General features: G+C 41.4%; 1 protein-coding gene and 1 long non-coding RNA gene across 2 annotated transcripts; both read left to right on the top strand.

Moving 5' to 3' along the window:
• Positions 1–536: 536 nt before the first annotated feature.
• stxbp6l (syntaxin binding protein 6 (amisyn), like) lies at positions 537–65,246 on the top strand. The gene is made up of 7 exons (XM_078275319.1): positions 537–690; positions 12,071–12,201; positions 12,893–13,025; positions 13,170–13,202; positions 44,923–44,928; positions 63,677–63,807; positions 63,937–65,246. Exons 1-7 carry the CDS (start codon positions 537–539, stop codon positions 63,958–63,960), a joined length of 612 nt encoding a protein of 203 aa, XP_078131445.1. The 3' UTR covers positions 63,961–65,246.
• An 8,045-nt stretch (positions 65,247–73,291) lies between these two features.
• Positions 73,292–95,728, top strand: LOC144533476 (uncharacterized). The gene is made up of 3 exons (XR_013503440.1): positions 73,292–73,378; positions 94,136–94,290; positions 94,419–95,728. It is a non-coding gene; the product is annotated as an uncharacterized LOC144533476 (long non-coding RNA).
• The last annotated feature ends 26,168 nt before the right edge of the window (positions 95,729–121,896 follow it).

The raw sequence follows: 121,896 nt of genomic DNA, 5'->3' as shown, positions 1-121,896 counted from the left end.
TACTGTATGAAAAATCAAATGATTAACAACTATACCAGACAAAATCTTTGGTAGAATAGGTTTTACATGCAAGACATTCAATGGAACATTTTATAAGGTGGTAATGCTACTTCTACTGAGGAGAAAGATTTGAATACTTCCACCATTTTGTTCCATTGTTGTTTCCAACGATTATTTATCTGTTGATTATTTTTCAGATTAATTGATTTGTTAAATCTTAAATCTTTGAAATAACAGAAAGTAGCAAAATTACCATCACGTTTTCCAGAGCCCAATGGGACTTCTTTAGATGTCTTGTTTTCTCTAAACAAAATGCAGACATTCAGCTTACTGTGATAGAAAAAACTGAAAAAAATCTGCAGCAAGAGATTAATTGGTGAGTGGGGAATAGCAAGTTGGACGCATGCACTCAATAATTACCACCATTAAATGTTTCAACCTGTGGCTCACTAAAGTCTTGCCTATCTACACAGTCTGGCCTGTGGCCCAACAAGCAGTCATTTTCATCTATCCCCTGTGCAGGTCTCGGGGCTACAATGAATATTCAGTCTGCTATCAACAAAGAGGTCTTCATCCCTTGTGATGAGCGGATGTTGGTTGCAGTGGAGGTACGGAGGAGGAAAAGGAAGAGGTTGTCCTTCCTGCCTACTGGAGCCAAAGGAGACTACACCACATTCATCTGTGTTTCAGGTTAAATCTGACTTTAAGACTTTATTTATTTAGTAAAATTAGCTAAGCATTCATAGTCTGTAAATTATGACTGTGATAAACAGACATGTAGCACTTAAATGAAAGGAGGTCCTCATATTATTAACAGAGGCTCTGAATTCCCAGTTATTCATTTAATCTTGTAAGGGACCGTTCGGTAGTTATGGAATGGACCACCCGAGGAAAATAAAACCTAATTATTAATTAATTAAACCTATTCTGGTACAACCTTAAAATACAATTATGAACCTGAAAATGAGCATAATATGGGCGCTTTAACACACGTGAATCTCTTCATTTGACTTCCGTATTCTTCCTTTTAAGAAACCCATCTATCAAATAAGCATAATTTCTCTTATTCTATTTGTCAATATTATTCTTTCAAACATACTGTTTAAGTAGACATTAACAGTAATACAAATGAACAAGCAAATATAAACAAACAAACATTCTACTCAGACCTTTCTCTTCTTCCTTAACATAACTGGTCTGTAATCATTTGTAAACATTACTAGTTAACACATTTCTTCTGACTAGTAAGTCAGCTTGATAGCAGGTTTCACAGCACGTCCAGTGCGTGTCCTCAAAACTCTGCTTTGCTGTGTATCTCCTGTTGTAGGTGTATTCGTAGGCCTGCTTAGCTTTGGCATCTGTCTGCCTGACTGTAGACAGATTGGGCCATGCCGGTCTCAGCTGATGGTGGAGCTTCCTCATGAGAAGTCTCCTTCTCATGAGGAGTCTGGCTGGGCTTTCTTTTGTCGGCTGCGTGGCTGTGTCCCTGTAGGTCAGGAGAGCTAGCTGGGGGGTCTTGTTGCCTAAGCTTTTAGCTGTCCTGACAGCTCCATCCGTAATCAGCTCTTCAAGTATCCTGAACCGTGTGAATATGCTCACCAGCTTACTTATAACTGCTTCACTCGTGGTCAGGGTGAGACTCAATACTTCAAGCCATCTTGAATAATAGTCAATAACGAGAGAGCTCCGGCAAAGGCGTTGTGATGAGTGGTTCCTGGCTTTGGCTTGACTTAATGTATTGTCTGACCTTCTGCAGGGTTTCATCCTCTGTCTCTGCCTTTATACGCTCCAGCACTGTTTTAGGCCTTTCCAGCTCTTCAATGGCATCCACGTATGCCTGGATGTCCTCACTCAGTTTTGTGTTGTCCACTTTTGACTCCTGACTGATAACCTGGCCCAGGAAGTGAAGGGAAGCCTGCCTGAACTTACACTTCTGGCGGTTGAGTTTTAGGCCAGATGTGCGGATAGTCTCCATCACCCTTTTCAAGCGGCGGTCATGCTCTTCCAAGTATGTCGTCCATGTAAACTACCGTGCCCTCGTGATCCTGCAGCAGTTCTTGCATCCTCCTTTGGAATATCTCTGGTGCAGATGTTATTCCGAATGGGAGCCGCTTAAAGCAGTAGCGACCATTTGGTGTTATGAAGGTAGTTAACTTTGAACTTTCTTCATCTAGGGCCATCTGCCACTGGCAGCATCCAGAGTTGTGTACACCTTACTTCCGGCCAGTTTGTGCAAGATGTGAATCAGAATCAGAATCAGAAAAGGTTTTATTGCCAAGTACGTTTTTTAACACATACAAGGAATTTGTTTTGGTGTTGTTGGTGCATGTCACACATTCTTCAGATGGAATATTAAACAATATAAGTATAGGTACAAACAATATATGTATAAGTATATTTACACAGTATGTATTAAGTTAAAAATAAAGAATAAGTAAAGATATAAATAAAAAATAAAGAGCAAAGAGCATTACAGCTCAATGATGGCTGTGTAGAAGTGCACCATCATTGTCTTTGGCAGGTTGAATTTCTTGAGCTGCCGCAGGAAGTACATCCTCGGTTGTGCTTTCTTCACGAGGGAGCTGATGTTCAGCTCCCACTTGAGGTCCTGGGAGATGGTAGTTCCCAGGAAGCGGAAAGACTCCACAGTGTCAATTGTGGAGCCACAGAGGGTGATGGGGGCAGGTGGGGCTGGGTTCTTCCTGAAGTCCACAACCATCTCCACTGTCTTTAGAGCGTTGAGCTCTAGATTGTTTTGCTTGCACCAGGACACCAGGTGGTCAGCCTCCCACCTGTAGGCGGACTCGTCGCCATCAGAGATGAGTCCGATGAGGGAGGTGTCGTCCGCAAACTTCAGAAGCTTGACAGACTGGTGACTAGAGGTGCAGCTGTTGGTGTACAGGGAGAAGAGCAGGGGGGAAAGAACACAGCCCTGGGGTGATCCGGTGCTGATGGTCTTTGAGTCGGAGACGTGTTTCCCCAGCTTCACATGCTGCTTCCTGTCAGACAGGAAGTCAGTGATAAACCTGCAGGTGGAGTCAGGCACGCCTAGCTGGGAGAGTTTCTCCTGGACCAGAGCCGGGATGATGGTGCTGAAGTCCACAAACAGGATCCTGGCGTAGGTTCCTGCGGAGTCCAGGTGTCGCAGGATGTAGTGGAGGGCCAGGTTGACTGCATCGTCTACAGACCTATTGGTTCTATAGGCAAAGTGCAGGGGGTCCAGGAGGGGGTCACTGATGGCTTTGAGGTGTGAAAGCACAAGGCGCTCAAAGGACTTCATAACCACAGAGGTCAGGGCGATGGGTCATTAAGTGAAGTCATTAAGTCCTGTGGTCCTTGGCTTCTTGGGGACAGGGATTATGGTTGAGGTCTTGAAGCAGGCTGGCACGTGGCATGTCTCCAGTGAGGTGTTGAAAATGTCTGTGAACACTGAAGACAGCTGATAGTGCTTCAAGCTGGATGGGGAGACGGCATCCAGTCCAGCAGCTTTCCTGGGGTTCTGTCTCCTAAAGAGTCTGTTGACGTCCCTCTCATGGATGGAGAGAGTCGTCACTGAGGTGGGTGGGGGGGTGGAGGGGGAGATCTTTGTGGAGGGCATTGGTGGGGAGACCCAGGACCCTGCTGAGGTGGGGGAGGTGGAGGTGAAGCACAGTGGCTGTAGCTGTAGGGGGGTGTCGTGGGGGATGGTGTCAGGACTGTCCTTTTGTCTTTCAAATCGACAGTAGAACTCGTTCAGGTCGTTGGCTAGGTGTCATTAAAGGAGTGGGGGGTTTTAGGCTTATGGGTGGTGATCTGCCTAAAAAGTCCAAAGTCCTTTCCAGACAGTCGCAGAGTCGTTCACTGAGAACTGGCGTTGGAGCTTCTCAGAGTACCGTCGTTTAGCCTCCTTCACTGCCTTGCTAAACTTGTACTTCGACTCTTTAAATCTGTCTTTGTCCCCACTCCTGAACGCCTTTTCCTTAGTCAGCCTTAACCTTCTGAGTTTGGCTGTGAACCAGGGTTTGTCATTGTTGTAACTCACCCTGGTGCTTAATGGAACACAGCAGTCCTCACAGAAGCTGATGTATGACGTCACAGCCTCTGTGTACTCATCCAGACTGTTGGTAGCAGTCCTGAACACATCCCAGTTAGTAGAATCCAAACACGACTGGAGATCCTCCACAGCCTCACTGGTCCACTTCCTTAATGTCCTCACTACAGGTTTGCAGAGCTTTAGTTTCTGCCTGTAGGCGGGGATCAGGTGAACCATGATGTGGTCAGAGAAACCCAGTGCAGCACGGGGGACGGCATGATAAGCATCCCTGACTGTGGTGTACAGTGATCCAGAATGTTCTCCTCTCTGGTCGGGCATTTAATATGCTGTCTATATTTAGGGAGTTCATGAGTGAGGTTCCCTTTATGAAAGTCTCCAAGGACAATAACTAGGGAGTCCGGGTTGGTCCGCTCCACACACAGTATCTGGTCGGCGAGCATGTGCTGTGCATCCTGCACATTGGCCTGCGGTGAGATGTAAACACCGAGCAGAATGAATGAGTGGAACTCACGGGGTGAATAAAAAGGCTTACAGTTTATGATGAAATATTCCAGGTCAGGAGAACAATGCTGCTGGATCACTGTCACGTCGTTGCACCAGCCGCTGTTGATGTAGAAACAGATTCCTCCACCTTTAGTTTTGCCGAGAGGTCCGTGTCTCTGTCCGCTCTGAAAAGCTGGAAGCCTGCCAGCTGCAGCGCAGAGTCCGGTATTAATCCACAGAGCCATGTCTCCGTGAAGCACAAAACAGCAGATGAAGAAAAGTCCCGGTTTCTCACAAACAGCAGTTGTAATTCCTCTAGTTTGTTGGGCAGTGAGCGCACGTTAGAGAGGAATATTCCCGGGAACGGTGTGCGTAATCCTTGTTGGCGGAGACGCACAAGCGCACCGGCCCGTTTCCCTCACCTCCAACGTTTCACTGCGTGAGCAAAGGTGAGCGCACCTTTGACCAGAATGTCCAAAATTTCCAGTGAAAGGAGAAGAAAAGTGGGAAATAAGTCCGATGGTGTTGTTCCCCTGAAGTTCACGAGCTCTTCACTGGTGAATGAGATACGGGTACCATCGCAAGAAACAAAGTTAAAACACAAAACAAAACAGAGCGCACCAACACACTGTGTCACCATTCTGCGGCGCCATCTTGTCAATCAAGATTGACAAGATGTGGTCGGCAAGATGAACTTTTCCCTTTTCACGTTCTCATTCAGTTTAGTAAGACCTACACAGATTCTTACTTTTCCAGTCGACTTAATCACAGGCACCATTGGCGCTACCCATTCTGTAATCTCCGTCACGTGCTCTATTATGCCATTTTCTTCCATTCGCTTCAGCTCCTCTTCTACTTTAGGTAGCAGCGGAATGGGTATGCGGCGAGGGGCTGCAACGCTGTATGGCTTAGCGTTTTCTTTTAGGACTATTTTTATGGGGTCTCCTTTAAGCAGTCCTAACTCCCCAAACACACTGACTTCTTCGATGTGTTGTATCAGACCCAGGCGAACATCGACAGATCTGCTCAGTAGGTTATCACATGTAGACTTTGCCACTATTACCCTAAAGTAACAGTCTGTTATTTTTCTGCCTTTCATTTTCATTTCGTCCTCCTGTTGCCTCATACTGTATGTTTTTCCACTTACTTTTATAAGACTGTGATTTCACTTCATCAATGTGCCCTGATGCGCCAGCCTCGCTGTTCTGTTGCTTTACTAGCTCAGAGTGCCTGGCCATGTCGACTGCCTTTTTCAGAGTGACACTTATCATTTGTAGCTTCAGTGAAAGATCTTTGTCTTTAATCCCTATGACAAGTCTATCTCTTATCTCCTCCTCCTTCTCATGAAAGTCACAGTGAGCTGCGAGTTCATACAGGCGCCTTATGTACTGTTCAACGGACTTACCCGCCGCTTGCGTCTGCGAGTGGAAATGTGCTCTCTCGAAAATCACGTTCCTTTTAGTTAACCTGTGACTTTAGACAGGAGGGGCAGTTTTGAGATGGAGTTTTTGTGCGATCTGCGTTTGATGGGGCCACATATCTTACAGAGAGGGAAGGGTGTCTGCGGTCTCAGATGGCTAGGGGATTTGTTTTATTTTTTATGTTTTCACCATACTTTGCTTAGATCTAACAGCTCACCCTTTGCTACAAATGTATCAGTGAATTCCGGTAGGGTACTCGAGTAGTGTATACGCTTACATTTTGAAGATGGCTGAACTTTCAGTTAACATCAGGGGGCTGGACCGATCAAACAAGCAAAATTCCTGGGCTATTTAAGAAGGAAGAACATAGACGTGGCGCTTATTCAAGAGTCACATTTACGTAAAAGAGATGTAAATCGTCTACAAAATAAATACTTCAAAGTTGTTGCTTCATCTAGTGACGACACCAAAACCAAGGGCTCCATTGTGTTGCTGTCACGGAAATGTGCACTCACCATGGACAAAAGTAGTAAAGACCTATCAGGCAGGATATCATATGTATGTACTACGATAAGGAGTAAGAAAATAGCGTTCGTCTTGGTATATGCACCGGCTACATATGATGAAAGCTTTTTCCCGCACTTAACCAATGAATTGCTTTCTCTCAATGACTATTCACTAATTATAGAGGGAGACATGAATGCGGTACTAGATCTAAATCAGGATAGATCAGGGGTCAACCACATGAAAGCCCAAAAACACATATCGGACATGTTTAGTCAGTTGTGGAATTCCACCATCTTACAGATATATGGAGGATGCACAATCCTACTAGCAAGGATTACACCTTCTTTTCCACATGTCACCTCACCTCCCGTATTGATTATTTTTTGTGCTCCAGTGAACTTAAGGCAATCTTCCACACAATAGCAATTGAACCAGCAATCCTGTCTGACCACATTCCACTGTGATATGTTAGGAGAAAGATCTAGAAGGTGGTAATTTAATAATTCCCTTCTCCAAAACACAGATTTTGATACAGAGTTTAGAGTCAAACTGGCGGAGTTTATATCAATCAATATAGTTTCGGACCCGGCCTACATTTGGCAAGCCACTAAAGGATTTATTATTGTGTTATTTATTAGAGATCTTCCTTTGCGGTCAATTTGAAGAAAAAGAGAGAGGCAAAAATTGCGGAGTTGGAAGAATGTTGTAAATCGTTAGAGCAGTCTCTAAAGATGTGTTTTTCTAAATCTACACATACTCTTTTATTCACGAATCGGGCAGAGCTAAATTATTTGCTAAGAAGGAGAGCTGAATTTATAATACACAGAGTGAGGCAAAATTAATATTTTAATGGTTGCAAACCAAGCAAATTGCTGGCTCGGAAATTAAAACAAAATGAGTCCAGAGCTGCTATCAACAGCATCCGCACGGACCGAGGTATCTCAACGAATCCTAAAGATATTAGTGGCACTTTCCAATCCTTTTATTCAAAGTTGTATGAATCCTGCAATCCGGATCCAACATAGTGCCAAAAGTTCCTGAAAGAGCTAAACCTGCCTCTTCTGGACCCAGAGGAGGCAGAAGAGGAACTTAAATCAGCGTTAAAAGCAGCTAAGAAAGGGAATTCAATCAGAATTTTTACTACAGACATACTAGGACCTATCATTTTACAAACTTTAATCTCGGCCATAGAGAGGGGCACCTTTCATCAACAAACCAACACTGCACTAATTCCCATCATTCACAAAAAGGGCAAAGATCCTATTGGAGTGCCCAAACTATAAGCTCATCAGCCTCATTGGGACTGATATTAAGCTCTATTCCAAAGTATTGGCACTATGCCTAGAACGCTTTATTGAGAAGCTAGTCCTCCCCGACCAATCAGGGTTTATACCAAAGCGTCACGCTGCAGACAATATACACAGATTATTCCATGTAATAGAAGAAGCCAAAAACCTTCCAACAATGGCAGCAGTTTTATCACTGGACGGGGAAAAGGCTTTTGACCGTCTAGAGTGGAACTACTTGTGGCAAGTAACGGAGAGGCTTGGTGTGGGAGCCAAATTCATTGGCATGGTAAGTACTTTATATGCAAATCCAATGGCCTGCATTCACAGCCATCGCACGAGGCTTGAGACAGGGATGACAGCTCTCTCCCATGCTATTTGCGATCTCTCTTGAACCGTTAGCCCAAGCCATAAGGCAACATAAAATATGTAAGGTCCAGATTAAATCCAATAACAACTCAATATCGCTATTTGCATATTGTCGATTTTGAAATCGACCGAAATTAAGTCACAATCTCACACCCTTTATTAAATATCAATTACAATTTGTCAATAAGTTGACAATGATTATATGACGTCATTGTACAAAATAAACGAATGTTGAGGCTTAGAATACTGTTGCATTGATAGACCATTTATAAAATATGATGAATATGGCGCTACCCATCAATGAAGTCAGTATAACGCACGAAACAATAGTAAGCAGGCAGCAGATGACGATGAATATACATGATAATTAAACAAATGCAGAATATAAATGCCTCATGCATGCTGCTTGACGTCAGCAATGAACTACTGCTACAGCTCCGAAGACAAACTTTTAACATTGCGTGTCGCTTCCCTAACAAGAAAATAATCTTACACCTGCCCAAGTATTAGAACAGTGATTCAATCCCAGAACATGTCACAAGTATGTGACAAAACGCATAGAAACCACTCCATCGCCTATCAACATGTAATATAAATTAATTAGGGCTGTCAGCGATAACGTGTTAATCGCGATGCGATTAAGGGCCGACGCGATGCGATACATTTTTTTTAATCGCATGCCGGCATTTATTAATTTATTTTACAGTTCACTCGGCTTTGCGTTGTGCCTAACAGGCTACTATTTTGACCCTTTGCAGCACCGTTACTTATCCTCAAGCTGCCACTTCCTCGTAACACATCCTGCTGCTGCAGGCTGCAGGCATGATGGAGAAAGACAGCAGCAATTAAATCCTGAATGGTGCTTTTTATTTTCCAAAACTCCCGGACGGTTTGTAGACAAGTCGAAAGCCATATGCACATTGTGTAAAGCCGAATTAAAATATCACTGAAGCACGTCAAGCTTGACCTACCACCTACAGAGATAAGTAGTACAGTTAACATGATGCTACCCGCTAGCATGCTACCCACTCAGGCAAAGCACTATTTAGGAGAGTGCTACTTGCCGACCTGTGAATGAAACCAAATCCCAAAAAATTACTACAGCTCTTGCGAAACGGGTGGCAACTAACTGCAGACCTGTTAGCATCGTAGAGGACTCAGGTCTTAAAGACATACTACGGTTGGCATGTTCTGACCTGTCTCGTTGCCGTTTTCACGGATACACAGCCTGTACGACACGGAGAAAGCAGCCCAACTGGAACAGCTGCAATGTGCTGCAAACACTGTCTCATTAACCGGTGATCACTGGACGTCAGTGAGTAATCAACATTATTTAGGAGTTACTAAACACTATATTGACTCTAGTAAGGATAGGGATTTTTAGTTTTTTAGTTAGGTACTTGGAGGAATTGTGCAATAATGACAGATTCACACATTTTTCTTTGGTTTACAGTAATGCCTAAATAATTACAAATCTTAAAGTAACTTTCTTTGCATTCATTTGATTCCCAATCAAGATGCACTGGTAAAAATTGCTTTTGATTGTTAATATGTACTTAAAAACTGTTCTGAAATGCAAAATAATAGAATTTTAATCGTGATAAAATATGCGATTAATCGCGATTAACTATAGAAATTCAGCGATTAATCGCGATTAAAAAAATGTATCGTTTGACAGCCCTAAAATTAATAAAACTTAGCATTAGTGAAGAGAGTCTGAGACTTATACCAGTAACTGCATAACAAAGTATTGCGCATGATAATAAGAGAGCTGCTTCCCAGCGAGTCCCCCGAAGCATAGACGGAGTGAACCGCTAGAGGGCTGCAGTAATAGGAACAGCAACACCACATTAAGGGTGGGCGGCAACATTAATTAACGAAAACTCAGCCCGATGAGACAACTTCACCGAAACGTGTTTCTGAAAACATTTAAAGCGAGAAATAGGCCATACAGTTGCTGAATCTGTCTTCATTTCAGATTTCATTACAGAGCCTGAATCGCTGCACGGCCTGCTCTGACGTGCAGCGATTCAGGCTCTGTTGATCGAGGCAAACAGTCCTCAGGAACTGCAGTCGTGTGGGAGTAACGGTACAGATCCATTTGTCCGACACGACTGAAGCGTGGTGTCGCGACGTCATACATCCATGGTTGATGCTCCACGCCCTTGACCGGCAGCTGATTGGACAAACGCGTGACGTGGTTGTGGCTGCTCGAGAATTTCAACCGAATGTCATGACGGCGCGTTGAGAATACGATCTAGTATTTTACGAAAATAGTTCACCGAAACATGTTTCTGAAAACATTTTAAGCAAGAAATAGGCCATACAGTTGCTAAATCTGTCTTAATTTCAGATCCACAAAGGTAAGTTTAAAAGATTTTCGTTTACTTCTACTTAGATAGTCGTGTCGCGTTCAATGGATTCATTTGCATAAAGATAGGCATCGGGCAGCTTTTCGACGAGCAGCATTTTTTCAAATGCAGCGCCGCCTTCCTGGAATGCTTTGCGTGCATGTTGAAGTCGCTTAACGTCACCCATAGGAATAGAGTGGAGCACGGCATGACAGAAGCGTCGCACGGTCAAATGGATCAGCGGTGTAACTTGCTGGTAGAAAACAGCGCTGCCAGGTTGCTACCGTTTGTACTCGCGTGTATCCGCCTGTGCAGCGGAGAAGGCTGCTTGACAGGAACGAATGCGAGAGAGAGTTTTTTCCTCCAAAGATAGACATCAGATGCTACTACCACCACGAGACACGGCCGAGAAAAGGTGAAGTGGACGCATGCCAGTTGCACGCTTTGCCTGAAATGACAGCTAACAGCAGCAGAGACAGAAACAGATTTAAAGCAGGGATGTAATGCCGTGTTTGCATCATGAATTTCGTGGCCAATTCTGGTTGGTTTACTGAAAGTGAACGCCTCTAAACAGCTGAATTAGGAAGAGAGAGTGGTGATTGAAGTTATTAGAAGTCTTCCTGAAAGAATTTACGCTTAGCTTCATTACTGGCACTAGGTTATGAGACTGGGACGGAACCTGCTTCAGAACTGGACAACTTCAGCATTTGATTCACAACCTGAGTGATCAGGTTCCCCACCATCAATATCACGCCACTCCGCTAAACTTACCATTTCCAAGCGCATATCATTCATCTCTGTCTCCTGGTGGTGCAACCGTTGGCCCTGGGCACAGAGAGTGGCCTTGACAGCATCCTAGTCAGCTGAGTCCATGATTGACTAGATCGTACTATATCAGAGCACAACCAGGTATGGACTTTAATGCATGGCTTAAGACGTAGGGAAAGTTCAAAACAGGGTTTATTTCAAAACCAGGTAACAGTGTCAAAATCACAATCCAAGAACGATGTCAAAAAAACAGGCAGAAATTAGAAAAGGCAGATGTACAAAATCGCTTGGCTTCCACTAAGGAGGAGAAAACACTGCCTTGTAAAATCACTATACATTATTTATCCTAACTTATCGAACTTATAAGCTAATTACAGATAATTTTGTCTTGTCTATACTGCTAAATACCGTACAGTACACAAATAAAAATCATTCAGGAATCATCAGTTTCCTTCCTAACTCACGTATAACCAGTGAAGGCTGGTATAAACAGTGCTAAACCTCCCTACCTTTTACAATAAAGATGTAAACATGTTTTTAGAACAGGTTGTTTTAAATTTAGGTGGAACCTAGAGCAGCAACAGCATCAAATAACCACAAGGAAAACACAGGATATATCTAAATGGAGTTATTTTTATATTGTCGTAATGGTACAGACAATAGACAACATTATGGTGAAGTCGTCTAAAAAGATGGGACGCTGCTTGGGAGGTCTATTAACTATTATATATAACAAGCACAGGGAGTTGGTTAAACTTAAGATTTCAGCTATTATGTAAAGTGATTGTTCCATTTTAAAAGGCTTTCAATAGGGATATATTATTTTGTATTTTGCATGATCTATTTACCTAGTGACGAACACAAGGCCACATCAGCTCCTCATTACAAAGGTGAAGCGGTTTGGTGGCTCCTCTTCCTTTACCAGAAGGTCCCAGTGGACAGTGGACCAGCTCCGACAGGTCAACGGCATCAACCCCAACAAGGTCAGAAGCATTTGGACATTTAGTTCTCACCAGTAGTGGTCTATAATCACATCTCTACCTAGAAAAGTGCACTCAGTAGAGTGCAGATCTACACCAGCTCTGTCAGTCTCAGTCTCGCTCAACCTAGAGATTGGCATGGTTTTATGTCGGTTAGCCTAATAGCTGGTTTGATTTGCATTGAGAGATGATTTTATGGAAAGTACCCCATGCCAATCTCTAGGTATGGTGAAGGGCATGTGATGATGTGGGGCTATTTTAATTCCCAAGGCCAAGGGAACTTTATCAGGATGCATAGTATCCTGGATCCATGAAATAACTGGCCTTTAAAAATAAAAATCTGCCTGCCTCTATGGGAATTTAACATAGGGGTGTACTCACTTTTGTTGCCAGCGGTTTAGACATTAATGGCTGTGTGTTGAGTTATTTTGAGGGGACAGCACATTTACACTGTTATACAATCTGTACACTTAATACTTTACATTGTAGCAAAGTGTAATTTCTTCAGTGTCGTCCCATTGAAAGATATAATGAAATATATACTAAGATGTGCGGGGTGTACTCACTTTTGTGAGATACTGTACATCCGAACGCATGATCTCCTTTTATGCCTACGCCTGATAGTAATAAGAAGTTATATATGTGTCCATTTGTTTGCCGACTTTGTTTTACTGCCTGTATCCTGCTCTTCTAGGACAGCCCAGAGTTCAACCTGGTGTTTGACAATGCTGTGGACCTATGGTTGGCCAGCTCATCAGCAGAGAAGTGTATCTTTGTTCAAATCCTGTACCACGCCTGCCAGATCTACTGGGAGGGAAAAGCAGGGAGTCTTGGCAAAGTGAGCCACCAGCGGAGAGCGAGTCAGTTTGCTCACCATGAGGTCGGAGCTGGTCCCAGTGACTGCTCACCAGGCTCTACTTCCAGAGCCCTGCAGGCCCGACAGAAGAGCTACATTCCTGCCAGACAGACAGAGTTCATCAACTGCCAATCCAAACTCACAGGAGGTAAGGTCACATCATCATTGAGGTTTATAATATTTTATAATTTAGTTTATACGTGAATGACGCCAGTTGTAATGTGTTTTCTTGTTCTTTTAGACGCCTGCACCATGAATCTGATCATCTACCGCTGCAAAGCCTTCTTGAATCGCATGCAGAATATTATGGTTGCAAAGCAAAGGCGATCACAAGTTCAAGGTAAGGCAGTGATTAAATGGGTGCTTAAAGGTGCATTGAATGATTCTGCGCAAAGATTGTTGATATTTGAACTCAACTGAAACTCAAAGAGAACTAGGTGACCATAATGAGATTTACTGAATGTGTATTGGAGTGTATTGGAGTAACATCACTTACTATACCTTTTTTATATTAATGAACGTCCGTTACATTCAAACCATTGCAAAATGGAAAGCTAATTAAGACTATCAGCTCCACACAACTCTCTCTGTATTTCTCAGTATGGCGAGAAATTATCTACGAGTGAAGATAATTACCTCTTCTGAAGAGTCCATCATGTTTTTTTTAATCTTCCGTGTCCTCCTTGGCTACTAGCAACTGCATGGGGGGGTGCGCGATCACGGAAGGCTTGCGTCATGTGTACGCGCTGACAGTTTTGTTGTCATTACTTAGAATTCCTCATGGGGGAGACAGAAACTACGCACTGTGGCTTTAAGTCATGCATTTATGTGTCATATAAGTTATTATATATGGTCAGTACTGCTAAGCCTAGAAAAAGTTGTGTAATTAATAAAAAAATATAATCTTCTGTGGCTAATCTTCTGTGGCTGTAAAGAAGCCGTTTGAAATCTGAGAAAATAACTCTAACACTATGTCATAGTGATAGAATCTGTATTAATTTAATAATAATGTATTAATATAATTTATACTTTCATTGATCCCTCAAGGGAAATTACAATTTTTGTATTTTTGTATTATCTCCAATGGTGCCTGGAGACTACTTATTATATCAGAAAACCTGTGTGATAAACTGGAGCTGTGGAGTATGTATGTGTATGAGACAGGAAGGGATAAAAAAAGATGCTGTTGGTTTGTTTTTGGAGCTTGTTCTATACCAGGGACTAAAAGTCAAAATATCTCAGCTCTGCTGTTTGGATTTTGACCATTCTGTCTCTGTCTCTCATAAATCCCCCAACTTGCATATAGTGATGTACTAAATTGCTTGAGTAATCCTTTAAGTTGATGATGTAAAGTTTAAAGTTGTAATGATTAAGCCCCTTTCACACCTGACCTGTTTGGTCCGGACTTTCAGACCTGATCTGAACCAAATCCCAGGTGTGAAACCTTCCCCGGACTGGATTAAACAGACAAAACGTGTTCCGAATGAAAGAGTTGGTGTCGGCCCAGATCAAATTGAACCATGGTTTAGTTTGTTTGTAGTGTGAAAATATTTTTTTGGGAGGCTTTTTTTGGAAAGCTATCCTCAAAACCGGGAAAAGGAAGGGGGAGAGGACTAGACCAAATGTTTAATTGATGTTTGGTCTGACAACTTTATAAAGAGTGGGTTCGAAAAAAACCTCAAAAATTCATATGCTTTTCAATTATTTTCCTAAAGGACGGGAGAGCAATGCCAGCTAAAGATTAAGAAACTAAGTCAAACTAAGTCTCTGTGTGAAATTGGCTAATTGCAAGTAAAAGGCGACGCAGCTGAAGTAGGTGATGACAGTAGGATGTAGGTATGTCATGTCTATACATGACATACCTACATCCTGTACATGTAACACATAATTGCAATGTAAAAACAGAACTAACCAGATCAAATGTATACAATCTCACAAAAAAAGACTATGGCTAACACAATAGGTCTTTACCAGAATGTATCCTCTTAACTATTTAGTTGTGCAAAGGATAAACATTGCTGATCTAAATATTTTAACTCTCATCAATATTATTAGAGAAATGTGATTCATGACCATTTTTATTCATTCCGTTCAGTTGTCTTTTAAAAAACAATAGTTTGCTGCATAAGGGCTGCACCTACAGTAGGTGGGCCAGTATTAGATTATACAATATGTTTACTGTTGGTTACTGTGTCAGCTTAGTCAAATTAGTCGTTTTCAGTACTTGCTGTCTTTTATGATCTGTGCGACAACTTAATTGTTTCATCTGGCAGAACCAGCAGGAATGTCTTCAGATGTTATTGGGGTTTTGTAAGTTAACGTGAAGCTGGAAACATTCATGGTTCTGTGCCAAAATACATTATAACGTTCAAGCTCAAGCTAATGTGAGGCTTCAGCTGAGTTTCGACTCACTGCTTCCACGGACGGCAAACCGTTTTTGCCGGATGATCACTTATTGGCACGACACTGGTCCACACTGCTGACGTGACTACATTTTTAATTATTTGCACAGCTGTATATTTTATTAAGCAGGAGAGGAAACCGTGTAATTACTACAGTTATAGTCTCACTTTGCCAGACCCTTGGCTAGTCGACACAGCATTCCAGGATGGGAGAAAAATGTGCTTTCGTTTATCGGCATTTCTACAGTACAAGGCCACAGTGCTGCAGCAAAATAGCCTCAGGAAGGAACTTGTGGAACTTTGAAGAAGCAGGCCTAGGCACAGCCACGCATGGTCAGAGATTACAATATTTCCTATCACACATCCTATAGGAGAGGGAGCCAGTGATTTGGACATTAAAAAAAGTCTATCCTAGAATATGTGTTGTGCACAGACGGAAAGAAAAATGTATAGTCTCTCCCAGCTGGGTTCAAAATTCTCCAAATATCAACCAAGCCTAATAAGCATAATTTAATTAAAAATGTAATTGCCTTTTAGGGATAAAGTTGTTTGAATTGAATTGAACATAATACTGTTATTATGTTCTTTTCAAAGCAACCGTGTAGTATTCCAGACCCAGATATAATGATATCATGGCAAAACTTGCAAGTTGTGTCTAAATAATAAGTATATGGGTGTCTGGATTAATTCAAATCTCTCCATCAAATCTCATGTATAAAGTATATACTTTATACATCTGCATATGCAAAAGAGTTAGATTTAATTTACTTTAGATTTGTAAGACAGTCACTCAGCTTTGAAACTGATATGAATGCCATGATTATTTTGCATTTTACATATTGTTTGACTATCTGGGCACAGGCTAACAAATGCACAAGGTAGCCACTTGAAACTCTATGTAAACGTACTCTCAAAGTTTTAGATCAGAAACCCAACAGTTTTCACAGCTGTCAAATTTTAAATAGACAGACTTTTGAGTTAGGGAAACCTGATTAAATATAGTAACCTTTGTCTAGTTTATAAGATATTACACAACACGGCTCCGACCACCACTAAAGACATTTGTTGTTCAGAGTAGGGGTGCACCGATCCGATATTAAGATCGGATATCGGCCCCGATATTGACAAAATATTATATATATATATATTTTTCCCCCTCCATTGCAGCACTGGGACCCCTGTTAACTGCGTACCCTTCTCACTCATGGTAGTAACTTTATAACACAACAATTAATAACCCACAACTAACTTTCTTTAAAAGGATATAGCACATAACAATTTGTGACTTAAACAGTTTCTAATACTAAAAATTTACAAATGTAGCTACACCGAACGGCATGTTGGGTAACATTATAGCTGCTAGCTAGCCAGGTAGCGTAACAGTCTGTTAAGCTGGGAGAGGCTCCGCTCACTACTGCACATTCAAGAACAGAGACGAAAGTTAGAGGATGAAGAAAGACCGGTGATACACCAGAACAACGTATGCTCAAGAGAGGAGCCGTCTGTTGTTGCAAGGTTTTTTGTTTCTAAAAAATCGGACATAATTTAGTCACTGTTGTTGCCCGTCATGTGTTCAAATGTTCCTTCAAAGTTTGGAGCCAAACTTTGAAGGAACATTTAACCAGACTGTGAGAAATGATGAATGCTGGCTTATCAGTTTAGTTTTATGTTTTGTGGACATTTAACCGGGCTGAAAAGAGCATGACAAATGCTGAGGACACTGTATGTAAGTTTCGGAGCCAAGCTTTAAAGGAACACTTAACCAGACTGAAAGTACATGACAAATACTGGCTGTTCAGTTTACAGTCTGTTTGTTAACATTTAGTCGGACTGAAAGAACATGAAATGATGTTTGTTACTTCAACTAGACTGGTGTGTTTGTCACATAGCTTATTTCAGAAATTGATTTTCACATAGCCTATTTCAGAACTTAATAGCTTGTTGAGTTCTAAGGTTTTTGTAACATTGTTCATGTTTAACATAAGAGTTCACTAGACCTGTTTCAATTAACCTGTGACTTAAGACAGGAGGTGCAGTTTTGAGCTGGAGTTTTGTGCGAGCTGCGTTTGATGTGGTGTCGTATCTTACAGATAGGGGAGGGGGTCTGCGGTCTCAGAGGGTTAGGGGATTTATTTTATTTTTTATGTTTTTACCACACCTTGCTCAGAGTTAACAGTTCACCCTTTGCTACAGATTTGTCAGCGAATTCCGGTAGGGTACTGAAGACATGTATGTGTGTAAATTTTGAAGATGGCTGAGCTTTCAATCCTTTCAGTTAACATCAGGGGGCTAAATGGGCCGATCAAACTCCTGGACTATTTAAGAAGGAAAAACATAGACGTGGCACTTATACAAGAGTCACATTTACGTAAAAGAGATGTAAATCATCTACAAAATAAATACTTCACGGTTGCTGCCTGATTTAGTGACGACACCAAAACCAAGGGCTCCATTGTGTTACTGTCGCAGATAAGGAGTAGGAAAATAGCCTTTGTTTCAGTATATGCACCGTCTACATATGATGAAAGTTTTTTTCCCGCGCCTAACCAATGAATCACCTAACCACTCTCAGTGAATATTCACTAATTATAGGGGGAGACATGAATGCGATACTAGATCTAAATCAGGATAGATCAGGGTCAACCACATGAATGCCCAAAAACACATATAGGACATGTTTAAATCAGTTGTGGAATCCCACCATCTTACAGATAAATGGAGGATGCACAATCCTACTAGCAAGGATTACACCTTCTTTTCCACACGTCACCTCACCCACTCCCACATTGATTATATTTTGTGCTCTAGTGAGCTAACGACAATGGTCCACATGCATACTGTCTGATCACAATGTGCTGATAACCACATTCCGTTGTGATATGTTAGGAGAAAGATCTAGGAGATGGCAATTTAATAATTCCCTTCTCCAGAACACAGCTTTTGATGCAGAATTTAAAACCAAACTGGCTGAATTGATATCAATTAATACTGACTCAGTTTCTGACCCTGCATATACATGGCAGGCAACTAAAGGATTTATTAGAGATTTCACATCCTCCTTCACGGTCAACTTGACGAGGAAAAGAGAGTTAAGGATTGTGGAGTTGGAAGAACGCTGTAAATCGTTAGAGCAGTCTCTTAAGACTTGTTTTTCTAAATCTATACATACTCTTCACAAGTCAAACAGAGCTGAATGATCTGCTAAGAAGGAGAGCTGCGTTCATAATGCACAGAGTGGCAATAATACTATTTTAATGGCTGTAAACCAAGCAAATTGCCTGCTCTGAAATTACAACAAAGCAAATCCAGAGCTACTATCAACAGCATCCGCACAGACCGAGGTATCTCAAGAAATCCTAAGGATATCAGCACCACTTTTCAATTCTTCTACTCAAAGTTGTATGAGTACATTGTACATTTTCCACTGTTCCAAGAACCCAAATCACCAGTATATTCACTTCAACATATGTCATAGGACATATTGGACTCCTCAGAAGAGATACGTCTCTAAAGTCATTCCCACTCCCTATTGCATGTTCTGTCAACCTGAACAAATTGGAACGTTCCTGTACATGGTCTGGGAGTGTGAACAGGCGCATGAGTTCTGTAATAAAACAACTCAATAATATCTGATGTGATAGGATGTCGTATTCCTACTGACCCAATTGTTTTGTTACTTAATGACGACTCTAAATTAATCTCCCTGCTTGGGAGACAGAAGGAAATTTGCTTTTTGTAAAACAGTGGTTGGTGTATTTTCTGGACATAGTTATGCTCAAGCTCTCTACAGCAAGGATTAACAAAGCCAAATCATCGACTATGGAAAAACACAGCAGCACAAATATCATACCTAAAGACCTCAGCGCCATAAGAAATAGAGGAGAGTGACTAGGCAAGGTGTGATTTCCGTTTGTTTATTTGTTTTTGCTTTTTTTCTCGAGACCGCAGAGGGTAGAGGGTGGGAGAGGGTTTTTGTTCTTCTTCAATTTGTGTTCATCTGTTCTGTATTTTCAATGATACAAAAATAAATTGATCTTAAAAAAAGAAAAGAAAAATGTATCTGGTTGATGGTGTAGTCCTTGCTAGCGAAACAAATAAATTAATAACCAATACAATAACTGTACCAGTCTTTCTGCTGGTAACGTTCTGTTGTGGGGGCTGCCACGGCAAAAAACATCAAAGAACAGTAGTTACTGGATGAGTTAGAGGAAATGAGATGGCACCTGGACGCAGGCGAGAGATCTTACCCATGACTAGATTATTATAGTTCATAAAAATGCAGTGCAGTGACGATACAGACATTTTATACATGAGACCTATGAAACACTGATGACCTGCTTATGCGCATTCAACCCGCTATGGGCCTGTTCATATGAGTCAGCCGGCACTCTGGGAGTTTAGAATCCAGTTTGCAGTGTACACTGCAAATACACTTAACTGATAAACTAGAAAATGTTACAGTAACAATCGTCTTCATGATCAAAGAAACTTTTAGTATCATAATAATATCATCCATGGCACACTTCCTCTCTCGTCTATGAGCTCGCTCTCTCTTTATCAGTCTGTTACTGTTGTTGAAAACAGTTGAAGGAGCATTCTCAGAGATAGGCCTGTTTTTATTTAGTAGTCTAGTTATTTAATATTATTTTTCATTTACATGTGTTGCAGCTATATATTTTCAAACAGGGAAGAAAACCCCTCTCCTTATTTTGATCACAGTCTGTTTTAATGGAAGTGCTTGTGACATCTCACTTTGGCTTTGACTTACAACTGAACATTACATACACTGAGCCCACTTTGCACCGAAAAATACCAAGATATGATTTTTGGTCCATATCACCTAGGCCTTAGCTGCCCCAACAACACTTCAGTCTCATCTTGAAAAGACCTGTGTTTTTGCCGGACTGTCTGACGACCGCCACATTTTGTGTGAATGCAGCTTTACTCAGCTCTGATGTGTTCTGTCAGATGCATGAAGAGAAAAAATGCTGCTGTAATGCATCTCCCATCCATTAAAAACTCTGCAAAGAAGATGTTTAGTGGTGTAAACAACAAACACTTTATTTCAGTAAACTGCTTCCTTTTCTCAGGGACATTTAGAATGTTTCCAGTGTATTCTAAGTTTCAAAATATTTAACTTTCTGGCAGGTTTCTTCATTTCCATCACCGTATATCGCCATGACTCCTCAGGTCCTATCATCCAGGGCTTGTGTCTCTCTGGGTCATTTTCCCTTCTGTCTTTTTGTCTATTGTCCTCACTGTGCTGCACCTCTTAGTTGCAGCAGAATGGACTCTCTGTGATGTGGCAGTCAGATAAGAGCGGACTTTGTTTATTTCGGGGAGGTTGATACAATAGCCGGTCTTTAGAAAGCCTGTGGCTCTGAGACTGACAGGGAGCACGGTGCACCATTGAACCCGCTGACAGGGGCAGTGTAATGGGTGAGAGACGTGCCAAGCTGCAGCAAGGCACCAAAAACAGCCTCTGAGATTTACGGGAGTAAAGGAGGCCAGGGCAATACACTACCAAGATGGTTTTCTTTCAGGGTTTGGCTCTTTGCACCCGGGGGCTGGGTCGGCTAATTTGACAACTGTATACAGCTAACCAAGCTACAGTTAGTGGTTACTTTAGCAACAAGTAATGTTATCCTAAAGCTATCTTTTTAAAACTCATTAAATCACCTCTGTACTGCATTCACTGTCGTCAAACTGGCCATATAACTTTTATGACATCTTAATGACAAAATGGTTCCATTTTTTTACAAAACAGTGGTTGGTGTATTTTCTGGACATAGTTATGCTCGAGCTCTCTACAGCAAGGATTAACAAAGCCAAATCATCGACTATCGACCTATGGAAAAATACAGCAGCACAAATATCAGACCTAATGACCTCAGTGCCACAAGAAATAGAGTAGAGTGAAATCACACCTTGCCTAGGCAAATATTTAAAATATAGTAGAATTTATTAACTAACTTAAAGTATCAATGGCCAATCAATAATCCTTTGATCAATTAAAACCAATATACCTTTTTTAAACTACAAAAAACAAAGCAAAAACAAACCAGCATGTGATGTGTGTGTGTGTGTGTGTGTGTGTGTGTGTGTGTGTGTGTGTGTGTGTGTGTGTGAGAGAGAGAGAGAGAGAGTGCAAGGAAGGGGGGGTGATGCAACCCGGGGGTTGCTCGGTCACGCCCAGATTAGCCGTTAGCTCATTGAAGCTAGGCTATGTGTTAGCTGCACAAAAGCTATTTAGCCTCAAGAGGGCGGTAGTGGGCTGCGTTGCAACGCCACGTGACTAAGCTAGTCAGTTAGCTTTCAAACTAACGTGTTGCTGACAAAGAGGGACACACTAGCTACTTCGCTATGTGCTAGCTGTGTAGCTATTCGACATACGTGCCTCGCTGTTGGCCAGCTGTTCACTTGGCCAGTATGTCCGTACATGTGTGTGAGTGTGTGTGTGTGTGAGTGTGTGAAAGAGGAAAGAAAGCCCCTTAGAGAAAGAAAGACACTTTGAAAAACCTGATTATCTCACTCAGTACAATAACAGGCTTTCCAACAGTATAAGATTTATTGCCAAAAAGCAATATCTTCCTAAGTTTTCTCTTAAATATATACTTAAGAAAGTCCCTAAGAAAGTCTACGTCGGATTCATGACATGTTCTTAAACAGCAGAATTGTTTGCATCTGTGTTCTTAGGATCGATGAATCCCATGTCTTCGTAATTGAAAGCGTGTGCCAGTTGTTCCCAATTAGCATAAGAAAACGCCCCACAAATTCCCATATAAGGACCTGACATTTCCTGTGCACCCCCTGGGAAGCGGAAGACTGCGTTCAAGAGATGATTGTCGCAGATGACTTGTACATTGCAGTGGTGGAGGAAGTACTGAATCTCAGTACTTAAGTAAAAGTACAAATAACCAGAGACATATTTACTTTAGTAAAAGTAGAAGATGTCCACTACCACAAATAAGGCCAGCTGGCTTTTAAAAGAAGTTCCTATCCTAACCAGCATAAAACGGAAATATGTTGTTAGAATCGGAATGCGGTTGGTTTTATTCATGGATGTATTTTAAGACGGTTTTATTTTCTTTAACCATGCAAGCAAATAAAGTGTGTGAAGCAGTGAAAATGGGGAGGAGATGTGAAGAGGTCCAGCCAAATAAATAAGATATGAACGCGTCTTACGCAACCTGGCGGAGGAGTAAACGACGCTGTGGAGAGGCAATTATGATTTAAAAACGGGAATAATAAAAACATTTTCATTTTTACTTTTACCGGAGGATGTATTACCAAGGGTCAGCGGCACTGCGCCCGGGCTCTGGAGCACCGGAGCCAGCTTGGAAGCCGATGAAGGATCGGCGGTGCCCACATCTATCTATGGCAACCAAACTTCACTGGTGAGACAAACGTGTGACGGTCAGGAAGACGTTTTGGCAGGGGGAAAAACTGATCAGAAAATGTAACGGAACGTAGAAATGTAGTGGAGTAGAAAGTATAGATAATTGCTGCAAAATGTAAGAAAGTAAAAACCACTCCATTTCGGCCCTATAAATAGTGCGATCAATCACCAAGTAACACTAGGTCAGTTTATCAGTTCAGTCAGTTTAATTGCTGATGTAAATTGCAGTGTTAGTGTTTTCTTTGCATACTATGATTTTCTTTTTCAACAAATGATCAGAAATACATTGCAGTGCAATACTATCATTTTAAACAACTGTAGAATTAAATAAAATGCTGTAACCAGTAATTATTTGGAGCAAATTGTCATCACTCAAATGTGCGTAAGAGTGCTCTTGAGTGTTCATAGATTTTGTTCTTAGCTAAGAACAAATCCAAGATAAGAAAACATTAGTGAATGTCAGAATCTTCGTAAAAAGTGCGTAAGTGGGGTTTAAGAACACATTTCTTCTTCTTCGGTTGGTGAATGAGGCCCATTGTTACCACAGAGAAATAATCTACCAAACACAAATTTCCTTACTTTTTGTGCAAAGTTTATATGGTGTTAATAGTTTGGGTGTGTGCATCTTGGCAAACTCTCTTTCATTCATCCAAGTCTATGAACCAAGCTGATTTTCTTTTTTCTGAAGATTCTTTAGATTAATTTACAATAATCTTGTATAATAAGGAGCTCTGGCCGCGTCTTTGAAGATTATTCAGGATAGCCTTTTCGAGGCTAGACAGAGAAATGTTATAAGGGAGTTGTTAAAGTGCTGTTAAAATATAACTCCTGATTTGTAGGTATTTGAAGAACTGTTTGATGAGATATAAATTCTTTGTAAATCATCAACGCTATAAAGTAGATCATTCTCATTATACATATTCATAACTTTGCTTATCCCTCTTCCCAGCTAGAATTGTTTTGTTCCAGAACGTTGTGAGAATGTTATCATGCACTGTTCTCGTAATGTTTTTAGCGGAAAGTTTTTCTTTTGGTTACCAGAATGTTTTTTTAAAGGTACGAAAATAGTCTATAAAAACATTCAAAAAATGTTTGGTGATATCCTTCTTAAAATGGTTATGCCCTAACATTTTTTAAAGCTCTGTCCCAATTCAGGGCCACAGCCTTCGAAGTCTACCTCAGGCGCAGCCTTCGAAAACCCACGAAGGCCAAACCGAGCAGTCTCCGAAATAAGACGGTCTAGTCTAGGGAGCATTTCCTGGTTACGTCAACGGATAGTTATGCCTTACAAGTCACGAATTGCCGCTCCTGCTGTCTAGCAACCTTGACACCTGCAGCTGTGTTTTGATTGATTGATTTAATCATTTTGTTTGTCATTTTTGTAAAGGTATTAATACCCATATTCATAACTTTATTAATATTGATAAAACATATTTATTATATTTTATATAATTTGTCAATAACTGAATCTGTACCATACCAATTCCCAACAAATGGTGCCCCGTGTGAGCGTTGAATACCAGCTTTATTGCAGTATTTATGCATAATAATCCATACTTTTTTATTTTAAATTTCTTTTAAATTTGTTTTTATTTTTTGAAAATTATTTTTTCTGCAACCTGCCAAAAACACTTCATATTGAAATCCCTGACTAACACCGTGACTTTTGACAGTAACAACTATTACTCACCTGAGGTGTGCAACCTCTGTGACATCCTGACAGGATTAGGTTGTTGTTAATTAGGGTAATTAGCAGTCAACACTTAAATCTAAGGAACCACAGGTTAAAAGCCTTTCACCTGCTCCTTGCATTAACTTTTTCACAGTTAGTTGTCCTTTGTCACCACAAAGGAATTTAGCCCTGGTAGTAATCTGTTTACTAAAGAGGTAAAATGTGTTGCTTTGATTACCAGAAGCTGGAAGCGAAAGCTTCCAATGAGCCAACCGACACACTCCTGCAGAATGTGGTCGCTTGTCTCATCCTAGACTCCGTAGAGGATAGAAATAACCTTGATGGTTATGAAGCTAGTACCTGCGATGAGATGCTCCAGGAACTATTAGCTTACATTGCACATCCGTCTTGGATGCTAAAAGCTTCCATTCAACGCGTGCTTGGTCAATTAGTGCTCATCTATCAGAGCAGAGCCCATCGGCAACACGCTGTCCTCCAAGCACAGCTTGCACAGCTGCAGCACAACTATGAAGCTGAGCAGCGCAAAATGTCATGGCTTAGACAGAGAGTCCAAGCCAGGCGCGATGAGATCTCTTGGCTAGAGGAGAGCCGTGAGGATCTGTCGGCACAGCTCCGGCGTGCTGAGCAAATATGTGAATTATGAACGGATATCCAAAAGACTAATGAAACTGTGAAGGAGATTAACAGTGAACTTGAGAATATAGCCAAATCTACTAAAAGGACTCAAGACCGAATGGACTCAGTTCAGGCGGCTGCACAGGAGGACAGGTGAGCGGTTATCGAGCTAAAGACACAGCTAGACCAGCTCACCACAAAGCTGACAGACCTGGAGGACAGGGGACGAAGAAATAATATAAGGCTGGTTGGCTTACCAGAAGCAGTGGTGGGTTTGGATGCAATCGGCTACCTCAAAGATAATCTCCCCAAGTGGTGGGGAGATTCACTGGTGGACCGAGACATTGACATTGAACGGGTGCATCGGGTGTATGATGGAGGAGAGGCTAACTCCAACAAGCCACACACCCTCATCTTCAGATTACTGCCTTGGCAAGACAGGTCGGCTATCCTTAACGGGGCACGGCAAGTTTATCCAGTGAAGTACGCAACCAACGGAGCCACTCGTTCTCCGACCGCTTCGGCTCCAACAGCTAGCACTATCCTGTTCTTCCCCAACTACAGCCCAGCGACAACAGCAAAGAGAAAGAGCTGCAGCGCTGCCATAAAGAAGGCTAAAGACATGCACCTGGAACCATTCCTCATCTATCCTGCGCGGATTAAACTGCAGTATAAAGGCAAAAATAAGATTTTCGACTCCCCTCAGGCTGCCGAAGATTTCATCAACTCTCTTCCACGGAAGTCCACCGCTACACCGCGACGGTGGAGCTATTGCCGGAGCCTCAAACCCGACCATAGAGAAGAACCACGGGGATCCTCCACACGCCAGAGAAGGCAATTTAGTGGACATGAAGGAATGATCTTGCATCACTCAACTTATACAAGTTATGTAGCAATGGACAGTCTCAGGATCCTTACTCAAGGTATTTTGGAAGGTTTAGAATCTAAGATTAGCTAGGCTACGTCTTCTGATAATCTGATAATTAGGTGTGATTTAACACTAGCATGCAAAATTAGCCTAGATGTACCAGCCCGAGAGGTGACGGATGTATTCACTTTATGTGTTATCACTGTGTGGGCTTATCTAGATAGATAGATAGATAGATAGGATAGATAGATAGATAGATAGATAGATAGATAGATAGATAGATAGATAGATAGATAGATAGATAGATAGATAGATAGATAGATAGATAGATAGATAGATAGATAGATAGGATAGATAGATAGATAGATAGATAGATAGATAGATAGATAGATAGATAGATAGATACTTACTTACTTTAGGGGAAATTCAAGGTCCCAGTAGCTTAAGACATCACACACAACATACACATACATCACAAACAGGATGATAAAAAAAAGCAAATCCAAATAAATTTAAAAATAAAATAAAAATCCAATAAAAAATCCACATGAATGTACTAAGGGATGCATAAGCATGGGTGATAGGGCAGGAAATGACCCTGTGATTCAGTATGAGATTGTGTGTCATGGTGGTAAAGTCTAGAGACCAGCATTAAATATGGACAATATCAGAGAATAATGTATACACAGTAATATAAAAAACTATAGCAGTGCAAGGATAAACTTAAAAAATAGAATTAAATATGGGCATTATAAACATTAAGCATTAAATATGGGCATTATAAGGGAATAAAGTAGACCGTAGGATAGACACAAATCAGAAGTCAATATTAGAGGTTTGAAGTAACAGTGTTACAGCCATTGTTCAAGTATTAAGTTAGACTTCAGTCCAGGCTGGCGGGAGGAGGGAGGGAGGGATGTGCATATATGGGCTAATATAGCCAGTAAACAGTGTAAGCAGTAAACAGTGGGCCAGTGGACAGTCAGTACATAACTGTTGTTATAGGAGGTAGTGGAAGTGGTGGAGAGGGAGGAGAGGCAGACAGACTATGCAGAGAAGTCTCTCTCTCCTCTTCTCTTTAGTGAAGCATTGTAGAGTTGTATGGCCCTGAGGACAAATGACTTTATCAGTCTGTCAGTAGTGCATGGCAGTGTGCGTAGTCTTGAGCTGATCATGCTCTTCTGCTTTGTGAAAGTGCAGTGGAGTGGATGACAGTCATTGTCCAAAATATTGAGCAGTTTGTTCAGGGTCCTTTTATCTGATATTGAAGTGATGCACTCTGGTTAAGCACCCACGACAGAGCCAGCTTTCCTTACCAGCCTGTCCAGTTGCCCAGCATCCCTCTTCTTAGTGCTTCCTCCCCAGCATACCACAGCATAGAAGAGGATGCTGGCAACAACAAACTGGTAAAACATCCAGAGGAGCTTGCTGCAGACATTAAAGGACCGCAGCCTCCTCAGGAAGTACAGCCGGCTCTGCCCTTTCTTGTAGAGTGCTTCAGTGTTGGCTGACCAGTCCAGTTTATTCCCAGATACTATCTGATGCGTTGGGGTGGATTGGTCATGTTTTTACAGACCAACGGATTTTTGTCCGTGCGGTCTGTGTTTGTTTTTGTATATAGTTTTTCCTACCCCCTCCCTGTTACAGACATATTCCTGCTCTTTGTTAGAATATCAGCATTGGGGCATCTGTACAGTAACTGGCAGGATGATTACACGCTTATGCTCTATCTCAGTGGTTCCCAACCTGGGGTCCGGGGACCCCTCAGGGGGGCGGCAAAGATCAGAGGGGGTGCGCAAGTCTTTATCTGGTTTGAGGTTGAAGTAAAAAAAAAATATTTGCACATGTTAAACAAATTATGATAATACACTAGAATATATAATGTATACAAAAGTCTGTATAAAAACTATATATTTTTGTTCTCGCTTAAAAATGTAGGCAGGCTCCTTAGTAGGCCAAACCTCAGGACCTCTTAACCTGTGACCCTTGCTGTCATCAGGTCAGCTGCTAGCTGTTATCATCCTCATTTTTCCTGCCACCACGGCATCACTATTTTATGAATGAAACATAGCGGAGAAACGTAAAAGTGCTGATTAACTCCTCCGTATCAAAAAAGAAAGTAAGGCTCTATCTCGAGAGTTACCTCAACTTCGGTTTCGGAGGGGGGGGCTCAGCTTTTCTTAGACATAAGTAAGGGGGGCGCCAAGGAAAAAAGGTTGGGAACCACTGCTCTCTTATACTAACATTTATACAACGTTTATATTTTATGACAGATCTTAGCTGTATAATATGTCGACGCAGTCATTGAATATATTATCACTAAATGTGAATGGCCTCCGCTATCAAACGCACTCGTGTTCTTGAGTATCTGTATCGTAAAAATGTGGACATTGCTCTGATCCAAGAAACACACCTGAAACAATGCAATGTGGCACGATTTCAAAATAAACATTACAGATTAATTGCATCATCATGCGCCCTAAATAAGACCAAGGGAGTATGCATCCTTCTTAACCAGGAAATGTCATGCAATGTAAAGGCTACTGGAAGTGATGAGAATGGAAGACTTGCTTTTGTCCTTATTAGCACACTTAATCATAAATTAGCTTTCACATCCATATACTGCCCAAATGAGCCTGACCGAGACTTTTTTTTCTTACATCGGAAACACATTACTAGAACAAAATGACTGCTCTTTAGTGGTGGGAGGTGATTTCAATCTCTCAATTTCCCAACCTTAATTGCAGGTCATACATCCATTACTATCTTACCAATTCTACTATCTGATCACTCACTCAACGTCGATCTGCCCAACATTAAGACAAAGGCCCCCAGGTGGCGCTTAAACACATCTTTACTAACTAACTCTGGATTTCTTAGTTCACTCAAAGTCCAATTAAAAGAGTTTTTGGATATTAACACAAAGGAATGCTCTAATCCACAAGTTTTATGGGAGGCCACAAAGTGTTTTATTCGTGGTTTCTGTATTTCATTCTCCTCAACTCTAGCTCTAACAAAAGCTTCCCAGAGCACAAATCTTGAAAACAAAATAGAATCATTAGAGAACTTACAAAAACATAGCTTCTCAGACAAAAGTACTACTTTGAAGCAGAGAGGCTTGGTCATCTGCTGGCTCTTATGCTTAAAGAATGTGAAACAACAGCTCACATCCCAGCAATAAATAAACTTGATGGCAAAATTACAACTAATTAATGATATTTTTTTACATTTTAGGAAAATCTATACAAATCAGAGACTGCTTACGATGATGCTGCCAGTAAACATTTTCTTGACAAATTAGAGCTTCCCTGCCTCAAACAAACAGACCAAGATGATCTGGAAGCTGCGTTAAATCTGGATGAATTACATAGAGCTGTGAAATGTCTCAATAAAGGAAAGTCGCCTGGCCTCCCACCAGAGCTTTATGTAGAACTTTGGTTTCAGGCATAATTTTATAGCAATGATCAAGGTGCTATACCACTCACCTTTAGCAAGTGTTCTAACAGGTGACATAATCTCTTCTCCTTTTACCCTATAGCATGGAACAAAACAGGGGTGTCCACTCTTTCCACTTTTATTTTGTCTTTCTCTGGAACCTCTAGCACAAGCCATTAGGCAATCTACAGCTTCCCCAATGAAAATTGGTCAGCATAATCATATTAAATCTCTGTATGCGAATGATATAATTTTGTTCTTAGATAACTTTGACACCTCTATTCATCCAGTCATTAAGGAATTTGTTTAGCAGCCCCCTACAAAATCTGCCCTTATGCCTCTAAATGATATACACACAAATGCTCCTATTCCCATCTATATTCAGACCAAAAGCTCTTTTACTTATCTGGGCATTACAATCTAAAAAAACATACATTAAATTAACAGAGACAACTTCAACACTATGCTAAGCAAAAAATCAAACATTCATAGATGGAGGAATCTAAAGACATCTCTTCAAGGTAGAATTAATACAGTTAAAATTAGCATGTTGCCCCATCCCAATTTCCTTTTCTTTATGTTACCACTCTGCCCCCCTCCAAATTACTTTAAAGACATTCACTCCATGATTTTTTTGGGATGGGAGATGGCCTAGGGTTCGTTTGAATACACTGCAATGACCCAAACGGCTGGGTGGTTTGGCAGTACCAAACTTTGAACTTTATTATTGGTCATTTCAGATCAGAGCACTCAGCACATGGGTTGACCCACAGTCTACCACTGCTTGGAGATTGATTGAATCTGCTAAGATATTACCACACAAGCTGCAAGACATCCTATTCTCTAGTGTAACAAACAAAACAATTAAAAATAATTTTGGGTCCATCATTGCAAACTCTATACAGGTATGGAAGAAAGCAGAACGTTGGATGGGCGGCCCTTCTAAATTCTGTCAGAACTTATGGCACAACCGGGGGTTATTATGCGGTAACAAACCGTTTAATCAACCATCTTGGTCATCTCATGGAGTGAATACATTAGGTGATATATATGACACTCATACAGGACTTAAGAACACGCTTTTCTCTTCCTGAGTCCTTTTATTTTGTTTACTTTCAGCTAAGATCAGCCTTAAAAACGTATGGAGTTCCCTGGAGTTCCCCTCTCCCCTCACATCCCCTGTTACAGTGGATTGCACCATTACTGGGCATATCTTCTGTCTCCTTAATATATTGTACGCTGATTCAGCACAGCGCCAAGGCTTTACCAATTGAATCCATATGGAACAGGGAGTTGGGGAGTTTGAATATAAAACTGGATTGGGAGAGAATATGGTGCAATCTATGTATGACTTCTAAGAACCTAGCTCACCAACAAATTCACTTCAAAACCATAGCTAGAGCCTACATCACACCCCATAAGAGATTCCAGATGAAATTACAGCTACTAACAACTGTCATATATGTAACACTGCTTCACCTGGAACATTTTTACACGTTTTGGGATTGTCCAGTTATCTCTAAGTTCTGGCTTCATGTAAACTCAGTTTTAGCGGACATACTTGACATTTCTTATGTTCCTAATCCGGGTTTTTGTCTCCTTAATGATAATTCTGATATCAATCTAAAGCAAATTCAGTTCAAAATGGTATTTGCAGGGTTTACCTCTGCAAAGAAAACAATTTTGAAAAACTGGTTTAAGTCCAGATATGTGTATGAAATCATTCTGGATTCATAGCCTCGTCAACATTGTCAACCTTGAACATACAACTGCGCAACTCAATAAGGTGCGACCAGCGACTGTACAAGCTTTGGACTCTTTCTCATCTAGGATAATCTCTTGGACCAGGGACAGCTAGGCAACCATGGTTGTGAACTCTACCTGCCGGACATGTTTTTGTTGCTTTATGTATTGTTTTACCAATGTGATGTTTTTTTCTTATTCTTTTCTTTTTTCTTTTTATTTTCTCAATTTAACATAGTCACATATGACTTTGGATATGTCTGTAACCCCCCCCCCCATTCCTCCTATTCCTTTCTGTGACACCTGTCACAACCACCTGAGACCAGGCCCACTCACTGACTGCCACCGTGGACACAGTCTCAGGTCAACTCCCTGAAGCCACTTGATCCTGCAGGCAGTCTGCCAGCCTCAGACGGACAGGTCACCATCATTCATTAGCCATGATTCTTCCAGAGCCTGATCCTGGCTCTGACTCTTCCTTGCCGCTGGTGAGCACATAGCCGTCGCAATCTGGCAGCTTTGACTCAACCAACACTCACAGGTTTTTCTTTTGCTCGCTGAACACAAGCGACGCTTGCACCTGTTACTGCAGAAAAGTGTGTTTTCGTCCCCATAAATTCCCGGAATCCCATCTGCCTCCGCCATTTTTCAAATAAAAGCAGTGAAGGCGGGGACCGGGGGAGGGGGAAGAAAGAGGATAGCAGATTAACTAGCAGGGCGCGCACAGTGCACAGACTGGTGTGGAGGTGAATTACAGTGAGACGTGTGAGACGGGAGACCAAAAATAAATAGGGGATCAATAGTAAAACGACACGTCGACTACAAAAATTGCCGTTGACTTGGATTATGGACCAGTTTATTCTTTTTGGTGTTTTTCATTTGAGCCTTTTAATGTAATACTGGGAAAGTTTAATAACAATAGGACAATTGAAGTCCAGATTATGAGGCAATTTCAGCAGAGCCAACAGCTTCATATTCCATGGTAATGTGAATATGGTGCTGAATTTGCCAGTATTTTTGGAAGACAAATGGCTGGGACTTTGTCATGCAATGACACAGCTGATATGCTTTATGTGAAGCAGTGTTGTGGTGTCAGCAGAAAGACTTCTTAGAAAACTGGTGGTGCCTCTGTCTCCATTCCACCGGACAATCTTGGATGAGCCTGACAGACATGCAATGATGACAATGTATCATCAGATGTACCCTTGTGTCACTCACATTGACTGTTTTGCCATGACATGCAAATGGGTAACATATCTGAATGTAACTTACTCAATCGGTGGATCTAGAGCAGAAAGGTCAGCATATGTATAGGAGATGGAGGAGAAGGAGCAGGTTCTCCAGGCTCGCATCGAAGCTTTGCAGGCCGACAACGACTTCACTAACGAGATAATTCAGTATCTCAGAAAATTAGAATATTACTTAAGACCAATACAAAAAAAGGATTTTTGGCCAACTGAAAAGTATGAACATGAAAAGTATGAGCATGTACAGCACTCAATACTTAGTTGGGGCTCCTTTTGCCTGAATTACTGATTACTGCAGCAATGCGGCGTGGCATGGAGTCGATCTGTCTGTGGCACTGCTCAGGTGTTATGAGAGCCCAGGTTGCTCTGGCCTTCAGCTCTTCTGCATTGTTGGGTCTGGCGTATCGCATCTTCCTCTTAATACCCCATAGATTTTCTATAGGGTTAAGGTCAGGCGAGTTTGCTGGCCAATTAAGAACAGGGATACCATGGTCCTTAAACCAGGTACTGGTAGCTTTGGCACTGTGTGCAGGTGCCAAGTCCTGTTGGAAAATGAAATCTGCATCTCCATAAAGTTGGTCAGCAGCAGGAAGCATGAAGTGCTCTAAAACTTCCTGGTAGACGGCTGTGTTGACCTTGGACCTCAGAAAACACAGTGGACCAACACCAGCAGATGACATGGCACCCCAAACCATCACTGACTGTGGAAACTTTACACTGGACTTCAAGCAACGTGGATTCTGTGCCTCTCCTCTCTTCCTCCAGACTCTGGGACCTTGATTTCCAAAGGAAATGCAAAATTTATTTTCATCCGAGAACATAACTTTCCAGTCTTTAGCCCAGGCGAGATGCTTCTGACGCTGTGTCTTGTTCAGGAGTGGCTTGACACAAGGAATGCGACAGCTGAAACCCATGTCTTGCATACATATGTGCGTGGTGGTTCTTGAAGCACTGACTCCAGCTGCAGTCCACTCTTTGTGAATCTCCCCCACATTTTTGAATGGGTTTTGTTTCACAATCCTCTCTAGGGTGCGGTTATCCCTATTGCTTGTACACTTTTTTCTACCACATCCTTTCCTTCCCTTCGCCTCTCTATTAATGTGCTTGGACACAGAGTTCTGTGAACAGCCAGCCTCTTTAGCAATGACCTTTTGTGTCTTGCCCTCCCAAGGTGTCAATGGTCATCTTTTGGACAGCTGTCAAGTCAGCAGTCTTCCCCGTGATTGTGTAGCCTACAGAACTAGACTGAGAGACCATTTAAAGGCCTTTGCAGGTGTTTTGAGTTAATTGGCACCAGGTGTCTTCAATATTGAACCTTTTCACAATATTCTAATTTTCTGAGATACTGAATTTGGGGTTTTCATTAGTTGTCAGTTCTAATCATCAAAAGTAAAAGAAATAAACACTTGAAATATATCAGTCTGTGTGGAATGAATGTATACATTATACAAGTTTCACTTTTTGAATGGAATTACTGAAATAAATCAACTTTTTCATGATATTCTAATTATATGACCAGCACCTGTATGTCTACAAATGTTCAGAGAGTGAGCTTGTATCTAGTGTCACCAGAGTGGCAGAGACAATGATCCAGCGAAGATAGTCGTCTTCTTCGGGATTTTACGGCAGCCGGCATCCAAAAAGTTGCATTGCTGCCATCTATGGAACTAGCACCGTAGTGCACTATATCCTGTTATACAGCCCAGTGACTATCAAAAAATTTGAACAAACAACGTTTTCAGAGATACTTCTTCCAAACCAATTTCTCGCAATTCTCTGAGTAGATCTTGTCTTTGTTGGTCATAATTTCTACAAGAAATCAAAACATGATGCACTGTCTCAGGTTCCTGACATGAACACAAGCCACTCTGGTGTTTTCCTAAAAGAAATAAAGTGCTATTCAGCAACGTGTGACCAATCCTCATTCTAGAAATAATAACCTCTTCCTTACGTCTACCCTCCCCTCTTTTACAAACATTAACTGAGTCGGTTACTTTCCTAGATATTGAGAATAGATGCCTCCCTTTGTTTTCTTGCTCCCAGAGCTGTTGCCATTTTAAAATTGTTCCCTGCCACACAATACTTTTACCCTCCGCCTTAGATAGATTAATGTTGACATCTATGATTTCCTTTTGAGCAGCTTTCTTGGCCAACTTAACCTTTTCATTTGTTGCAATACCTACATGAGCTGGGACCCAAATGAATGATATTTCTACCCCTCTCCTTTTCACATCTCTAATTGCCAGAAGAATATCATACACAAGGTCTTGTCGACTCTTTGATGACCCTTTCCCAATACTATTGCTAGCTGATACAGAGTCACTACATAAACACTTTCTGGTTCTGAATCTGCTCAGTCCATTGTACTGCCATCAGGATTGCATATAATTCCACTGTGAACACACTTAGGAAATTTGAGGTTCTCTTACACGCTTGGGCATTCCACCTCTGAACAACAAAAGCTGCTCCTGTAGCACCCGTTTCTTGATCCTTTGAACCATCAGTAAACATTAATATGTGTTCTTGATATCTTTCTATTATATGACACTGGAATTCACGCACCAAATCTGATTCAGGATTTTCTGACTTAATCCCAAGTATCTAAATCAGTCTTTGGGACCTCCAATTGCCATAAACGAACTGATGGCCAGAGTACTCCAGGACAAAAGTTCTTGTCATGAATAGACATTTCCTGTGCCACTGTCTCCCCTGTCCATCCAAAACTTGAAATTCTTGCCACCTCTCTCTCCCAGCTTCTCTGAATTGTTATTTTAGCTGGGTGATCACACCTTTGACCCATCAAGTTGACCCAATAGTTAGCCTGAAGTTGCTTTCTCCGCAACCAGAGTGGCATTTCTCCTGTTTCTACCTGCAAGGAACACACTGGAGAAGATTGCACAGCTCCTGTACATATTCTCAGTGCCTTAGCTTGGACTATATCTAATCCAGCTAAAACTGACTTGGCTGCAGATCCATAAACCAAACACCCTCATATTCAATTCTTGCTCTAATTAAATATACATAAATTTGCTTCAAAGAAGCTACATCTACTCCCCATTCCGTTCCAGCAAGACATCTCATTAAATTCAGTACCCTTTTACATTTGTCTACTATTTTTGAAACATGATCCCTCCATGTAAGTCTTGTATCAAAAAAAACACCCAGAAATTTAAAACTTTTAACCCTTTCCAAATTCCTACCATACAACTCTAGTTTTATACTTTCATCTATTTTCTTCCTCGTAAAAAACATAGCCTTAGTCTTCTCAATAGAGAATCTAAACCCCCATTTCCTTCCCCAATCCTCCACTAGGGTTAGAGCTTCCTGCACCTTCTTCAGAGTATACTTCACATTTTTCCCCCTTTTCCATAGGCTACCATCATCTGCAAATAACGACTTTCCAATTCCTGGCTGAACATTAGAAAAAACATCATTAATCATTATGTTGAACAGCAATGGCCTAATAAGAGGTGTCCCATTTTCTACCAAACACCTTCTAGATGTTTCTGTCCCTATTTTCACCTGAATACTTCTATTATTTAAAAAGTCCATTACCCAGTTAAACATATTTCCCCCAATTCCTAGCATATGCATCTTGATTAAAAGACCCTCTACCCATAACATATCATATGCTTTTTCCACATCTAAAAATACTGCCACAACAGTCTCTTTATCTGTGCTTTTCTTATTTCATCCTCAAGACATATGATTGAATCAATAGTACTCCTTCCCTTTCTAGAGGAGATAATTTCTCCAGTATGTTCTTTTCTTTTGCCTTATACTCCTCACTTCTGCCTGTGCTTGCTTATATTCAATCAAATGTTGAAAGTTATGGGTTCTTTTTAATCTTCTAAAAGCTCTGTTCCTTTCCCTAACTACCTCTTCACATTCAACACTCCACCATGGAAACGCCTCTTTAGTGACCCCGCTCCATCCCTCCACTATACAGTGTGTGTATGAGCGTTTGATAGCATAGTGGCAGTCCGCCACGGTAAAATTTCCAGCGCAACGGTATCAGAAATAGGGCAGACGCACAACAGGGTTTCCGCTATGTACACCACGCACCACCGCTCCTTCAGCTGTTTATGAAAAGTCATAAACTTGTAGCGCCGTCTGCTCTACTGAACTCAAGCGAACAGTCATCCGCTCTCTCTCCCCCTAGGGTGAGCAGAGCAACTGGAACAGTGACTGGACGTCATCACTCGCGAAGTTATGGCAACCAAATAAACAGGGCGAGTACTACTTCACTCAATAAGTGATAAACAGCGACGAAAGCTGCGACATGAAATCTGCACTCACGCCCGTGAAATATGACTTATTATAATAGTTTGTTGGAAAATAGCATTGTGGACACTGAAGTTCATGAATTTACTGTTTATCAGACCCCAGATGAGACAAGAAGTTAATGTTAGCCACGCTGCTGTGATGGCCCCTCTGCCTCTGACTCGCCGCTGCAGAAGTCTGTGTGTATTCCTCCGACACGCTGTAGTAACGTCACTGATTTAAAACCGTTTTCCAGGTTAGTGGGGGTGCATACCGCTCAAAACCAACATGAAAAATGTAGCTAGTAATGTTCACTCAGTGTTTTGTTGTTAAACTGTGTGTAAAATGAGCGGTGACGTTAAATCACCCTACGGTACCGTCTATTTTCTGGATGGTTTCAAGGTAACGGTCGGTAGCTTACATTAGCAGATAAGCCCTTACTCCGTCCAACACCCACCCCCCCTCCCCACCACCGCTGAAAAAAAAATTCTAGAGGAAACACTGGAAATGCAAAAAATTTTTGACTACTTAAACGGCGTGCGCCCGTGAGCACCCACGAAGGAAAACATAAATCGGCGCCTATGCTTTGCTCTCTGTCTCATCTGATAGCAATATAGTTAGATAACACAAAAAATCAAATCTAGGTTTTAACCATGTTTCCTGAATACACATTACATCAGGTTTTACACTCCTACTATCTATAAACTGTTTAAAATCTTGACCATTTGCCAACAGACTCCTTGCATTCCATTGGAAAATGATCATAATAAATAAGATCATCCTTTACCTACTTCCTGACTGGAGTGTACAGAAAGACAGTCTCTTATTTCTTCCATGCCCAAATGCTGAACTGCTGCCTTTGCAATTATTTGAATCCTTTCAGTTTTACATTTAACCTCAGCTGTTGCATTAATTACCACTGCAATAAAGATAACCAAGTCCCTCTTTTCTTCTTCTTTTTTCTTAACCCCCTTGGTTAAACGCTTTGCACTCTGAACTCACTCACACTTTTCTTTTAAATTTTTTAACCAGCTCCTTCATCTCAACTGCTAAAGGAATCCCATAAATCACTCCTGTACTTCCTTGTTCACCCACTTTCACCACCTTTATTTATTTATTTATTTGCTTGAAGTTTTGCTCTTTCAATCTGCTCTTCAGAGTTACATCTAATCAATAAATTGCCATCATTTAGAATTCTAGCATATTTAACTTCACCAACCTGATTCTTAATTATTTTCGTAAATTTTAATGGATCCAAACTCTTCACTCCTGGTTCTTATTTCATTTCGATATTTATTATTCCATTTCTCCTCACTCTCTTTAACGCCTCTAACCCGCTTTGCTTTATTTATCCTCCTTATCTGCCAGTTCCCATCTTCTGGATCCAACTCATCCATGTTACAACAACTATCTTCCCGATTGCCTGCCATGATAGAGAAATATGTGCAATTGTATCGTATACCAGACCTATACAGGCCGTCGGCCGATACTCCCGCAAAATACTCTCTCCACTTAGTCTATCCTACTTCTAACAATCCTTCTGAAATAGAGTTGTTATTTGTACAAAAACAAACACAACACCGCAAACTTTCTCACACAAAGACATTACATCAATACACTAGCTTCTGACTCCACTGATTCATTCACCTAACAACCCAGCAAAGATAGTGAGTGGAGCCGGGGTTAAAGTACTGAGCTTGATTGTAGATGGCCGGCAGGTGTGCGTGGCGGGAGAATGGTGATATGGAATGATGATCAGGTGTGCACAGTCAGCTGGCAGTAGCAGGCAGGAGGAGGGGAAAACACAGGAGACACAAAGGCAGGCCAACAGAGAAACACAAAAGAACTAGAGAACTGGAAACAAAAACCCCCAAACCACCACAGTGGAAACACTAACAGTTTTGAGGAACCCATCCTTGACCCTCTAGCAGAACTATGACCAGCCATTATGAAGAAGTTTATAGTTGTTAATGTTGTGTCAAAAGGTACTGCATTTAAAGATGCTATTGCGCAAGTTTGCCGGCTTCATCCCCATCCAGACAGACATATTTTTTGGAAAGCCAATAGAAGTTTGGAGCTTGCAGGGAACAGACATGTCATACCCAGCATAATTTCTGCCTGTTGAGCGCATTGCTGGGAGATGTGTGGTTAACACATCCACTGTGCATTTAAGCAAGACCAAAGAAAGGTCACTGTATTACTACAGTGACCTTTTCTTTGGTCTTGCTTAAGACCATTATGCCATTATGCACAGTGGTTGAGCTCTAGGAGACTGTGATGTTGTTTGCATGAAATGCACATTTTACCTTGACAAAGCCTGATTAAAACTAATTGTTGAAATAAATTATTTAAAATTTAAATTTGTTTTGTTACGTAACATTGGCCATTGCTAATGACATACAGAGTAATTAAATGTATACTTTCATTAAATAAATCAATTCAAACTATAATTTAAGAGTCTATAATTAGGCTATACTGAACCTGATCTATTTATACCAGAGATTTTCTTAAAATGAAGTTAATACCTTTTAGAAAAACGTCACCTGGGGTAAAACTCCCCCTGCTACCCTGATTTGCATTTGTATAGCTCAAAGTATTTTCATTTACATGTTCTCCTCTAGAATTAGGGGAGCCAACTGCCAAGCAAGGCCCACGTCAATTTCTGACAATTCACGGCAGTTTTCGGTGTTGCCTGCAAATTGCCGTGTGCAGTCGTAAACCTGAACTTCCACGACAATCTACAGTGCCGCTTACAGACGAAAAATCCCACTTTTCATGCAGTGTGTATGGTTGAAGGTGCACCCTTTTATGGCGCCACAGCCACAGACGTGCCCATATCACTTTGGCCAAAGAATCCTGCCCTCAGGCCAGACGTGCACCATGACTTGCGCCCACCTGACCCGCCTCCAGCTTTTGCACAGCAAAACCACTGCCTTCCTTCAGAGTCCCCGCAGACTCTTCTCAAGGTGGCTGGAGCAGGCGCCTTCTCTGTACTCCAGGGAAAGGGGGTCATAGGCTTATGGCCCCACCTCCAGGTAAACTGGATCGGCCCAGTTACCAGAACTGGTCAAGGTACCCAGTACCTCCTCATTGTCACCGGCACTCTCACCATGCGGATTGAATGCCTCTCAGCACCCAACTGCACAGTTGTGACAGCCCCGGTCCTGCTCCTGAACCACACGTTCAGCCAGACCGACTCAACATGCGACCCTCACTCCCAGGAAAAGGAGCAGCCTCGGCTTTACCCCAAGAGGATAAAAACGCAAACCAGTTGTGCCATAAGGGATAGCTGCATGCCTCACCTCACTCTGTTGGCATGCACTCCATCCTAAACTTTTCAAAGCAGTAATAAAAAAATCTTTTCAGGATATCATTTACTGTTAGTTCCATTCTGCTCCTCAAAAACCCAGTGCGTGCTTTAGACTGTCAGGTGTCACAGAAAACACAACCAGGTGCGAGCAGCAAGAGATTTAATGCGAAGCATCGGTAGAGAAGGAAGCTCTTCGGTCAACAAGCTCGAGCCTTGAAAGAATGCCAGCTGGCCTGGTTTCCAGGGACCTCGTTGTAGACCCATAAATCTGCTACTAACCGTATTGTAAAATCTTCACAGGTACACCTGACATATAGCAGTGCAATTCCAAATTTCTGTAGCTCATAAGAACGAGAGATAGGACTCATTTTTGACCCACGCATCAGAAGATAAAATGTATACAGACTAGAGTCTGTATTGAGTGTTTGTTTTGACAGTAAAAAAAACATGCACCAGTCCACATGTACATGCACACAGTCACATGTACATACACTGCCGAACTCCAGTTCTTTTCTGGAGTGAGCCTGTTAACCCCTAACTACTTTACTTTTCTTTCCTATCTTCCTTCATTTTTTTGTTTCACTACATTTTGGGTTCATGTCATATTCAAACAGCAGTAATTATTGTACAAGGGATAATTCATTGCTTACCTATTATTTGAAGGATTGTGTTTTGTTTAAACATATTGTGTTCACTGCCTATATTCAACATCTACACAATAAATTTCTCGTCTATTACATTCCTAGATGTGGAGTTTGAGGGAGGGTTGAGAAGTGCCGCGGCAACAGACCCATGGTCGTACTTGAATGAAGCATACCTTAGTCTCCATTGCCAGACCTATCGCCACAGCGCTGTGTCATCTGTTAGGCTACTTGGTTATAACTCAATATAACTGTTTAACCCCTAATAAACATTGTTGGGTACAGATTCAATTATTGGCAAATTATCAAAGATGTTTTATCAATATTAATAAAGTTATGAATATGTGCATTCGTAACTCAAGACAAACAATCAAAACAGAGCACCACCCTGGAAACAGGGACCAATAATTTATCTGTGAAACAGTTTCATAGGTGGTCCCTTTTAAAATACAGATCTGAATTAATTTGATTAATTTATCTAGTAGCTTTTAAAGGAACGAAAGGAAGGGTGAATTTGAGCACTGACTGTTCAACCAGTGATTATTACAAAAAATACACAAATAATCACAAGCAAACTGCCATTTAAAGTAGGTGGAATTTATTTAACTTCAAAATTATCAATGGCCAATCAATAATTCTTAAATCAGGTTAACCCATATACATTTTTACAAACTACAACCAAAACAAATCAAGCATATGGTGAGACGTCTCTGTGTCTCTGGGCCTGTGAGAGTGTGTGTGTTGAAAAGAGGGGGGTGACCATTGACATATATAATGGACCAACAGATCCCGTTGCTCTGGACGGAGACCAGTGAAGGATATTGGAAGCACTTTTTCCGGTGACGGCTGAGCGTTACTGCGCAGCCTCCAACTGAGAGAGACGACGTAAATGTGCCGTGAGCAACCTGTCTTCTGGTAGCTGTGCCAAGAGAAATCTCAATCATTCCGAATCTTACAGAGACGGAGAGCGTAGGTATATGTATGGAGATAACATAGGCACAGGCTAATTATTGTTAACTAAAATGCTAGTTAACATTAGTAATTACACTTAAACAGCTAATGTGAGACGAAACTGCCTGCGCGCTTCTCCTGTACTGTACGGTAATTTCTCTACTGTGCGACAGTAAGTCGCGTGGTTATGACACAACGCACACTAGCAACAATTTGTTTGTGTTGTCGTAGCAACCGGTAGCAAATGCGCGTTCATGAGCTCCTCTCTCGTGTCTCGTACAAGTGGCGAACTCATGAACTTGCCGTTTTTCATTGTCTAAAATATTCACTAACGTTCACTATTGTTTACATGCTTAGCTAAATAAACGATAAATGTATTTAGCTAGACAACCAAGGAGATTTAATAATTATGTTGTGCAACTAGCTAGCTAGCTAGCTAATAACTAGCGCTAGCAGTTAGCCTGCAGTTTCGTGAACAGCTTATCCATGGCTTCATCCCTCATCCACGTTACAAGCTTTACAGCATATAGCCTTCGGATGTATCATAAGAGAGAACCAAGGCGATGTAATCACTATGTCTGTAGTAACGTTATGTAGCTAGGCATATAACTAGCTATGTATAGCTCTTAATACAGCCATGCTAGCTACCCCTGATGTTAGCAACTAGCTAGTTAGCCGATAGCCCGCCAGTTTGGGAAACGCTAATGACATTACATCCACGTAACAGGCTTTACAGCATACATACATCCCTCGGATGTATCATAACTTCATAAGATAATACCATGGACGTATTAATAGAACACATGGTGAATTACAACCATTAGCTATATCCATTATTACAGCTAGCTACATGAGCTCGGGTGAAAAGTCATGTGAACGGGCGGGCGCAGTCCCGCGGCTCTGCTCGCGTCCACTATGTGCGTTCATCATGCCAAATTTAATAATTCTGGATTCGCTTCTAGTGCATGTTAAAAATGTTAAAAACGTGACGTTTTAAACAAGGACCCTTTCAGTGTTCAGACTGGTAAGTTGATATACCCAGAAACAAATTATCCGCTGAAATATAGACGTTTCTTTCGCCATGCAAAGTCTATGTGAAAAGTCTTTCTGGGCCATGGGGTGCAGTACCACCGTTATCCGCTAAGCCCATGGTGGTTTTTAGACTTGACGCTCTTCCTGGGGGCTTGGGTCCGAGGAGAAGCTTACCCCCTTGGGTGTGACGAGACCACAGGGTTGCTAGGCAACGCCTTCAAGAGGGCGGAGGACGCTGCCGGAGCTGTGAGTTAGCCATTAGCTCGTTCAAGCTAAGTGTTAGCCGATTAGATTGTCTGTGAGTGACTGTGGGAAGCTAGCAAGGCTAGCCGCTAAAGCTAACGTGTGGCTAGGAGCTAACTGTTAGCTAACTGTTAGCTAGTGTGAAGCACGTGTTGCAGACAAAAGAAGGGTACACAAATAAGCTACTTCGCTGTGGGCTAGCTGTGTAACTATTCCACGCACGTGTATGCCTGTGTGTGTATGTGACTGTCGTAGCTTGCAAGGCCAGCTGGTCACAGTAGCACGCTTGTGTTTGTGTGTGTAAATGTGTATGTGTTCGGTTAGCATATAAGAGGAGAGAAAGACCCTTATTAGAGAGAAAAGAAACAGATCACTCGGGAGTCTTGATTCTCGAGGTTCTGAAAATAAACACTTCTCTCTTTCAATACAGTAAACTAAACTCCGTGAAAGGGGAGTCAGCAGGGTAGCTGCAGTAGTTTTAATCAAGCTACAGTTTCAAACACATCATCAATGAGTATCGTGATCAAAATACATTCACAGTAAAACAGATTGGACTCGGCGGTTCAATCAGATTAATAAATCAAGGCGCACCAGTAGCGCTTATTAACCCAAATCACATTGTCATAACACGATTGCAGCATTAGCAGTTATTACATTAATAAAAACACGTACATTTCTCTGCCCAGAAAACATCAAGCCTCCTTACTGTATGCAGTCCGTTAAGTTTGTCCAGCGGCTTTTCTATGTAGAACAGAAACGGGTTAACCACTTGGCCAGGGGTTAACGAAACAACTCCACCCGGGCAGGGTGTGTGGAGCGGTTCAGAGTCGACTTGGGTGGGAAAAGCGGTCCGTGTTGTCCGATTTCCTTCTAGAGAAAAGCGTGGTTCTCTCTTCTGCAGATTTGAAACACTGGTCGCATGTTTCCATAGGGTCCAAGATGTTCGCCAGAAATAAATTCACTTTTCTTGGGAAATGGCGCTATTTCAAAGCAAACGTTCACTTGTGTGTCAACTTGTAGCGACCGAAGTCACAGGGCTAACGGTACAGATCCATTTGACTGACACGACTGAAGCGTGGTGTCGCGACGTCATACATCCATGGTTGATGCTCCACGCCCTTGACCGGCAACTGATTGGACGAACACGTGACGTGGCTGTGGCTTCTCGAGAATTTCAACAGTGTTATGGCGACTTGTTGAGAAGAGTTCACCGAAACGTGTTTCTGAAAACATTTTAAGCGAGAAATAGGCCATACAGTTGTTGAATCTGTCTTCATTTCAGATCGACAAAGGTTAGTTTGAAAGATTTTTCGTCTACTTCTACTGGATTGTCGCGTCGCGTTCAACGGATTAATTTGCATAAAGATGGGCATCGGCCAGCTTTTTTGCGCCTTCCTGCGCCACAACAGAAGTGTTGCACGGTCAAATGGATCTGTACCGTAAGACGGGGAGGAGCGAAGGTTCAGTGCATTTATTCTCTCGCAGCACCGGATTCTGCGTTCAAAGTCCGCTGACCAATGGGATTTTAGAATGTCCTTCAAGGTGTTGGAGTAAGCCACTTCCAGCCAGTTGAACCCTCCCCATGTGGAGGGTAACACCTAGGTGTGAACTTTAAAGGTGGTGACACACAGAGCCGATTATTGGTCGTCGGACCGTCTGGCGAGGTCTGTGACTCGAGTTTGTTCAGTGTGTCCCGTGCCGTCGTCTGTCGGAGGAGGAGCCGTCAGCCTTCATTTGGGTCGACCCGACATGTTGGAGACAGGGCAGTCGGGACTCACTCGGAAATGGCGAGCGGATGAGCCTCTCAAAATCTGACGAAAATCTTTTAAACTAACCTTTGTCGATCTGAAATGAAGACAGATTCAGCAACTGCATGGCCTATTTCTCGCTTAAAATGTTTTCAGAAACCCGTTTCGGTGAACTATTTTAGTACAATATGAGATCGTATTCTGAACAATCCGCCATGACAGTCTGGCTGTGAATTTCCGGAGAAAAAAAGAACCACGTGACGCGTTCGTCCAATCAGCTGCCGGTTTTCATTTTCTGGGAAACAATACAGAGCAGCTCCGCCTGCTGCTATGGAGACGTATTACGTTTCGCGCAGAGCATACATGCTCAAGTCGGTCTCTTTGGTATGTTCCGAGGCACTTTTTGGACCTGGGGGACCCGACTGATCAGTCCGACTGCCTTTTCTGCCGACGGTCGGCCGTCTGGTTGGTGTGTAACTACCTTTAGGCTGCAAAGTCTACATGCAGGCCCTTTCTTTGTCTCAGGCCCTTTGTTTCTGAGCACATGTTGGCCGAAAATACTCTGTTTGAAAAAGATAATGTTTAACCCACTTCTGGTTGATTCCAACAACATGTAGTGCAAACTCTGTTTACCAACTAAATGTGACCATGTACAAGTTAAAAAGGAAACCAGTGACTAGCTGAGAGTATTTAATAATCACCACACTCACTGATCTAGTTTCACCTTCACCCAGCCTTTTTTCACATTAAGCTGCTGAACAAACAAACATTAAACCCTTCCATTTATTGTTAAAATTTCAACCAAAGTGCAAAATATTAAACTGAGGGTACCATAATTCCATACTTTGCCATTGCACTGCTTTCGAGTTGCCACTGCTTACATATGTTGCTGACTAATTCACATAATTAGGGCCAGTGGAGAGGGCCCTATTGAAACTGAAGGAATTATTAGGGCGGGAGCGCCGACAGCGGTGAGAAACTGAAGGAATTATGATTATTTTTTTGCCGCGCAATGAATCGCCTTTTTGGGGACCTTATCCTGCTCAAAAACTCACCAAACTTTGCACACGCATCAGGCCTGGCTTTATATTTTAAGGGTTTCGAGAATAGGCGCACAAAAATGGCTCACTAGCACCCCCTACAAAATCTAAAAAATTGAGCCCCTGCAGTACGTTTAACGTAGACTAACGAAACATTGGAGACATATGTAGAATGTCAAGATGTACGAAAAACGTCATTGGAGCCATACCCTAAACCCAACAGGAAGTCCGCCATTTTGAATTGAAAGTTCGAAATTAGTGCGATTTTGGCCATTTCCACATCGTACTTTAACGAACTCCTCCTAGAGATTTCATCCGATCAACTTTAAATTTGGTCTGTCCCATCTTAATAATAAATTGAATCTTAAGACGTTAAAGATGAAAATTATTAAAAGAAAAACTTTTTGTCATGTGCGTTTCGCCATCGAAACAGGAAGTGGGTATGACTTGAGTGTACATTGTCTAATTGGCTCGGAACTTTTCCGGATTCGTAAGAGTCAAACCCTGAGGACATATAAAGGCCGATATTTACTCAAAGTCATAGTGCCCCCTAGAGAGCTCCGGGCGTCACATGACTTGACTGTTTACGCCGCCATTTTGGCAGGCAAGTAGTGGCAAAAATGAATGCCGCCTGCACGGATTTCAACCTGTCCGAGTTCACTGTGCACTTTAATTCAAAAGACATAGACAGCTATGAAGCAAAACTTGATCGATTAAACAGTAGTGATCCATATAATGCTCCCGGAGTTATTTTTACGACCTTTACAAGTGAAACGGAAAGCTTCCCCGACCTTCAATATCCAGATATTTACAACTATCTAATCAACTTTCATCGTCCTACTCTGGAGAGTCTTTGAAAGCATACAAAAGCCTGGAGGGATATAAATGCACGCAATCAGCTGGATTCGTGATGAATATTCAGCTTTGGAGTCTACCGGCTAAAAATTGCTTTGTCGTCACTGGAAGGGTAAGTTAAATTGTAACGTTAATGCAGTCAGTGTTATAACTTGTATAGCTAGCTAGCATTAGCTAGTCTGTAACTTTCGCCAGCGGTTAGCTACTAACGTTGGCTGACGTACATTAGCTATATCAGTGCACTTTTCATCACAAAAATGCCATTACATCTTTATTACAGGTAAGTCATTCCCAGAGACTGAATGATCCTCAGTTGAAGCCATGGGTGGTTGTCAGGAATGATGGGGTTGTGTTAGGAGCCCACTGTAATTGCACAGCTGGACTGGGTGAGTGCTGCTCCCATGTGTCAGCTGTGTTGTTCAGGTTATGGCAGCATAACCAGGAAAGCGAAGAACAGATAGCTGTAAAATCAAAGAAGTGCAAGTGGGCCACACCAAGTGAGGAATCTTTGAAAAGAGTAGAATATCAGCAAGGGAAGGACATCATTTTTTAACAACACACAACGAGGCAAAAAAGAGAGATCATCCAAAGGCCACTCTGCCATACCACCAGCTTTCCCACCTCTGACCCATACAGAGCAGGCCCAACTTTACAACAACCTCTCCAAAAGCTGTACACAAGAGGGACAGCCAGCAGTCCTCTCTGTTGTAACAGACTACGCAGCATCATATGTGCCAAAAGCTGTCCTGCTAGATCTATCAGAACCCCTCACAAATCTTTATGACAAGTAGACAAGGGAGGAAAAATCTAGCAGAGTTACAAGACTGAGCAGAAGCATTGTTTGAACACAAAACTGTGACAAAAGAACAGGTACATAATTTTATAAGAGTTACATTGTAATAATGAAGCTTAGAGATCATAGTCAAATATAAACAGAAACATGTACTGTATGTGTATGTTGTCAGACTAAAATGATACATTTGCACACTTAATAATGTAATTATGAAACCATTTCAATCATATTTTCAGAGTGATATCGTAGAGGAGACTCGAGCACAGTCTAAGTCCAAAACCTGGTTTGATCAGAGAAGTGGTAAAATAACAGCATCTACCTTCAGAGCAGCCACAAAGACAGATGTCAAAAAGCCCTCAGTGTCCCTGATAAGAAATATATGGTATCCAAAGTCTCATAACTTCACCACTGAGGCTACCAGAGTGTAGAAGATAAGTTTAGCAGTTGAGCTCATGTATCTCATGTATGAGTTCACTAATCCTTAAATTTAAACCATGAATTCCACTGTGCCTAATAACATTTATCATTTAATAGCATTTGGTCTCTGAGATTATTAATATTAATGCATACTAACTTGCATTAATCTGTAGAATTTACAGATTAGTTCTGTAAATTCTAATCTAAACTATCTTAACTGTTTGTATTTATTTTCCAGATGGGGAGGAAGCTTGAGGACATGGCAAGATACTATGAAACACAGCATCGCTTCTCACACTCAGATGTCCTGGTGGAAACTGCTGGATTCAGGATTTCACCCTCACATCCATTTATCGGAGCCTCACCTGATGGATATGTTTCCTGCAGCTGCTGTGGTTCAGGTGTAATAGAGATAAAGTGCCCATTTTGTGCCAAAGACCTCTCTGTAAATGAGGCAGTTAACTCTCTTGCAGACTTTTGCCTTGAAAAAGATGATCAAGCATTTTATTATCAAGTACAAATGCAGTTGTTTGTTACTGAAAAACCTTATTGTGATTGTATACTTTGGACTGAAAGGGAAAATACTTCACCTTTTTGTGGAACGTGTGACACCAGATGTGCCATTTTTTGAGAAAGAGTTGGCATGTGCTAGGGAATTTTTTTAAGAAATGTAAAATTCCAGAGCTAATTGCCAAGTATGTTTCTGCTCCAAAACCAGCAGCAATATTTCAAAATCATGGTCAATAGTGGTGCTACTGCCGTGAGCCAGAAGTAGGGAACATGTTGGTCTGTGTGTCAGGTTTTTGTTCAGTTCAAAAGTTTCGCCAAACTTGCCTTTGCATTAAAAAGAATTCCTAAACAGTGGATATGTCCTAGCTGCATTCATTTCCATTGGAAATGAAAGAAATTGAGCCTTGCGGGCAGATGGCAATTAAATATTTCATTGTATGGTGAGACTTGCATTGTATGGTAACACTGAGCACTAGCTAGTAAGTTACTTGGTTTCTCCATAAATGTTTCAAAACAATCAATAATGCAAAAGTCTTTTCAAAGTTACTGTTCCCTAAATGCATATGGAAGAGATTTTTTTAATGATTCACTTTCAGGCCATAGAATTAGACTTGGCACCAATCTGCAATACATTATGTCAATACAGTGTTTGAAAAGCTTTGAAACAGTGGTCGAATCAACGCCAAAATAATAAGCCAAAAATCAAAAGACAAATTCATTCTCATCTTAATTAAAGCCAGCGTGTATGGCTAAAATAGTATTAGGGTGGACTTTTCAGATTCAGTCCCTCCAGGATTACGCAGCCTTTTTTTGAGATTGTTGCGGCCTAAAATGCCTGATTTTGCGGGAGCTTTTGTAAAAGATTGCGATAAAAGTTGCGATGTCTTTTGTATGTTTGTTGCAATGAAGTTGCAGGAGACAGTGAAAGTTGCAAAAAAAGATGTGATTTTTTTTTGTATAGTTCTTTAAAAAATAAAAAGGAAACTTGTTTCGGGGAGAATAAAACTACTCTGGGCTGAGTTTTCCTGGTGGATTTAAGACAAAAATTATAATTTATTGAATGAATCAAATTTGAACATATGTGTCAGTGGCTTGTTGATCTTTACATTGTTAGTTAATTTCCTAACCTGGCCTGGGACACACATTCATACGGTTCGATAAAGTACTTATTGGACTTTAACTTATAATTGCACTTACAATAACAAGCGTAGCTGTCCTCAATTTAGGTCATCCTGTACGTCTCAAACAGGTTTTTCCTGCATCCATCGTATGTGATTGTGTGTGCGCGTCAGTAGCAGGGGTACTGAGCAGCCCCACCTGCTGCAGAGAGACGACAGGATGAAACAGCAGCCGCTGACTTTAGAGTGAATAAACGTTACAGCGTACATTGATGTTAAAATGTATACAGGTTGGCAGGGCGGTCTGAAATGTTTTGCTTTCACTGTATGTTTTGTTGGTAAATGTGAGATGTTCGAGTCTTGTCTTCATATCGGAAACAAGCTCTCACTCCCACTTGGTCAGAGTCACATTGTACTGACGTAAAGTCTGGCACGTGGGACTGCTAGGATTGGTTGAAGTCGTGGGAAACTCCAGTTATTGGTCAAATTTGCGGAAAAGTTGCGGTGATTGGTCAAAATTGTGAGTCACCAAAGTCACGGTGATTGGTTGAATTCGCGTAAAATGGCGCGATCGCAACATCGTGAAAATCCTGGAGGGACTGTAGATTTGAGATAGGGAGCTACAAAATGAAACATTGTCATTACTAGTGAATATGTTTGTAAACTAGTGAGGATATTAACCTTTTTATCATTGTTTTGTAGACTCATCTCATTCAGTGCCGTTCTATTCATTTTCTCTTTTAACAACATATTTTCAGTTCTCAGAGCTTGGCATTCCAACTCAAGAGATTGAATGCGTTTCTTACAATTTTCACTCTCGCATGGAGTTGCTGGATCATCATTTTCATCGGGAAAAAGGCAGAATATTTTCATTTTCAAGTTCTTTGTTGATGTTAAATTCCTTCACCTGGTCTGCAGCAGGACGCTTGTGGTTTTCTTGAGGACAGTCTGTTAGATCCATTACCGCTGCAGCTGATGGCTTTGGTGCTTTCTCTATTCTTTGAAGTTTGATCTAACCTCATTCTTCTTTTTCTCTTCTCCGGGGATGGAACATGATTGAATATTGAAGGAACATAGTCAGGTGACAGAGGGTTGTCACTCTTTTTACCTAAACCAAATACATAGAAATAACATGAACAAATTGTAAATGTCCCATAACACTTTAATGAGTATGTGGCTTCTTTTAGGTTAGCTAGCTAACGTTAGCCTTTGTAATCCACACAAAATCCTAACTAACGTAATAACTAACGGTTGTGGCTAGAAAGGGATACAGCTACGGCCGGAAAGTGCGCACAATTACCCTAAATCTCGCAAAAGCTAGGCTAATATAATAATATAATTTTAATATTTTGAACCAGGAAATTCGTGATAGTTCCTCTGGTGCATTTCAATCTAAACCACAATCTTTTTTCCTAAACTTCGTTTGGTGCCTTTCGTCGCCTTAGCTGTATCCCTACTAGCCTCAACCGTTAGAAACCGATTTAGCCTGTTTGCTAGCTAACGTTATATAAATAAGATATTTCTGTTACGTTACCTGATATGAAGTGGTCACAGCATAACCAAAATCCATTGTTTGCGGGCTCCCATCGCTCGGTTTGGTTCTGTCTGCTTCTAGCACGTTTTATGGTAGCTAACCATTTACTTCTTCTGTCGGGATCTTTAGGAATCCTATAAAATGCTCTGCCTTTATCTTTTTCCCGACGGTTCAGGCATCCTGGCGTCTAGTAACTAACTAGTAACTGACTCTGGCTCAGCTCCTACTCTGGCGCTCCACTCGGCTCTCCACTTGCCTGCCAAAATGGTGGTGTTTTGATATTGACTGGTGCATGCTGGGATTGCATGACGTCAACTCCCGGAGCTCTAGTGGCCACACGAAGTAGGTCTAAAAAGTCAAGGTGCTATACTTTAACGAACTCCTCCTAGAGATTTTTATCAGATCGACTTCAAATTCAGTCGGTGTCATCTAAAGACCTTAACAATGAAAAGTTATTAAAAGCAAAAGTTTACGTCCCAACGGTGTGGGCGTGGCATGGCGGCCATTTTGAGCATTTATTGATGAACGAAGAAGTTGTTGTAACTTTAGTGTACATTGTCCAATTTGGCCGAAATGTCTCACGATTGACAAGGGTCCCAGGCCTGAGGACATTTATAGGCCAAAATTGACTTTTGGTCATTGCGCCCCCCGCTGGCAACAGGAAATCAGTCTTATATGACAAACATCATCCGATTTACATGAAACTTATAATGTGTGGTCTACATGTGATACTGAGCCACCCCCTATACTTTAACCACGCCCACTTACTCAATCCACACCTCTTTCATAACATTTGAACCGTTTAAGGTAGAGTCTTGTGTGAGGTGTCATTGAACTCAGCAAAGAGTTCCTTCTTCATTGTTGATGGTTTGGCCCACCCCCTACTACTTAAACCACGCCCCCATTCATAACTGGTGACCCATTTAAGGTAGAGTCTTGTGTGAGGTATCATTGAACTCAGCAGTTTCTTTTTGATTGGTGATGGTTTGACCCGAAACCCCTATGCTTTGGCCACGCCCCCTTTTCACAGCTAATGAACTGTATGACGTAGAGTCTTGTGAGAGGTATCATTGAACTCATCAGGGAGTTCCCTTTTCATTGGTGACGATTTGCAGTATCTGAGTGCCGCGCAAATGCACGGTCGCAAGGAGCGGCGTCCGCCAGTAACCGCGCAGAGCTGTGAGGGCCCATCCAACACTGCTTGCAACTTTAATTAGGGCCTGAGCGCTGACAGCAGCGAAGGCCCTATTGAAACTGAAGGAATTATTCCTCCGGCAAATTAATCGCCTTTTTGAGGGGCTTAACATACTCAAAAACTCACGAAAATTGGAGGTTGCATCAATTCTGGTGAACATTTACGTATTTTAAGGGTTTTGGGAATAGGCGCACAAAAATGGCTAGCTAGCGCCCCCTACAAAATTAAAAAAAATTGAGCCCCTGCAGTACGTTTAACGTACACTCACGAAACTTGGTACACATATGTAGCATGTCAAGACGTACAAAAAAACATAATTGGAGCCATACCCTAAACCCAACAGGAAGTCTGCCATTTTGAATTGAAAGTTCCAAATTAGTGTGATTTCGGCCATTTCCACGTGTCGTACTTTAACGAACTCCTCCTAGAGATTTCATCCGATCAACTTCAAATTTGGTCAGTGCCATTGTAAGACATTAAAGATGAAAAGTTATCAAAAGAAAAACTTTTTCGTCATAGGGCATGGTCATGGCGGGGTGGCCATTTTGTGCGTTTCGCTATCGAAACAGGAAGTGGGTGTAACTTCAGTGTACATTGTCCAATTGGCTCGAAACTTTTCAGGATTCATAAGAGTCCAACCCTGACGACATCTACGTGCCGATATTGGCTCAAAGTCATAGCGCCCCCCTACTGGCAACAGGAAGTAGGCCTAAAAGTCAAGGTGCTAGACTTTAACGAACTCCTCCTAGAGATTTCATCCGATGGACTTCAAATTTGGTCTGTACCATCTCAACACCGTAAAGATGAAATGTTATTAAAAGAAAAACTTTTCATCAAACGGTGTGGCCATTTTGAGTGTTTAGCGATGAGCGAGAAAGTGGCTGTAACTACAGTGTACATTATCATATGTGCTTGAAATTTCCCACAATCAACAAGTCATGCCTGAGGACATACACTGACAACAGGAAATCAGCCTTTAGGATAACCCGTTTTGCAATGGTCATACCAAACATGAGGGCTTGTTGTAAAGCAGATGGAAGAGCCAAAGAACCGTTGGAACAGTCCAGTATCACTAAGAGAGAGTCAGGAACCAGTTGTCTATTATAAACAGCACTGTACAAACTGAAAATGTCAACCCACAACCTTGAGAGCTTAGAGCAGGACCAGAAAAAGATGCCCAAGAGTTCCATCAGCTAATTTGACAGCAGGAAAAATTTTGTTCAGTCTAGTCTTGGAATATGAACTACTTTAAACTGAATGAGCTGAAGTCGAGCATTAATAGAGCATGCTTTTTATCCTGTTTAACCCTTTCACCCATAGCTCATCAGATATTACTTCGCTGATGTCCTTGATCCACGCCTCTTTAATATGAAGAGAGGGGGTTGCCACAACGAAGAGGTTAACAAACCGAGAGATCAGATGTTTGGAGGTGGGAGGTCTGGTCATAACATCAAAGAAGTCATGTTGCATGGGGGGTCGCATCTAGGCAAGAAAAAGAATGCTTGACAAAATTCCTAATTTGTAGATAACGAAAAAAATTGATTAGAAGGGAGTTTGAACTTAGCCTGGAGCTGGGCAAAAGATGCAAAATGATTATCAATGTAGAGATCCCTGATAGTAGTAAAACCTTTATCTGACCAGTGCTTAAAGACAGTATCCATCAAACCAGGCTTGAAACAGGGGTTCTGACATATGGGGGCATGAATTGACTTTTCTGGGAGATTCAGAATTCCCTTAATTTGCTTTAAATTTTTAATCGAGTTGCAGAATAAGAAATTATTGTGTAGCGATTTAATCTTAAAATCAGGATTTGAGAATAGAATGGCTGACAAGGAGGCACCAGTAAGTGACACAGCACTATTAAGCTCAATCTCAGGCCATCTAGGGCCGGGTCCGCCCTCCTGTACACCCCTCAGCCGTGGGCTGATTGCAGAAAAACCCATGCTCTGGCGTTACAGGGCCAGTAGTAATGCAGAAAAACAGGCAGACCTAAACCACCCTCCACAGTGGGCTTCTGTAAGTGGGCCTTTGAAATACGGGGGGGGCTTGGAGGCCCAGACGAAGGGCATGATAATAGAGTCTAACGTCTTAAAAAAGGAAGTAGTGAGGAAGATAGGCACATTCTGAAATAAATAAGTAAATTTAGGGAGCATGACCATTTTAACAATGTTGACACGGCCAATCAATGAAAGGGGGAGAAGTTTCCATTTATCTATCATACACTTGAGCCTGTCAATCAGATCCATATAATTAAGTTTAAAGAGAAGTTTTGGATTTCTGGGGATGTTAATCCCCAGGTAAGAAAAAGTGGTCATGGGTGACTCTGAAGGGGCCCCATGCGCATCTCCAACACGTTAACTAATGCTTAAATTGCACCCTCATGAAAGTACTCAGTAAGCAAAATTCAGAACACACGCTTGGTGAAATATAACAGGTGGGAAGGTATAAATGGTGCAGCATATAAAACATCGAACTTAAGAAAATAAAAATAAAATACCATAGGAAAATGTGTGTATATATGAAAAAGTAAACGCTTAAATAAATACACATAACCGGGAGTATCAATCAATATTAATACAAACCGAAGGTAAAAAATAAAATTGTCCCGGTGCTAGATTTAAGCACCCGAGAAAGCAGTGTGTGAAACGCTATTTAAACACATAACGTTACATTATGCAGCATCAATGATCAGCTAAAAATAAAAGTTAGACCTAAACATTTATATAATATATAGGATTTAGGAGTCATTCGCTGGGGCTAAAGAGTTGGCAAACCGTTCAGCATCAGCTGGTGACACAAACATCTTCGATGTGTTGTTGTAGTCGACATGGAGCTTGGCTGGAAAACGCAGGGAACATTTAGCACCAGCTTCGGTTATCCGCTTCCTCACGCTTGTAAAGGCTTGCCGCTGTGCCGAGACCTCCGCCGTGTAGTCGGGGAAAATGGAGACTCTCACACCGTGGTAGTGCAGGGGTGCTTGTTGACGGCTGAGTCGTAGTATGTCGATCACGTCTCGGTCGTTGTGGACCTTGGCAATGATGATCCGCGGCCACTCATTAGGCTGAGGCTTCGGTCTCAGGCTACGGTGGGCCCGGTCTATTTTTTACGGGTCCGCTAAAGTTGTCTTGGCCGAGTAGCTCTGGGATCAGCTTTGAAACAAAATCAATAGGGCTGCCTTTCTCTTCCCCTTCTTTAATGCCCACAATCCTGACATTGAGTCTGCGGGAGCGGCCCTCCAAATCATTCACCTTAGCCCTGAGGAGACCGTTAGCCACCTGTAGCTCGTTGCACGTAGCTTCCAGAGCTGTTATGCGACTGTAGCTTAGCTGACATGACCTCATCAAAATCATCAAAGCGGCGCTCAGTTTCATGGTTTTTCTTCTGAAGCAATGATAGCGTTGCTTCAATTGCGTCGAGGCGGCCCTCCAAAGATTTCTTTAAGCCATCTACGAGAGAGGTGATTTTCAGAAGCTCAGCGCCGTGGTTAGCAATACCCGCTAATATAGCATCGCTGCTAGCAGTCGACGAACTCGTCTTGGATGTGTCCCTCTGACTATCGTCTTTCTAGGGCATGTTGACATAAACCCACTAACGACAGGCTACAACACAGTTTCAAGGGCAAGCCAGCGTAAAATAATGTTAAAGTGCAATGTTATGAAAATAAAGTTGAGGAGATGGCACGGAGCATTCCGAAAACACGTCTACTCCATCACTGCGCATGAGCGCCCCCCCTCCGTCCAATCTCTTTAATATTACCTTCTGTATAGGTGTTGGGGGCTCCTTCCACATTCTTGACCTTGTGGGACTCACCGATGAGGTTGGTGGTGGGAATGATGGTGCTGTAGACACACACAGTCCAGACGAGGGATTTAATACCTGAAATGGATATGTGTTGCAGATCTCTGTAATTCTATTATTCCTCAAAAAGAACATTATTTCTATGTTTATTCTATTCTATGCAATAGAATTCTAGAAAGAACTCCAATTGCCGATATTCAATTGTTACTAATCATAATAGTTTTAGATATACAAAATGGAAAACAGACATCCACAAAACATTTATGGATATCTGCAATTGCATTGTTTCTAGTCATATTTGTAGATATCTGAAATTACATTTGTATTTATCGAAATGCATTTTAGATATTAAAAATAACATTATGGATATCTTGAACAGTGTCGATCTGTGTGGTAGTTCAAATTTGGTCTACCGGCAGCAGTGAAACAAGGGACCACAGATATATTAAACTGTATAGCTAACTCTGGTACAGGGCTTGAACTGTGCATGGTCCCTGACAAATAAACTAATAAACTAAACTACAATGTAAGTTAATAGGGCAATTATCCAGCTTGTATTTACCTTCATAAAAGTGCGTGTTTTGCCACCGACAGGCTAAGATTAATATTCTAAGTGTCTGACAACATTATGGAAAGGATCCAAGGGCGGACTGGCCATCTGGCATACTTTCCCGGTGGGCTGACGTGGTTTTTGGGCCGACCGCTGACACTTTTTTTTAATTTTTTAATTTTTTTAATTTTTTTAATTTTTTATTTTTTTTGTCTGGCCCATGAACCGGCCCATAAAAGTGGTAGGCCTAGATCGGTGGCCCATTGTTTTCTGCCAGGCTAGAATAGTGATAGAGATCATGGCGAAGAAACGCAAAGGAGGTGCAGAGAAGCTGCGTGAGAAAAATAAACAGGCCCTTCAAGGCAGATGCTGCCAAATGTTTCAAATTGACAGACATGTTTTCGCCCAAGCCAGTCTCACGACAGTTCGTGAAATGATCACGTTATTTAATCTATTGATTCGTGTACATGGACATGTTTATTTCATTTTTTTTCGTGATGGTCAGCACGTTTTTTAAACTAATGGGAAGCATCTTTTGTGATCACAGCACGACTATGGTAGCGAGTAGTAGGAAATCTGTGTAGGGAGGTTGGTTGGGGTGGTGGATGGGTCAAACAACACAGGACTTTTACCCCGGAGACCGGGGATCGTGTCCCGCGTGTGGCGTTTCATTTCCCCGTTCTTCTTTTACTAAACCCAACCTCCGTATAGATGCTTCCCATTATGTGCTGACCACCACGAAAAAAAACAACATAAAATCAATAGATTAAAAATAACGTGACCATTTTACGAACTGCTGTGAGACCGTGTTGTTTCAGCAGTAGCAGGACCTTCATCAGCTCCCGTGGCTGATGAAAGTGGTGTCTGTGTCAGCGGCAGTGGTATGCACAGTGAGGAGGAGACTCAGGAGGAGAGGGACAGATGAGGGAGTGAGGGTAGAACCTGCGGTAAGCAGAACTCCCCTCAAAACTATTTGCCCCTTGATAAAACTGAGCCAAAACAAGTGGTGGACAAACTATTGATGATAACACTACAATAAAAGAAGTAGGCATGATATACTATATGATTGCATTAGTTTGGCTAAGTCTGCGGGTGTAGGCTAGGCTAGTTACTGTTGGGACCAGCAGTTTTGTTAAACCTGATTTTAACCAAAAGGCCTCAGAGCATCTGTCTCTGAAAGACAAAAGACCATGCGGTCTTTCAGACAAAGAGATTTTCGGCCTACATGGAAAATTCCAATCCATGTCTCCTCAGAAAAGAGGGTGAAGCCATTTTATGGCAACAACCAGCAAGTCACACGTAGGTGTTAATGCACAAAATGGCCACAGTCAGAGAACTCTGATCTCCCATTGGTTCCTGGGACCATAAAAACAACATGGAGCCAGGTCAGGGGACCTGATCTATAATTAGCCTGAGCACCCAAAAATCCCGGTCTTCTTTCTACAACAGCCGTTGCTGCAAGCGCTTGTGCAAAATACTTCCATTTCTGGACAAAGTGGATTTATTCCTCGGTGTTCTGAAGAACACTACTGGATCCTGTAAAACACGCACCTCATGTTTTCAAAACTGTAGAAGAGAAAACGTTTCTCTACTAGAAAATCGGATAACAGTGGACACCGCTTTTCTTTTCCTCTCATCAAGTCGACTAGCTTTCATCCTGTTGCTTTTGGGAGGGAAAGCTTTTCACTGTGGCCGCTGACGAGCGACACGGGCCGTTCTGTTTTAACGTTGAAAGCTATGGACAGACACGAACGGACTGAACACACAGTAAGAAGGCTTAAGATTTTCTGGGCAGAGGAATAGTGTGTTTTATTAATGTGTAAAGGCTAATGCTGGCACTTGTTTGCCATTAATGTGATTTGCGATTAATATGCTATTGCTTGATTTATTAATCTGATCGGACAGGCGAGTCCAATCTATTTTCTGTGAATACACTCTGATCACGGTGTAGTGTTGATATGTTGTGTTGAATATTACAGCTAGCTTGTTAGACTGTAATTGCTACCTGGTAACTCCCCTTTCACTGAGTTTTAGTTATTGTACTGAGTGAGATAATCAGGTTTTTCAAAGTGTGTTTCTTTCTCTAAGGGGCTTTCTTTCCTCTTTCACTAACCTCTCTCTCTCACACACACACACACACACACACGTACGGATATACACACGCCCAAGTGAATAGCTGGCCAAAAAGCTAGTCACGTGCATCGAATAGCTATACAGCTAGCACATAGCGAAGTAGTTTAGTGTGTGTCTACAACTGCGCTCCTCGTAGCGTCGTTTTGTCAGCAACACGTTGGGTGGAGAGCTAACTAGCTAACTGGCTAGCTTAGTCACGTGGAGCTGAAACGTAGCCCACCACCGCCCTCTTGAGGCTAAATAGCTTTTGTGCAGCTAACACATAGCTTAGCTTCAATTAGCTAACGGCTAATCTGGGCGTGACCGAGCAAACCCCTGGTTTCGTCACTTTTGGTCGTACTCATCGGTATTTTAAAGAGAACACCACCTAAATGAGACTGTTTCACAGTTTGATTATTGGTCCCTGACTTCCAGGGTGGTGCCCCGTTTTGGTTGTTTGTCATATTGGTGGAGTTATGAATACACATATTCATAACTTTATTAATATTGATAAAATCTTTGATAATTTGCCAATAATTGAATCTGTACCCTACGAATTCCCAACATTACCTAACCTACGAAAGCCATAACATCAGTGTTACAAAAGGTCGGAGCAGCTAGTTAACGAGAATCAGTTGACGTTTAAGCTAGTTCTTTTATGTCTTCCAGGCTAAGTAAAAGGTTTTTTTTAATATATGATGATGATCCGTTGTATATTGTGAAAACATTATTTTGATAATTACAGTAAGAATCCCGTATTTATGTGTAGCAGATCTGAATCTTGACTGATGATGTTCTCACCGCTTTATTATTAGGCTATATTAGCCTACCTTTTTTCATTTAACAAAGTACCCTACATCTTAATCCTAAGCAAAACACCACCTTAAGGTTCATCAAACCTTAAGCTTGTGCTTGTGCACTTGTGTCCTTAAAGTAGCCTAGATAGACGCTGCACATCATGTATTGGCAGACAACAACTCATGATAGGCCTCTTCAAATTAAAGCACAGGGCCTCTTCAGTCGTGAAATGATAAATCTATATATATATATACTGTATATTGCATCAGAAACAAGAATAGGCTATAACATAAATACCTTTTAGGGATAATTTAGAATCATCATCAACATACAGTGAATCAGCTTGCAGTAGCCTATTCTTGTTCAGTTCCTTATTTAATAGGTAGGTGCTCATTGACAGTATACAGAAATGAAATTGAGACATCTACACAGCTGTATTTGTTTATATTAATAAATGGCACTCTTTTGAAGTATTTAATGTGTCAACTCTCACTGATTCTTGCATTACATGGCGTTAGTAGTTTTAAGGAGTAGGAGTTGGTATACATATTCAGGGGAGCGCAAGGACGGGTGGTATTTGTTATTATGTGGTGGGCCGGTCTGGGCCAAAATGCCAGGGCTGATTCTTGGTCACAGTCCGTCCCTGAAAGGATCCCTTCAGAGATAGACCTTTAAAACCTCTGAGACCTTTCTGTTTAACTAGAAACAGCTCTGAAGTCGCTAGCGCTAAACCCAACAGAATTTAAAAAAGCAATACTTTTAGCGTGTATAGAGCCAACATATTTTCACATGTAAATCGGTAAACTATGTGTTTATTTCAATCAAAACAAGAGTTGTGATGGTGGGAAAAGTGGAAAGACAACCCAAAACGGCTTTTCATAGTTTTATTTTTGTTTCTGTCGACTTTGAATGACGTGTATTTTACGTTGCTAAAATTACTGTTTATTTACATGGAGTCTGGTGGGTTTAGCGAATGCAATTTCGCAAAAGGACCTTACTCTGTAAGAGAAAGGTCGACCTCCTTAAAAAATCCTTTCCATAATGTTGTCAGACACTTAGAATAATAATCTGAGCCCGTCAGTGGCAGAACGAACACTTTGTGAAGGTAAATATAAACTGGACAATTGCCCTATTAACTTACATTGTAGCTTGTTTCACCACTGCCTAAAAAACTGTAGCTACCCTTTAAAGATGAAAAGTTATTAAAAGCTTGAGTTTTCGTCAAACGTTGGCGCCATTTTGAGCATTTAGCAATGAAGGAGGAAGTTGTTTTAACTCAAGTGTATATATTGTCCAATTTGCCCGACATTTCTCATAATTGACAATGTTGAAAGGAAAAGATAAAGGAAAAACAAGAGATATGGTTCAAAGCAAAGTTACGGGTGTAAATGAGTTCATGAAAGAAATGAACAAGTGGTTGGCAAATGCAGACATTCCCAAATCTGCTGAAAATGTGACTAATGAGGATTGTGATGAGAGCAGAAATGGGGAGACTTGAGTCGCACTTAAGTCGCACAAACAGCTGACTTCAGACTTGACTCGGACTCGACCCAAAAAGACTTGCGATTCGACCCAAAAGACTTCAGACTTGACTCGGACTAACCATCGCAAAGTGTTGTACTAATGCTGGGAACAGGCAAATTGTATCTTATAGTTGCTGAGGCTAAGAAATCCATGGCGCACAGGGAGGCGGGACGCACGGATCCATCTCCCCAGGAACAAACGCTGTGTCAGGTGGGCAAACTCATGTGATGTGTAATTGATCCTGTGGATGATTTGTAGGCTATTAAGTGAACAAGGTGTACCCGGGTCCACCAAACACTGGGCCGTCTTGACTGTCTTAATTCTGCACATATTTCTGTTACTGTAGTCCTATTTACTATTTCATTATTTCATCCGTGCGTGGCACAGCGGATCCGTGCGCACTGTCACCTGCCGTGGAGACGCTGGCCTCACTAACCTCTCCTCCTCTGAGTCGGGTCTCCCTCGCGCTTGACTCAGTTTCACTGTAACGAGTGGAGGACAGAGGAGCCTCTTAAAGAAGAAGTTACAGGTCTGTGAGAGCCAGAAATCTTGCTTGTTTGTACCAAATACTTATTTTCCCGAGGAATTTGCAAATAAATTCGTTAAAAATCCTACAATGTGATTTTTCTGGATTTTTTTTTAAAATTACAGGCCTCTCTCATCTTTTTAAGTGGGAGAACTTGCACAATTGGTGGCTGACTAAATACTTTTTTGCCCCACTGTAATCACAGGTAAGTCGGAAAAGTCACGCCAGCTCAAGGTAGAATCTTCCACTGCATCACCATGCATTCAGGCTGAGGCAAAGAGAGTTGCACTTGAAGCTCACGCCGCATCTTTAAAGGAGAAGCTTTGGAGGAGCAAACAGAGGAGCTGAGGAGGAGAAAGGGAAAGCTGGAGCTCAATTATGGAAATGGCCGCTTCTGCTGCTAAAATAGCAGTATTATCAGTATTATCAGCTTTCAGTCACCAAGCTTGCTCAAACACACAATCAAATGAAATGGAAACTTATTTTGAAAAAAGGAACAAGGTTAAAGGACACTTCCACCACTCTCCAAACTCATGAAAAGGGAACAAGGTTAAAAGAAGCATTCACCACACTAAACCCACAATCGGACAAATATCAACCTACCCTTGTGGACATGCAACAACAACCATTAATGCAACAACATGCATATTGGAGTGCAACACAGAACAGCAGTCATGATATTCATCTTGAAACAGCAAAACATGAAAACCGTTAAGCAAACCTCTTTTCAGGTGCCTCAGTAGCTCACAGCCCATAATTAGAGGTTTACTCCTCGATACAGCGGCCGCGGGTTCGACTCCGACATGCGGCCCTTTGATGCATGTCATTCCCCCCCCCGAATATGATTCTAAAGCTTCCATACAAGCTATAGGAAAAATGGTCTGTTGCTACTATTTAACCACTTCCATCTGAACAATTCACAAAGTCAAATCAAGTTCAATGGCAAAGTAGTTCACCTGCAAAGAACACCAACATTTGTGTGTGTTGCACTCAAGGGAACTCACTGGAGCAGTGTCCACGATTGGAGAAGAAAACACATAGGGACAAGATAAACTTTTTAAAAGAAAAAGGAGTTAGCTTTGGCTGCCTCTGCATTGGGCGTAGGAGCAAGGATTGCGATAAGCGCCTGACTTGCAAATGTGTGCAGCCAATACCATCCCAGCGTCCTTCATATCAACCATCAGGTCACCACGACTGGTTTCTCTTTAAAGAGACCAGCTGCAAGCAATACAGATTAGGGGTGGAACGGTACATGTATTCGTATTGAACCGAAATGGTACGGGCGTCTCGGTTCGGTACATGAATTTACATGGGAATACACTGTATAAAAATAAATAAAACTCGCATGCAAATTAATTAATGTAATGTGGAACTACTACACGCGTTTCTTAGGGACACCTAATCTGTAGCCCCACCTTAGCTCTGAAGCTCCACCTACATGTCGAGTCGGTCCAGTGAGTCCACACGAAGCAAACTAGTCCCTTCCATATACAACCAAACACGGATGTACTGTAGCTGTATCCCTTCTTGCCTCGACCACAAATGGCTTCCAGGCCTATTTGCGTCACTGTTTGCTCTGCTGTTAGCTCCGCTTTTAGCTCCGCCGTTAGCTGTTAGCCCGTAATTCGCCAACAATTCGCCAACTGCTCTGTGTAACCGAAGCTGCTCATATGAGAGCAGCGCTTGTCTCCCATATCACACTACTAGCTGATTGTCTTATTTTGTTTACAAGTTCCAGATGGAGTCTGGAGATGTTGTGGGGTAGGCTACTTATTGTTTACTGTTTACATCTTATTTTATACACTTCAGGCTGTTGCAGCTAGCTCAGGGGAGAGACTGGATGACACTAGGTGGTACAGCCTGAGACATGCACAATAAAAAAAATTGCCATCTGCATTTTTGTTATGCTTTTCCCTCCATTGTACCGAACCGAACCGTGACTTCAGTGTACCGTTCCACCCCTAAAACAGATCATAAACAGCCCAAGGAAACAGTGGGTTACTCGCACTGTTTATTTTCGCCACGCTGTGGATATTCATGGACCCCAGAGGATGAATACTAATGTATTTTCAAACAGCCTGACCTTTTCTCTGGCACCAGTTTCAGAACAAAGTTTTCTTTGGGCATATGAGGACAATTTATAAAGGAGAGGGCTTTTGATTATTTCATAGATTTCCTACTTTCAATACTCTGACTTGAATAAATTTCTCTTTTTTCTTCTTGTGTGTCTATGAACAGGTCTGCCAGGGCAGCGTGCCACAGGGAGCACTATGGGTAATGTCCAAAGGGTGAATGTGGTTCTTAGGGAGCGTGGAGACAGACTGACTCGTGCTGAGGACAAGACTGTGGAGCTGATGCACAAAACCCAGCAGTTTGCAGACACCGCTCACAAGGTGACACAAACATATGTGTCACAAGTTTTTTAACAAGATAAATAACTGATTATATACGTGATAAAAAATTATTGAATATGTTTGTGATTTTTCAACATACATATTTGATGTTGTTTTATTTCCCTGCAGCTGGCCCTGAAGTTTTCAAAATAGTCAGTTGGAGGATGAATGGAATTCTTCAGGATGTCAAACATAAATCCTGTAACATGGACACTAACACTGTCTGATGCAGTATGCGCCCAGCAGATACAGCTAACTCCTCATGAATGTATGTAGCACAGTTGGTAGAGTGGGCGCCCATATGTAGAGGTTTACTCCTCGACGCAGCGGGCCCAGGTTCGACCTGCGGCCCTTTCCTGCATGTCATTCCCCCTCTCTCCCCTTTCATTTCTTGAGCTGTCCTGTCAATAAAGGCCTAAAATGCCCAAAAAATAATCTTAAAGAAAAATAACAGTGCAACACAGAGACCTAAATAAATAATCTGTCTTTGTATTTTTTTGCTCTTTCCCAGAGTCTCAGGATCATCTGCAATGTGTTTAGTTTAAATGTTTTGCCTGTTGTCAAATGAATCTCCTGTCCATTATAAGAAAAAAGAAAGCTGGTAGTAGATTTAAGCTGCAGTTATTTAACATTGTATTTATTTGTATACTTAGTTTTAAACACCCCTGCCATGTATTTTGAAGCCACTGCAACATTACATTGTTTGAACTTAATGTTTAATTTGATGTTATGCACCACTTGTTGCCATCATTCTGTATGTGTCACTACTTAGTGTGTGTGTGTGTTTGTTTCTGTGTGTGTGTGTTTCTGTGTTTTTTGTGTGTCTGTGCTGAATGTAGTGCAGTGTCATGTTCTCAAAATTGTGTTATCTATATTTATATCAATGTCTCCTGACCACCTGGCACTGCATTACTGTGTCTTCCGGTCTGTGTATGTCATGTTTTTTTAACTTAATGTGTGTATGTTAGAGGTCTTGTCTTGAGAGAGGTGAGTGAAGGTGGATCAGGTGGTTTGGGCAAGTTGGAGTATTTTTTTTCTTGTAGGTAGTTTCATAGTGAGCAATGCGAATGAAGCTGGTCTGTGTAAAAGTCAGGGTGACAGAAGGTTAAATGTTGACTTTAGTTGAAACCCTTTGCATTCTTTCAGTAATTTGGTGTAATACTGTCAAACAGTGGGTGGAGATTTGTTCGTATAAGGATAATCCAATTTGGTTTAGATTACATAATGTCTGTAAACAAATTAATAAAAACACACTTGATCTATTTTACAGTTACGTAACTTTACGTAATACGTGAATCAAGGGAATTCCTTTTAAGCAAGCTTTTCTTTTTTTATTTTGGCTACAGTCTAATGGGTGTGTGTGTGTGTGTGATGTAAATGTTTCTGATGTATTAACTAAGTCTCAATGTTTCCACCCCTGTCTTTGAACCGATTAAATAAGCCTGTTGAGCTCTGTGCTTTGTTTTGAAAAAATCATCCAGAATATAAACTGTTTAGCTTTGATGGCACTCCTACAGCAACAAAGACCCACTTCAGCGACATAGCATTTCACGTTTATCAAAGTGAATGATGAGAGCAACCGTTTTTGAAATTGGTCCATTATTAAGGAAGACTGCTGCAGTTGGCAACAAAATAAGCTGAAATGTATCATTAAAAGGCAAATGCGCACCTTTAATTTCCACACATTAAAAGTTATTGTTTTGCAACTGGCATGTTTAGACTGGAAAAAAGGGTCTGAAAACATTATGGAAGGACCCTACTTTTTGTTATAGTGATACTTATTGTTTAACATGAAACTGCCCCAAAATCACTCACTCACCAGACTCAATTCAATTTTATTAGCAGTAGCAAGGCAGAGCAGGGCATAGCTGTCAGGATTGTCGGCTAGGACTGGGACAAAAAAATCGGCCCTGGCATTTTAGGCCCAGGCGGCCCACACCCACCGTGATTGGTCAGACACTAAACAGCTTTGCAGTAATTTCTGAATTGAGCTAAAACAGGTTCTTGTGGGGGAAATACCTTGTCTTCATCACTAAATCAGTCATATCCTTACAAATGTTTCTAAACATGCTTCTATGATGGAAACATGCGTTTTGGCCTCCACATAGCACCCTGTAATGTAAAAACCTTTTCAAATCAGCTTTGCAGTCATAGCTGTTATAAAGTTGTTTCTATGTCAGAAGCATGAACATGCGTCTATGCAGGAGGAAATATGCATTTTGTCCTCCAAATATAGTGCCCTATAATATGAAAACCTTGTTTCTATCACTAAAACAGCTTTGCAGTAATTTCTTACCATGAGCTGTTATAAAGACAATTATATGTCAGAATCATGTGAATTGAGCTAAAACAGGTTCTTGTGGGGGGAAAATACCTTGTCTTCATCACTAAATAAGTCATGTCCTTACAAATGTTTCTAAACATGCTTCTATGCTGGAAACATGGGTTTTGGCCTCCACATAGCACCCTGTAATGTAAAAACCTTTTCAAATCAGCTTTGCAGTCATATAGCTGTTATAAAGTTGTTTCTATGTCAGAAGCATGTGATTTGAGCTAAAACAGCTTCTTGTGGTGGAAATACCTCGTTTTCATCGCAGAAACAGCATTGCAGTAATTTCTTACCAGATCCTCTTATGAAGATGTTTCTATAGCAGAATAATGAGTATGAGCGCAAACAGCTTACGCAGCGTAAAAACCTTGTTTCTATCATCATGTCCTTACAAATGTTTCTAAACATGCTTCTATGATGGAAACACTAAAAATACTGCCACAACAGTCTCTTTATCTGTGCTTTTCTTATTTCATCCTCAAGACATATGATTGAATCAATAGTACTCCTTCCCTTTCTAGAGGAGATAATTTCTCCAGTATGTTCTTTTTCCTTTGCCTTATACTCCTCACTTCTGCCTGTGCTTGCTTATATTCAATCAAATGTTGAAAGTTATGGGTTCTTTTTTAATCTTCTAAAAGCTCTGTTCCTTTCCCTAACTACCTCTTCACATTCAACACTCCACCATGGAAACGCCTCTTTAGTGACCCCGCTCCATCCCTCCACTATACAGTGTGTGTATGAGCGTTTGATAGCATAGTGGCAGTCCGCCACGGTAAAATTTCCAGCGCAACGGTATCAGAAATAGGGCAGACGCACAACAGGGTTTCCGCTATGTACACCACGCACCACCGCTCCTTCAGCTGTTTATGAAAAGTCATAAACTTGTAGCGCCCGTCTGCTCTACTGAACTCAAGCGAACAGTCATCCGCTCTCTCCCCCCTAGGGTGAGCAGAGCAACTGGGAACAGTGACTGGACGTCATCACTCGCGAGTTATGGCAACCAAATAAACAGGGCGAGTACTACTTCACTCAATAAGTGATAAACAGCGACGAAAGCTGCGACATGAAATCTGCACTCACGCCCGTGAAATATGACTTATTATAATAGTTTGTTGGAAAACAGCATTGTGGACACTGAAGTTCATGAATTTACTGTTTATCAGACCCCAGATGAGACAAGAAGTTAATGTTAGCCACGCTGCTGTGATGGCCCCTCTGCCTCTGACTCGCCGCTGCAGGAGTCTGTGTGTATTCCTCCGACACGCTGTAGTAACGTCACTGATTTAAAACCGTTTTCCAGGTTAGTGGGGGTGCATACCGCTCAAAACCAACATGAAAAATGTAGCTAGTAATGTTCACTCAGTGTTTTGTTGTTAAACTGTGTGTAAAATGAGCGGTGACGTTAAATCACCCTACGGTACCGTCTATTTTCTGGATGGTTTCAAGGTAACGGTCGGTAGCTTACATTAGCAGATAAGCCCTTACTCCGTCCAACACCCACCCCCCCTCCCCACCACCGCTGAAAAAAAAATTCTAGAGGAAACACTGGAAATGCAAAAAATTTTTGACTACTAACGGCGTGCGCCCGTGAGCACCCACGAAGGAAAACATAAATCGGCGCCTATGCTTTGCTCTCTGTCTCATCTGATAGCAATATAGTTAGATAACACAAAAATCAAATCTAGGTTTTAACCATGTTTCCTGAATACACATTACATCAGGTTTTACACTCCTACTATCTATAAACTGTTTAAAATCTTGACCATTTGCCAACAGACTCCTTGCATTCCATTGGAAAATGATCATAATAAATAAGATCATCCTTTACCTACTTCCTGACTGGAGTGTACAGAAAGACAGTCTCTTATTTCTTCCATGCCCAAATGCTGAACTGCTGCCTTTGCAATTATTTGAATCCTTTCAGTTTTACATTTAACCTCAGCTGTTGCATTAATTACCACTGCAATAAAGATAACCAAGTCCCTCTTTTCTTCTTCTTTTTTCTTAACCCCCTTGGTTAAACGCTTTGCACTCTGAACTCACTCACACTTTTCTTTTAAATTTTTAACCAGCTCCTTCATCTCAACTGCTAAAGGAATCCCATAAATCACTCCTGTACTTCCTTGTTCACCCACTTTCACCACCTTTATTTATTTATTTATTTATTTGCTTGAAGTTTTGCTCTTTCAATCTGCTCTTCAGAGTTACATCTAATCAATAAATTGCCATCATTTAGAATTCTAGCATATTTAACCTCACCAACCTGATTCTTAATTATTTTCGTAAATTTTAATGGATCCAAACTCTTCACTCCTGGTTCTTATTTCATTTCGATATTTATTATTCCATTTCTCCTCACTCTCTTTAACGCCTCTAACCCGCTTTGCTTTATTTATCCTCCTTATCTGCCAGTTCCCATCTTCTGGATCCAACTCATCCATGTTACAACAACTATCTTCCCGATTGCCTGCCATGATAGAGAATATGTTCAATTGTATCGTATACCAGACCTATACAGGCCGTCGGCCGATACTCCCGCAAAATACTCTCTCCACTTAGTCTATCCTACTTCTAACAATCCTTCTGAAATAGAGTTGTTATTTGTACAAAACAAAGCAAACACAACACCGCAAACTTTCTCACACAAAGACATTACATCAATACACTAGCTTCTGACTCCACTGATTCATTCACCTAACAACCCAGCAAAGATAGTGAGTGGAGCCGGGGTTAAAGTACTGAGCTTGATTGTAGATGGCCGGCAGGTGTGCGTGGCGGGAGAATGGTGATATGGAATGATGATCAGGTGTGCACAGTCAGCTGGCAGTAGCAGGCAGGAGGAGGGGAAAACACAGGAGACACAAAGGCAGGCCAACAGAGAAACACAAAAGAACTAGAGAACTGGAAACAAAAACCCCAAACCACCACAGTGGAAACACTAACAGTTTTGAGGAACCCATCCTTGACCCTCAAGCAGAACTATGACCAGCCATTATGAAGAAGTTTATAGTTGTTAATGTTGTGTCAAAAGGTACTGCATTTAAAGATGCTATTGCGCAAGTTTGCCGGCTTCATCCCCATCCAGACAGACATATTTTTTGGAAAGCCAATAGAAGTTTGGAGCTTGCAGGGAACAGACATGTCATACCCAGCATAATTTCTGCCTGTTGAGCGCATTGCTGGGAGATGTGTGGTTAACACATCCACTGTGCATTTAAGCAAGACCAAAGAAAGGTCACTGTATTACTACAGTGACCTTTTCTTTGGTCTTGCTTAAGACCATTATGCCATTATGCACAGTGGTTGAGCTCTAGGAGACTGTGATGTTGTTTGCATGAAATGCACATTTTACCTTGACAAAGCCTGATTAAAACTAATTGTTGAAATAAATTATTTAAAATTTAAATTTGTTTTGTTACGTAACATTGGCCATTGCTAATGACATACAGAGTAATTAAATGTATACTTTCATTAAATAAATCAATTCAAACTATAATTTAAGAGTCTATAATTAGGCTATACTGAACCTGATCTATTTATACCAGAGATTTTCTTAAAATGAAGTTAATACCTTTTAGAAAAACGTCACCTGGGGTAAAACTCCCCCTGCTACCCTGATTTGCATTTGTATAGCTCAAAGTATTTTCATTTACATGTTCTCCTCTAGAATTAGGGGAGCCAACTGCCAAGCAAGGCCCACGTCAATTTCTGACAATTCACGGCAGTTTTCGGTGTTGCCTGCAAATTGCCGTGTGCAGTCGTAAACCTGAACTTCCACGACAATCTACAGTGCCGCTTACAGACGAAAAATCCCACTTTTCATGCAGTGTGTATGGTTGAAGGTGCACCCTTTTATGGCGCCACAGCCACAGACGTGCCCATATCACTTTGGCCAAAGAATCCTGCCCTCAGGCCAGACGTGCACCATGACTTGCGCCCACCTGACCCGCCTCCAGCTTTTGCACAGCAAAACCACTGCCTTCCTTCAGAGTCCCCGCAGACTCTTCTCAAGGTGGCTGGAGCAGGCGCCTTCTCTGTACTCCAGGGAAAGGGGGTCATAGGCTTATGGCCCCACCTCCAGGTAAACTGGATCGGCCCAGTTACCAGAACTGGTCAAGGTACCCAGTACCTCCTCATTGTCACCGGCACTCTCACCATGCGGATTGAATGCCTCTCAGCACCCAACTGCACAGTTGTGACAGCCCCGGTCCTGCTCCTGAACCACACGTTCAGCCAGACCGACTCAACATGCGACCCTCACTCCCAGGAAAAGGAGCAGCCTCGGCTTTACCCCAAGAGGATAAAAAACGCAAACCAGTTGTGCCATAAGGGATAGCTGCATGCCTCACCTCACTCTGTTGGCATGCACTCCATCCTAAACTTTTCAAAGCAGTAATACAAAAAATCTTTTCAGGATATCATTTACTGTTAGTTCCATTCTGCTCCTCAAAAACTCAGTGCGTGCTTTAGACTGTCAGGTGTCACAGAAAACACAACCAGGTGCGAGCAGCAAGAGATTTAATGCGAAGCATCGGTAGAGAAGGAAGCTCTTCGGTCAACAAGCTCGAGCCTTGAAAGAATGCCAGCTGGCCTGGTTTCCAGGGACCTCGTTGTAGACCCATAAATCTGCTACTAACCGTATTGTAAAATCTTCACAGGTACACCTGACATATAGCAGTGCAATTCCAAATTTCTGTAGCTCATAAGAACGAGAGATAGGACTCATTTTTGACCCACGCATCAGAAGATAAAATGTATACAGACTAGAGTCTGTATTGAGTGTTTGTTTTGACAGTAAAAAAAACATGCACCAGTCCACATGTACATGCACACAGTCACATGTACATACACTGCCGAACTCCAGTTCTTTTCTGGAGTGAGCCTGTTAACCCCTAACTACTTTACTTTTCTTTCCTATCTTCCTTCATTTTTTTGTTTCACTACATTTTGGGTTCATGTCATATTCAAACAGCAGTAATTATTGTACAAGGGATAATTCATTGCTTACCTATTATTTGAAGGATTGTGTTTTGTTTAAACATATTGTGTTCACTGCCTATATTCAACATCTACACAATAAATTTCTCGTCTATTACATTCCTAGATGTGGAGTTTGAGGGAGGGTTGAGAAGTGCCGCGGCAACAGACCCATGGTCGTACTTGAATGAAGCATACCTTAGTCTCCATTGCCAGACCTATCGCCACAGCGCTGTGTCATCTGTTAGGCTACTTGGTTATAACTCAATATAACTGTTTAACCCCTAATAAACATTGTTGGGTACAGATTCAATTATTGGCAAATTATCAAAGATGTTTTATCAATATTAATAAAGTTATGAATATGTGCATTCGTAACTCAAGACAAACAATCAAAACAGAGCACCACCCTGGAAACAGGGACCAATAATTTATCTGTGAAACAGTTTCATAGGTGGTCCCTTTTAAAATACAGATCTGAATTAATTTGATTAATTTATCTAGTAGCTTTTAAAGGAACGAAAGGAAGGGTGAATTTGAGCACTGACTGTTCAACCAGTGATTATTACAAAAAATACACAAATAATCACAAGCAAACTGCCATTTAAAGTAGGTGGAATTTATTTAACTTCAAAATTATCAATGGCCAATCAATAATTCTTAAATCAGGTTAACCCATATACATTTTTACAAACTACAACCAAAACAAATTAAGCATATGGTGAGACGTCTCTGTGTCTCTGGGCCTGTGAGAGTGTGTGTGTGTTGAAAAGAGGGGGGGGGGGGGGACCATTGACATATATAATGGACCAACAGATCCCGTTGCTCTGGACGGAGACCAGTGAAGGATATTGGAAGCACTTTTCCGGTGACGGCTGAGCGTTACTGCGCAGCCTCCAACTGAGAGAGACGACGTAAATGTGCCGTGAGCAACCTGTCTTCTGGTAGCTGTGCCAAGAGAAATCTCAATCATTCCGAATCTTACAGAGACGGAGAGCGTATGTATATGTATGGAGATAACATAGGCACAGGCTAATTATTGTTAACTAAAATGCTAGTTAACATTAGTAATTACACGTAAACAGCTAATGTGAGACGAAACTGCCTGCGCGCTTCTCCTGTACTGTACGGTAATTTCTCTACTGTGCGACAGTAAGTCGCGTGGTTATGACACAACGCACACTAGCAACAATTTGTTTGTGTTGTCGTAGCAACCGGTAGCAACATGCGCGTTCATGAGCTCCTCTCTCGTGTCTCGTACAAGTGGCGAACTCATGAACTTGCCGTTTTTCATTGTCTAAAATATTCACTAACGTTCACTATTGTTTACATGCTTAGCTAAATAAACGATAAATGTATTTAGCTAGACAACCAAGGAGATTTAATAATTATGTTGTGCAACTAGCTAGCTAGCTAGCTAATAACTAGCGCTAGCAGTTAGCCTGCAGTTTCGTGAACAGCTTATCCATGGCTTCATCCCTCATCCACGTTACAAGCTTTACAGCATATAGCCTTCGGATGTATCATAAGAGAGAACCAAGGCGATGTAATCACTATGTCTGTAGTAACGTTATGTAGCTAGGCATATAACTAGCTATGTATAGCTCTTAATACAGCCATGCTAGCTACCCCTGATGTTAGCAACTAGCTAGTTAGCCGATAGCCCGCCAGTTTGGGAAACGCTAATGACATTACATCCACGTAACAGGCTTTACAGCATACATACATCCCTCGGATGTATCATAACTTCATAAGATAATACCATGGACGTATTAATAGAACACATGGTGAATTACAACCATTAGCTATATCCATTATTACAGCTAGCTACATGAGCTCGGGAGAAACAGTCATGTGAGCGGGCGGGCGCAGTCCCGCGGCTCTGCTCGCGTCCACTATGTGCGTTCATCATGCCAAATTTAATAATTCTGGATTCGCTTCTAGTGCATGTTAAAAATGTTAAAAACGTGACGTTTTAAACAAGGACCCTTTCAGTGTTCGGGCTGGTAAGTTGATATACCCAGAAACAAATTATCCGCTGAAATATAGACGTTTCTTTCGCCATGCAAAGTCTATGTGAAAAGTCTTTCTGGGCCATGGGGTGCAGTACCACCGTTATCCGCTAAGCCCATGGTGGCTTTTTAGACTTGACGCTCTTCCTGGGGGGCTTGGGTCCGAGGAGAAGCTTACCCCCTTGGGTGTGACGAGACCACAGGGTTGCTAGGCAACGCCTTCAAGAGGGCGGAGGACGCTGCCGGAGCTGTGAGTTAGCCATTAGCTCGTTCAAGCTAAGTGTTAGCCGATTAGATTGTCTGTGAGTGACTGTGGGAAGCTAGCAAGGCTAGCCGCTAAAGCTAACGTGTGGCTAGGAGCTAACTGTTAGCTAACTGTTAGCTAGTGTGAAGCACGTGTTGCAGACAAAAGAAGGGTACACAAATAAGCTACTTCGCTGTGGGCTAGCTGTGTAACTATTCCACGCACGTGTATGCCTGTGTGTGTATGTGACTGTCGTAGCTTGCAAGGCCAGCTGGTCACAGTAGCACGCTTGTGTTTGTGTGTGTAAATGTGTATGTGTTCGGTTAGCATATAAGAGGAGAGAAAGACCCTTATTAGAGAGAAAAGAAACAGATCACTCGGGAGTCTTGATTCTCGAGGTTCTGAAAATAAACACTTCTCTCTTTCAATACAGTAAACTAAACTCCGTGAAAGGGGGAGTCAGCAGGGTAGCTGCAGTAGTTTTAATCAAGCTACAGTTTCAAACACATCATCAATGAGTATCGTGATCAAAATACATTCACAGTAAAACAGATTGGACTCGGCGGTTCAATCAGATTAATAAATCAAGGCGCACCAGTAGCGCTTATTAACCCAAATCACATTGTCATAACACGATTGCAGCATTAGCAGTTATTACATTAATAAAAACACATACATTTCTCTGCCCAGAAAACCTCAAGCCTCCTTACTGTATGCAGTCCGTTAAGTTTGTCCAGCGGCTTTTTCTATGTAGAACAGAAACGGGTTAACCACTTGGCCAGGGGTTAACGAAACAACTCCACCCGGGCAGGGTGTGTGGAGCGGTTCAGAGTCGACTTGGGTGGGAAAAGCGGTCCGTGTTGTCCGATTTCCTTCTAGAGAAAAGCGTGGTTCTCTCTTCTGCAGATTTGAAACACTGGTCGCATGTTTCCATAGGGTCCAAGATGTTCGCCAGAAATAAATTCACTTTTCTTGGGAAATGGCGCTATTTCAAAGCAAACGTTCACTTGTGTGTCAACTTGTAGCGACCGAAGTCACAGGGCTAACGGTACAGATCCATTTGACTGACACGACTGAAGCGTGGTGTCGCGACGTCATACATCCATGGTTGATGCTCCACGCCCTTGACCGGCAACTGATTGGACGAACACGTGACGTGGCTGTGGCTTCTCGAGAATTTCAACAGTGTTATGGCGACTTGTTGAGAAGAGTTCACCGAAACGTGTTTCTGAAAACATTTTAAGCGAGAAATAGGCCATACAGTTGTTGAATCTGTCTTCATTTCAGATCGACAAAGGTTAGTTTGAAAGATTTTTCGTCTACTTCTACTGGATTGTCGCGTCGCGTTCAACGGATTAATTTGCATAAAGATGGGCATCGGCCAGCTTTTTTGCGCCTTCCTGCGCCACAACAGAAGTGTTGCACGGTCAAATGGATCTGTACCGTAAGACGGGGAGGAGCGAAGGTTCAGTGCATTTATTCTCTCGCAGCACCGGATTCTGCGTTCAAAGTCCGCTGACCAATGGGATTTTAGAATGTCCTTCAAGGTGTTGGAGTAAGCCACTTCCAGCCAGTTGAACCCTCCCCATGTGGAGGGTAACACCTAGGTGTGAACTTTAAAGGTGGTGACACACAGAGCCGATTATTGGTCGTCGGACCGTCTGGCGAGGTCTGTGACTCGAGTTTGTTCAGTGTGTCCCGTGCCGTCGTCTGTCGGAGGAGGAGCCGTCAGCCTTCATTTGGGTCGACCCGACATGTTGGAGACAGGGCAGTCGGGACTCACTCGGAAATGGCGAGCGGATGAGCCTCTCAAAATCTGACGAAAATCTTTTAAACTAACCTTTGTCGATCTGAAATGAAGACAGATTCAGCAACTGCATGGCCTATTTCTCGCTTAAAATGTTTTCAGAAACCCGTTTCGGTGAACTATTTTAGTACAATATGAGATCGTATTCTGAACAATCCGCCATGACAGTCTGGCTGTGAATTTCCGGAGAAAAAAAGAACCACGTGACGCGTTCGTCCAATCAGCTGCCGGTTTTCATTTTCTGGGAAACAATACAGAGCAGCTCCGCCTGCTGCTATGGAGACGTATTACGTTTCGCGCAGAGCATACATGCTCAAGTCGGTCTCTTTGGTATGTTCCGAGGCACTTTTTGGACCTGGGGGACCCGACTGATCAGTCCGACTGCCTTTTCTGCCGACGGTCGGCCGTCTGGTTGGTGTGTAACTACCTTTAGGCTGCAAAGTCTACATGCAGGCCCTTTCTTTGTCTCAGGCCCTTTGTTTCTGAGCACATGTTGGCCGAAAAATCCTCTGTTTGAAAAAGATAATGTTTAACCCACTTCTGGTTGATTCCAACAACATGTAGTGCAAACTCTGTTTACCAACTAAATGTGACCATGTACAAGTTAAAAAGGAAACCAGTGACTAGCTGAGAGTATTTAATAATCACCACACTCACTGATCTAGTTTCACCTTCACCCAGCCTTTTTTCACATTAAGCTGCTGAACAAACAAACATTAAACCCTTCCATTTATTGTTAAAATTTCAACCAAAGTGCAAAATATTAAACTGAGGGTGCATTCCATACTTTGCCATTGCACTGCTTTCGAGTTGCCACTGCTTACATATGTTGCTGACTAATTCACATAATTAGGGCCAGTGGAGAGGGCCCTATTGAAACTGAAGGAATTATAAGGGCGGGAGCGCCGACAGCGGTGAGAAACTGAAGGAATTATGATTCTTTTTTTGCCGCGCAATGAATCGCCTTTTGGGGACCTTATCCTGCTCAAAAACTCACCAAACTTTGCACACGCATCAGGCCTGGCTTTATATTTTAAGGGTTTCGAGAATAGGCGCACAAAAATGGCTCACTAGCACCCCCTACAAAATCTAAAAAATTGAGCCCCCTGCAGTACGTTTAACGTAGACTAACGAAACATTGGAGACATATGTAGAATGTCAAGATGTACGAAAAACGTCATTGGAGCCATACCCTAAACCCAACAGGAAGTCCGCCATTTTGAATTGAAAGTTCGAAATTAGTGCGATTTTGGCCATTTCCACATCGTACTTTAACGAACTCCTCCTAGAGATTTCATCCGATCAACTTTAAATTTGGTCTGTCCCATCTTAATAATAAATTGAATCTTAAGACGTTAAAGATGAAAAATTATTAAAAGAAAAACTTTTTGTCATGTGCGTTTCGCCATCGAAACAGGAAGTGGGTATGACTTGAGTGTACATTGTCTAATTGGCTCGGAACTTTTCCGGATTCGTAAGAGTCAAACCCTGAGGACATATAAAGGCCGATATTTACTCAAAGTCATAGTGCCCCCCTAGAGAGCTCCGGGCGTCACATGACTTGACTGTTTACGCCGCCATTTTGGCAGGCAAGTAGTGGCAAAAATGAACGCCGCCTGCACGGATTTCAACCTGTCCGAGTTCACTGTGCACTTTAATTCAAAAGACATAGACAGCTATGAAGCAAAACTTGATCGATTAAACAGTAGTGATCCATATAATGCTCCCGGAGTTATTTTTACGACCTTTACAAGTGAAACGGAAAGCTTCCCCCGACCTTCAATATCCAGATATTTACAACTATCTAATCAACTTTCATCGTCCTACTCTGGAGAGTCTTTGAAAGCCTACAAAAGCCTGGAGGGATATAAATGCACGCAATCAGCTGGATTCGTGATGAATATTCAGCTTTGGAGTCTACCGGCTAAAAATTGCTTTGTCGTCACTGGAAGGGTAAGTTAAATTGTAACGTTAATGCAGTCAGTGTTATAACTTGTATAGCTAGCTAGCATTAGCTAGTCTGTAACTTTCGCCAGCGGTTAGCTACTAACGTTGGCTGACGTACATTAGCTATATCAGTGCACTTTTCATCACAAAAATGCCATTACATCTTTATTACAGGTAAGTCATTCCCAGAGACTGAATGATCCTCAGTTGAAGCCATGGGTGGTTGTCAGGAATGATGGGGTTGTGTTAGGAGCCCACTGTAATTGCACAGCTGGACTGGGTGAGTGCTGCTCCCATGTGTCAGCTGTGTTGTTCAGGTTATGGCAGCATAACCAGGAAAGCGAAGAACAGATAGCTGTAAAATCAAAGAAGTGCAAGTGGGCCACACCAAGTGAGGAATCTTTGAAAAGAGTAGAATATCAGCAAGGGAAGGACATCATTTTTAACAACACACAACGAGGCAAAAAAGAGAGATCATCCAAAGGCCACTCTGCCATACCACCAGCTTTCCCACCTCTGACCCATACAGAGCAGGCCCAACTTTACAACAACCTCTCCAAAAGCTGTACACAAGAGGGACAGCCAGCAGTCCTCTCTGTTGTAACAGACTACGCAGCATCATATGTGCCAAAAGCTGTCCTGCTAGATCTATCAGAACCCCTCACAAATCTTTATGACAAGTAGACAAGGGAGGAAAATCTAGCAGAGTTACAAGACTGAGCAGAAGCATTGTTTGAACACAAAACTGTGACAAAAGAACAGGTACATAATTTTATAAGAGTTACATTGTAATAATGAAGCTTAGAGATCATAGTCAAATATAAACAGAAACATGTACTGTATGTGTATGTTGTCAGACTAAAATGATACATTTGCACACTTAATAATGTAATTATGAAACCATTTCAATCATATTTTCAGAGTGATATCGTAGAGCAGACTCGAGCACAGTCTAAGTCCAAAACCTGGTTTGATCAGAGAAGTGGTAAAATAACAGCATCTACCTTCAGAGCAGCCACAAAGACAGATGTCAAAAAGCCCTCAGTGTCCCTGATAAGAAATATATGGTATCCAAAGTCTCATAACTTCACCACTGAGGCTACCAGAGTGTAGAAGATAAGTTTAGCAGTTGAGCTCATGTATCTCATGTATGAGTTCACTAATCCTTAAATTTAAACCATGAATTCCACTGTGCCTAATAACATTTATCATTTAATAGCATTTGGTCTCTGAGATTATTAATATTAATGCATACTAACTTGCATTAATCTGTAGAATTTACAGATTAGTTCTGTAAATTCTAATCTAAACTATCTTAACTGTTTGTATTTATTTTCCAGATGGGGAGGAAGCTTGAGGACATGGCAAGATACTATGAAACACAGCATCGCTTCTCACACTCAGATGTCCTGGTGGAAACTGCTGGATTCAGGATTTCACCCTCACATCCATTTATCGGAGCCTCACCTGATGGATATGTTTCCTGCAGCTGCTGTGGTTCAGGTGTAATAGAGATAAAGTGCCCATTTTGTGCCAAAGACCTCTCTGTAAATGAGGCAGTTAACTCTCTTGCAGACTTTTGCCTTGAAAAAGATGATCAAGCATTTTATTATCAAGTACAAATGCAGTTGTTTGTTACTGAAAAACCTTATTGTGATTGTATACTTTGGACTGAAAGGGAAAATACTTCACCTTTTTGTGGAACGTGTGACACCAGATGTGCCATTTTTTGAGAAAGAGTTGGCATGTGCTAGGGAATTTTTTTAAGAAATGTAAAATTCCAGAGCTAATTGCCAAGTATGTTTCTGCTCCAAAACCAGCAGCAATATTTCAAAATCATGGTCAATAGTGGTGCTACTGCCGTGAGCCAGAAGTAGGGAACATGTTGGTCTGTGTGTCAGGTTTTTGTTCAGTTCAAAAGTTTCGCCAAACTTGCCTTTGCATTAAAAAGAATTCCTAAACAGTGGATATGTCCTAGCTGCATTCATTTCCATTGGAAATGAAAGAAATTGAGCCTTGCGGGCAGATGGCAATTAAATATTTCATTGTATGGTGAGACTTGCATTGTATGGTAACACTGAGCACTAGCTAGTAAGTTACTTGGTTTCTCCATAAATGTTTCAAAACAATCAATAATGCAAAAGTCTTTTCAAAGTTACTGTTCCTAAATGCATATGGAAGAGATTTTTTTAATGATTCACTTTCAGGCCATAGAATTAGACTTGGCACCAATCTGCAATACATTATGTCAATACAGTGTTTGAAAAGCTTTGAAACAGTGGTCGAATCAACGCCAAAATAATAAGCCAAAAATCAAAAGACAAATTCATTCTCATCTTAATTAAAGCCAGCGTGTATGGCTAAAATAGTATTAGGGTGGACTTTTCAGATTCAGTCCCTCCAGGATTACGCAGCCTTTTTTTTGAGATTGTTGCGGCCTAAAATGCCTGATTTTGCGGGAGCTTTTGTAAAAGATTGCGATAAAAGTTGCGATGTCTTTTGTATGTTTGTTGCAATGAAGTTGCAGGAGACAGTGAAAGTTGCAAAAAAAAGATGTGATTTTTTTTTGTATAGTTCTTTAAAAAATAAAAAGGAAACTTGTTTCGGGGAGAATAAAACTACTCTGGGCTGAGTTTTCCTGGTGGATTTAAGACAAAAATTATAATTTATTGAATGAATCAAATTTGAACATATGTGTCAGTGGCTTGTTGATCTTTACATTGTTAGTTAATTTCCTAACCTGGCCTGGGACACACATTCATACGGTTCGATAAAGTACTTATTGGACTTTAACTTATAATTGCACTTACAATAACAAGCGTAGCTGTCCTCAATTTAGGTCATCCTGTACGTCTCAAACAGGTTTTTCCTGCATCCATCGTATGTGATTGTGTGTGCGCGTCAGTAGCAGGGGTACTGAGCAGCCCCACCTGCTGCAGAGAGACGACAGGATGAAACAGCAGCCGCTGACTTTAGAGTGAATAAACGTTACAGCGTACATTGATGTTAAAATGTATACAGGTTGGCAGGGCGGTCTGAAATGTTTTGCTTTCACTGTATGTTTTGTTGGTAAATGTGAGATGTTCGAGTCTTGTCTTCATATCGGAAACAAGCTCTCACTCCCACTTGGTCAGAGTCACATTGTACTGACGTAAAGTCTGGCACGTGGGACTGCTAGGATTGGTTGAAGTCGTGGGAAACTCCAGTTATTGGTCAAATTTGCGGAAAAGTTGCGGTGATTGGTCAAAATTGTGAGTCACCAAAGTCACGGTGATTGGTTGAATTCGCGTAAAATGGCGCGATCGCAACATCGTGAAAATCCTGGAGGGACTGTAGATTTGAGATAGGGAGCTACAAAATGAAACATTGTCATTACTAGTGAATATGTTTGTAAACTAGTGAGGATATTAACCTTTTTATCATTGTTTTGTAGACTCATCTCATTCAGTGCCGTTCTATTCATTTTCTCTTTTAACAACATATTTTCAGTTCTCAGAGCTTGGCATTCCAACTCAAGAGATTGAATGCGTTTCTTACAATTTTCACTCTCGCATGGAGTTGCTGGATCATCATTTTCATCGGGAAAAAGGCAGAATATTTTCATTTTCAAGTTCTTTGTTGATGTTAAATTCCTTCACCTGGTCTGCAGCAGGACGCTTGTGGTTTTCTTGAGGACAGTCTGTTAGATCCATTACCGCTGCAGCTGATGGCTTTGGTGCTTTCTCTATTCTTTGAAGTTTGATCTAACCTCATTCTTCTTTTTCTCTTCTCCGGGGATGGAACATGATTGAATATTGAAGGAACATAGTCAGGTGACAGAGGGTTGTCACTCTTTTTACCTAAACCAAATACATAGAAATAACATGAACAAATTGTAAATGTCCCATAACACTTTAATGAGTATGTGGCTTCTTTTAGGTTAGCTAGCTAACGTTAGCCTTTGTAATCCACACAAAATCCTAACTAACGTAATAACTAACGGTTGTGGCTAGAAAGGGATACAGCTACGGCCGGAAAGTGCGCACAATTACCCTAAATCTCGCAAAAGCTAGGCTAATATAATAATATAATTTTAATATTTTGAACCAGGAAATTCGTGATAGTTCCTCTGGTGCATTTCAATCTAAACCACAATCTTTTTTCCTAAACTTCGTTTGGTGCCTTTCGTCGCCTTAGCTGTATCCCTACTAGCCTCAACCGTTAGAAACCGATTTAGCCTGTTTGCTAGCTAACGTTATATAAATAAGATATTTCTGTTACGTTACCTGATATGAAGTGGTCACAGCATAACCAAAATCCATTGTTTGCGGGCTCCCATCGCTCGGTTTGGTTCTGTCTGCTTCTAGCACGTTTTATGGTAGCTAACCATTTACTTCTTCTGTCGGGATCTTTAGGAATCCTATAAAATGCTCTGCCTTTATCTTTTTCCCGACGGTTCAGGCATCCTGGCGTCTAGTAACTAACTAGTAACTGACTCTGGCTCAGCTCCTACTCTGGCGCTCCACTCGGCTCTCCACTTGCCTGCCAAAATGGTGGTGTTTTGATATTGACTGGTGCTTGCTGGGATTGCATGACGTCAACTCCCGGAGCTCTAGTGGCCACACGAAGTAGGTCTAAAAGTCAAGGTGCTATACTTTAACGAACTCCTCCTAGAGATTTTATCAGATCGACTTCAAATTCAGTCGGTGTCATCTAAAGACCTTAACAATGAAAAGTTATTAAAAGCAAAAGTTTACGTCCAACGGTGTGGGCGTGGCATGGCGGCCATTTTGAGCATTTATTGATGAACGAAGAAGTTGTTGTAACTTTAGTGTACATTGTCCAATTTGGCCGAAATGTCTCACGATTGACAAGGGTCCCAGGGTCCCAGGCCTGAGGACATTTATAGGCCAAAATTGACTTTTGGTCATTGCGCCCCCCGCTGGCAACAGGAAATCAGTCTTATATGACAAACATCATCCGATTTACATGAAACTTATAATGTGTGGTCTACATGTGATACTGAGCCACCCCCTATACTTTAACCACGCCCACTTACTCAATCCACACCTCTTTCATAACATTTGAACCGTTTAAGGTAGTCTTGTGTGAGGTGTCATTGAACTCAGCAAAGAGTTCCTTCTTCATTGTTGATGGTTTGGCCCACCCCCTCTACTTAAACCACGCCCCCATTCATAACTGGTGACCCATTTAAGGTAGAGTCTTCTGTGAGGTATCATTGAACTCAGCAGTTTCTTTTTGATTGGTGATGGTTTGACCCAAACCCCTATGCTTTGGCCACGCCCCCTTTCACAGCTAATGAACTGTATGACGTAGAGTCTTGTGAGAGGTATCATTGAACTCATCAGGGAGTTCCCTTTTCATTGGTGACGATTTGCAGTATCTGAGTGCCGCGCAAATGCACGGTCGCAAGGAGCGGCGTCCGCCAGTAACCGCGCAGAGCTGTGAGGGCCCATCCAACACTGCTTGCAACTTTAATTAGGGCCTGAGTGCTGACAGCAGCGAAGGCCCTATTGAAACTGAAGGAATTATTCCTCCTGCAAATTAATCGCCTTTTTGAGGGGCTTAACATACTCAAAAACTCACGAAAATTGGAGGTTGCATCAATTCTGGTGAACATTTACGTATTTTAAGGGTTTTGGGAATAGGCGCACAAAAATGGCTAGCTAGCGCCCCCTACAAAATTAAAAAAATTGAGCCCCTGCAGTACGTTTAACGTACACTCACGAAACTTGGTACACATATGTAGCATGTCAAGACGTACAAAAAACATAATTGGAGCCATACCCTAAACCCAACAGGAAGTCTGCCATTTTGAATTGAAAGTTCCAAATTAGTGTGATTTCGGCCATTTCCACGTGTCGTACTTTAACGAACTCCTCCTAGAGATTTCATCCGATCAACTTCAAATTTGGTCAGTGCCATTGTAAGACATTAAAGATGAAAAGTTATCAAAAGAAAAACTTTTCGTCATAGGGCATGGTCATGGCGGGGTGGCCATTTTGTGCGTTTCGCTATCGAAACAGGAAGTGGGTGTAACTTCAGTGTACATTGTCCAATTGGCTCGAAACTTTTCAGGATTCATAAGAGTCCAACCCTGACGACATCTACGTGCCGATATTGGCTCAAAGTCATAGCGCCCCCCTACTGGCAACAGGAAGTAGGCCTAAAAGTCAAGGTGCTAGACTTTAACGAACTCCTCCTAGAGATTTCATCCGATGGACTTCAAATTTGGTCTGTACCATCTCAACACCGTAAAGATGAAATGTTATTAAAAGAAAAACTTTTCATCAAACGGTGTGGCCATTTTGAGTGTTTAGCGATGAGCGAGAAAGTGGCTGTAACTACAGTGTACATTATCATATGTGCTTGAAATTTCCCACAATCAACAAGTCATGCCTGAGGACATACACTGACAACAGGAAATCAGCCTTTAGGATAACCCGTTTTGCAATGGTCATACCAAACATGAGGGCTTGTTGTAAAGCAGATGGAAGAGCCAAAGAACCGTTGGAACAGTCCAGTATCACTAAGAGAGAGTCAGGAACCAGTTGTCTATTATAAACAGCACTGTACAAACTGAAAATGTCAACCCACAACCTTGAGAGCTTAGAGCAGGACCAGAAAAAGATGCCCAAGAGTTCCATCAGCTAATTTGACAGCAGGAAAAATTTTGTTCAGTCTAGTCTTGGAATATGAACTACTTTAAACTGAATGAGCTGAAGTCGAGCATTAATAGAGCATGCTTTTTATCCTGTTTAACCCTTTCACCCATAGCTCATCAGATATTACTTCGCTGATGTCCTTGATCCACGCCTCTTTAATATGAAGAGAGGGGGTTGCCACAACGAAGAGGTTAACAAACCGAGAGATCAGATGTTTGGAGGTGGGAGGTCTGGTCATAACATCAAAGAAGTCATGTTGCATGGGGGGTCGCATCTAGGCAAGAAAAAGAATGCTTGACAAAATTCCTAATTTGTAGATAACGAAAAAAATTGATTAGAAGGGAGTTTGAACTTAGCCTGGAGCTGGGCAAAAGATGCAAAATGATTATCAATGTAGAGATCCCTGATAGTAGTAAAACCTTTATCTGACCAGTGCTTAAAGACAGTATCCATCAAACCAGGCTTGAAACAGGGGTTCTGACATATGGGGGCATGAATTGACTTTTCTGGGAGATTCAGAATTCCCTTAATTTGCTTTAAATTTTTAATCGAGTTGCAGAATAAGAAATTATTGTGTAGCGATTTAATCTTAAAATCAGGATTTGAGAATAGAATGGCTGACAAGGAGGCACCAGTAAGTGACACAGCACTATTAAGCTCAATCTCAGGCCATCTAGGGCCGGGTCCGCCCTCCTGTACACCCCTCAGCCGTGGGCTGATTGCAGAAAAACCCATGCTCTGGCGTTACAGGGCCAGTAGTAATGCAGAAAAACAGGCAGACCTAAACCACCCTCCACAGTGGGCTTCTGTAAGTGGGCCTTTGAAATACGGGGGGGGCTTGGAGGCCCAGACGAAGGGCATGATAATAGAGTCTAACGTCTTAAAAAAGGAAGTAGTGAGGAAGATAGGCACATTCTGAAATAAATAAGTAAATTTAGGGAGCATGACCATTTTAACAATGTTGACACGGCCAATCAATGAAAGGGGGAGAAGTTTCCATTTATCTATCATACACTTGAGCCTGTCAATCAGATCCATATAATTAAGTTTAAAGAGAAGTTTTGGATTTCTGGGGATGTTAATCCCCAGGTAAGAAAAAGTGGTCATGGGTGACTCTGAAGGGGCCCCATGCGCATCTCCAACACGTTAACTAATGCTTAAATTGCACCCTCATGAAAGTACTCAGTAAGCAAAATTCAGAACACACGCTTGGTGAAATATAACAGGTGGGAAGGTATAAATGGTGCAGCATATAAAACATCGAACTTAAGAAAATAAAAATAAAATACCATAGGAAAATGTGTGTATATATGAAAAAGTAAACGCTTAAATAAATACACATAACCGGGAGTATCAATCAATATTAATACAAACCGAAGGTAAAAAATAAAATTGTCCCGGTGCTAGATTTAAGCACCCGAGAAAGCAGTGTGTGAAACGCTATTTAAACACATAACGTTACATTATGCAGCATCAATGATCAGCTAAAAATAAAAGTTAGACCTAAACATTTATATAATATATAGGATTTAGGAGTCATTCGCTGGGGCTAAAGAGTTGGCAAACCGTTCAGCATCAGCTGGTGACACAAACATCTTCGATGTGTTGTTGTAGTCGACATGGAGCTTGGCTGGAAAACGCAGGGAACATTTAGCACCAGCTTCGGTTATCCGCTTCCTCACGCTTGTAAAGGCTTGCCGCTGTGCCGAGACCTCCGCCGTGTAGTCGGGGAAAATGGAGACTCTCACACCGTGGTAGTGCAGGGGTGCTTGTTGACGGCTGAGTCGTAGTATGTCGATCACGTCTCGGTCGTTGTGGACCTTGGCAATGATGATCCGCGGCCACTCATTAGGCTGAGGCTTCGGTCTCAGGCTACGGTGGGCCCGGTCTATTTTTTACGGGTCCGCTAAAGTTGTCTTGGCCGAGTAGCTCTGGGATCAGCTTTGAAACAAAATCAATAGGGCTGCCTTTCTCTTCCCCTTCTTTAATGCCCACAATCCTGACATTGAGTCTGCGGGAGCGGCCCTCCAAATCATTCACCTTAGCCCTGAGGAGACCGTTAGCCACCTGTAGCTCGTTGCACGTAGCTTCCAGAGCTGTTATGCGACTGTAGCTTAGCTGACATGACCTCATCAAAATCATCAAAGCGGCGCTCAGTTTCATGGTTTTTCTTCTGAAGCAATGATAGCGTTGCTTCAATTGCGTCGAGGCGGCCCTCCAAAGATTTCTTTAAGCCATCTACGAGAGAGGTGATTTTCAGAAGCTCAGCGCCGTGGTTAGCAATACCCGCTAATATAGCATCGCTGCTAGCAGTCGACGAACTCGTCTTGGATGTGTCCCTCTGACTATCGTCTTTCTAGGGCATGTTGACATAAACCCACTAACGACAGGCTACAACACAGTTTCAAGGGCAAGCCAGCGTAAAATAATGTTAAAGTGCAATGTTATGAAAATAAAGTTGAGGAGATGGCACGGAGCATTCCGAAAACACGTCTACTCCATCACTGCGCATGAGCGCCCCCCCTCCGTCCAATCTCTTTAATATTACCTTCTGTATAGGTGTTGGGGGCTCCTTCCACATTCTTGACCTTGTGGGACTCACCGATGAGGTTGGTGGTGGGAATGATGGTGCTGTAGACACACACAGTCCAGACGAGGGATTTAATACCTGAAATGGATATGTGTTGCAGATCTCTGTAATTCTATTATTCCTCAAAAAGAACATTATTTCTATGTTTATTCTATTCTATGCAATAGAATTCTAGAAAGAACTCCAATTGCCGATATTCAATTGTTACTAATCATAATAGTTTTAGATATACAAAATGGAAAACAGACATCCACAAAACATTTATGGATATCTGCAATTGCATTGTTTCTAGTCATATTTGTAGATATCTGAAATTACATTTGTATTTATCGAAATGCATTTTAGATATTAAAAATAACATTATGGATATCTTGAACAGTGTCGATCTGTGTGGTAGTTCAAATTTGGTCTACCGGCAGCAGTGAAACAAGGGACCACAGATATATTAAACTGTATAGCTAACTCTGGTACAGGGCTTGAACTGTGCATGGTCCCTGACAAATAAACTAATAAACTAAACTACAATGTAAGTTAATAGGGCAATTATCCAGCTTGTATTTACCTTCATAAAAGTGCGTGTTTTGCCACCGACAGGCTAAGATTAATATTCTAAGTGTCTGACAACATTATGGAAAGGATCCAAGGGCGGACTGGCCATCTGGCATACTTTCCCGGTGGGCTGACGTGGTTTTTGGGCCGACCGCTGACACTTTTTTTTAATTTTTTAATTTTTTTAATTTTTTTAATTTTTTATTTTTTTTGTCTGGCCCATGAACCGGCCCATAAAAGTGGTAGGCCTAGATCGGTGGCCCATTGTTTTCTGCCAGGCTAGAATAGTGATAGAGATCATGGCGAAGAAACGCAAAGGAGGTGCAGAGAAGCTGCGTGAGAAAAATAAACAGGCCCTTCAAGGCAGATGCTGCCAAATGTTTCAAATTGACAGACATGTTTTCGCCCAAGCCAGTCTCACGACAGTTCGTGAAATGATCACGTTATTTAATCTATTGATTCGTGTACATGGACATGTTTATTTCATTTTTTTTCGTGATGGTCAGCACGTTTTTTAAACTAATGGGAAGCATCTTTTGTGATCACAGCACGACTATGGTAGCGAGTAGTAGGAAATCTGTGTAGGGAGGTTGGTTGGGGTGGTGGATGGGTCAAACAACACAGGACTTTTACCCCGGAGACCGGGGATCGTGTCCCGCGTGTGGCGTTTCATTTCCCCGTTCTTCTTTTACTAAACCCAACCTCCGTATAGATGCTTCCCATTATGTGCTGACCACCACGAAAAAAAACAACATAAAATCAATAGATTAAAAATAACGTGACCATTTTACGAACTGCTGTGAGACCGTGTTGTTTCAGCAGTAGCAGGACCTTCATCAGCTCCCGTGGCTGATGAAAGTGGTGTCTGTGTCAGCGGCAGTGGTATGCACAGTGAGGAGGAGACTCAGGAGGAGAGGGACAGATGAGGGAGTGAGGGTAGAACCTGCGGTAAGCAGAACTCCCCTCAAAACTATTTGCCCCTTGATAAAACTGAGCCAAAACAAGTGGTGGACAAACTATTGATGATAACACTACAATAAAAGAAGTAGGCATGATATACTATATGATTGCATTAGTTTGGCTAAGTCTGCGGGTGTAGGCTAGGCTAGTTACTGTTGGGACCAGCAGTTTTGTTAAACCTGATTTTAACCAAAAGGCCTCAGAGCATCTGTCTCTGAAAGACAAAAGACCATGCGGTCTTTCAGACAAAGAGATTTTCGGCCTACATGGAAAATTCCAATCCATGTCTCCTCAGAAAAGAGGGTGAAGCCATTTTATGGCAACAACCAGCAAGTCACACGTAGGTGTTAATGCACAAAATGGCCACAGTCAGAGAACTCTGATCTCCCATTGGTTCCTGGGACCATAAAAACAACATGGAGCCAGGTCAGGGGACCTGATCTATAATTAGCCTGAGCACCCAAAAATCCCGGTCTTCTTTCTACAACAGCCGTTGCTGCAAGCGCTTGTGCAAAATACTTCCATTTCTGGACAAAGTGGATTTATTCCTCGGTGTTCTGAAGAACACTACTGGATCCTGTAAAACACGCACCTCATGTTTTCAAAACTGTAGAAGAGAAAACGTTTCTCTACTAGAAAATCGGATAACAGTGGACACCGCTTTTCTTTTCCTCTCATCAAGTCGACTAGCTTTCATCCTGTTGCTTTTGGGAGGGAAAGCTTTTCACTGTGGCCGCTGACGAGCGACACGGGCCGTTCTGTTTTAACGTTGAAAGCTATGGACAGACACGAACGGACTGAACACACAGTAAGAAGGCTTAAGATTTTCTGGGCAGAGGAATAGTGTGTTTTATTAATGTGTAAAGGCTAATGCTGGCACTTGTTTGCCATTAATGTGATTTGCGATTAATATGCTATTGCTTGATTTATTAATCTGATCGGACAGGCGAGTCCAATCTATTTTCTGTGAATACACTCTGATCACGGTGTAGTGTTGATATGTTGTGTTGAATATTACAGCTAGCTTGTTAGACTGTAATTGCTACCTGGTAACTCCCCTTTCACTGAGTTTTAGTTATTGTACTGAGTGAGATAATCAGGTTTTTCAAAGTGTGTTTCTTTCTCTAAGGGGCTTTCTTTCCTCTTTCACTAACCTCTCTCTCTCACACACACACACACACACACACGTACGGATATACACACGCCCAAGTGAATAGCTGGCCAAAAAGCTAGTCACGTGCATCGAATAGCTATACAGCTAGCACATAGCGAAGTAGTTTAGTGTGTGTCTACAACTGCGCTCCTCGTAGCGTCGTTTTGTCAGCAACACGTTGGGTGGAGAGCTAACTAGCTAACTGGCTAGCTTAGTCACGTGGAGCTGAAACGTAGCCCACCACCGCCCTCTTGAGGCTAAATAGCTTTTGTGCAGCTAACACATAGCTTAGCTTCAATTAGCTAACGGCTAATCTGGGCGTGACCGAGCAAACCCCTGGTTTCGTCACTTTTGGTCGTACTCATCGGTATTTTAAAGAGAACACCACCTAAATGAGACTGTTTCACAGTTTGATTATTGGTCCCTGACTTCCAGGGTGGTGCCCCGTTTTGGTTGTTTGTCATATTGGTGGAGTTATGAATACACATATTCATAACTTTATTAATATTGATAAAATCTTTGATAATTTGCCAATAATTGAATCTGTACCCTACGAATTCCCAACATTACCTAACCTACGAAAGCCATAACATCAGTGTTACAAAAGGTCGGAGCAGCTAGTTAACGAGAATCAGTTGACGTTTAAGCTAGTTCTTTTATGTCTTCCAGGCTAAGTAAAAGGTTTTTTTTAATATATGATGATGATCCGTTGTATATTGTGAAAACATTATTTTGATAATTACAGTAAGAATCCCGTATTTATGTGTAGCAGATCTGAATCTTGACTGATGATGTTCTCACCGCTTTATTATTAGGCTATATTAGCCTACCTTTTTTCATTTAACAAAGTACCCTACATCTTAATCCTAAGCAAAACACCACCTTAAGGTTCATCAAACCTTAAGCTTGTGCTTGTGCACTTGTGTCCTTAAAGTAGCCTAGATAGACGCTGCACATCATGTATTGGCAGACAACAACTCATGATAGGCCTCTTCAAATTAAAGCACAGGGCCTCTTCAGTCGTGAAATGATAAATCTATATATATATATACTGTATATTGCATCAGAAACAAGAATAGGCTATAACATAAATACCTTTTAGGGATAATTTAGAATCATCATCAACATACAGTGAATCAGCTTGCAGTAGCCTATTCTTGTTCAGTTCCTTATTTAATAGGTAGGTGCTCATTGACAGTATACAGAAATGAAATTGAGACATCTACACAGCTGTATTTGTTTATATTAATAAATGGCACTCTTTTGAAGTATTTAATGTGTCAACTCTCACTGATTCTTGCATTACATGGCGTTAGTAGTTTTAAGGAGTAGGAGTTGGTATACATATTCAGGGGAGCGCAAGGACGGGTGGTATTTGTTATTATGTGGTGGGCCGGTCTGGGCCAAAATGCCAGGGCTGATTCTTGGTCACAGTCCGTCCCTGAAAGGATCCCTTCAGAGATAGACCTTTAAAACCTCTGAGACCTTTCTGTTTAACTAGAAACAGCTCTGAAGTCGCTAGCGCTAAACCCAACAGAATTTAAAAAAGCAATACTTTTAGCGTGTATAGAGCCAACATATTTTCACATGTAAATCGGTAAACTATGTGTTTATTTCAATCAAAACAAGAGTTGTGATGGTGGGAAAAGTGGAAAGACAACCCAAAACGGCTTTTCATAGTTTTATTTTTGTTTCTGTCGACTTTGAATGACGTGTATTTTACGTTGCTAAAATTACTGTTTATTTACATGGAGTCTGGTGGGTTTAGCGAATGCAATTTCGCAAAAGGACCTTACTCTGTAAGAGAAAGGTCGACCTCCTTAAAAAATCCTTTCCATAATGTTGTCAGACACTTAGAATAATAATCTGAGCCCGTCAGTGGCAGAACGAACACTTTGTGAAGGTAAATATAAACTGGACAATTGCCCTATTAACTTACATTGTAGCTTGTTTCACCACTGCCTACTCCAGGTTGAGAAAAAAAACTGTAGCTACCCTTTAAAGATGAAAAGTTATTAAAAGCTTGAGTTTTCATCAAACGTTGGCGCCATTTTGAGCATTTAGCAATGAAGGAGGAAGTTGTTGTAACTCAAGTGTATATATTGTCCAATTTGCCCGACATTTCTCATAATTGACAATGTTGAAAGGAAAAGATAAAGGAAAAACAAGAGATATGGTTCAAAGCAAAGTTACGGGTGTAAATGAGTTCATGAAAGAAATGAACAAGTGGTTGGCAAATGCAGACATTCCCAAATCTGCTGAAAATGTGACTAATGAGGATTGTGATGAGAGCAGAAATGGGGAGACTTGAGTCGCACTTAAGTCGCACAAACAGCTGACTTCAGACTTGACTCGGACTCGACCCAAAAGACTTGCGATTCGACCCAAAAGACTTCAGACTTGACTCGGACTAATCATCGCAAAGTGTTGTACTAATGCTGGGAACAGGCAAATTGTATCTTATAGTTGCTGAGGCTAAGAAATCCATGGCGCACAGGAGGCGGGACGCACGGATCCATCTCCCCAGGAACAAACGCTGTGTCAGGTGGGCAAACTCATGTGATGCGTAATTGATCCTGTGGATGATTTGTAGGCTATTAAGTGAACAAGGTGTACCCGGTCCACCAAACACTGGGCCGTCTTGACTGTCTTAATTCTGCACATATTTCTGTTAATGTAGTCCTATTTACTATTTCATTATTTCATCCGTGCGTGGCACAGCGGATCCGTGCGCACTGTCACCTGCCGTGGAGACGCTGGCCTCACTAACCTCTCCTCCTCTGAGTCAGGTCTCCCTCGCGCTTGACTCAGTTTCACTGTAACGAGTGGAGGACAGAGGAGCCTCTTAAAGAAGAAGTTACAGGTCTGTGAGAGCCAGAAATCTTGCTTGTTTGTACCAAATACTTATTTTCCCGAGGAATTTGCAAATAAATTCGTTAAACATCCTACAATGTGATTTTCTGGATTTTTTTTTAAATTACAGGCCTCTCTCATCTTTTTAAGTGGGAGAACTTGCACAATTGGTGGCTGACTAAATACTTTTTTGCCCCACTGTAATCACAGGTAAGTCGGAAAAGTCACGCCAGCTCAAGGTAGAATCTTCCACTGCATCACCATGCATTCAGGCTGAGGCAAAGAGAGTTGCACTTGAAGCTCACGCCGCATCTTTAAAGGAGAAGCTTTGGAGGAGCAAACAGAGGAGCTGAGGAGGAGAAAGGGAAAGCTGGAGCTCAATTATGGAAATGGCCGCTTCTGCTGCTAAAATAGCAGTATTATCAGTATTATCAGCTTTCAGTCACCAAGCTTGCTCAAACACACAATCAAATGAAATGGAAACTTATTTTGAAAAAAGGAACAAGGTTAAAGGACACTTCCACCACTCTCCAAACTCATGAAAAGGGAACAAGGTTAAAAGAAGCATTCACCACACTAAACCCACAATCGGACAAATATCAACCTACCCTTGTGGACATGCAACAACAACCATTAATGCAACAACATGCATATTGGAGTGCAACACAGAACAGCAGTCATGATATTCATCTTGAAACAGCAAAACATGTAAACCGTTAAGCAAACCTCTTTTCAGGTGCCTCAGTAGCTCACAGCCCATAATTAGAGGTTTACTCCTCGATGCCGCGGCTTCGACTCCGACATGCGGCCCTTTGATGCATGTCATTCCCCCCGAATATGATTCTAAAGCTTCCATACAAGCTATAGGAAAAATGGTCTGTTGCTACTATTTAACCACTTCCATCTGAACAATTCACAAAGTCAAATCAAGTTCAATGGCAAAGTAGTTCACCTGCAAAGAACACCAACATTTGTGTGTGTTGCACTCAAGGGAACTCACTGGAGCAGTGTCCACGATTGGAGAAGAAAACACATAGGGACAAGATAAACTTTTTTAAAAGAAAAAGGAGTTAGCTTTGGCTGCCTCTGCATTGGGCGTAGGAGCAAGGATTGCGATAAGCGCCTGACTTGCAAATGTGTGCAGCCAATACCATCCCAGCGTCCTTCATATCAACCATCAGGTCACCACGACTGGTTTCTTTTTAAAGAGACCAGCTGCAAGCAATACAGATTAGGGGTGGAACGGTACATGTATTCGTATTGAACCGAAATGGTACGGGCGTCTCGGTTCGGTACATGAATTTACATGGGAATACACTGTATAAAAATAAATAAAACTCGCATGCAAATTAATTAATGTAATGTGGAACTACTACACGCGTTTCTTAGGGACACCTAATCTGTAGCCCCACCTTAGCTCTGAAGCTCCACCTACATGTCGAGTCGGTCCAGTGAGTCCACACGAAGCAAACTAGTCCCTTCCATATACAACCAAACACGGATGTACTGTAGCTGTATCCCTTCTTGCCTCGACCACAAATGGCTTCCAGGCCTATTTGCGTCACTGTTTGCTCTGCTGTTAGCTCCGCTTTTAGCTCCGCCGTTAGCTGTTAGCCCGTAATTCGCCAACAATTCGCCAACTGCTCTGTGTAACCGAAGCTGCTCATATGAGAGCAGCGCTTGTCTCCCATATCACACTACTAGCTGATTGTCTTATTTTGTTTACAAGTTCCAGATGGAGTCTGGAGATGTTGTGGGGTAGGCTACTTATTGTTTACTGTTTACATCTTATTTTATACACTTCAGGCTGTTGCAGCTAGCTCAGGGGAGAGACTGGATGACACTAGGTGGTACAGCCTGAGACATGCACAATAAAAAAAATTGCCATCTGCATTTTTGTTATGCTTTTCCCTCCATTGTACCGAACCGAACCGTGACTTCAGTGTACCGTTCCACCCCTAAAACAGATCATAAACAGCCCAAGGAAACTGGGTTACTCGCACTGTTTATTTTCGCCACGCTGTGGATATTCATGGACCCCAGAGGATGAATACTAATGTATTTTCAAACAGCCTGACCTTTTCTCTGGCACCAGTTTCAGAACAAAGTTTTCTTTGGGCATATGAGGACAATTTATAAAGGAGAGGGCTTTTGATTATTTCATAGATTTCCTACTTTCAATACTCTGACTGCTCACTTGAATAAATTTCTCTTTTTCTTCTTGTGTGTCTATGAACAGGTCTGCCAGGGCAGCGTGCCACAGGGAGCACTATGGGTAATGTCCAAAGGGTGAATGTGGTTCTTAGGGAGCGTGGAGACAGACTGACTTGTGCTGAGGACAAGACTGTGGAGCTGATGCACAAAACCCAGCAGTTTGCAGACACCGCTCACAAGGTGACACAAACATATGTGTCACAAGTTTTTAACAAGATAAATAACTGATTATATACGTGATAAAAAATTATTGAATATGTTTGTGATTTTTCAACATACATATTTGATGTTGTTTTATTTCCCTGCAGCTGGCCCTGAAGTTTTCAAAATAGTCAGTTGGAGGATGAATGGAATTCTTCAGGATGTCAAACATAAATCCTGTAACATGGACACTAACACTGTCTGATGCAGTATGCGCCCAGCAGATACAGCTAACTCCTCATGAATGTATGTAGCACAGTTGGTAGAGTGGGCGCCCATATGTAGAGGTTTACTCCTCGACGCAGTGGGCCCAGGTTCGACCTGCGGCCCTTTCCTGCATGTCATTCCCCCTCTCTCCCCTTTCATTTCTTGAGCTGTCCTGTCAATAAAGGCCTAAAATGCCCAAAAAATAATCTTAAAGAAAAATAACAGTGCAACACAGAGACCTAAATAAATAATCTGTCTTTGTATTTTTTTGCTCTTTCCCAGAGTCTCAGGATCATCTGCAATGTGTTTAGTTTAAATGTTTTGCCTGTTGTCAAATGAATCTCCTGTCCATTATAAGAAAAAAGAAAGCTGGTAGTAGATTTAAGCTGCAGTTATTTAACATTGTATTTATTTGTATACTTAGTTTTAAACACCCCTGCCATGTATTTTGAAGCCACTGCAACATTACATTGTTTGAACTTAATGTTTAATTTGATGTTATGCACCACTTGTTGCCATCATTCTGTATGTGTCACTACTTAGTGTGTGTGTGTGTTTGTTTCTGTGTGTGTGTGTTTCTGTGTTTTTTGTGTGTCTGTGCTGAATGTAGTGCAGTGTCATGTTCTCAAAATTGTGTTATCTATATTTATATCAATGTCTCCTGACCACCTGGCACTGCATTACTGTGTCTTCCGGTCTGTGTATGTCATGTTTTTTTAACTTAATGTGTGTATGTTAGAGGTCTTGTCTTGAGAGAGGTGAGTGAAGGTGGATCAGGTGGTTTGGGCAAGTTGGAGTATTTTTTTTCTTGTAGGTAGTTTCATAGTGAGCAATGCGAATGAAGCTGGTCTGTGTAAAAGTCAGGGTGACAGAAGGTTAAATGTTGACTTTAGTTGAAACCCTTTGCATTCTTTCAGTAATTTGGTGTAATACTGTCAAACAGTGGGTGGAGATTTGTTCGTATAAGGATAATCCAATTTGGTTTAGATTACATAATGTCTGTAAACAAATTAATAAAAACACACTTGATCTATTTTACAGTTACGTAACTTTACGTAATACGTGAATCAAGGGAATTCCTTTTAAGCAAGCTTTTCTTTTTTTATTTTGGCTACAGTCTAATGGGTGTGTGTGTGTGTGTGATGTAAATGTTTCTGATGTATTAACTAAGTCTCAATGTTTCCACCCCTGTCTTTGAACCGATTAAATAAGCCTGTTGAGCTCTGTGCTTTGTTTTGAAAAAATCATCCAGAATATAAACTGTTTAGCTTTGATGGCACTCCTACAGCAACAAAGACCCACTTCAGCGACATAGCATTTCACGTTTATCAAAGTGAATGATGAGAGCAACCGTTTTTGAAATTGGTCCATTATTAAGGAAGACTGCTGCAGTTGGCAACAAAATAAGCTGAAATGTATCATTAAAAGGCAAATGCGCACCTTTAATTTCCACACATTAAAAGTTATTGTTTTGCAACTGGCATGTTTAGACTGGAAAAAAGGGTCTGAAAACATTATGGAAGGACCCTACTTTTTGTTATAGTGATACTTATTGTTTAACATGAAACTGCCCCAAAATCACTCACTCACCAGACTCAATTCAATTTTATTAGCAGTAGCAAGGCAGAGCAGGGCATAGCTGTCAGGATTGTCGGCTAGGACTGGGACAAAAAAAATCGGCCCTGGCATTTTTGGCCCAGGCGGCCCACACCCACCGTGATTGGTCAGACACTAAACAGCTTTGCAGTAATTTCTGAATTGAGCTAAAACAGGTTCTTGTGGGGGAAATACCTTGTCTTCATCACTAAATCAGTCATGTCCTTACAAATGTTTCTAAACATGCTTCTATGCTGGAAACATGGGTTTTGGCCTCCACATAGCACCCTGTAATGTAATAACCTTTTCACTGAAATCAGCTTTGCAGTCATAGAAGCTGTTATAAAGATGTTTCTATGTCAGAAGCATGAACATACTTCTATGCAGGAGGAAATATGCATTTTGTCCTCCAAATATAGTGCCCTATAATATGAAAACCTTGTTTCTATCACTAAAACAGCTTTGCAGTAATTTCTTTCCATGAGCTGTTATAAAGACAATTATATGTCAGAATCTTGTGAATTGAGCTAAAACAGGTTCTTGTGGGGGAAATACCTTGTCTTCATCACTAAATCAGTCATATCCTTACAAATGTTTCTAAACATGCTTCTATGCTGGAAACATGGGTTTTGGCCTCCACATAGCACCCTGTAATGTAAAAACCTTTTCACTGAAATCAGCTTTGCAGTCATAGCTGTTGTTTCTATGTCAGAAGCATGTGACTTGAGCTAAAACAGCTTCTTGTGATGGAAAACCTCGTTTTCATCGCGGAAACAGCATTACAGTAATTTCTTACCTGATCCTTTAATGAAGATGTTTCTATGGCAGAATAATGTGTATGAGCGCAAACAGCTTACGCAGCGTAAAAACCTTGTTTCTATCATCATGTCCTTACAAATGTTTCTAAACATGCTTCTATGCTGGAAACATGGGTTTTGGCCTCCACATAGCACCCTGTAATGTAAAAACCTTTTCACTGAAATCAGCTTTGCAGTCATAGAAGCTGTTATAAAGTTGTTTCTATGTCAGAAGCATGAACATGCTTCTATGCAGGAGGAAATATGCATTTTGTCCTCCAAATATAGTGCCCTATAATATGAAAACCTTGTTTCTATCACTAAAACAGCTTTGCAGTAATTTCTTACCATGAGCTGTTATAAAGACAATTATATGTCAGAATCATGTGAATTGAGCTAAAACAGGTTATTATGGGGGGGGAAAAACGTCTTCATCACTAAATCAGTCATGTCCTTATTAATGTTTCTAAACATGCTTCTATGCTGGAAACATGGGTTTTGGCCTCCACATAGCACCCTGTAATGTAAAAACCTTTTCACTGAAATCAGCTTTGCAGTCATAGAAGCTGTTGTTTCTATGTCAGAAGCATGTGACTTGAGCTAAAACAGCTTCTTGTGATGGAAAACCTCGTTTTCCTCGCGGAAACAGCATTACAGTAATTTCTTACCTGATCCTTTTATGAAGATGTTTCTATGTCAGAAGCATGTGACTTGAGCTAAAACAGCTTCTTGTGATGGAAAACCTCGTTTTCATCGCGGAAACAGCATTACAGTAATTTCTTACCTGATCCTTTTATGAAGATGTTTCTATGGCAGAATAATGTGTATGAGCGCAAACAGCTTACGCAGCGTAAAAACCTTGTTTCTATCATTATAACAGCTTTTCAGTCATGTCCTTACAAATGTTCTGATGAACATGCTTCTATGCAGGAGGAAATATGCATTTTGTCCTCCAAATATAGTGCCCTATAATATAGGTTTTCATATTAATGAAAACCTTGTTTCTATCACTAAAACAGCTTTGCAGTAATTTCTTACCATGAGCTGTTATAAAGACAATTATATGTCAGAATCATGTGAATTGAGCTAAAACAGGTTATTGTGTGGGGGGGACAAACGTCATCACTAAATCAGTCATGTCCTTACAAATGTTTCTAAACATGCTTCTATGCTGGAAACATGGGTTTTGGCCTCCACATAGCACCCTGTAATGTAATAAACCTTTTCACTGAAATCAGCTTTGCAGTCATAGCTGTTGTTTCTATGTCAGAAGCATGTGACGAGCTAAAACAGCTTCTTGTGATGGAAAACCTCGTTTTCCTCGCGGAAACAGCATACAGTAATTTCTTACCTGATCCTTTTATGAAGATGTTTCTATGGCAGAATAATGTGTATGAGCGCAAACAGCTTACGCAGCGTAAAAACCTTGTTTCTATCACTAAAACAGCTTTGCAGTAATTTCTTACCATGAGCTGTTATAAAGACAATTATATGTCAGAATCATGTGAATTGAGCTAAAACAGGTTCTTGTGGGGGAAAAACGTCTTCATCACTAAATCAGTCAAATGTTTCTAAACATGCTTCTATGCTGGAAACATGGGTTTTGGCCTCCACATAGCACCCTGTAATGTAAAAACCTTTTCACTGAAATCAGCTTTGCAGTCATAGCTGTTGTTTCTATGTCAGAAGCATGTGACGAGCTAAACAGCTTCTTGTGATGGAAAACCTCGTTTTCCTCGCGGAAACACATACAGTAATTTCTTACCTGATCCTTTTATGAAGATGTTTCTATGGCAGAATAATGTGTATGAGCGCAAACAGCTTACGCAGCGTAAAAACCTTGTTTCTATCATTATAACAGCTTTTCAGTCATGTCCTTACAAATGTTCTGATGAACATGCTTCTATGCAGGAGGAAATATGCATTTTGTCCTCCAAATATAGTGCCCTATAATATGAAAACCTTGTTTCTATCACTAAAACAGCTTTGCAGTAATTTCTTACCATGAGCTGTTATAAAGACAATTATATGTCAGAATCATGTGAATTGATAAAACAGGTTCTTGTGTGGGGGGGAAAAACGTCTTCATCACTAAATCAGTCAAATGTTTCTAAACATGCTTCTATGCTGGAAACATGGGTTTTGGCCTCCACATAGCACCCTGTAATGTAAAAACCTTTTCACTGAAATCAGCTTTGCAGTCATAGAAGCTGTTATAAAAATGTTTCTATGTCAGAAGCATGTGACTTGAGCTAAAACAGCTTCTTGTGATGGAAAACCTCATTTTCATCGCGGAAACAGCATACAGTAATTTCTTACCTGATCCTTTTATGAAGATGTTTCTATGGCAGAATAATGTGTATGAGCGCAAACAGCTTACGCAGCGTAAAAACCTTGTTTCTAGCATTATAACAGCTTTTCAGTCATGTCCTTACAAATGTTCTGATGAACATGCTTCTATGCAGGAGGAAATATGCATTTTGTCCACCAAATATAGTGCCCTATAATATGAAAACCTTGTTTCTATCACTAAAACAGCTTTGCAGTAATTTCTTACCATGAGCTGTTATAAAGACAATTATATGTCAGAATCATGTGAATTGAGCTAAAACAGGTTCTTGTGTGGGGGGGAAAAACGTCTTCATCACTAAATCAGTCAAATGTTTCTAAACATGCTTCTATGCTGGAAACATGGGTTTTGGCCTCCACATAGCACCCTGTAATGTAAAAACCTTTTCAAATCAGCTTTGCAGTCATAGCTGTTGTTTCTATGTCAGAAGCATGTGACGAGCTAAAACAGCTTCTTGTGATGGAAAACCTCGTTTTCCTCGCGGAAACAGCATTACAGTAATTTCTTACCTGATCCTTTTATGAAGATGTTTCTATGGCAGAATAATGTGTATGAGCGCAAACAGCTTACGCAGCGTAAAAACCTTGTTTCTATCATTATAACAGCTTTTCAGTCATGTCCTTACAAATGTTCTGATGAACATGCTTCTATGCAGGAGGAAATATGCATTTTGTCCTCCAAATATAGTGCCCTATAATATGAAAACCTTGTTTCTATCACTAAAACAGCTTTGCAGTAATTTCTACAATGAGCTGTTATAAAGACAATTTATAATTCATATGTCAGAATCATGTGAATTGAGCTAAAACAGGTTATTGTGGGGGGGGAAAAACGTCTTCATCACTAAATAAGTCATATCCTTACAAATGTTTCTAAACATGCTTCTATGCTGGAAACATGGGTTTTGGCCTCCACATAGCACCCTGTAATGTAATAACCTTTTCAAATCAGCTTTGCAGTCATAACTGTTATAAAGTTGTTTCTATGTCAGAAGCATGTGACTTGAGCTAAAACAGCTTCTTGTGGTGGAAATACATCGTTTTCATCGCGGAAACAGCATTGGAGTAATTTCTTACCAGATCCTGTTATGAAGATGTTTCTATGGCAGAATAATGTGTATGAGCGCAAACAGCTTATGCAGCGTAAAAACCTTGTTTCTATCACTAAAACAGCTTTGCAGTAATTTCTTACCATGAGCTGTTATAAAGACAATTATATGTCAGAATCATGTGAATTGAGCTAAAACAGGTTATTGTGGGGGAAATACGTCTTCATCACTAAATCAGTCATGTCCTTATTAATGTTTCTAAACATGCTTCTATGCTGGAAACATGGGTTTTGGCCTCCACATAGCACCCTGTAATATAAAAACCTTTTCACTGAAATCAGCTTTGCAGTCATAGAAGCTGTTATAAAAATGTTTCTATGTCAGAAGCATGTGACTTGAGCTAAAACAGCTTCTTGTGATGTAAAACCTCGTTTTCATCGCGGAAACAGCATTGGAGTAATTTCTTACCTGATCCTTTTATGAAGATGTTTCTATGGCAGAATAATGTGTATGAGCGCAAACAGCTTACGCAGCGTAAAAACCTTGTTTCTATCATTATAACAGCTTTTCAGTCATGTCCTTACAAATGTTCTGATGAACATGCTTCTATGCAGGAGGAAATATGCATTTTGTCCTCCAAATATAGTGCCCTATAATATGAAAACCTTGTTTCTATCACTAAAACAGCTTTGCAGTAATTTCTTACCATGAGCTGTTATAAAGACAATTATATGTCAGAATCATGTGAATTGATAAAACAGGTTATTATGGGGGGGGAAAAAACGTCTTCATCACTAAAGCAGTCATGTCCTTATTAATGTTTCTAAACATGCTTCTATGCTGTAAACATGGGTTTTAGCCTCTACATAGCACCCTGTAATGTAATAACCTTTTCAAATCAGCTTTGCAGTCATAGAAGCTGTTATAAAGTTGTTTCTATGTCAGAAGCATGTGACTTGAGCTAAAACAGCTTCTTGTTTTCGTTTTCATCGCGGAAACAGCATACAGTAATTTCTTACCTGATCCTTTTATGAAGATGTTTCTATGGCAGAATAATGTGTATGAGCGCAAACAGCTTACGCAGTGTAAAAACCTTGTTTCTATCACTATAACAGCTTTGCAGTAATTTCTTACAAATGTTCTGATGAACATGGTTCTATGCAGGAGGAAATATGCATTTTGTCCTCCAAATATAGTGCCCTATAATATGAAAACCTTGTTTCTATCACTAAAACAGCTTTGCAGTAATTTCTTACCATGAGCTGTTATAAAGACAATTATATGTCAGAATCATGTGAATTGAGCTAAAACAGGTTATTGTGTGGGGGGGACAAACGTCATCACTAAATCAGTCATGTCCTTACAAATGTTTCTAAACATGCTTCTATGCTGGAAACATGGGTTTTGGCCTCCACATAGCACCCTGTAATGTAATAACCTTTTCAAATCAGCTTTGCAGTCATAGCTGTTATAAAGTTGTTTCTATGTCAGAAGCATGTGACTTGAGCTAAAACAGCTTCTTGTGGTGGAAATACATCGTTTTCATCGCGGAAACAGCATTACAGTAATTTCTTACCTGATCCTTTTATGAAGATGTTTCTATGGCAGAATAATGTGTATGAGCGCAAACAGCTTAAAAACCTTGTTTCTATCATTATAACAGCTTTTCAGTCATGTCCTTACAAATGTTCTGATGAACATGCTTCTATGCAGGAGGAAATATGCATTTTGTCCTCCAAATATAGTGCCCTATAATATGAAAACCTTGTTTCTATCACTAAAACAGCTTTGCAGTAATTTCTTACCATGAGCTGTTATAAAGACAATTATATGTCAGAATCATGTGAATTGAGCTAAAACAGGTTCTTGTGTGGGAAAAACCTTGTCTTCATCACTAAATCAGTCATATCCTTACAAATGTTTCTAAACATGCTTCTATGCTGGAAACATGGGTTTTGGCCTCCACATAGCACCCTGTAATGTAAAAACCTTTTCACTGAAATCAGCTTTGCAGTCATAGCTGTTGTTTCTATGTCAGAAGCATGTGACGAGCTAAAACAGCTTCTTCCATCCATCATCCATCCATCCATCTATCTACCTTCCATCAATCAATCAAGCTTCAATCCATCCATCTTCCATCCATAATCCGTCTATCTATCCATCCATCCATCTATCCATCCATCCATAATCCATCTATCAATCCATCATCCATAATCCATCCATCCATCCATCTTCTATCTTCCATACATAATCAATCCATCCATCTTTCTATCTATCCATCTTTCTATCTTCCATCCATAATCCATCTTCCATCCATCTTTCAGTCATCCATCAATCAATCTAGCTTCCAGCCATAATCCATCCATCGATCTTCCATCCATCCATCTATCTACCTTCCATCCATCCATCCATCCATCTTCCATCCATCCATTTTCCATCCATAATCCATCTCGCTATCCAGCTTCCATCTACCTTCCATAAGATGGATAGATATCAATCCATCATCCATAATCCATCCATCCATATTCTTCCATACATAATCCATCCATCCATACATAATCCATCCATTCAGCTATCTTCCATCCATAATCCATCTATCTCTCCATCCATCTTCCATCTCTCTATCCATCTTCCATCCATCCATCTTTCTATCCATCCATCTATCTTCCATCCATCCATCCATCTTCCATCCATCCATCCATCTTCCATCCATCCATCCATCTTCCATCCATCTTCCATCTTCGATCTAGCCATCTTTCTATCTTCCATACATAATCCATCCATCATCCATCCATCCATCTATCTACCTTCCATCCATCCATCCATCAATCAAGCTTCAATCCATAATCCATCCATCCATCTATCTTCCATCCATCATCAATGCATCTATCCATCCATCCATAATCCATCTATCAATCCATCATCCATAATCCATCCATCCATCTTCCATCTATTTATCTTCCATACATAATCCATCCATCCATCTTCCATCCATAATCCATCTCTCTATCCATCTTCCATCCATCCACAATCCATCTATCAATCTTTCTATCTTCCATCCATAATCCATCCATCTTTCTATCTATCCATCTTTCTATCTTCCATACATAATCCATCCAGCCATCCATCAATCAATCTAGCTTCCATCCATCCATCTTCCATCCATCCATCTATCATCCATAATCCATCTCGCTATCCATCTTCCATCTACCTTCCATCCATCCATCCATGTACCTTCCATCCATCCATCCATGTACCTTCCATCCATCTTTCAGTCATCCATCCATCCATCCATCCATAATCCTTATGGATGGAAGATGGATAGATATCAATCCATCTTCCATACATAATCCATCCATCCATCTTCCATACATAATCCATCCATCCATCTTCCATACATAATCCATCTATCTCTCCATCCATCTATCTATCCATCTTCGATCTAGCCATCTTTCTATCTTCCATACATAATCCATCCATCCATTTTCCATCCATCCATCTTTCTATCTTCCATCCATAATCCACCTCTCTCTCTATCCATCTATCTATCTATCCATCTTCCATCCATCCATCTTTCAGTCATCCATCCAGCCATCCATCAATCTAGCTTCCATCCATAATCCATCCATCCTTCTATCTTCCATCCATCCATCCATAATCCATCTTGCATCCATAATCCATCTCTCTATCCATCTTCCATCCATCCATCTTCCATAATCCATCTCTCTATCCATCTTCTATCCATCCATCTTCCATAATCCATCTCTCTATCCATCTTCCATCCATCCATCTACCTTCCATCCATCCATCTTTCTATCAACCATCCATCTACCTTCCATCCATCTTCCATCCATCCATCCTACCTACCTTCCATCCATCCATCTTTCAGTCATCCATCCATCCATCTTCCATTCATCCATCCATCTTTCAGTCATCCATCCATCTATCTTCCATCCATCCATCTCTACCTAGCTATCTATCTTCCATCCATCCGTCAGTCATGTCCTTACAAATGTTCTGAGAAACATGTTTGTATGCAGGAAACGTGTTTTGGCCTCCAGATATAGCGCCCTTTAATATGAAAACCTTGTTAGTATAACTAAAATAGCTTTGCTGTCATTTACTTACAGCTTTCTGTAGAGAAAGCATGCGTTTTAGCCTCACATAGCACCCTGTAATGTAAAAACCTTGTTTCTATCACTAAAACAGCTTTGCAGTCATTTCTTACCAGAAGCTGTTTATCAGAACATTTGTAAGGACATGACTGAAAAGCCGTTATAATGATAGAAACAAGATTTTTACGCTGCATAAGCTGTTTGAGCTTAATACACATGATTCTGACATAGAAACATAATAAGAGCACCTGGGTAAGAAACTACTACAATGCTGTTTTAGTGATGAAAATTAAGTTTTTACATTACAGGGCGCTAGGTGGAGGCCACAAAATGCATGCTTTCTGCATACGAACATGTTTATCAGAACATTTGTGTAGAGTCTTTTACTAACTCTTACATTAGGCCATGAGGTGCGACCAGGGGAGAACTTGCTTGTGTTCTGTGTGCCAATAGTCAATGTCCAAAATCTGTCTGCAATTCGGTGCTGTGACCCATTTATTCTCTGACGGCCTGCTCATACAAATAAATTTCTGGTTTAGTTCCATTCTAGTTTTTTTTGCACACAAATCAAACAATGGCACACAAACATGACACGGTGAAAAGCTGTATGCTTTCCCCTTTTTCCCACACACCTGTGTACCTGTGGCTGATTACCTTTATGCCTTCCCAAAGGCAATGCTCCACACAGTGCTCAAACATAAAACTGCAGATTAATTATATAAACAAAATAAAACATTCAAGTTGCATTGCATTAATTTTTTTTACCAGAAGCTGTTAAAGATGTTTCTATGTCAGAATCTTGTTGAATTGAGCCAAAACAGCTTCTTGTCCCTTGTTCCCACCACTGAAACAAAATTGCAGTAATTTCCTTACAGAAGGTCTGATAAACATGTTTCTATGCAGAAAACATGCATTTTGGCCTCCACATCATTTTGGCCTGAAATGTGAAAACCTTGTTTCTATCACTAGAACAGCTTTGGGAGACCCTGCCTCAATTTGTCGTCAACTAAGCGGAAATGTAATTTCCTCGGAAAACCCCCAATATATAAGTGTGCATTGTTTGTGTTTACAACACGTTATTATGGATTTGCAGTTCTAGGAAAGACCCGCCCTACGAAGCAGGTTGGTTGAGGTTAGGCATTGACCTCAAGTAGTTAAAGGTCCAATATGTAATACTGCCGTATAGTAAGTAATTGGCGTTTAAAATGGTTACTGCAGTCCAAATTCTAAATACTGAAAAGAGTCGTCTCTCCAGCCCCTCCTTCCCATCGTCGAAGTTCATGGGAGTTGCCAGGTTGAAAACATAAACCCAACATCACACAATGTCAATGTTAGCTTGATGCTAGTCTCACATTGCCAGACATTACTCCACAGCGCAAAAAGATCTGTTGGCGTTGCTCCAAGTGAATTCCTTTATGTCAGGGTTTAAAAATCACCAAACATCTATGATTGACAGTTTTTCACAAATAAATGCAGTACTTTTGAATCTTGAATGTGAGAAGGTCATCTGGAGCATCATTATAATCCCCTCCAATAATCAAGTGTGCGTCCTTATATTTGTTTTTAAGGGCTTCAAGTTTCATACAAAATCTACCCTCATCTGAGAGAAGAGATTCAACAATGTCTCCTTTAAACTTGTTAAGGAGAATGGTGACACCTGGTGATTGTTGAGAGACATGACAGAAATAACATTGATTACTCCATTGTGCTTTCCAAAACTTCACATCACTGTCATCACTGAGTCGCTTGTAAAATTATCAAGTCAGCATTTTTTCATCTACTGGACATAAAGATTGATTTCCTTTTGGTGATGTCAGGGACGTCTGACATTAAAAGATTTCATTTTTAAGGAACTAAAAGAGAAGCCTGCCAATCAAGTCTGAACTGGATGTCTGCTAACGGTTATAGTTCTTTAACTAGTTAAAACGAAAATACTCTGAGATTAGTTTACCGCCATCTAATAAATTGGGAATCCTCTGTATGTTTGTGTGTGTGTGTGTGTGTGTGTGTGGGGGGGGTCTGTCTTTGAAATATCTCATGAACCATTCATCCATGCATACACTTGGTTTCCTGGGTACCCAATGAACTTGGATGAATGAACCAACTTTGACTGCGGTACACTTTTTGGTGCTTCCAAAGTTACATGATTGCTGGAAACCTTTTTCCTGGGGCACAAGCAGATGGCTGACAGGAACATCACAACTGTTGTGTTAATAAAAGCCCAGTTTAAATTAAAGGCAGAATAACCTAATCTCTGAGCTTCCTCCGCAGCAGTGTGCAGATAGGTCTGACAATGTTTGGAAATGAACACCTCTGCTGAAGTGTTAAATTCGTTAACGATAATATGACACGAGACAACACTGACTGTAGCGATATCAACATGCAATATCGTTGACGAATAAGACAACACTAAAATGTAGTTGAACATAAACTCTTAATCTCTCTCTCTCTATTAACGCAGCTTTTTGCTGATTGACTCTCACAGTGGGCCAGATGGGTCCATGGGTCCATGTGTCTGATTGCCCATATTTTAATTGTGATATTTTGTGATTAAATTCTGAATCTGCAACGTTCTCTGTCAGGTAGGAGTACAATGTCTTCCTCTGATGTAGAACTACACTTTAAGTCAGTAGTAGGCTATACAATGGAGTTCCATTTAAAGTGCTTTAGGGTCCTAATTTTGTGGTACTATTTGGTTCTGGAGAATGCTACAAACATAAATGCCACAGGCCAAGCAATCGGCCCGTTCCGAACAGGCACATTTTTATCGGGCACTGTACTAGTACTTTAAACACAGGTCCCCAAAAGAACTCTGAAATTCTTATTTTAACTAATTGAATGAATATGTTGCTCTATTACTTCTAGACAGGAGAGCAAATGAACCCATTAAGATTTGGGTTCCACTTACCTGATTTGTCTTTATACAAATTTAGCGCACAGTTGGCTGGAGCCTTTTAAAATGATATTGCCAAGGACTGCTTCACTGTAGTAGTTGTGTACATGACAATATATAATACATATGTTTTAATAAGCTGTACTGTGTAAAAAAAAACTAAAACTAAACGGAATTTAATCGGCAAATGTTCATAGTATAAAAAATATGTTCAATGTCCAAAAATAATAATCCAAAGATTTGTGGAATAATGCAATGACTTACATAAATGTAAATGTTGACATTAAAAGCAGTATAATTTCACATAATCTTGGGATGAATATCACAGTGCTTCTCTGGCGATATAAGTACTTTTTAAGAGAAAAAAGAATTTTTCATAATGTCACTATAGCGTTATAGAATTTAACCTTTTTGATGTATTAGTATTATTAGTTGATGACATGCCAATTCTCATAATAACCCTGTAATACTGTAGATATAAATGAAATAATAACTAGACATTTACTTAATAATAGCATAATTATTCTCTTGCAGAAATAGAGACACACAGTGATGAACCTGTGTTGGGTTTCACATATTTGTCAAGGCAGGATTCATCACCAGAGGGCAGTAGTACGTCATTGAGTGCTGCCTGAACTAAATCCATCCAGAATGAATCATACACAAAGATATGTCATCACTTAGATTGGTAGATAAAAAAAACTTATTAAGTCTAAATGGCATTAATTGGATAATTAATTGCACTATTAAAGACATTTCTGCCATTTCCAACACTAATAATCATTTGTAAATGGATTTCTATCAGCTAACACCAACACAACTTCACTCCTCTGCAAGATGGGGACTATTCCTGTGCACAGACGCTGTTTCCACCCTATCAACTCACTCTTGTCCTTCCAATTAATTCTTATCCATGACCTGTCTCATCTCCTCCGACATGGCAGGACAGGGCCAGTTGTGATGAATGTGACATTAACGGGAAATGAAGTCGGGGAGATGCGACGCCCCAGTCCAATAGTGGCATTTGTCAGTGCCCTGGTCATGCAGATTGGGCCAGCCTTGCCCACTGACTATTATTAATGATGACGGAGGCCCTGTCTTTTTCTCCCTGTATGGCTTTCCCGAGCACAGCACAGTTTCCAAGCATGACCCTTCTCATATTAAGCCCACACAGATCAGAGACACAACATGCACGCCAACATTAAAAATATGGGTGTTTTCTGAAGTAGCTGGTAAGTATTTGGACTGCTGTACAGTATACTGGGAGGACCACATCATGGTTTGTAATAAAGAAATGGAATAACATGGCTTTTCCCTGACAGGTGAGGTAGCCACAGCAGGCTCAGATGGATGGGGGGATTGGGTCGGTTGTATAAGACTTCAGGAATTCAGCACATTCCCCTGGTCATTCATCATTCACTGACACATCCACTTATATCCACACCACACATACAGAAAGATGTGATCCTCTGTTTGATCAGCAATCTGGCATTTCCCTTCACAACACACGTTTTGGCCAGGTCTGTCCGTCCATCTGTCTGTATTCTGTGTGTTCATGATTATCAGCGATGACACTCTGGTAAGGCTGTGACGTTAACCGCATCATCTCAATACGGGCAGTGACATGACAGTACCGCAGTGATGACATTATCACCACATTTTTTATTTGTTTAATATTTTTGCTGGTAAAAGTTACAGGAGTGCATATGTCATGTCATATGAAATATAATGAACACAATACCCATTGTTTAGTTATGATCATGGCTGTCGTGTATCGTATATTCAAGAGATTATGGAGAAAAAAACTAACAGATGTTAATCCAATATACTTTTTGTCAAATTCAACGAATATTCGGTGACCTAGCTCTTTATTCTCTGTGTGCACTGAAAAAAATCTGGTGTTCCTACACAGCCCTGGCTGTGTTTTTATTCAACGCTGCAAAAAACGTGATTTCAAAGTAGGGCTGTTCCGAATACCATTTTTTGAGCTTCGAAGCTTCGGTGCTTTTCAACAGCGAATATTCAATGCTTCATTGAACATTGACATTTAGCTAGCAGCGTAATCCCTACAAAACACTACAGTGAATTTCAGGCTGAATGCACATTTTTTTTAAATAAAAAAAACAAACACAAATATTCAAATCCCAAAACTGAAAATTTAAGCTACCCATCGAACGAATATTCGGATCCAGCCCTATTTCAAAGGAATGAAAACTGATGAGGGCCTAGTCATTATGGAAAAGGGAGTAACATTAGCTTTGCGGTTTCACTGTTTGCTGATTTTAATAGGTCAGTTTAACTTTGTCCGTTTGCTATTGTCTGTGATAGCTGGTCCCAACTGGTTGGCTTTACAGCAGTAGCGACAGTTTGCTAATCCACAACTTAACGTGAACTAACAATGCAGCACAAAGATCTAGTAAGACCAGTACGGAGACTAGTCCCTTGTCTGAAGCTATTAGAAGGTAATTTGTAATTTTCACCAGTGCCTTCTCTGTGCAATGGTGCACTCTAAATCCTGACTGAAAATCCTCAAATAAACTACTGTTATGTAGAAAGTCACATAACTGATTAGCAACTACATTCTCAAGGATCTTAGAGAGAAAGGGGAGATTAGAAATAGGGGTATAGTTGGCTATGACCTCAGAATCAAGAGTGTTTTTTTTAAGAGGTTTTATCACAGCTACTTTAAAGGTCCCATATGGTGACAAACATATCTGTACCGTTTATATGCGTCTATTAAACACTAATTTAATAGTGTTACCAAAAAAAAAGAGTTGATTTCCCCACACTTTTCTGAGAGCCTTTTTTCTCCCCTCCCACAAACGCTTGGATTCGCTGCTGGATGGAATGTTCAGCCCACAACTAATTAATATTCAAGAGCAGAACACTCTGATTGGCTAAGCACAGATCTACATAGAAAGCGGCCTGGAATCTTTTGGACATTTTTTAAGCCTATTATAAACATGGCAGCGGGATCTGCAAGACCTTACCAGTTAGAGCCCGAATGCTCAAGTTCAGAGGATGCAGGCGAAGAGGACCAATTAATTTCTTTTCGAAGAGGTCAACAGGACATTTCAGAGTGGTAAGTTGTGTGTGTTTTCATTTTAGTAGGCTGTAACGCTTTAGACAAAGTCAGCTAATGTTAGACAAGTGTGTCTTCAGTGATGTGGCTATTAGGGTTGTCCCCCCCCCTAGAAATATCATTAAAAACAATGCTGTGTATTGTAAATAACAATGATGTATACTTAAAATATCTGTGTAAGTAGTAAAACAATACCTGCTTTTTAAGTTTAGAAACATTTTGAGTCCCCCCTCCCTTGCCTCACAGTGGTTTGGTCCACTGCCTGCTATAAGTTACCCATCTGCGTTTGCATACACCGGTTTCACATAACTAACACAGATCTAAGCAGAGCACCTAAAGGCAGCTGCCATGGCGGGATCCGTGCCGGTATCATGATGCCACGATTACCAGATTACAGCAGTAAGTAGGCCTATATGATGAAATAAAATGATTTTATAGGCAAAAAATATCCAGACTTTAAAACACGAGAATTAGTACCTACATATTGTTTATCCTGACCAGATTTAATTTTCCAAACACAGGCACACATCTGTCACTCAAGAACCGTTTTCCATTATCAGTTTGTACAGTTTTTAATGAGCTCTGAAGAACCGCTGAGGTGTTTGTAAACTCATTGAACACACTTGACTGTCAAATAAAACTGCAGTTCATTTTTGACTTACAGTGAGTAAATCTACTGAAATTGCCACCATGTTGGTGGAGTGTGATGTGTAAGATGGGAAAGCAGAGGTTAAGTCATGTATGTCATGAGTAAAACCTGCAGTGACTAGCTGTACATCTTTGCCAAGCGCAAACCAGTACAGAAGGCATCAATAAATTGGGGAGGGTCATGCCTCTTTTCCCAATCATTTTGGAGGGTCATAGAAAAATGTATTGCTGGCGAAGGGAGGGTCAAGTCTATTTTGCCTAAGAGATCCCAGGTAGCCTCTTAAATAAAAAACAAACAGTCCCTTAGCATTGTTGTCAGAAAAGATAGTGTTTAAACTTAGCATGTTTCCTTAATATCTGACGCATTGGGGTCATTTTTGGATTTATTACAGTAAATATATTACATATTGGACCTTTAAGATAATGCACAATAAGTAGAGCTTGGTCAATTGTGTAAATGGGCCAGATTTAGCCATACAGGTGATTTTTATCTGAAGCTGTTGGCAGCTGGATAACGTACCATAAGAAACACTAACATAACAATATGTTAACTTGAACTATAGCATGTCATGGACAGTTTTATTAACTAAAAGTATATTAGAACAGCGCTACAAACACCAAAATTAAACGCTTAACCAACATGGTTAGCTTAACGTTTGTTAATTTGCACTATATAACAGGCTTTGATATGAAGCTAACATTACAATTATATTAGCATTGATTACCACCCACCTCAGTGACGACTCTCTCCATCCATGAGAGGGACGTCAACAGACTCTTTAGGAGACAGAACCCCAGGATAGCTGCTGGACCGGATGCTGTCTCCCCATCCAGCGTGAAGCACTGTGCTGATCAGCTGTCTCCAGTGTTCACAGACATTTTCAACACCTCACTGGAGACATGCCACGTGCCAGCCTGCTTCAAGACCTCAACCATAATCCCTGTCCCCAAGAAGCCAAGGACCACAGGACTTAATGACTTCAGACCCGTCGCCCTGACCTCTGTGGTTATGAAGTCCTTTGAGCGCCTTGTGCTTTCACACCTCAAAGCCATCACTGACCCCCTCCTGGACCACCAGCAGCTTGCCTACAGAGCCAATAGGTCTGTAGACGATGCAGTCAACCTGGGCCTCCACTACATCCTCCGGCACCTGGACTCCGCACGAACCTACGCCAGGATCCTGTTTGTGGACTTCAGCTCTGCCTTTAACACCATCATCCCGGCTCTGCTCCAGGAGAAACTCTCCCAGCTAGGCGTGCCTGACTCCACCTGCAGGTGGATCACTGACTTCCTGTCTGACAGGAAGCAGCATGTGAAGCTGGGGAAACACGTCCCCGACTCACAGACCATCACCACCGGATCACCCCAGGGCTGTGTTCTTTCCCCCCTGCTCTTCTCCCTGTACACCAACAGCTGCACCTCTAGTCACCAGTCTGTCAAGCTTCTGACGTTTGCGGACGACACCTCCCTCATCGGACTCATCTCTGATGGCGATGAGTCCGCCTACAGGTGGGAGGCTGACCACCTGGTGACCTGGTGCAAGCAAAACAACCTAGAGCTCAACGCTCTAAAGACAGTGGAGATGGTTGTGGACTTCAGGAAGAACCCAGCCCCACCTGCCCCCATTACCCTCTGTGGCTCCACAATTGACACTGTGGAGTCTTTCCGCTTCCTGGGAACTACCATCTCCCAGGACCTCAAATGGGAGCTGAACATCAGCTCTCTCGTGAAGAAAGCACAACAGAGGATGTACTTCCTGCGGCAGCTGAAGAAATTCAACCTGCCAAAGACAATGATGGTGCACTTCTACACAGCCATCATTGAGTCCATCCTCACATCCTCCATCACCATCTAACGAAAAACAGGCTTAAAACTAAATGTAACATTACTTACTGGAAAAACTATACAGCCGACTCCTTGAGTGTCTTGTAGTACAACCGAAAGCTGAACAAGCCATTTTTATGGGACCAAAATGTTTGAGTTAACTAGTGGAACACAGCGTAAGATGGTCAAAGTTTAGAAGAAGAACACTGACACCACCAGCCCCTGTCATGATTGATAGGTCACAAACTGTCAATCACAAAGTAGCCACGCCCTAAAACATCCACTGCTTTATTGTCCATTTTAAAATCAATGAGACCATAATTAAAAAAAATTAACATCCTTCTGTATTGGAGAAGACTTAAAACTAGCGATTGAGACCGTTAACTCATTATAAAAATGTTTACTAATAAGTGAGAAGTGGGTCATTTTCCCATAGACTTCTATAGAAACTTACCTCTTTTTTGCAACCACACGTATCGCCCCCTGCTGGAATTCAGATAGAATGCAGGTTAAAGGCACTTCCACATTTGCATCACTTAGCCGAACCGGATGCTCTGTCCATTCTTTTTTACAGTCTATGGTTTTGACGGACGTTCGAGTAACTACAGGGGTCAAAGATTTTAAAGATGATCTGTTCCAGCATGTATGTTGCTTAATGATGATTCAGGTCAGAACTTTAATTATCCTCAAAGACAGTTTTGGCTAGCAGCATGCACTGTTGCTAAGAAAGATGTTGACAGTTAGGTGGCTGCCGCCACACGCTCTTTCCATTCAACAGTGGATTTATTCGTTAATGGAGATTCTATCTTTGCTAGCTGTTGCCAGAATGAATGGGGCAGGCCATGTTATGCTTAAGGCTAGGAAGGATGCACTCAATTTCGCAATGAACATGATTTGATTCTGTATGTGTATCTTTGTTATTTAGTTATTTGTACCCTTTTGTATTAAGTACATCTGAAAATGTTTTGGCACACGGAAATTTTGATAAAGACCTATTTTGTATAATATCTTATTTTTTATTTTTGTTGTGGTGTTTTTGTTTTGCTTATTTTGCTAATTTTTGTTTTGTCCTTTTTAGGCTATATGCCTAGTAGATTTATAGAGCATGTGCTGTGTATATAATTAGGCACAGTTCACAGTTGATTAACTGTGCTGTATGTAATGTATTTCGTTTTTGGAATTGATTTGCAAATGAATGAATAAAAACAAAAAGGTTATATGAAAATGTGACATGTCAAAAATAAAATTACAGATTTGTTTGGGTTTGAAAATTATTAGAAACATTTGGGATAGTTCATAAACCCCTATGAGGAAGAGATGTGGAGCCAGGCCCAGATGGAGGGCTTGTCAGCGAGTGTCTGGTGGCCGGGTTTGCCACGGAGCCCGGCCGGGCACAGCCCGAAAAAGCTACGTGGCATCCATCGCTCCATCCCATGGGCCCACCACCTGTGGGAGGAACCGCTGGGGTCGGGTGCGCTGCCACACGGGTGGCAGTGAAGGTCAGGGGCCTCGACGGACCAGACGCTGGCTCCGGGGACGTGGAATCTCTGTGGGGGAATGAGCCGGAACTTGTGCGGGAGGTGGAGCGCTACCGGTTAGATCTGGTGGGGCTTACCACTACGGAAAGTCTTGGTTCTGGAACCATACTCCTGGATAGGGGTTGGACTCTTTTCTTCTCCGGAGTTGCCCAGGGAGTGAGGCGCCAGGCGGGTGTGGGGATACTCACAAGCCCCCGACTGAGCGCCACTACGTTGGAGTTTATTGCGGTGGACGAGAGGGTCGCCTCCCTGCGCCTGCGGGTTGTGGGGGGGAAAACTGACTGTTGTTTGTGCATATGCACCAAACAAGAGTTCCGAGTATTCAGCCTTCTTGGAGACCTTGAGTGGAGTCCTGCATGGGGCTCCAGTGGGGCACTCCATAGTCACTGGGGGACTTCAACGCGCACGTGGGCAATGATGGAGACACATGGAGAGGCGTGATTGGGAGGAACGGCCTCCCTGATCTAAACCAGAGTGGTTGTTTGTTGTTGGACTTCTGTGCTAGTCATGGATTGTCTATAACAAAGACCATGTTCGAACATAGGGATGCTCATAAGTGTACTTGGTACCAGAGCACCCTAGGCCAAAGGTCAATGATCGATTTTATAATCGTTTCATCTGATCTGAGGCCGTATGTTTTGGATACTCGGGTGAAGAGAGGGGTGGAGCTGTCAACCGATCACCATCTGGTGGTGAGTTGGGTCAGGGGGTGGGGGATGACTCTGGACAGACCTGGTAAGCCCAAACGGGTAGTGCGGGTAAATTGGGAACGTCTGGAGGAGGCCCCTGTCCGACAGACCCTGTCAGACTCACACCTCCGGCGGAGATTTACGTGCATCCCTGTGGAGGCTGGGGGCATTGAACCTGAGTGGACAATGTTCAAAGTTTCCATTGCTGAAGCGAGGATCTGTGGTCTTAGGGTCTTAGGTGTCTCAAGGGGCGGTAACCCACGAAAACCGTGGTGGACACCGGTGGTCAGGCAAGCCGTCCGACTGAAGGAGGAGTCTTTCCGGGATATGTTATCCCAGAGGACTCCGGAGGCAGTTGCAAGGTACCGAAGGGCTGCAGTCTCTGCCGTGAAAGAGGCAAAGCAGTGGGTGGGGAGAAGTTCGGAGAAGACATGGAGAAGGACTCGGAGTAGAGCCGCTGCTCCTTCGTGTCGAAAGGAGCCAGTTGAGGTGGTTCGGGCATCTGGTAAGGATGCCACCTGGGCGCCTCCCTAGGGAAGTGTTCCAGGCACGTCCAGCTGAGAGGAGGCCTCAGGGAAGACCCAGGACTAGGTGGAGGGATTATATCTCCAACCTGGCCTGGGAACGCCTCGGGATCCCACAGTCGGAGCTGGTTAATGTGGCTCGGCCTTAATTCATAAAACCTTCTGTAGGTTTCTGGAACATAATCTAAACTACACTGTAAAAATGTATTTCTGTTAATTAACAGTAAAGTGCTGGCAGCAGAGACGCTAGCACTTGACTGTTATTTAACAGTATTCATACTGTGAAATGACTTCACAGCCTATTACTGTCAAAATAAAACATATTTCTGTATGTTTTTACAATCAAGTATTGGCAGCAGAGATGCCAGCAATACTCAGTATTTCTACAGTATGCATACTGATTTTACAGTAAAAATTAAAATACAGAATGTTAATGTGATTATTTGAATTTACAGTAACATTCTGGTTAGTGGGTTGCCAGTAGATTACATTTAAATCACACCATTTTTCCTAAATTGCATGTCAGAGACTGCCCCTTACCAAACAAGAAAACACCTGAAACTAATCTAAGTGGTTGCCTTGCAAACACGGTTCCCAGCCCCCTCGGGCTTGGACCCCTAAAAAGCACAGTACTGTTTTAATCCATGCGATCTTCAGCATTTGGCCACATGTTCTCATCCACATCACATCTTCCAGTATCTTCCAGTCGTCTTGCTATGCACCTTCGAAACGCTTGGCATATGCCTTATTCACCCCTGGCAGTCATCAGCTGAGATGTCTCTGCAGCCGGCATCCATTGCATCCAGCAGAGACATTTGGTCATGTGGCCGATGATCATACACCTTCCACCTCCAGGAAGAACAATATTCCTCAATGGAAAGGGGAGAGGAAAAGGGAAACCATTCTTGGATGGGCCGCAAACCAGTTTGTGATTGCATGTGCATGGTGAAATGCTACATTGTCCCATGCAATCACAAATTTCCTCATGTTTCCTCTAACGTGTTCCCTTTCTGCTTCTGGCACCAGTCGTTGGTGGAGGTCATTTAAAAACAAAAGAAATCAATCAGTGTTTTAGGGACCAATCTGGCATTTCTGCAGGACCAAACTAACACTTGAGATTGCAGAATACATTGTAATATTTGCTCCTCTCTGACCCGGCATAACAACGGTGGCCCTTTTCCCAATGACGTTTCTTCCCTGACGAATTGTCTTCTCAATGTTTCAATGTTCATTCAGAAATGCTTTTCAGCTGTTTCAACATTGAGTTTGAGCTGCTGTTGTTGCAGAAGTAGAGGCTTTGTACAATATTTAAGGTTTTGAACATTATGTCTTCAATTATGACATGTTGTGTGCAAGCATTTGTAAATAAGACAAGAAAGTTCCATAATTTTGGTATTGGGCATGCTCGTATGTAATGAAGAAATTAACATTTTAGAAATGGGTTAATTGACTGCATATTTTGTGGTAACAACATTAATCGTGTTAATGGTATGGCCTGAACAGACCAATGTTGGGCTAATTGTGTTTAGAGTTTTGAAAATGTGACTACAGATTGGACAAACGGATGTTAGTGATTGTTAACAACTGTAAAAGTGGATGGGTTGTGGGTGAAATCAAGCATAATCAATGAGGAAAATATAACAGAGCAGAGCTGCCATTTCTATATTATACATCTGATTTATTTTACGTTTTATGTTTGCGTAGGAGTTAAATTACTGCTGATGAAACCCAACAATTCCTGATTTGGCTGCTTCATAATAAAAACATTGAAATAATAAAATAAGAGGGGACATTTTATGTGAAAAATGAATAGGAAACGGACGACATAAGAGCAGGAATGTAATATCATACATATTGGTGAATCCAAGGAGGTTTTATGAAACTAAATTTAACGTTCACTGTACCGTGTACGGTACACCTTGTGGCTGTGGCATCGCTGTAACCTCCATTCATAAACGTTTTTATAACTTTAAAGCATTAACTCTTCAAAATACACAGCCATGCGACACACCAATTGAAAGCTTAGACTCTCAGGATTCCATTAAGCACACACACAAAGCATAAGATGATTTATAGCAGTTACACAACTGCTACCAAGTTAAAGAAAATAAAACAATACAGCGTAAACTGCGCAGCTGGTGTGTAGTGCATCCATACCTTTTTCCTTGTCCCTTTAGCCACTGCAGGGATTTTTTTTGCCCAAAACTTTTTTTCTTAAATCCCCAAGAGTCCAAGAAAATCTAATATCCAAGCCATTATATCCAAAACGAGCTGTTAGCCTCACAATCTTGACGTTTCTGGCCGAATCACAACGGAAAATCGCTAAACTGTTTTTCATTTCTGCACTTCTAACGCTGCTCGCTTCTCTCCTGAGGCTCCTAGCAACTTGATGTGGGCGTCACTGTATTCACTGACTTCTTAGCTTTCAATAGACATCTGGTATAAGCCAATCGGTGCAGGTTTGCCTGTGAAACACCAATGAAAAGCTGAAGAGTCCTCTGACGCGATATGAGCCCACGTGAAAACGATCGACATTTGCTCGGACCAGTTAGATTTAAATGCTATAAGATCGCATTTGCCGCTGAAATTTTAACCCTGTAATGGCTGGAGCTGTGTCAAAGCAAAAACAGGGCCTCCTATAAGCATATCACACCCTGTGCAATTTATAGTAAGTTATTTCTATATATTTTTGTATATAGTTATTTCAAGTATGTGTATGATTGATGTGGGTGTGTTTGTGTATTTGAGAAGTGTTTTATTTTGTACTTTATTGGCTTTTTGCTTTGCACTTTTTAAATGGAAATCAGAAAAACGCACAGACATATGTAGAAAAAAATTCATATAAAATCCATTTTTGAGTCTTTTGGCTTCTGGATTTTTTCTGTAGTAAGCTGAGACATTGTGTTGTCTGTATCTCACTAGATGTGTTTACAGCAGTGTATTTTAATAATTTTACAGATTTATGACTTGGACGGAAATAGAAACCCTCCATTCTAGCCTCTGTAACTCTGTCAGTAAAGCCTAGAATCACCCTGACCCTTGTAACAAAAATTTGAGAGTGTTTCCTTTCCAATGATACCAAGCACATTCCTGAGTGTCAAAGTATATGGGCGCTGTACCACTTTTAATTTGGGTATGTCGTTTAGACCAAAAAGCTTGAAAATGCAGCCGTTTGTCAAGAGGTTATAGGTAAGGACAGGTGTGGCATATCAAGATGCCGATTAGACAGCATGATTATTGCACATATAATCATGCTGTCTAATCAGCATCTTGATATGCCACACCTGTGAGGTGGATTGAATTATCTCTGCAAAGGAGAAGTGCTCACTAACACAGATTTAGACAGATTTGTGAACAATATTTAAGAGAAATAAGCCTTTTGTGTACATAGAAAAAGTCTTAGATCTTTGAGTTCAGAAAACGACACTCGGCAACATTAAAGACCGGCTTGTTTATTGCTAAGGCCACAGGGTCAAAATGAAATGATTTATTAAAAATGTAATAACAATAACTTATAAGAATAAACTATTTCACCAGTAAATTCCTGTTAAACAACAAAAACAACCACTGAATGGGAAAAGGGTATTTTACAATAACTTTGAATGCAGCACGAGGCTGGCAAGGCGAGTTTCAAGTGAACGCAACATCTGTGTTTTTCAGACAACGGCAGCAGCAGACTGTTGTTGGAATCCTCTACAGTGAAATACAGACACGCTTTTACACCATTTAGCTAACGGTAGGCTAACATTACCTGCTGTCGAGTGTAGTCTTAACTCGTGTCCCGTGCGGCGATGTTTCATTTGCCTCTAATGTCCGTTTCGGAGCATCAGAGAGAAGTGCAGGCATTTAAGTGGCACCTAAATAAGGCACCGAAATCCCCGTATTAGCACCGGGTCTCGGACCCCCCACCCCCAAATAAAAACTCTTTGGATCTACGATTCACGTGGATGACATTTTCCCATTCAAAACGGCGATTTTCTCCAAAAAGCGACTAGTTTGCAGGTATGTTAAAAGGATAAGAAGATTTTTGCCGAGGTTTTTGTTTACAGAGTAAGATGTATATAGCTTTGTATGGGTATACAGTATGTGTACATATACAAATATAACTATATGTGTTTTGGCATTTTTGACGAACTTCTACCTCAGCCTATATTGCACACAGACTAAAGTACTTTAGCATATTCTGCTGCCAAAAATCTCATTCAACCATTTCACAAACTGAGGAAAGGGTCGTGACATGGGTCAGAGGGTATCAGAGGTCATAAATGATGAACCAATCAATCTGCTTTCCTCCTACAGGCACCTTGGTGTTCATATGGACAACACCTTTGCTTCATGGTATGATGCATATAGGGTTGTGTATAGGTTGCTCTTGTCACTGTTTGTGAAAGATGGGCAGTATATTGTGGCTGTGTGATGTGCTTCAGTCTGGCTACATATCCCTTTTGTTTATGTTGTTTTTTTTATTGTAAGTGAATGTCAGCTGTATGATAAAACAATATGTCAAGTGTTATGTGTGAAGCATTTGAACTCAAGGCAAATATCCCTCTGGGGACAGTAACGTATCACCTGCAACGTGGTCTCCATGATATGTAAAAATGAAAACGTTGTTGTAGGACTATACCTCGACAGTAACATAGGTCAGTCTGAAGAGGATACATTACTCCTGCTTTGAAATATTGACCACTGAACCTTGAACCCAGTACATGTTTGAATGCTTGTCATTTAGCAACAGAAGGTGCTACACACACAGGACCAGCTGTTATAGAAAGCTCTGGACCTCTGCTGCCATGTAGATTTGGTCTCCAAAGTTTACCCACTGTAAGCACTGTCAAATATGGTACTAAGCTATTTTCACCTATTTAACGATTACATTTTTTAAATCTGATGACACCAGTGTGTTCCCTATCCCAAGAAACCGCAGGGTGCATCCAAAATTCTACACTGCCAACTTCTTCTTATGAGAAATATACCAATATATTTTAAAACTACAACTCCCATAAGAGACGTGCCCCAGAACGTGTTACAAAGCCAGTATACTTGTAGTTCTTCCAGGGTGGGCGGCTGGACTTGTTCGACTCCTGTGTTTCTGCTGTCCGCTGTGAATAGGCTTCATTCCATTTCAGATTGCCGCCAGCCGACCGAGCAAACAGTACATGAGACAAATATATTAAACTGTATTTTATTAGGGTCCAAGCCCGAGTCTGCAAGAACGGGCTATTGCAAAGCTATGCTGTTCGCACAGCAGGGCTGTAGAACCCTATTGTTTTTCTACTGATTAATTATCATACATTATTAGGGGTCCAAGCCCGAGGGGGCATGGGAACCACGTATATGCAAGGCAACGCGGTTCACATCTCCAGTGACGCTGTGGAACCCTGTTGTTTTTCTACTGATTTCTTCTTGTTCTTCGCCTAAAACTCAGCCTACAGCCTAAACCGTACATGGTGGGGGGGTTGCCGTTTTCAGGAATGCAAACTCCGCAAAGACCTCAGCTGCAAAAATGTACCCACTTCCACCACTAGGTGGCGCTGTTGCAGAAAAAAATGTTTGGCTCTATAACTCCCTATAACTCCCACACCGTACATTCAAAAACCATACATCCACGCTTTCCCTGGATCCAACTGAATCACGTGATATAGGCCACGCCCATTTCCGCCTAAACTTTTATGCGTGAAAAATCACGATTTATCAAAAACTTACTTTTTCAAACTCCTCCTAGACTGTGCGACCAATCGGCACGAAATTTGGCAGGTAGCATCTCCAGATGGGCTGGACAAAAAGTTAATAAAAAGAATTTTGATAGGATAAAAATTGCAAATATTACGCACAAACAAATTTGTGTAGCTATCTAAGAAAACACCAACTTTGCCATATCTTGGCCAAAATAAATGCCATCAACGCAAAACTTTAGATTCTTGTTTACCATGACCCTCTGAAGGTCACCCACGCATTTTACAAAAATTGGCCACTAGGGGGCGCTACAAGTACAAAAAGTTTATATCTCATGAACCGCTCATCCAATTTTTAACGTGAACAACTTTTAAATTTACAGGGTAGATAGACAATGGGCCAAAAATTACACGTGGACCACTAGGTGGCGCTATGTTTTTTTGCCTTTAACTCCCACATTACACATCGCACATTAAAAATCCTTACATGCACGTGTTCCTTGAATCAAGCTGAATCACATGATATAGGCCACGCCCATTTCTGCTTAAATTTATTTCCGCAATATCGCGCAATACCAACTTTTTCGAACTCGTCCTAGGCC

This window comes from Sander vitreus, chromosome 18 (genome assembly GCF_031162955.1).
Source record: "Sander vitreus isolate 19-12246 chromosome 18, sanVit1, whole genome shotgun sequence".
In the NCBI taxonomy this organism is placed as follows: Eukaryota; Metazoa; Chordata; class Actinopteri; order Perciformes; family Percidae; genus Sander; species Sander vitreus.
The sequence above is the reverse complement of the archived record's forward strand: the minus strand, read 5'-3'. Positions and strand labels throughout refer to the sequence as shown.

Bases quoted from the DNA above. Each gene is read 5' to 3' on its own strand.
- stxbp6l (XM_078275319.1), top strand. From the start codon at position 537: ATGAATATTCAGTCTGCTATCAACAAAGAGGTCTTCATCCCTTGTGAT. The intron at 12,202-12,892 runs GTCAGAAGCATT...CTGCTCTTCTAG, and splicing joins ACGGCATCAACCCCAACAAG to GACAGCCCAGAGTTCAACCT. The intron at 13,026-13,169 runs GTCTTGGCAAAG...CCAGACAGACAG, and splicing joins CTGGGAGGGAAAAGCAGGGA to AGTTCATCAACTGCCAATCC.